This window comes from Dermacentor variabilis, chromosome 2 (genome assembly GCF_050947875.1).
Source record: "Dermacentor variabilis isolate Ectoservices chromosome 2, ASM5094787v1, whole genome shotgun sequence".
Taxonomy (NCBI): domain Eukaryota; kingdom Metazoa; phylum Arthropoda; class Arachnida; order Ixodida; family Ixodidae; genus Dermacentor; species Dermacentor variabilis.
In genome coordinates, this window is record NC_134569.1 from 195,287,825 (window position 1) to 195,432,003 (window position 144,179).

At 45.8% G+C, this 144,179-nt stretch overlaps 1 protein-coding gene across 3 annotated transcripts; it reads right to left on the minus strand.

Moving 5' to 3' along the window:
- Positions 1-25,103: 25,103 nt before the first annotated feature.
- Positions 25,104-107,435, minus strand: LOC142571130 (uncharacterized). 3 transcript variants are annotated; one of them, XM_075679416.1, is made up of 6 exons: positions 107,181-107,435; positions 91,828-91,988; positions 84,774-84,859; positions 74,297-74,374; positions 74,185-74,217; positions 72,342-72,569 (listed from the first exon to the last, which is right to left on the minus strand). In XM_075679416.1, exons 1-6 carry the CDS (start codon positions 107,274-107,276, stop codon positions 72,415-72,417), a joined length of 609 nt encoding a protein of 202 aa, XP_075535531.1. In that variant the 5' UTR covers positions 107,277-107,435; the 3' UTR covers positions 72,342-72,414. The 3 variants fall into 3 exon arrangements, 2 of the variants coding, with proteins under 2 accessions (XP_075535532.1, XP_075535531.1); XM_075679417.1 differs by lacking the exons at positions 72,342-72,569; positions 74,185-74,217 and adding an exon at positions 25,104-25,269 and having other exon boundaries at positions 74,264-74,374; XR_012825774.1 differs by lacking the exon at positions 74,185-74,217 and having other exon boundaries at positions 74,264-74,374.
- Between the last annotated feature and the right edge of the window lie 36,744 nt (positions 107,436-144,179).

Here is a 144,179-nt window from a genome sequence, read left to right on the forward strand (position 1 = left end):
AAATGATCCTGCTGTACTAGGTTCCCTAGAATTCCCGTTTAATTCATTCAATGAACTAACAAATGTACAAGAACTCTGGACACGTTTTAGAAATATTGTTAATTATTCCGAAAACACCTTCATTCCTAATAAAAAGAAACGCGTTAACCGAGAATACCTGTGGATAACACGTGAAATCATCCAACTAAAAAGAAAAATAAAACGTCGGCGGAAAAAGGGAATCACGTGCACGTTAGACGATCTTATCGTTACATTCAAACAAAAAATATCGGAAGCAAAAGCCCGTTTCTTCAACAATACATTACCTTCGTTTATGGCGCATGACCCTCACAAATTCTGGCGATATTTGTCAGATGAACGAGAAAAAATAACGCAAATCAAAACCTCAGATCATGTTATTCAGGACCCTGAACACATTGCTAAAGAGATGAATAACTTCTTTCAGACAGTTTTTACGAAACATGCTACAAATGCAGCTTTATAACCTTACGATGTCAAAATACCAATGGAAGAATTAACTGTAAGTGAAGAGGGTATACTGTCTCTATTGCATAAACTCGATCTTAAAAAATCTACCGGCCCCGATCAAATTTCAAACTCATTCTTAAGTCGATACGCAAGTTGGACATCAAAGTATCTATTTAAAATATTCACTCTTTCTCTTCAAACATCAGTGCTACCAGACGATTGGCGCAAGGGTGCAATAATTCCAATACATAAATCGGGCTCGAAATTACATTTAAATAACTACCGCCCAGTGTCATTAACAAGCTCATGCTGCAAAATAATGGAACACGTAATATTTAAGGCCATAATAACTCACCTAGAAACAAACGAACTCCTATATAAACAACAACATGGTTTCAGAACAAGCCTGTCAACCATAACCCAACTAGCAGAGTTAACTCATGACATAGCTAACGTACTTAATAATGATGGCCAATTAGATGCAGTTTTTTTAGACTTCTCTAAAGCGTTTGACGTAGTTACGCACCAGGATTTAATTACAAAATTATCGGCTTTCGGTATTAGTAATAAAATAATATCCTGGGTCAACAGTTTTCTAACCAATTGTAAACAGAGCGTTTCAATCGATAATAATCTTTCACAACCACTCGATGTCTACTCCGGAGTACCTCAAGGATCAGTTCTGGCACCACTTTTGTTCTTGATGTACATAAACGACATCCAGTTTTGCGTTAAAAACTCAATTCAGATGCGCCTGTTTGCTGATGACTGTGTCGTGTACACAGTCGTACACAACCAAGAAGACCAAATAGAACTTCATAATTCACTTCAAACAATTTACTCTTGGTGCAACACTTGGGGCATGAAACTAAACACATCAAAAACACATTACATGTCTTTCACAAATAAGAAACTCCCGCTTAACTTTTCATATTCGATCGGAAGGTCAACAATCAACAAGAGCAACCAGGTAAAATACCTAGGCATTAAGCTCACGCCTAACCTTAACTGGGAACCTCATATTTCGACCATGTGTCAAAAACCCATAGGCAAACTTACCTTTTTAAAAAGGAGACTGCGTGCAGCACCACCACACCTCAAACTAAACGCGTACAAAACACTAATAAGACCATGCCTAGAATACGCTGATCTAATCTGGAGCCCTCATCAAAAATGCCTTATAAATAATATAGAACGCATACAAAAATTAGCAATTAGGTTTGTATATTCGGACTACAAAAGGCAGTCCAGTGTCTCGGGTCTGCTAGCAAGGGCTAACCTAAAACCCCTCTCGCAGAGAAGAGCAATTTCGCGACTAAAATTCATCTATCAATTATACCATGGTCATTTCCAAATTGCACGTTCTCATTACCTCCAAGATCCTCCAAAACGTTCAACCAGACTTAATCACTCCAAAACAATCTATCTTCCCCGAAGTCGCGTTAATGTTCACAAGCATTCCCTTTTTCCGTCAGCCATTTCCCAGTGGAACAAGTTAACTAACGATATTGTGTGTTGCAATAACATCGACTCTTTTATTAACTGCATTCAGTGTATTGACTTGTCATCGTGATTTTTTTTTCATTGCGTCTCTGTACCACTCCTGCACGGGCCGTGAAGGGCCTGCAGTATATTCAAATAAAAATAAAAAATGCTTGTTAAAAATAACGCCTAGCACGAGATTAAAACACGAATCGACGTTTCGACAAGTGGACAATTCTTTTTCGAGGCGACATGTGTTTTCCAGGGCACAATATACAGGCTGTTTCACGTAACCTTAACCAACGATTTAAAACAAGTGGTTAATCGCAAATAAATGAACCAAGCGAGATATTCATTCGCTTCATGTGACGCCCCTTAAAATATGTTCTATATTCCTTCTAATTGGTTAATTACCTGAGATAGCTGATGCGAAAATTTTAATATTTCCTCTGGGGCGAAGTGCGTTTCGTTACGTTGTAGAGGGAATTGTGAAACTAGCAATCCCACATTTTGTGCCGAAGTGCTATGGGCCACAAAAGTAAGCGGACCACGGCTTAAGTGGCCGGAGCGGCGGCGATGCAACGCCCTGGCGCTGCTATCTCGCTCTTCGCGCAGACCGCCAGAGCGCACCTAGAGATGCCAGACCGTAGAACAGCTATATAAAATCGTACGTAACACTATGCCAAGCTCACAAGTGAAAGTATCACGTAGTGTTTCCGGTGATTCGTCGGGATCGACCGCTGTTACCACGTAGCGGGAGATCTCCGCGCCTGAAAGCAGGTATTCTTGAACGGTCAAGATGCATCCGTTCGGAAGGGTGATTGCTACCAATGTGCAGAGGGCACAAACTTTCTCTAAGAAATGCACGCACACCGACACCGTGTTGTAGGCCTTGTGATCATCATCATCATCAGCCTGGTTACGCCCACTGCAGGGCAAAGGCCTCTACCATACTTCTCCAACTACCCCGATCATGTACTAACTGTGGCCATGTTCTCCCAGCAAATTTCCTAATCTCATCCGCCCACTTAACTTTCTGCCGCCCCTTGCTACGCTTCCCTTCCCTTGGAATCCAGTCCGTAACCCTTAATGACCGTCGCTTATCTTCCCCCCTCATTACATGTCCTGCCCATACCTATTTGTTTTTCTCGATTTCAACTAAGATGCCATTCACTCGCGTCTGTTCCCTCACCCAATCAGCTGATTTCTTTAAAATTAAATTAATGGGTTTTTACGTGCCAAAACAACTTTCTCATTACGAGGCACGCCGTAGTTGAGCACTCCGGAAATTTCGACCACATGGGGATCTTTAACGTGCACATAAATCTAAGTACACGGATGTTTTCGCATTTCGCCCCCATCGAAATGCGGCCGCTGTGGACGGGATTCGATGCCGCGATCTCGTGCTCAGGGGCTTACATCATAGCCACTGGGGAACCACCGCGGGTTTCTCTTTTCTTATCCTTTAACATTTCACCCATCATTCTTCTTTCCATTGCTCGTTGCGTCGTCCTTAATTTAAGTAGAACCCTTTTCGTAAGCCTCCAGGTTTCGGCCCCGTACGTGACTACTGGTAAGACACGGCTGTTATAGACTTTTCTCTTAAGGGATAATGGCAACCTGCTGTTCAAGATCTGAGAGTGCCTGCCAAGGGCACGCCATACCATTCTTAATCTTCTGATTATTTCAGTCTCATGATCCGGATCAGTGGTCACTACCTGTCCTAAGTAGATGTATTCCCTTACCACATACAGTGCCTCGCTGCTTATAGTAAACTGTTATTCTCTTCCGAGACTGTTAAACATTATTTAGCTTTCTGCACCTTATTTTTCAAACCCACCTTTCTGTTTTGCCTCTCCAGGTGAGTGAGGATGCATTGCAATTGGAACCCTGAGTCACTACGCAAGGCAATATCATCAGCGAAACGGAAGTTACTAAGGTATTCTCCATGACCTCTTATACCCAATTCTTCCCAATCCAGGTCTCTGAATACCTCTTGTAAGCACGCTGTGAATAGCAGTGGAGAGATCGTATCTCCCTGCCTGACGCCTTTCTTTATTTGGATTTGTTGCTTTCTTTATGGAGAACTATGGTGGCTGTGGAGCAGCTATAGATATCTTTCAGTATTTTTACGTACGGCTTCTCTACACACTGATTCCGTAATGCCTCCATGACTGCTGAGTTCTCGCCTGAATAAAACGCTGCCCCGTGATCAATGAAAGCTATATATAAGGGTTCGTTATATTCAGCACATTTTTCTATCACCTGATTGATATTGTGAATCTGGTCTATTGTTGAGTAGCCTTTAGGGAATCCTGCCTGATACTTTGGTTTACAGAAGTTTAGGGTGTTAATGATTCTATTTGCGATTACCTTAGTAAATACTTTGTAAGTAACGGACAGTAAGCTGATCGGTCCTTAATTTTTCACGTCTTTGCCGTCCTCTTTGTTATGGATTAGGATTATGTTAGCGTTCTTCCAAGATTCCTGTACCCTCGAGGTCATGAGGTGTTGCGTATACAGGGTGGCCAATTATTCTAGAACAATCTTCCCACCATCCTTCAACAAATCTGCTGTTACCTGATCCTCCCCAGCTGCCTTCCCCCTTTGCATATGCATAGCTCCCAAGGTTTTCTAGACTTCTTCCGGCGTTACTTGTGGGATTTCAAATACCTTCAGACTATTCTCTCTCCCATTATCGTCGTGGGTGCCACTGGTATTGTATAAATCTCTATAGAACTCCTCAGCCACTTGAACTATCTCATCTATATTAGTAATGATATTGTTTGCTTTGTCTCTTAACGCATACATCTGATTCTTCCCTATTCTTAGTCTCTTCGTCACTGCTTTTAGGCTTCTTCCGCTTCTGAGAGCATGTTCAATTCTATTCATATTATACTTCCTTATGTCAGCTGTGTCAGGCTTGTTGATTAACTTGGAAAGTTCTGCCAGTTTTATTTAGCTTTAGGGTTAGAGGCTTTCATACATTGGCGTTTTTTGATAAGATCTTCTGTCTTCTAAGATAGCTTACTGGTATCCTTTCTAACGCAGTTAGCCCCGACTTCTATTGTACACTCCTTAATTATTCCCCAAATATTGTCGTTCATTGCTTCAACACTAAGGTCCTCTTCCTGAGCTAAAGCGGAATACATGTTCTGTAGCTTGATCCGGAATTCCTCTATTCTCGCTCTTACCGCTAACACATTGATCGGCTTCTTATGTACCAACTTCTTCCGTTACCTCCACAAAACTAGGCTAATTCGATTTCTTACCATCGTATGGTCACTGCAGGGCACCGTGTGAGCACGTCCACAGGTTGTATGATTCCAGGGTAAACGCATAGTATAAAGTCTATTTAATTTCTAGTCTCGCCATTCGGGCTCCTCCACGACCTGTTTCGGATATCCCGCGTGCGGAAGAAGGTTTTCATTATCCGCATATTATACTCTTCTGCAAACTCTACTGATAACTCTCCCCTGCTATTCCTAGAACCTGTGCCATATTCCCCCACTGACTTGTCTCCAGACTGCTTCTTGCCTACGCTGGTATTTAAGTCGACCATCAGTATAGTGTATTTTGTTTTAACTTTACCCATCGCCGATTCCATGTCTCACAGAGGCTTTTGACTTCCTGGTTATCATGACTGGATGTAGGGGCGTAGACCTGTACGACTTTCAATTTGTACCGCTTATTAGATTTCACAAGACCTGCCACCATCTCGTTAATGCTATATAATTCCTGTACATTACCAGCTCATCATCATCATCATCAGCCTGGTTACGCCCACTGCAGGGCAAAGGCCTCTCCCATACTTCTCCAACAACCCCGGTCATGTACTAATTGTGGCCATGTCGTCCCTGCAAACTTCTTAATCTCATCCGCCCACCTAACTTTCTGCCGCCCCCTGCTACGCTTCCCTTCCCTTGGGATCCAGTCCGTAACCCTTAATGACCATCGGTTATCTTCCCTCCTCATTACATGTCCTGCCCATGCCCATTTCTTTTTCTTGATTTCAACTAAGATGTCATTAACTCGCGTTTGTTCCCTCACCCAATCTGCTCTTTTCTTATCCCTTAACGTTACACCTATCATTCTTCTTTCCATAGCTCGTTGTGTCGTCCTTAATTTGAGTAGAACCCTTTTAGTAAGCCTCCAATTTCTGCCCCGTAGGTGAGTACTGGTAAGACACAGCTATTATATACTTTTCTCTTGAGGGATAATGGCAACCTGCTGTTCATGATTTGGGAATGCCTGCCAAACGCACCCCAGCCCATTCTTATTCTTCGGATTATTTCCGTCTCATGATCCGGATCCGCCGTCACTACCTGCCCTAAGTAGATGTATTCCCTTACGACTTCCAGTGCCTCGCTGCCTATTGTAAATTGCTGTTCTCTCCCGAGACTGTTAAGCATTACTTTAGTTTTCTGCAGATTAATTTTTAGACCCACTCTTCTGCTTTGCCTCTCCAGGTCAGTGAGCATGCATTGCAATTGGTCCCCTGAGTTACTAAGCAAGGCAATATCATCAGCGAATCGCAAGTTACTAAGGTATTCTCCATTAACTTTTATCCCCAATTCTTCCCAATCCAGGTCTCTGAATACCTCCTGTAAACACGCTGTGAATAGCATTGGAGATATCGTATCTCCCTGCCTGACGCCTTTCTTTATTGGGATTTTGTTGCTTGCTTTATGGAGGACTACGGTGGCTGTGGAGCCGCTATAGATATCTTCCAGTATTTTTACATATGGCTCATCTACACCCTGATTCCGTAATGCCTCCATGACTGCTGAGGTTTCGACTGAATCAAACGCTTTCTCGTAATCAATGAAAGCTATATATAAGGGTTGGTTATATTCTGCACATTTCTCTATCACTTGATTGATAGTGTGAATATGGTCTATTGTTGAGTAGCCTTTACGGAATCCTGCCTGGTCCTTTGGTTGACAGAAGTCTAAGGTGTTCCTGATTCTATTTGCAATTACCTTAGTAAATACTTTGTAGGCAACGGACAGTAAGCTGATCGGTCTATAATTTTTCAAGTTTTTGGCGTCCCCTTTCTTATGGATTAGGGTTATGTTAGCGTTCTTCCAAGATTCCGGTACGCTCGAGGTCATGAGGCATTGCGTATACAGGGTGGCCAGTTTCTCTAGAACAATCTGTCCACCATCCTTCAACAAATCTGCTGTTACCTGATACTCCCCAGCTGCCTTCCCCCTTTGCATATCTCCTAAGGCTTTTTTTACTTCTTCCGGCGTTACCTTCGGGATTTCGAATTCCTCTAAACTATTTTCTCTTCCATTATCGTCGTGAATGCGACTGGTACTGTATAAATCTCTATAGAACTCCTCAGCCACTTGAACTATCTCATCCATATTAGTAATGATATTGCCGGCTTTGTCTCTTAACGCATACATCTGATTCTTGCCAATTCCCAGTTTCTTCTTCACTGTTTTTAGGCTTCCTCCGTTCCTGAGAGCATGTTCAATTCTATCCATATTATACTTCCTTATGTCAGCTGTCTTACGCTTGTTGATTAACTTCGAAAGTTCTGCAAGTTCTATTCTAGCTGTAGGGTTAGATGCTTTCATACATTGGCGTTTCTTGATCAGATCTTTCGTCTCCTGCGATAGTTTGCTGGTATCCTGCCTAACGGAGTTACCACCGACTTCCATTGCACACTCCTTAATGATGCCCACAAGATTGTCGTTTATTGCTTCAACACTAAGGTCCTCTTCCTGAGTTAAAGCTGAATACCTGTTCTGTAGCTTGATCTGGAATTCCTCTATTTTCCCTCTTACCGCTAACTCATTGATCGGCTTCTTATGTACCAGTTTCATCCGTTCCCTCCTCAGGTCTAGGCTAATTCGAGTTCTTACCATCCTGTGGTCACTGCAGCGCACCTTGCCGAGCACGTCCACATCTTGTATGATGCCAGGGTTAGCGCAGAGTATGAAGTCTATTTCATTTCTAGTCTCGCCGTTCGGGCTCCTCCACGTCCACTTTCGACTATCCCGCTTGCGGAAGAAGGTATTCATTATCCTCATATTATTCTGTTCCGCAAACTCTACTAATAACTCTCCCCTGCTATTCCTAGTGCCTATGCCATATTCACCCACTGCCTTGTCTCCAGCCTGCTTCTTGCCTACCTTGGCATTAAAGTCGCCCATTAGTATAGTGTATTTAGTTTTCACTCTGTCCATCGCCGATTCCACGTCTTCATAGAAGCTTTCGACTTCCTGGTCATCATGACTGGATGTAGGGCCGTAGACCTGTACAATCTTCATTTTGTACCTCTTATTAAGTTTCACAACAAGACCTGCCACCCTCTCGTTAATGCTATAGAATTCCTGTATGTTACCAGCTATATTCCGATTAACCAGGAATCCGACTCCTAGTTCTCTTCTCTCCGCTAAGCCCCGGTAGCACAGGACGTGCCCGCTATTTAGCACTGTATATGCTTCTTTTGGCCTCCTAACGTCACTGAGCCCTATTATATCCCATTTACTGCCCTCTAATTCCTCCAATAGCACTGCTAGACTCGCCTCACTAGATAACGTTCTAGCGTTAAACGTTGCCAGGTTCATATTCCAATGGCGGCCTGTCCGGAGCCAGTGATTCTTAGCACCCTCTGCTGCGTCGCAGGTCTGACCGCCGCCGTGGTCAGTTGCTTCGCAGCTGCTGGGGACTGAGGGCCGGGGTTTGATTGTTGTGTTCATAGGAGGTTGTGGCCAAGTACTGCACCGGGGTGGCCAATCCTGCTCTGGTGAGGGAGTGCGTTACCGGTTCTGGTCACCGGGATCAGGCCACACTCCAGGCCTGTTTGTGCAATTTTATCAACACGCGGATTTTTTTTTTAAATCCGGTGGAAAATTGCCGGCACCGGGATTCGAACCACGGACCTCTTGCACGCGAGGCAGGTGTTCTACCTCTACGCCACCGCTGCACTTCATTACCAGCTATATCCTTATTAATCAGGAATCCGACTCATAGTCCTCGTCTCTCCGCTAAGCTCCGGTAGCACAGGAAGTGCCACCTTTTTAGCACGGTATATGCTACTTTTGTCCATCTAGCTTCACTGAGCCCTATAATATGCCATTTACTGCCCTCTAATTGCTCCAATAGCCCAGCTAGCGCTGCCCGATGATATGTGTAGCCTAAGAAGCTCGTCGCGATGACATGAGCGTCTTCTGAAGGGTCGTCGTAGGGATCTCTTCTATGTTTTAGCCTCCCTTTGGACGGATGGCAACTTTATGCGACGCAGGGGGTCTGTTAGATGGGCTTAGCGGGAGAGCGTCTGCATTGAGCTGACACGGACGCTATTGAACCCGAGCAACTGATGAGGCAAGCGCGGAAGACGCGCTTGCCTCAGCGCTTGCCTCATCGCAGCGTTGAACGGAGATGCCGTTGTTCGCGGGTCGTCTATCTCGCCTTCCATCGCCTCTTCGTTGGTGGCGGTTACCGAATCAACTGCAGTAATAGTCGGCATAATCTCCACAGCTAACTACTGCCGCAGTTGCTCTTTATTACATGGCGTTATTGCGCCATTACGGGGTCGCTGTTCACGCGATGAGGCGGCTAAGCCTAAAGCATTCTTACTCCCTTAGACGACGCTCTCTTGCGCCCATAAGCATCCCGGTGGCCGTCGATGGCTTGTTTTGGCTCCACAGGTGGACTGGCTACGAGGTACGGCCAAAGGTGGCGGAATTTCACAGTACCAAAGGCAAAAAATACTTCAAACACCAGAGCTGCAGGAACACACGTCCGACGAAATCAAGCGCTAGGAGCGCCGTCCCTCGCGGGTGGCGCCCTTCTCGTCGTTACGAGGCCACTAATTCAAACAATGTCTGCTCTTTGCTGGTGCACATTGTGTCCGACTGCAACAATGCTGCGTAGAATTCCACAATTTGCGGCTGAACCTTACTCCTATTCACACTTCTGCTCTTCACCCTTAGTTGACGGAACGACTGTGCCGTGGACGCCAACCTACACGGATTTGCTGACTGCCGACCGTTCGTGTCAGCTACCTGCCGCCACGTGTTCACCAGGATCACTGCCGGATTATCAGTTCACCGCCTGCTCATCAACTCATCGCATGTGTTAAACAGTCTACAGCTCAAGCACCATCGCTGCCAGTGGCGGCACCCCCTTCCGGAATCGCTCTAAACAGACCGAAGATCAGCTGCCGAGTGGGATGCGCGACTGAACCTTGCTCCTATTCACATTTCTGTTCTTCACCCTTAAGTGAGTGTGACGCAAATACATAGCTTTTGTAAAAAAACGTGTTGGCCGCAAATCCCAACTGTAGTTTTCTGAGCTATCCATTTTGTTGTGATGGGTGTTGATATTTGCACATTCCGCGTCCGAATAGGTTGTTTTGTGCAATTTGGGAGGGATACTGTGCCATTTTCACCAGTATTGTTTCGTCGAGACTGCGCTGCCACTAGGATATGCGTAGGTGCTCGGCTGACATTGGCTCTGTCGTGTACATGGCTCCTGCTAGTCTGCGCTGGAGACCTTGACACAAATCCCGGCCCAGATAAATATGATCAAGTTCTTCCCACAGTCAAAGAAATCAGATTAGCCAGTGAAAATTTTCAAAGGATGTACAGCTGAGCGTTACAGAAATTAAACGGCGCTTATCTAAGCTAGAAGAAAGTTCGGCCGCTGTCACTGACATCTCTAAGGAAGTCAACACCTTGGGCTTGATGCTGAAAGAATCGCAAGACAGGATTCAAAGCATAGAAACAACTCAAACGCGACAGCCTAGCAAACTTGTTGATCACCACAATAATAGAATGCGTAGAAAAAACTTGATCTTCAAAGCATTGCTGAGCAGACAACGGAAACGTGGAAAGATGCCGAAGATGTTGTGATATGTCTAACCGAGAACTTCAGAATCTCAATTGGCGAAATCAAGCGAGCCCATAGAATAGGAGAACGAAGCAACGACGACAGCCGCCCGATAACAGTGAAATTCTTAAATTTTAAAGATAAGACCTGCATTCTCGAAAATACGCACACAATGAAAGATCGTTCATCTGCTTCCGTTTGGACAGAGGACGACTTTTCACCTAGGATGTAATTTATTAGGAAGCAGCTTAGAGATTTCGCTCAAAAGATGCGACATCCTGTTGAACAATATAAACTCTTTTCTGATAAACTCCTTCTTAACGGTACCCTGTATTCATTCAACTGCACCACTAGAGAAGTGACTGCTCTTCCCAAGCGCCACTCTAGAGATGGGGCTGCTTTTTCGAAAAAAAAAAACGGTATAAAAGTAATGACTACTCCCACTGAAGGCGACGCGACCAATCAGGAAAACTGACTACAAAAAAGCGATAAATTCAGCGTTGTCACATTTGGTGACAAATTTCCGTAGCCTCCTTCCAAAGCAAGGTCATTTCGGTTCATATGTCGAAGCATGCTCAGCTCACCTAGATCAGAGACTTGGCTATCTCCCGAGGTTATTAATTCTGAAGTATCCTTGTCCAGCTAGTTTTCATTAATTAGGAAAGACCGCATTACTTCACGCGATGGTGGGGTAATAATCGCCGTAATCAAAAGCTTGGAAGCGTATGTTGTTGATGCGAGATCATGCCTGTAAATTTTGTGGATTGCATTCCGTCTGTCACCGTCTGTAACTTGTCCCGTTGGGATGTGTTATCGCCCACCTGATTCACCCGAGGAATTCCCTGAACACATGAATGAATCTTTAACACACATTCAGAACAAATTACCACGCGCACCAGTATTCCTGGCCGGTGACTTCAATTATACGAATATTGATTGGAAGGCATGCAGTCCCCTCAACGGCACAAGAAAGCGTGAGTGCTAGAATTTTCTGGATGTACTAACCCTTTTTAATCTGCACCAAATAGTTTTCGCACCTACGCGCGGTCATTCGGTCTTAGATCTTGCACTGAGAACGCAACCGGAGGAGATATCTGTACAAGTATTAGATGGTATCAGTGACCACATTATACTGCAGTGCAATTTTACAGTAGTCAGGAATAAACCACAAGAATAGAAAAAAGTTACGGTTGATTATACCAAAGCAAATGTTGACGCTCTCCTTAATGAACTATCATTATTCTCTGCAGATATTTTCCACTCTTTCAAAACGCGGGATGCAAGTGAGAACTCGCTCCTTATTCATGATAATACAACCCTACTGAAAGATAAGCACGTGCCTAAAGTCACCATTAACACATCGACAGAAAACACATGGTTCACAAGGCATCTGAAACGATGCGTAAACAAAAAGAAACGGTTGTACGCAAAAGCTAAACTGACAGCATCTGAACACGATTGGAACAACTACCGCACACATGCGCAACTGTGGAAAAGTGAAATTGAATCAGCGAAGGACAAATTTTATAACATTGAGCTTTCACACATGTTAAAAAGAATAGTCAGAAATTTTGGCGGGTTGTTAATCCAAGTCACAGTTCAAACTCCTCAGTATTCATAAATAAAGAAGGTAATCTTCTTACTTCCCTTGAGGTAGCAGTAGAATTTAACCAATTTTTCTGCTCAGTTTTCGCTTATGAGAACCTCTTACCTACTGACCTACAATTCCCAACGCTGCACTCAACTATTCCGGAAATAACTGTCACGCCAGAAGGCGTATATTTTGCCATAAACCGTTTCCCTACTAACTGGAATATGTAATGGAATATGTAATGGAATATGTCCTAATTTTCTCAAAATAGCAAAGCCTGTAATATGCCCGATCTTGTCCGCCATTTCTCAGCAATCAAAAGATACGGGCTGTAGCCCAAATGACTGGAAGATTGCGCGTGTCATACCCGTTTTCAAATCTGGTGATGCTTCTACCCCGTCAAATTAGATAGCAATTTTTCTAACCAACATCAACTGCTAATTACTAGAACACATAATCTCATCGGCCATCATGAGATATCTGGCGAAGCATAACTTCTTTTTTGCGAATCAGCACGGCTTCCTCCACGGTCGATCTTGCGATACACAACTGTTCGAATTAATTACTGACCTTCATTGCGCTGTTCATGCTCACTCTAAAACAGACGCCGTATTTGTAGATTTCGCCACAGCATTCGATAAAATTCGACACAAACGTCTAAAAGAAAACTTCGCAATCTGAACATTAATTTCGAAAGTTCTTTCTTGGATTAAAAACTTTTTGGCCAATCGCTACCAATCAGTCTTATTAATTGTCATTCATTAACCCTCTCCCACGTTAAATCTGGAGTACCAGAAGGGCCTGTACTCGGATCTATCTTAATCTTAGTTTATTAATGACACAAGCAATAAGCTGAGTTCTACGGTCAGATGGTTTGCAGATGATAGCGTGATGTACAGGCAGATTAATGAACCTTCTGATTCACTTCAGCTACAATCGGACTTAGACAAGATTAACAATTGGTGCACGCAATGGCAAATGGAAATTAATACCTCGAAAACAGAAGTCGTGTCATTTACCAGAACTACTGACCCCGAACCTTGTCATTACACTCTGAACTGCGTGACCGTAGAATCGGTACCTGTCATAAAATATTTAGGGATTCATTTAGCATCCGACCTTTCATTTAACATTCACACGGATACGGTTATTAACAAGGCTTCTAAAACACTCGGATTTCTTAGATGCAATCTGCGTTTAGCTAATGCTGACACTAAGATTGTAGCATACACCAAATTAGTGCGCTCACAGTTGGATTACGCCTCTTTGATTTGGAACCCGTACCCAGCATAATTAATAACATAATTAGACTCTCTTCAAAATAAAGCCGCTCGATTCATATCGAAGAACTACTGTGGTACGGCAAGTGTGACTGAAATAAAGCAAGCTCTCAAGTTACGTCTTCTTGAAATACGTAGAACGCTTTCCATTGTTCCCTTTTTCCACAGATTATATCACAGCCTCTCTTCCTTTGCTATGTCCCGTCTCACGCCAGCGCATCGCATATTCCCACGCATTGACCACCAACTCAAAGTCGAACCTATCTTTGCTCGCAATCATCCCTTCTTGCATTCGCCTGTCGTCCTAGCCATCCGTCAATGGAATCTTCTGCCTGTCACCATTGCATCTGTCATTGATTACAAAGCGTTTGTAGCCAAACTGAAACGTCACCTTTAGCTGTAAGCTTCATCCTTTCCCTCTCCCCATGTGTATATATAATGCTACTCTGTAACACGCTACTCTGCCACCTCACATGTCATCGGGGCAAGCTCCCAGCCAGCGAAAGTACGAAGTAGCGCGTTGAGCGCGCTAGAGCGCGCGGCAGAGCAACGCCATCTAGGTAAACGTCTTGGTGACGTTGAGCGTAGTGGGGAAAGAGAAACTAGGCGAAGCGTCGCGATGGGGAACGGCAGGCGGCGGCGCGTTGGGTTGACATCCTCTGGCAGTTGCTATAGGTTTTGTTTGCGTTACGGATGTACCGGTTTCGCATCGTCATAACATCGTTCTCGCGCGCCGTAGGCAGCGTGTGGGAACAAAAGCGTGCGACAATGAGCGGACGATGGCAGCTCAATCTCGCGTGCTGAATGGAGGAAAGAGGGGGGGGGGGGGCGTCTTCCGTCATGCGCATGGCACCGGGAGGGGAAGGAGGAGGCTTGAACTTCGGCCGCACGCAGTCGCGCGTGCTTTAACTTGAATGCGATCTGCTTAAGGGGCACGGTCTAGGTTGGCGGATGGCTCCTAGCATTGCCTACGCTGTGTCCTAGCCGCTCAGCTAGCGTTGAAACGATCGACAGCGCGCAGCTCACTTCGCTCACTCTTGTTGCTTCCGCGATTCCTCACGCCGGCGTTTTGGCAGCGAGCGTCCGCAATCATCTAGTGTGATGTGTTTCTGTTTATCTGTGCGTGCTGACACAATGCTTTAATTTAGTTATACAGCTAATAAAGCAAAGGGGCATTCTTCTCCGGCTGCTGCTGAGTAGGGCGCGGGTAAGCGAATGCGGATATGCGAGTGCAATGTTTGTTCATTATTATTGCTAGGCGTCTTTATATTTTAAGTTTTTCTTTCAACGCGCTGTTAACGATCAGCGACTTCTGTAAACATCATAGTAGTGCGTGGCTTTGTACTGATTGTTGTCCCCCCTCCCCTATGTAGTTCGTGCTCGGGCCTTTAGGTTATTGGAATAAAAAAATGGCAGCGTCAACGTGTCTCGACACATTCGAGCAGCCGCACCATGCCACTCGACAGAATAGCTTTAAAATTGCAAGGGATTTAGACTTTACTACCACACCACCCAGAAGTAATCCGTTTGTGTCCTCAGTGTGATAGCACGTGCTTCTATCGGCGGGAATTTAGCTTCTGCGTTCATTACCCACCTCGCATATGCATCCCGTGTGTTCACGGGGCTTAATTCGTTCGTTACAAATCAGGCAATCGTTGTTAGCGTCGTCGTCATCTTGCCGCTGTCGACACACATGCATTCACTCGCGCCAATTCTACATCACCGAACTCGCATCACAGACACGAACCCTGTTTTTGAGCAAACATACTGGTCAAGCTGGTAATGCATTGCGAAACCGAAAACAATGCATCATTGGAAACGTTGGAAACAATGCCTGTAAAACGTTTCGCGTAGTGTCGATTCGTACATCACGTCGGATCACCGCCATTTTCTTTTTGTGACGGAACTTTTTCAGATGTCGCTAGTTCGATCTGCAATTAGATTAAATTCATGACGTGAATAGTGTTGCGCACTGTGGACAACACGCTAGCGTCGGCGAGTAGGCTGAAATCAACACGAAGTGTTGCATAACAGCCGATGCGCTCGAATCTTCAATCGGATATCGACTATCGTCAACTGTGCTCGTCGCTGTTGTTCGTTTTGTGCGCCTTGGTGTTCTGTGCTCTACTGGGCCCAGGTTCGCCCACTAAATTAGGTGAATCTTTAATAGTGTTCTTGGTGGCGCTATACTTTACCGTCCCGAGAGGGTGATAATACATATGCGCGAAGGCTCGCGTGTGTGTGAAACATTACCGTCATGCAGCAGCGTCATGATTATAGAAAGTTGAAGTGTGCTGCGTAAAGTATAAAACTCGGCATCCTAATTGAGGCCATCATATTTTCGTGAAATTAGGTAGATTGCATTGACCTTATCAGCTACCTCGCACAATAATTGCACTCTGCACGAAAGGGTATCCGCGCTTGCTTCCTGCCAGGAAAACGAGTTAAGCGATCAAAAGAATTTTAATAGTATTTCAGGCAATTCTCAACTTCTATCCAGGAAGAGCCCTCACTTGCATAGACGAGGCTGTATTCAAGGTGCACAAGGTGCTATTGATATAACCGTTCCACAAGACACTCGGTCAAAAACTTTGGTTGACATGCAAATAAAGAATTGGGGCTCACTTGCAAGTGGAACAAGAAATAAGAAAGCTAAGAAAGAACATTCAAGCGCATGTGGTGAAGGTAAGAAAACAAGCTTCTTCGCCTTGAAGACACCTCTTTCTTCAACCGCTCCTTGAAGCTCAGCAGCATCAATTTGTTTCAAGGCTGTTGACTTAGAGTATCAGCAAGCAGCATTGAAGGGCACTCTTCAAAAGTATTTAAAAATCTTTTTTAATTTCTATATGGACTTTGAGCGCATCCTGAGCGAACGCCACCCCATTAGTTCACCAAGTGCGTTCCAATTCACCGACTACCATCTCGATGCTATCAAGCAAAGCGGAGATTACAAGACTACTCGACTGCGTTTATGAACAACGTGCACTAAGTTCATTTTTTCACCTTTCGCTGAACCTGTCATAATGGCTGAAATGAAAAGAGAAATAAACACCCGCTGCCACACCAATTACCGCATACATAATGTCGCTGTACTATCAGGCTATCAGCTTATGTCACGCATACGCTATATGATATATCTGAGAAGGAGAGGAAGTTGATATAACTGGAAGGCTTTCATGTTAGAAAAAGAGCCACAGGCCTGCACCGTACGAACAGCCCAGTCACACTGTACGGTAAAGGAGTGGTTCCCCAGGAGCTGCTTTCTTGGTACAACGAGCCACAGGTTCTTCGCAACGGAATTTCTTCGCGTCATTTTCACTAGAATGATCTGAAATGTCCACCTGGCGTCGACGGCAAGTTCCAGCTTGTCCTGCTGCCTGCACAGCGGTCTCCTGGACACGATGTTGCCTGGCTCCAGCCGCGCGCATAGCTCTACGATTGGCTTCTTCGCCAACGTTTCGTGCCTTGCGACGAGGCACCCTAACGTGTACCCAAGAGTAAACAGAGGTGTCAGGCTACGTGGCGCACATATCTCATTTCTTGTCCCGTGGTACGGTACGCTGGTGTTGATGACTATGATAACTATGGTTTATTGGCATACCCTTTGAAACAGATTGGTGATAAATTGCCAGCTAGCCTGCTTGTGTTATACAGGTCCAGTAATGGGCAGCATGCAATTGCTATATGTAAATGCTAAATGTCGGGAGACGTGATAGAATATAGTTGAACTGGAACCAACTTTCCAAGTTAATCAACCAGCGTAAGATAGCTGGCATAAGGGAGTATAATATGGCTAGAATTGAGCATACCCTCAGGAACAGAGGAAGCCGAAAGGCAGTCTAGAAGACATTGGCAATAGGCAAGAATCAGACGTATGCGCTAAGAGACAAAGCTTACGATATCATTAGCAATATAAAAAAGAGTGTTCAAGTGGCAGAGGAGTTCTATAGAGATCTATACAGCACCAGTGGCACCCACGACGATAATGGAAGAGGGAACGGTCCAGAGGAATTTGACATCCCATAAGAAACGCCGGAAGAAGTAAAGAAAGCCTTGGGAACTATGCGAAGGGGGAAGTCAGCGGGGAGGATCAGGTAACGGCAGATTTGTTTAAGGACAGTGAGCAGATTGTTGTAGAAAAACTGGCCACCCTGTAACGTAATGCATCATGACCTCGACTGTACCGGCATCTTGAAAGCACGCCAACATAACCGTAATCCATAAGAAAGGGGACGCCAAAGAGTTGAAAATAATAGACCGCTCAGCTTATTGCCGGTTTCCTACAAAATATTTACCAAGGTGATCGCAAATAGAATCTGGAACACCTTAGACTTCTGTCAACCAAAGGACCAGGCAGGAGTTTGTAAAGGCTATTCAACAATAGACCATATTCACACTGTCAATCAGTTAATAGAGAAATGTGCGGAATATGACCAACCCTTATTTATAGCTTTCATTGATGAGGAAAAAGCGTTTGATTCAGTCGAAACCTCAGCAATCGCGCAGTCATTACGGAATCAGGGTGTAGTAGAGCCGTACGTAAAAATACTGAAATATACCTATAGCCCCAGGCCAGATGAATGAATTTATCCAAAGTGTACGGCTTTTCGCTGATATCCGGGAAAGTTGAAGATAGTAGGGCAAAGCACGCACCCGTTTGCCACATAGAAACTGAAGGCGGTGGCAGGTTCCGAGCCACATCGAAGAAACCGCCGCCGGGCCGCGTAATCAGTAGGGCCCCGAAAGGCGCCTGCACAATAAGACGAGGTAAGCTCATGTCGACAGTGATGTCGCGCCCCGGCAGCAGTCCGTCGAAGCACAGCTTTAATAGTGCCGCCGGCCCACTTGAATCAGATCAAATAGGCGGTTGCCAGGCCAGCTGAATGAATGTATCCAAAGTGGGCGGCTTTTTTTGATATCAGGGAGAGGCGATGATTGTGCGGCGAAGCACGCGTCCGTTTGCCACGCAAAAACTGAAAGCAGTGGCAGGTTCCCAGCCACATTGAAGAAACCGCCGCCGGGCCACGGAATCAGTAGGGCGACGAAAAGCACCGGTGCAAAAAGACGAGGTAAACTCATGTCGATAGCGATGTCGTGCCCCGGCAGCATTCCGTCGAAGCACAGCTTTAGTAGTGCCTCCGCCCTCCTGGTATCAGTTGACATAGCCAGTTGCAAGGCCAGATGAAGGAATGTATCCAAAGTGGGCGGCTTTTTGTTGATATCCGGGAAGGGCGATGATTGAGCGGCGAAGCACGCATCCGTTTGCCACGTAGAAAGTGATAGCGGTGGCAGGTTCCCAGCCACATTGAAGAAACCCCCACCGGGCCGCGGAAACAGTAGGGTGACGAAAAGCACCGGTGCAAAAAGACGAGGTAAGCTCATGTCGACAGTGATGTTGCCCCTAGCAGCAGTCTGTTGAAGCACAGGTTGAGTAGTGTCTCCACCCGACTAATCAGTTCACATTGGCGGTTTCCAGGCCAGATGAATGAATGCATCCAAAGTGGGCAGCTTTTGTTTGATATCCGGGAAAGGCAATGATTATGCGGCGAAGCACGGGTCCGTTTGCCACGTAGAAACTGAAGGCGGCGGCAGGATCCCAGCCACATTGAAGAAAGAGTCGCCGGCCCTCGGAATCAGTAGGGCTCTGTAAAGCACCTTTGCCATATGATGAGGGAAGCTCATGTCGACAGTGATGTCCCGCCTGGCAGCAGTCCGTCGAAGCACAGCTTATGTAGTGCCTCCGCCCCTCTTGAATTAATTTACAAAGACGGTTGCCAGGCCTCATGAATGAATGTATCCAAAGTAGGCGGCTGGTCGTTGATATCCGCGTTAGGGGATGATTATGCGGCGAAGCATGCGTCCGTTTGCCACGTATAAACTGAAGGCAGTGGCAGGTTCCCAGCCAAGTTGAAGAAACACCCGCTGGACCTCGGAATCAGCAGGGCTCGGAAAAGCACATGTGCAAAAAGACGAGGTAAGCTCACGTCGACATCGATGTCGCGCCCCGGCAGCATTCCGTCGAAGCACAGCTTTAGTAGTGACTCTGCCCCCCCACGTATCAGTTCACAAAGGCGGTTGCCAGGCCAGATGAATGAAATTATCCAAAGTGGGCGGCTTTTCGCTGACGTCCGGGAAAGGTGAAGATCGTAGGACGAAGCACGCCTCCGTTTGCCACCCAGAAACTGAAAGCGGTGGCAGGTTCCCAGCCACATTGAAGAAACCGCCGCCGGCCCACGCAGTCAGTAGGGCCCCGAAAGGCACCTGTGCAATAAGACGACGTAAGCTCATGTCGACAGTGATGTCGCGCCCTTGCAGCAGCCCTTCGATGCACAGCTTAAATAGTGCCTCCGCCCCACTTGTATCAGTTCACTTAAGCTTTCCCAGGCCAGGTGAATGAATGTATCCAAAGTTGGCAGCTTTTCGTTCATATCCGGGAAAGGCGACGATTGTGCGGTGAAGCACGCGTCTGTTTGCTACGTAGAAACTGAAGGCGGTGGCAGGTTTCCAGCCACATTGAAGAAACCGCAGCCGGGCCACGTAATCAGTAATGCGGCAAAAAGCACCTGTGCAGAAAGACGAGGTAAGCTCATGTCAACAGTGATGTCGCGGCCTAGCAGCATTCCGTCGAAGTACAGGTTCAGTAGTGCCTCCGCCCGCCTTCTATAGTTGACATAGGCAGTTGCCAGGCCAGATGAATGAAGGTATCCAAAGTGGGCGGCTGTTTTTTTATATCCGGGAAAGGCGATGATTCTGCGGCGAAGGATGCGTACGTTTGCCACATAGGAAGTGAAGGCGGTGGCAGGTTCCCAGCCACATCGAAGAAACCGCCGCCGGGCCACAGAATGAGTGGGGCCCCAAAAAGCTCATGTGCAAAAGGCGAGGTAAACTGATGTCGACAGTGATGTCGTGCCCTGGCAGCAGTCCATGGAAGCACAGCTTAAGTCGTGCTTCCGGCCCACTTATATCAGTTGACATAAGCGGTTGCCAGGCCAGATGAGTGAATGTATCCAAAGTGGGCGACTTTTCGTTGATATCCGGGAAAGGCGATGAGATTGCGGCTAAGCACGCGTCTGTTTGCCACGTAAAAACTGAAGGCGGTGGCAGGTTCCCAGACACATTGAAGAAACACCCGCCGGGCCTCGGAATCTGTAGGGCTACATAAAGCACCTGTGCAAAAAGACGAGGTAAGCTCATGTCGACAGTGGTGTCATGACCTGGCAGATGTGTGTCGAAGCACACCTTAAGTAGTGCCTCCGCCCGCCTTGTATCAGTTGACATAGGCAGTTGCCAGGCCAGATGAATGAAGGTATCCAAAGTGGGCGGCTGTTTTTTGATATCCGGCAAAGGCGATGATTGTGCGGCGAAGCAAGCTTCCCTTTACGACGTTGAAACTGAAGGCGGTAGCAGGTTCCCAGCCACATTGAAGAAACTGCCACCTAGCCAAGGAATCAGTAGGGCCCCGAATAGCACTTGTGCAAAAAGACGAGGTAAGCTCATGTCAAAGGTGACGTCGCGCCCTGGCAGCACTCCGTCGAAGCACAGCTTGGACACTACACCTATCCTCACGGCGCACCAAGCGCCTAAGGTTTGGCGCGGCTCCATCGAACGCTCCAAAAAGGGCCACATCCCCGTTACAGGGCCTGGAAAGAGCTCTGTAATCTAAGGCATCACTTCCGTTTCCATATACAAAGCACCCATTTACTTTCAATATGGATACACAAATCATTCAATGGAATGTCAGAGGTCTTCTTAGGAACCTTAAATGATGTGCGAGAGCTTATCCACGAACACAATCCAAGAGTGCTGTGTTTACAGGAAACATACTTAAAATCAAAACACACAAACTTTCTTCGACAGTATGTTACTTTTCTCAAAGATCGCGATGATGCTGTTGCATCATCTGGCGGTGTTGCCGTTGTAATTCCAAAAAAAAGCATAGCGTGTCAACGTTTACAGCTGTGAACGGCCCTCGAAGCAGTGGCGGTTCCAGTTGTTCTCCTAAAATAACTTATCACTGCTTTCTCGCCTTACATACCTCCCATTACAAATTAAATAAACATGAATTTCAGTCCTTTATAGATGAATTGCCAGAAGCTTATATTGTTCTTGGCGATTTCAATGCACACAACTGCCTATGGAGCGACTGTCGTATAGATGCGCGAGCTCGTCTTGTTCAACACTTCCTTTTCTCTTCTGGTACGTGCTTGCTGAATAAGAAGGACCCCACGTATTACTGTATTGCAAACAGAACACTTTCTTCGATTGACCTCAGCATAGTTTCCCCGTCTACACTGCCTCAACTTGAATGGGAAGCTATGAGCAATCCTTTCGGGAGCGACCCCTTTCCCATACTGCCGAGAACATCTAAAAAATGAATATACCCCACAAGCTCCTAGGTGGAAGGTAGATACAGCCGACTGGGAGAAATTTCGAACCCATTCTTTCTGCTATTGAATTTTTCAGTGGTGCCTTTTTAAGATTCGTCTAATCTTTTTCATTAAGTTACACGATTCTTCTCCAATCCTTCATAGTACGTATGATCCACTCTTAGAAGCGAACAAACAAACAAGCAAACAAGAAAATTTGACATGAAGACACTAGAACACCTAAATCAATAAGTAACGCAAATAACCTCGCCCTTTATTGATTCTGAGGCTCCAATATATGGCGTCGCGGCTTCCGTTATAGATGTATGGCAGAAAATCAATGCAGTTCTGTGAGTCCAAGGCTTAGCGTCATAAAATTTTATTCCGCCTCTATTTACAGCACGTACAAGAAGAAATCAGGGGAGGACAGCACAGATCGTAAGTGTCACATACATTACCGCTCAACGAGCGGGCCAACAACCTCGTACTACTTCCGGTTAAGGATATCAGGTGCCTTTTATAAAATCGACAAGAAATTCGTGTCATATTTAACTCGCACATCATTTAATATATTCCTTTGCATCAGGTTCCCGAAAACGGAAGGTGCTCTTGTCTCGGTCGTAGGGCTTGTAATCTTAAAAAAGGGGAAAATTTCGGCAAATACGTAGATTTCATGCAAGTCGCCGCTGAATGCTTGCGAATGGGTGGAGTTGTTGTGGCGCTTGCGAATGTGGGGCAGCAAAGGTGTTCTGTCGGATAATTTAGAATAAACGAAACAAAACACAGTGGCAGTGACAAAGAAAATACTTTTAGTTATATGTATAACATTTTAGCTGAGCCGCACCAGGCGGTTTTGCATCCTTACGGTTTCTGACGTTCACGCAGGTCTCTTCGACTCGTGCAAAAATAGAAAAGTGCAGAGTGGTGAACGGCGGGCGTGTGTTGCCTGATTCACTGACCATTTATTTGGATTTCTCGTAGCCTTGAGTCTCAGGCTGTAGGCTCAGAAAAAACTAATCACAATGCTTCAATAGTTTATCTTGTAATTGTTAGTACATACAGCCTTTATGGTACGGGTTCACTATGTATTTTACTCCAAAAACTGAAAACTCGAGAACTTTGCCATCAAGCTGATTTAACACTTTAGCCCCGATGCGACATGGCAAGTGACGTTAGCCACACCAGTAGTAAGTACCCAATCATGCTTTGAATTTCAGGCCGTTGAAGAAACACACACCACTGGAAAAAATTGCTTGACGTGTGCTACGTGGCGTCAAATATCGGTAATTTTGGTTGACTGAACTTTAACAAACCCAATATGAACACCGGGTGATCGGGGATGCCGTACTCGAGGGTACGGAATAATATTGATACAGGGTTTTTCAACGGTAATTAAAACGTAAAGATACACATGCCTGTAGCATGTCGGTAAAGCAGAAAACAACCGAAACAGCAGTTTCCAACACGGGACGTCATGCAAACAGCAAAGCATTATTGCCATTGAGAGAACGTGGTGTTTTTCGCGAATTCTATATTGGTATTGTATATCGGTGTACATTCGGCTTAATTACGGTTTCAACAATCCTCAGATAAGATGCAAGCGCAGCATAACGTGCCGCGTTCATAATGAACGAAATTACTTCGGAGATCTTCGTTTAATGGAAGCTTGCGGAAAGGACAGAGCTAATCCAGGTTGTTCAAACTGCTGGACCTTACTTGGAGTCGTCCAGTGAAGTAGGTCCTTGAACTTGACAAGTTACAGATGATCGTGTGCATTTACTCCCGCCGCTAACCATGCCCCCGAAAAAGGTACTCGCTTTGTAGACGTCCCCTATGCAAAAAGAAAAAAAAAATAGATGCCCGTGGCTGTGAACATAATGCGACCAGGCAGCTACGCGCTAACGTGCAAATGAATTCGTAAAGTGAGGCCAACACAGATTAAGGACGTGAATCCTGCGTCTGCCTATCCTGTACGATGCGACCATCACCGCCATTTAGCAAGCTTGCATTATTCTTTGAAAATTAGCTTTTGAGATTACGATACCTGCGACGAAAAAAGGACGTTTAGGCTTTTAACAAAAGACCCAGTGAAGCCGCAGGACAATGTAATTGGACAAGAAATTACCCGGGGTTCTAGATTCTGCAACGGTTTTCTGGAAGCCCTAATGAGCCTCTAGATATAGACATCAATCAATCAATTAAATCTTTCTTCGCAACGACAGTTGAGGGTCCCTTAGGCGAAAAGCGGCAATAACACCACTTGAAAATGCCTAAAGGCCCAGGTACATGACAGCGGTATTAAAATTCATACGTTCAAAAACAAATTTCCAATAATCGAGTAAAAAATGCAGTTTAAAAAAATTCTAAAGAGGTTGCGCAAATGCAACAATGGAACAACAGAACCAAATAAGGTCAATATATAAGTACACTCCAGAAAGGTTGTATATTATAGATGAAATATTCAATGTTCACGTGAACGCATATCATAAAATGACGAAAACAATAAACGTGATACAAAGAGTAATGAAACATACTTTATCATCTTCGGACAGTACAAAAGACATTAGACAAGAGTTAGAAAAAAGTCACGCATTTCTTTTTTTAGTAAACGCAGATAAGTTGGCGTGTTTCTCTTCATATTTATCAAGTAGGGACGGCAGTGTGAATCTAAGAGACTGCAAAAAATAGGTCGTGCGGGAACGAGGAACAAGCCACTTGTCCGTGCGGCGGGTGCGTGAGTCAGTGTAATGCTTGCTCATATTAGATAAATCTTTAGTAAACACTTTGAATTGTTACTTTGGGAAGAAAAAAGCATACGTTAACCGAAAATCTAACATGCGTTTCACGCTGATTATCTTATAGCGGGTAAAAAATGCACCTGTAAAACTATAGCGCAGAACGTTTGCAATATACCGATGTGCTATTTTCTGCAATAGGTGAACTGTATTTATGTTACTTAGACTTGTGGTGCCCCAGACTAACAGGCAGTAATTTATACGGGAAGAAAACAGAGCATGATAAATATAAAGTTTACCTTTTTCTGGAAGAAAGCGCCTACATCGTGACAGAACACCAGGAGCACACGATAATGATTTAGTCAGTGATTCAATATTACACGTCCACGTCATATGAGCAGAAATAGTCACACCCAGAATATTGTTTCTCCACTATTTCAACGGGTATTCTCTCAAGCGTTAATGATTGGTTCACGTTGACTTCCGTGCCTCGGGATCTGAAAAAGACAGCTTTTTTTCGCATTTATTCGTAGGCCATAAGCAGTGGACCATTGCAGCACACCTGAAAGTATACTTTTTGTTCTGGCAACAATTTCACTTGGATTTTGTCCAGAAAGAAAAATACTAGTGTCATGCGCATAGAGCATGAATGAGGCGTCATTGTTTATCTTAACAATATCATTTATGTAGATATTGAAGAGCATTGGTCCTAAAATGCTTCCTCGAGGCACGCCAGAAGAAATGGTTTCAGAAGACGAAAAACGGTTAGCAATTTAGACTCATTGTTTTCTCTCAGACAGATATGAACTAAGCAACGAATTAGCTATACCATGTAGCCCATAAGCACCTAACTTCCGGAGTAAAATGTAATGGTTTAGGGTATCGAAGGACTTTTTATAGTCAATGAAAACACCCAGCGTAAGCTTTTTTTTCTTCGATGTTATTATTTATCAATTCTTTTTGAGCTAACAGTGTAGTCTGTAGATTTACCACGTTGAAAACCGTGCTGTTACTCCGAAAGTATAATGTGTGTGTTAAAGAAGCTATTTACGCGGCGGAATATTATCTTCTCTAATCCATTGGAGAATACAGGAATTATAGAAATTGGTCGGTAAATATTAGCATCATGAATATCTCCACTTTTGAATATCACAGCAACTTTTGAAATTTTCATGAGATTTGGGAAACAGCCAGACTGAAAGACTACATTAAACACATACGCAAGACAAGGAGCAAGCAGGTAAATTACGTGCTTAATCGTTTCTACCTGAAATCTGTCGACATCGATAGCTTTACGGTTTTTTAGGGAAATAAATGTGCATACTATTTCTGCTTCCTGTAGGTGGGAGAAAAATTGTATAAGTATTATGGTAAGTAATGTGAGTATGAGCAATGCTTCCCAGTGGTTGCACCACATTAGCAAAGTGTTCACTGAAGTGCTCGGCTAAGTGCACACCGAAAAGTTTGTTCCCGCTAATGGTTATTTCCGTTAAAATATTCTGACCCGCTTTGCCGTAAAGTGCCTGAATGATGGCTTTCCAAACTTGCTTTTGGAGCCGTCGACAGATGTAAAAAAAATGTGGTTATAGTAGGAGGCCTTTGCCTTTTTCAGTGCGGCAGTTAGTTTGTTTCTATATGTTTTAAAGGCCTGAAATTCCTTAATATCGCGTGCGCGCAAAAACTTCTTCAGAAGGTCACTTTCTTTCTTGATCATTTTGATATGCTCGCACTCTACCCAAGGTTTTCTTCTTTTTCTGTTAGCTTTGCCGATTACGTGAGGAAAGGTGTGTTGTCATGACTAGTGAATATAGATAAGAATTCACGACAGCTCTCATTTGGGTCTAGCTTATCATAAACAGAAGACCAATCTTCCCTCACCATACCCATTAGGAATGAGGCCATAATTTTGCTCTACGTACATCTATGTCTAACGATATCATGGCACGTTATTTCATTTTCAGTAGCTTTGGGAGACGCGATAAAGACAGGACAGTGGTCACTCAGGACGGTGCATACCGTGCCAGCTGCGCTTACATCAGTGTCTATGCTGACGATAAACAAGTCTTGTACGGACTGGCGAGTTCTCGCTACGCGTGTTGACGTAGTAATGACGTTGTAGTAACCACAAGCGTAAAGTTTTTTAAGGACTTCCCGGGAGGTGAAATTATCATTCAGAAGGTTTATGTTAAAGATGAGAATGTTATGTTAAAGATTATGTTAACCTATTAGAGTGTTATACTGTTGAAATGGTGAGTGTTCTAACATTTCTTCAATAAATCCCAGAAATACACTCATATCACTAGACGGTGGGCAGTAAAACACCAAGTACATGTTGATATTGCGCTTCAAGCAAAGAACTTCATATTGAGCAGGAATGCACGTAAATTCCGGGAATATGTCGCAGAGCATGGTTTTTTTACGTGCATTGCCCCACCGCCACCACGGCGGCCACTTCAATTGATAAAATAGTGATTGTAGTCAATCATATTTAGCACGTCGCTTCCTTCATGATACCACGTTTCAGTCAACATTATCACGTTGAACAGGAAGTTGAATTCGTTGGAGAATGTGCTTAACTCATCTAGCTTAGTGGCGGTGGAACATACATTGACGTGAATGGCAGTGAACATGCCCTGACTGCGCCGGAAGTGTAAGTTCACATGGCAGACAAAATTCTTGATACAGCATCGCGTGTACTAGAAAGGGTAAGTCAAATTATAAGCACAAGCCCCCTAAGCAATCTTGACGAGGTCAGAATCTGTTTCAATTCGCACCACTTGACTGGGCTGTGTCTTACGCGCGAAAATCTTTCCATTCTTAAATTATGGGGTTTTACGTGCCAAAACCATTTTCTGATTATGAGGCACGCCGTAGTGGGAGACTCCGGAAATTTGCACCACCTGGGGTTCTTTAACGTGCACTTAAATCCAAGTACGCGGGTGCTGTCGCATGTCGCCCCCATCGAAATGCAGCCGCCGAGGGGGGGATTCGGTCCCACGACCTCGTGCTTAGCAGCCCAACACCATAGCCACTAAGCAACCACGGCGGGTAACCTTTCTATTCTTTGTCCACGCAAACAGCCACTGTTCTCCGGTTTCTTTTTTTTTTGAAATTGCCTGTGCACGCAGCCGCTTCAGTGTCGGACAGAAATGCTCATTCACGAAGATTTCTGCTTCACTGGAGGTCCTTACGTCACGATGCCGAATGCGATTCTTGCGGGCTTTCTCGGCGACATGGTACCGTTTCTGCTTGCTTTTTAACTGAACAATAACGTTCGTTTTGCCCTGCTCACGAGTCCGTAGTCGGTGGCACAATTCTACATCGCTATCAAAAATGGTTTCGCCAATGACATCATCAATCGGGCGTACAAGATCAATGATGTTTGCATTTTTCATCTCAACGAGCCCTTTTATTTCCACATTTGACCTGCGCAAATACTGCTCCCCTTGAACAACTCACTTCTGCAGCTCTACAATGATCGACTCATTTTCACTGCATTTAGCCTTCAGCCTCTCATTTTCCTTCCTTAATCTTTCTCTTGTTCCATTGCTTCACATTGATTTTCGATGAATTCAAGTCCCTCTTTCATTTGTTTCATCTCGGCACGTAGTTTGCATAAGTGAGAGCCGTACATCCCGCTCCTTCTGTGATATCACAAAGAGTAGAATGGTGCAAAATGTGCAAAAGGAAATTCAATAAGCAAAATGACACAGCAAGTTGGCAGCGGTGACAAAGAAAATAAAATAAAACGCGTCAATAGGAGAGAAAAAAAGAACAGCAACATGCAGTACAAAAACCACTTTGATTAGTCCTGCGCCTACTGGCTGTCACCGCTGCCAAATGTTCCGCTGAGTGTCGAGCGCTTCCTTTTGTATTCTCGCTGGTGCACTGTGGGTAGCTTCCGGGTGATGCCGATGCGTTGCCTTTCGTGAACCTCAGGTGAAGGGCACCTTGCTCGTAGCGGTTCGTCGCGGCAAGTCTCCGGGTTTAATGGCGCAGTGGGTAGCTGCAGCGCAGCTTCCAATGCTGCGTCACTTTCAAGCTTCCAGTGAAAGACACCGTCGTGAGTCCTGCGCCTACTGCCTGTCGCCGCTGACAAAAAAACACAACAAGAGGGAACACTCGGCAAAATCTGGCAGAAGGAAACGCGGCACGGCTAGTAATAATCCCATCCGTTAGTTGACGCGAGCATCGAAAAAAAAAAAGAATGTAAAGTTAACTAACAGACATGTTGTTTTTATTGTTTCCCACTAAAACGAACGTGTTTTGCGTGTGAATGAACTTATACTTTACAAGATATTTATCTTGCGTTACCTATCAAGAAGCTAACGGCACGCCAGGCGCGACAGATGGTGCGACATACGCCGGACAGGCCAGGGAAGCCAGCTAGGCCGGTTGCGCATGTGAAGTTCCCTTGTTTGGCGACCAGTGTCTTGTTGATGTACCGTGTTTCTGGGCCCGCGGTGTATTCTTGGTGTCCTTCTTGCACACTATAGGACTACGGCAAGATGAGAAATATTGTTTGCGAGTCTGCGACGCATTTCTTATCATCATATCGACATCATATCTTATCATCGTCGTCATCCCCATTGTTATGTCGTCATCGTCGCCACCAAGCGTAGTCGCCACAGCCGTTAGTGCTAACTGTGAAACAAAGTTCAGGTATTCAGTTTAGACTATAGACCGCCATGCGTTCACTCCAGGGGAGTATTCAAAGGAGAGAACACTAGCATTTTTATTCGGGAGTCGATTTCTCAGAGTACAGAATAGCAATCCTCACTGGTCGGGTGAAATTTAACAAATACAACTTAAAGCGACTTTATGGCAGTGCCCCCATCTTTCTAAATTCGTTCATCCTGAAGTATACAATGTGCTCGCAGTTAGCAATCTCCTGCATATACTGCATGTGTTGCGTTGCTCACGAATGCATTTGCAAGTAGTGCATCACATATTTGCCAAATTTATCTGGAGTTTGCGCTGTGGATCGATGCGATGTGATAATCTCTTCCGTCGCCTTGAACGAAGTTGTCCAGGATTGCTCCATATGTGCGTACGGAAAACTGTTTTAGCCTATCTTGCAAGACGTTGACTGTCGGTTCTTACATTAAATGTTACAGCCTCGATTAGTTAATTATCTTCCTACTGTAGTAGGTTCATCAACTACCGATGATGTTCGATAGTCTGCTTCGGTATTTCAATAAAATAGCTGGCACAATCATTTTCCCAATGAGCACGATCCCTCTAGAGTACATTTTCACTGCGAGTCGAATTTTCGCTGCACTACTGGATGCAGTTTTTCCGAAACCTTTCTATACAACATTATTTTTGAGTACACCATATCAGGATGTGCTAAGGTGGGTCTGCAGATTGGGTGTAGCACCTAGAGGGGAGAAATATTTTCTCTATGCTGCACTCTGAAACATAAACTTGAATAAATACGAGGGGCTACTTTTATCGGCGTCAACGCACTGCCGCCTATATCTGTATGCTGCGACGGTAGTCCACTGTTCTGTAGGCATTAGAGATCCTGTGCTTTTTTCCAACAACCTAAAAAAACAATTAAAAAAGATATTTACGTCACATTAGGTTTGTACCGTTTAAGAATCCTTGCGGTTTCTCCATATGACGAAAGCGTGCGACCAGTTTTACCTGATGAGCTAGTCGTAACCAAGCGAAGGAGTACAGCGAACGCTGCGGCGAGAGCGAAGAGATTTGGAGGAGAAAAGCGGAGGAGGAGGTTATTGCGAAAGCGTGAGAAGAAAAGCGTAATGCCGCTGATAGGGTCTTTGCGTCGACGATGGCTCCACGATGACGCCGCCGGTCATCTGCATGTCAACAAAGCGCTGCTGACCAGAGGCTGTCTGCGGCGCTTGCTATCAATCGTGCACACGCGTTCATATCGCGATGTGCCCATTAGTGAGATAGTAGCGCTACACGTCGCTGCGTTTGCAGCGTGCCGCGCGAGATAGATTGTCAAGCGCGAGCAAATATTTCGGGACAGAAAAACACCTACGCAGCGGCTCTAAATTTTGGCATTAGGGTGTGTTGCAATCGTCGGTCAATTTTCCTAATGACATTGTCTGCACTTGATCACACTTTTCCTTTAGTGACGTATTAGGTGCATAATTTTCCTTAAGTAGTACTTTGCAGTGAGTCATGGTCGCGTTTCATCGCACCACCATAATTGATGGCGCTGCTCTTTGGTCTGGAACAACATTCCAGCTTCGCCCTCGCGACCATGTGAATTGAGGCTCCCTTGTCACAACTTGTCAAACCTCGGCATCACCGTGCGCGGCTTAGCCGTGTCCGGGGAAAGGGGGATCCTGGAGGTTGAGCCGATGCTGGGTGTTCGGACCTTTAAGGCCCCCCGGCGGAGGCAACACACCTCTTTAGCCTCTACTTCACGTAGATGGCATCCCCGGACTGACCCACCCGGGGGAAATCGGTAGTTGCCTTTTCCTGTCTCTCTCTCCCTACTATCTTCGTCTTTCCCTTACTTTCCACCTTTGCTGTCTTCTGGCTTCCCCTTTATTTCCAATGTTTCCAGGCAGCAAGGGTTAACCTTGTGTGAATAGCCAACCTAGGTTATTTCATATTTGGTCATAGTGGTAATTTACAGCTGGTATTTGTAGGCCGTGTTTCAGAGGTCCTGCAGCGTGCCCTTGTAGGACTCCATGGTGGGTGGCTGGCGTTACTGCCGGAATGTCCCATATCGTTATGGATAGCTCCTTTCGTCAACTCCCTGATCGCCCTCAGAAAAAGGGCGCACCCATGAAGTTTTTCAGTTTGTCGGACGGCAAGTCCACAAGGTTCCACGTTTCCATCCCCCCCCCCCGGCGGATGTAGCTGGCGCTGCTACGGCAACCCCGCAGAAGGGGCCATCTACCTCCGGGTAGGTGCCCCCAAAGGCCTCGGCCAACATGCCGAGGACTTTATGCCAAACAAAGCGCTCGGAAGAGCGCGTGTTCAGCGCCTCGCAAGAGGCGATGGACACAACCACCAGCAAAATGGCGCTACCAGCGCCTAAGGAGCGGCATGGCACTATCGATCGCTACAAAAGAGAGAAAACTCCTGTCACGGCACCTGAAAAAGGCCAGTGAGCAAATCCTAGTCTCATAAACACACAGCAACCAACAAATATAGCATAATGGATACACAAATACTACAATGGAATGTTAGAGGACTTCTCCATAACCTCGACGGCATTAGGGAACTAATACACAAGCACAACCCCAAGCTGTTGTGTGTTCAAGAAATACACCTCAAACCTACCAATACAAATTTTCTTCGAAACTACACCATCTTCCGCAAAGATCGTGAAAAGGCCTCCGGCGGTGTAGCAATAATAGCCGACACGGCGGTAGCTTGCCGGCCCGTCGCCCTTAACGCGCCCCTTTATGCAGTGTCCGTTCAGGCCATCCTTTTTAATAAAATAGCAACTGTGTGTTCTACTTATATACCGCCGAACCAGCGCCTCGAAAAAACAGACTTTGACAACCTCATTGACCAACTTCCCGAGCCTTATATACTGGTGGGAGATTTGAACGCTCACCACACAATGTCGGGAGACTCGCGATGCGTCGCGAGAGGTCGGCTCATTGAAAATTTCCTTTTAACCTCCGGTGCGTGTCTCTTTAACAAGAAAGAACCAACGTATTATAATCCACATAATAACTCGTACTCATCAATAGACCTGGCGACCGGCTCCGCTTCCATCTTCGCTGATTTAGAATGGTATGTAATTAAAAACCCATTCGGAAGTGATCACTTCCCAGTAACGCTGAACTTCGCAAACAAACATGACCTGCATCCACACTTCCCTCGCTGGAAACTGGGCTCAGCTGACTGGGAACGTTTTAGGATATCCACCCTAATATCACGGGATTTTATAGATAATTTTACTATAGATCGTGCTTTTACATACTTCACCGCTTTTATCATTGACGCTACTGAAAAGTCCCTTCCTCAAACAAGAGGCACTTCATCCAAAAGACGGGTCCCCTGGTGGAATGGCGATTGTAGAGAGGCGCGGAAGGGACAAAAGAAAGCTTGGAGCAAACTACGTGAAAATCCTACGGCAGAAAATCTAATAAAATTTAAACAGGTTAAATCACAGGGAAGAAGGACGCGATGACTGGCAAAGAGGGCAAGCTGGCAGAGGTTTCTCTCTGGTATAAATTCGTATACTCAAGAATATAAAGTATGGTATGGGCTGAAAAGGCTTAAGGGGCAAGAAATTCATCCGTTGCCCCTAGTAAACGGTGAAGCAAACCGCTTGGAAGACAAAGGAGACGCCCTTGGCGAACACTTCCAGCACGTTTCCAGTTCTAACCATTACTCCATGGCATTTCTAAAACACAAACAAGTAGCAGAACGCAAGGCTATCGACCGCAAATGCAGACAGAACGAACCCTTCAGGGCGCCTTTTAACATCGCTGAGTTGAGACCCTCCCTGACAGCATGGCAGAGCTGCGCACCTTGACCGGATAGGATCATGTACGACATGATTAAACACCTCCCCAGTGATACTCAAGTTACTCTGCATACACTTTTAACGCTATATGGGATGCGAGATACCTCCCTACCGCATGGAAAGAAGCCCTGGTCGTTCCGATTTTTAAACAGGGCAAAGACCCTACGTTAGTAACAAGTTACCGCCCAATTGCACTTACAGTTGTACATGCAAACTTTTTGAAAAATGTTAAACCGTCGACTTTTACACTTCCTTGAATTACATAAATTTCTTGATCAATATTACTGTGGTTTTAGAGTAGGACGATCTACAACCGACCATCTAGTGCGCATGGAAGCAAACATTCGCGATGCCTTCGTGCATAAACAGTCCTTCTTATCCGCGTTTCTCGACACGGAAAAGGCGCACGATACAACTTGGCACTACGGTATACTGCCTGACCTATCCACGCTGGGCAACCGCGGCACTATGTTAAACATTATAGAAAGCTACCTGCACAACCGTACCTTCCGGGTGAAAATAGCTAATGCGCTGTCGCGTGTATTCATACAGGAAACTGGGGTACCCCAGGGAGGCGTACTGAGCTGCACACTCTTTGTAGTTAAAATGAACACGCTTCGTAAAACATTACCCCCATCTATTTTTTATTCCGTCTACGTAGGCGGCATACATGTAGGTTTCAGATCCTGCAACCAAACAGTCTGTAAGAGGCACGTACAACAGCGCTTGAACCAAGTCTCCAAGTGGGCAGACGAAAACGGGTTCAAAGTTAACCCCAACAAAATTCTTGCGTTCTTTCCACCAGGAAAAATGGGCTTGCTGCAGATCCCGCTTTTGAATTATATGGGCAACGAATACCCGTAAACAAGGAACACAAATTCCTAGCTGTTATACTTGACTCGAGGCTTAGATTCATCCCACACATAAAATATCTCAAGCAAAATGTCTTAAAACAATGAACTTACTTAAAATCCTATCCCATACAACATGGGGTAGCGACACAAAGTGTTTATTGAATCTTTGCAGGAGCCTAGTTCGATCACGACTGGACTATGGTGCCGTGGTTTATCACTCTGCAGCCCCGAGCGCGCTAAAAATGTCAGACCCCGTCCACCACCTGGGTATCCAACTGGCCACTGGCGCCTTTAGAACAAGCCCTGTCGAAAGCCTATACGTCGAGTCATATGAATGGTCCCTCCATTTTCAGAGAACATACGTCAGCTTAACTTATTTTCATAAAATACGCTCTAATAAGCAACATCCGTGTTTCACGACAGTAAACGACTTGACGTGTGAAACACTTTTCCGTAACAGACCCTCTATGAGACTTCCTTTGTCATTACGTATAAGAGAACTTAGTGAAGAAATGGATGTCCCGATACTCGAATAACGCCTAATCTCTCCAGCTAAACTATTACGACCCTGGGATTGGCCGGTGATAGAATATGATATATCCTTTGTAGAGGTCTCGAAGCACGCTCCTGAGCTTGAAATTGCTATGCATTTCCGTGAGCTTCAATCGAAGTACTCCTGCTACGAATTTTGCACAGACGCGTCCAAATCCCATGCTGGCGTATCCTATGCTGCTGTTGGTACCTCTCTTTCTGGACCTGACGTGTTGAACCCCCTAACGAGTATCTTCACTGCAGAAGACTATGCAGTACTGTCTGCAGTAAAACACATAGAGACACTGAAACTTGACAGAGCAATCATATTCACAGACACGTTAAGTCTTGTAAAAGCGCTCAGTTCTTTACAAAAGCATGCAAATCCTGTCTTCAATGAACTCTACACACACCTAAGTAACATCTACTTATCACATAGACATGTAGTAATATGCTGGGTTCCTGGCCACGAAGGAATCGAGGGAAATGTGCATGCTGACGAGATGGCCAAACCAATAGCATCGCAGGCTATTCTTTCTGCTACAGTCCCTGCCACAGACATGAAGCCTTTCCTCAGAAACAAACTGCGAAGCCACTGGCAACGCTTGTAGGACGCAGAAACTAATAATAATCTTCACGTAGTTCAGCCTAAGTTAGGTTTCTGGCAGCCGACAACGAAAACACGAAGAACTGACGTCCTATTCACTACACTAAGAATAGGACACACATTCGCCACTGATAACTTTCTCCTGACCGGTAACGAGCCTCCAACCTGTGGTAGATGCGGCGACAGGTTTTCCGTCCTCCACGTCTGCCTGGAGTGCCGGGAAGCCGAAAGAGACAGGAGGAAACACTTTCTTTTTGAATACAGCCATCACGTCCTTCTGCATCCGGCCATGTTTCTTAGTGTAGAACCGCTTTATAAGACCAAAGCAGTCCTCGCTTACTTTTTTTATTTAAATTATGGGGTTTTACATGCCAAAACCACTTCCTGGTTATGAGGCACGACGTAGTGGAGGACTCCAGAAATTTCGACCACCAGGGGTTCTTTAACGTGCATCTAAATTTAAGTGCACGGGTGTTTTCGCATTTTGCTCCCATCGAAATGCGGCCGCCGTGGCCGGGATTCGATCCCGCGACCTCGTGCTCAGCAGTCTAACACCATAGCCACTGAACAACCACGGCGGGTCACCTCGCTTACTTGAAAGATGTTGTGCTACACGTGACAAGCCCATTAATTACGTAGTGCATCCTCTTTCAAGAGGATGCCTCTACGAAAGATTTCTTTGCATACCACATGCCTCTAGGTCCTTGGCTTTCAAGGGCTCTGGTGAGTCAGAAGTGCTCTAGGAAATTTCGCCATCTGACATATTTTGTATAGTGCACCATTCTGTTCCCAAAGCATTTTAGTGTTCATATTACACGTCAATAATCATTGCCATAATTTATTACGAGTATATGTTATACAATTTACTCAAACTTTTTTAGGCCCCTTTACAGCCACATCACATTAAATTCACAGAAACCACTAGACCTGGACGAACTCTGTAACACTAGCATGGCGCTCTTTGGTCATTCATGGCCCTTGCGCCATTAAACGTCAAACATGAAATCAATCAATCAAACCTCGGCAGCGCCTTAGTGGACCCTCGCACCGTTCACTTTTCCAGCGCACAAAAGAAATACTAGCGATGCTGAAAATTCTTAGAGGGCGTCTAGGCTGCGTTTGTGTATTGCGGTGTGCCGTTAGACCGCCACAAAGGCAACACTCCTCGTTACAGGACTTGGTGCATGTTCATTTTTATCTCCATTACGGAATCTTGGGCTCCCACTTCCTTCCTATAACACCTGTCCCACTGGCGCCATCATTTCTTTCCGTATACATTCCGGGTGCCAAAGAAATTGCGGGTCAAACCATTCATATGGTGGCGGATTAGCCAGCGAACCTTTTCACCGCAGCTGTGGCTAAACTCCGCGTCCAGAAACATTCTCTTGAATTTCGAATTGACCCCGGTAAAACTCCAAAGAGGTGGCAACTCACGCTTCTGCCGCTTGGACGCAGAGTCGAACGACCTAGCTTGACGCTTATGCGCGGCCTCGAGTGCGCGATCTTCATCGTTAGCTTTCGCTAGACGCCGGCGATTAGACTCTCGCATCTGCTCTCGCTTACGTTTTTCGAAGGCAAAGTCACTGGCCTCGTTCTCCGCTTTCGCATAGGCACGCTGTCTTTGCTTACAGTCGTATCTCTGCGGTCGACGCCTCTACTCGGCTTTCCCATTCTTGTTGGAGTTGAAACTGCTGCAGTGGTCTACCTCTGCAATGCGCTATCCGGTTCTTACACATCGCGGCGGCTACCGCGGCGCACATTCCCGTGTTCATCTGTTCATTTTATGAATAATCGCAAATTACAAACAAACGGTAAAACATGTCCCACATAGATATACTTCACACGCCCCGAAAGCAATTCGGGGTGGAACAAGGTTAATGAAAGAACTAAATAAGGCCATGGTAAATTTTTATTGAATGAGCACCGTTTCCCACAAAATTTTCAAAGCTCAAATAAAATGTTTTGGTATCATCGCGTCCGAGCGTGATGTGTTTCTTGGGCCTTCTAACAGTTTTCTTGACGCTGTGTATTATTATACGGCTAAACAAAGATGCTTCAACAAAAGCAGCCAGTTTTACTTATTAAGTATCCCTCCCGCTGTATTAAATAAAATAAAGTGCGCACAATTGCTCAAGGAACAAAACTGACTCGACGTGGTGTACAACAAAGCTACGTGCGACAACTGCGGTAACATCACGGGATGTGAAAGCTTGGCAATATATGCTACGGATACACTGTGTTATTTAGCAACCTCCTACTCACTTCCATATGGCGCACGGACGCTGGGCCGTTTACGTTTGCGCCAACAATTTGGAGTACTAATACCAGCCCCGCCCCTCCCCCCGAAATTTTTTCGTGCTGGCATGCGCCGCCGACCAAAATAACCCCCGGCGACGGAAATTACTGTGCATTTTGTCTAGAATGACCTTTTCACGTTCGGAAACACATGTCGGCGCGAACATTGCGAAATCGGGCTGCATATCGCGCCAAATCCCATGCATCGGGAGTCACATAACGCAAGGAGCCCCATTTTAGCTCCAAGTTTCAAGGGCGTTTTGATGGCGAGCGGGCTGGTCGCAGCATCTCGCATATGCAGTGGAATCTATGGAGCGCATTGATTTCCATTCGGAAACTTCATATAAAGTTCTGATAAACCTTTGACGCGAAAGGTTCATTTACATTTCTACAGTCCTAGTTCAGATTTTCAATTCTGGAAGTTTGTGGCTTTATTGTTGTTATAAACATTTGACGACAAAGATGCATTGACTTTTCTAAAGTCGCACATCGGACCTTACAATGAGACCAGCCAAATAAACACACCCCCTGAGAAGTTGACAAAGCACGCAGCGAGGTCTGATGTCACGATGCTCTGTGGGGGTTCATGTTTGCCCTCATGTCACCCAAAAGAATATGAACATTTTTTTTTCACCTACACCAAGGTATCCATGTCAAGCCACTAAAGTAAGGAACGTTAACGACGTTCTTATTCATTTTTGTACTTTGGCTTTTATTAGCGAGGACAGATTGAGCTTCTTCTATTTTTCTTTCATTTTTTGTTATCGCTACCTGTGGACTGCCGGAGCCAGAAAGAGCGCTTGCGTTTTTCTCGTGTTGCCCCGACCACAGCGCGCCGCACTGCGACACGCGTTCGTTTTTCTCTGGCCGAGTGGATTTACACCTTGCAGTTAAGGACGCTTTCTGGCTAGCAGACGAGAAAGAGAAACAGTGCATGGTAACTTGCCGCAATCACTGCGGGAACTCGATGAATTGCAACATATTCGCTTGAGCGCAACCTCTCCGGAAAATTGTCTCGCTACTGAGCAGTATGCGTATGGTTCTCTGTGAAAGAAGCCTCTCATGTTTTCTTCGATAATCCTTTGGTAGCCACATTACGTACCCAAAATAGACATTAAATTGTGGCCAACATGCTTTCTTTCACGTTTTTGTTTTTTCCATTTCTGTGGCCCCTCACAACGAAGAATTGTTGCGGCGCAGCAAATTGGGCCTGGTGAAACTTCGATTTTCCTACTTCTTTTTTTGCGGAAATAATGTGCCACGGGACGTTTCAGTTGCCGGATACTCTTACTGTACAATTGCGATAACAATTATATGGACAACCCAGGCGCATGCCTGCTATCGGCCTCATGTTCCGTATAAAGTCCAAGGGCGATAACACCGTGACCACGCCCCTCAGGCTGTATGTGCGAGTGAAAGCGTAGGAGGGGCGGGATGGAACATGGGAGCGCCGACGATGGTGGCTCACCCAGAAAAGCGGGGCTGTGAATCTGTGGTGGCACAACAAGTTTATTTGCCTTGTTTGAGGCATTATACACAGTGACTTTTATCTCAGATACGTAGATTTATTGGATACTTATCATCATCATCATCAGCCTGGTTACTCCCACTGCAGGGCAAAGGCCTCTCCCATACTTCTCCAACTGCCCCGCTCATGTTATAATAGTGGCCATGTTGTCTCTGCAAACTACTCAATCTCATCCGCCCACCTAACTTTCTGCCGCCCCCTGCTACGCTTCCCTTCCCTTGGAATCCAGTCCGTAACCCTTAATGACCATTAGTTATCTTCCCTCCTCATTACATGACCGGCCCATGCCCCATTTCTTTTTCTTGATTTCAACTAAGATGTCATTTAGCCGCGTTTGTTCCGTCCACCAATCTGCTCTTTTCTTATCCCTTAAAGTTACACCCATCATTCTTCTTTCCATAGCTCGTTGCGTCGTCCTCAATTTCAACAGAACCTATTTTGTAAGCCTCCAGGTTTCTGCCCCATACGTGAGTACTGGTAAGACACAGCTGTTATACACTTTTCTTTTGAGGGATAGTGTCAACCTGCTGTTCATGATTCGAGAATGCCTTCCAAACGCCCTCCAGCCCATTCTTATTCTTCTGGTTATTTTAGTCTCATGATCCGGATCCGTGGTCACTACCTGCCCTAAGTAGATGTATTCCCTTACCGCTTCCAATGCCTCGCTACCTATGGTAGACTGCAGTTCTCTTCCGAGACTGTTAAACATTACTTTAGTTTTCTGCAGATTAATTTTTAGACCCACCCTTCTGCTTTGCCTCTACAAGTCAGTGAGCATACATTGCAGTTGGTCCCCTGAGTTACTAAGCAAGGCAATATCATCAGCGAATCTCAAGTTACTAAGGTGTTCTCCATTAACTTTTATCCCCAATTCTTCCCAATCCAGGTCTCTGAATACCTCCTGTAAACACGCTGTGAATCGCATTGGAGAGATTGTATCTCCTTGTCTGACGCCTTTCTTTATTGGGATTTTCTTGCTTTCTTTATGGAGGACTACGGTTGCTGTGGAGCCGCTATAGATATCTTCCAGTATTCTTACATATGGCTCATCTACACCCTGATTCCGTAATGCCTCCATGACTACTGAGGTTTCGACTGAATAAAATGCTTCGTCCTAATCAATGAAGGCTATATATAAGGGTTGGTTATATTCTGCCCATTTCTCTATCACCTGATTGATAGTGTGAATATGGTCTATTGTTGAGTAGCCGTTACGGAATCCTGCCTGGTCCTTTGGTTGACAGAAGTCTAAGGTGTTCCTGATTCTATTTGCGATTACCTTAGTAAATACTTTGTAGTCAACGGACAGTAAGCTGATCAGTCTATAATTTTTCAAGTCTTTTGCGTCCCCTTTCTTATGGATTAGGATTATGTTAGCGTTCTTGCAAGATCCCGGTACGTTCAAGGTCATGAGGCATTGTGCATATAGGGTGGCCAGTCTTTCTAGGACAATGTTCCCGCCATCCTTCAACAAATCTGCTGTTACCTGATCCTCCCCAGCTGCCTTCCCCCTTGGCATAGCTCCCAAGGCGTTCTTTACTTCTTCCGGGGTTAATTGTGGGGTTTCAAGTTCCCCTAGACTATTCTCTCTCACATTATCGTCGTGGGTGCTACTGGTAGTGTATAAATCTCTATAGAACTTCTCAGCCACTTGAACTATCTCATCCATATTAGTAATGATATTGCCGGCTTTGTCTCTTAACGCATACATCTGATTCTTGCCAATTCCTAGTTTTTTCTTCAAAGCATTTAGGCTTCCTCCGTTCCTGAGAGCATGTTCAATTCTATCCATATTATACTTCCTTATGTCAGCTGTCTTACGCTTGTTGATTAACTTCGAAAGTTCTGCCAGTTCTATTCTAGCTGTAGGGTTAGAGGCTTTCATACATTAGCGTTGCTTGATGAGATCTTTCGTCCCATGCGATAGCTTACCGGTCTCCAGTCTAACGAAGTTACCACCGACTTCTATTGCGCACTCCTTAATGATGCCCATAAGATTGTCGTTCATTGCTTCAACATTAATGTCCTCTTCCTGAGTTAAAGCCGAATACCTGTTCTGTAGCTTGATCCGGAATTCCTCTAGTTTCCGTCTTACCGCTAACTCATTTATTGGCTTCTTATGTACCAGTTTGTTCCGCTCCCTCCTCAATTCTAGGCTAATTCGAGTTCTTACCATCCTGTGGTCACTGCAGCGCACCTTGCCGAGCACGTCTACACCTTGTATGATGCCAGGGTTCGCGCAGAGCTTGAAGTCGATTTCATTTCTAGTCTCACCATTCCGGCTTCTCCACGTCCACTTTCGGCTAACCCGCTTGCGGAAGAAGGTATTCATTATCCGCATAATATTCTCTTTTGCAAACTCTACTAATAACTCTCCCCTGCTATTCCTAGCGTCTATGCCATATTCCCCCACTGACTTGTCTCCAGACTGCTTCTTGCCTACCCTGGCATTGAAGTCGCCCATCAGTATAGTGTATTTTGGTGCGACTTTACCCATCGCCGATTCCACGTCTTCATAAAAGCTTTCGACTTCCCGGTCATCATCAATGGATGTAGGGGCGTAGACCTGTACTACCTTCAATTTGTACCTCTTATTAAGTTTCACAACAAGACCTGCCACCCTCTCGTTAATGCTATAGAATTCCTGTATGTTACCAGCTATATCTTTATTAATCAGGAATCCGACTCCTAGTTCTCGTCTCTCCGCTATGCCCCGGTAGCACAGTACGTGCCCGATTTTTGGCAATGTATATGCTTCTTTTGTCCTCCTAACCTCACTGAGCCCTATTATGATCCTCTAATTCCTCAATAACACTGCTAGACTCGCCTAACTAGATAACGTTCGAACGTTAAATGTTTCCAGGTTCAGATTCCAATGGCGGCCTGTCCGGGGCCAGGTATTTTTAGCACCCTCTGCGGCGTCACAGATCTGCCCGCCGCCGTCGTCAGTTGCTTCGGGGCTGCTGGGGACTGAGGGCCGCGGTTTGATACTTGTATTTGCATACGAGGTTCTGGCCAAGTACTGCACCAGGGTGGCCAATCCTGCTCTGGTGAGAGAGTGCGTTACCGGTTCTGGTCACCGGGATCAGGCCGTACTCCCGGCCTGTTTGTGCAATTTTCTCAACACGCGGTTTTTTTTCCGGTGGAGAATCGCGCGGCACCGGGATTCGAACCATGGTCCTTTTGCACGCGAGGCGGATACTCTACCGCTCGCGCAAGAGTTGTACGCCTCATTTAATATACAGTGGGGCCTTAGTTGATCACTCAAGGTGGACCATTCTGAGCTCGGTTATACCGCACCGATGGTACTTAACTAGAGAACCTGGTATTTTTGACCTGGTAATGTGTGGCCATACATAATAGAGATTTTTCTTCCTTTTTTGAGGAGGGTCCCTGTACAGTGATAAACTATAAGAAAAGACATATTAAAAAGTGGGGTAGAAAAAAAAGAAGGAAAACAAAAAAACGATGAGAACAGGCGATTTCTACTCGTGACCCTTGGACGTTGCCTGGAAAGATAGCTCACTCGGTTGGGCCGTCAGGCTCCAGGTTACTTTGAAGCGCTATAGCTCCTGTCCAGAGTCTTATACTTACGTGGAAAGGGACTGATGTTATCCGCGATGGTCAATTTTTGATAGGTATACTGGCAATGGTTGGAAGGTGTACTTTCTTGGAAAAATGGCCGCCCGTGGATAAGAGCGAACACGAGCGGCTTTAGAAACTAGGAAAAGCTTGATCGCGTGCTAGGGGAGCGCGGCACTCTTAGCGTGGGAAGCTAGCCCGAGTAACTTTCTCAAGGACTGCGGCTCACGAGATCGAAATACCGTCGTGTAATTATAATAACCCTAATAATAATAATAATAATAATAATAATAATAATAATAATAATAATAATAATAATAATAATAATAATAATAAAAATAGAACGACGCAGAGGGCTGTACTACGAGTGCTATGACTGATAATTCATATATGTATATTCATCTCATCTATTGGATCGAATGCCAGCGCTGTTGATTTGTATCTGCATGTAGTAGTTAAGAGAACGAATTTAAGGGAGGAGAAAAAGAAAGGAAATGAATGTTTCTGACGCATAATTGCAGCGCCGTGGTTTTAAAGCGCATCCGCGGTAGAGAAACGGGAAGAGATATAAGTCTGCGTGGTAATGATACGCACACGAGAAACTGCCTTAAAATATTTAGAGACTTGAGAGGAAGTTTCGTGAACAACCGATAACAGGGCAATAAGCAGTTGAATACGACGAGAGAAATTATTAAGACGTGGAAAATTTCCTTGAACTAAGTATGGTTTGCGAGACAAATGATTGGAATTATTGAACTTTTTAAAAGATAAGGGAACTATGCCCTCACAGAGAGGACAGTGTCCGCACGAAACCACACCAGGCACCTTACTGAGGCATGGAGCGCTTTGTGGCCGGAACAAAGCCCCCTTCTCTGCAGGCCAAGCGCAGAAAACGTGCGTTCCCATCGCTCAAGGCTTCGCGGACATACCATAGCTCTAGAGTCGAGGAAAAGCTTAAACAGGTGCGAGCGCGGCACTCTTAGCGTGGGGAGCTAGCCCGGACTGCTGCTCAAGGACTGCTGGTCACGAGGGCGAAATACCTTAGTGTTATTATAATAACCATAAGAAGTCTACTTTCGAAAAAGAGAACGGCCCACAGGGCTGTACTACGAGTGCTATGACTGATAATTATATATATATATATATATACATATATACATATATATATATATATATATATATATATATATATATATATATATATATATATATATATATATATATATATATATTCATCTCATCTATGGGATGCAATGCGAGCGCTCTTGCTTTGTTGCTGATACGTATATTTAAATATCCTGTTGCAAGTTTTTTTGTATACGTGCAGTGAATTTTGTTTCCAATGACACTTTTTTAACCTCTATCAAGCAGTATCTTTGCATTCCTATATTCCATAGTATCTTCGCATTTCTAATGCACGAGGGTGGGTTAAATTAAATGGAACCAACCACCCCGTGCATGAAAGGTTCGGTTCATTATCTGCGAGCCATGAGCGCAGAACACAGAAAAGAGACGCGTAGGTGTGAGGATAAATGTTCTTTTTGATGATCTCTTACACTGGGTTGAGCATAACTGCGTGACATAAGGGGCATTCCAAATGTTGAACAGCGTGGTGTCATGATATTTTTGACAGCTGAAGGTGTTTTCCAAAAAGAAATAAGTCGCTGTATTGCTGCCGTGTACGTTGAAGATTGTATTTCATTGGTCACTGTCAGGCGTTGGAGCAAACGGTTCGACGATGGATGTGAAAGTTGCAAGGACGATCCAAGACCAAGCCAAAGCCACCGTGCAATCACCCCCAAAACAATTGCAACGGCTTATGAGCTGATTAGACAAGAGCGGAGGATAAGCATCGATGAATTGGCAGGGTGCATGATCGTTAATGGGGATACGGGTCACACCAACTTTCATGAACATCTCGATTATCGGCGTTTTTGTGCGCAATGGGTGCTTAAGATTTTGAACAAACACCAGAAGACGGAGAGGTTCGGCGCTGCCTTGACTCATCTAATGCGGTGTCACAATGATGGTGACGACTTTTTGTCTGCAATTTTGACCAGAGACGAATCATGGTGCCACTACTATGAGGCTGAAACACGATGGCAAAGCTTACAGTGGAAACATTTATTTCACCACACCAAATAAAGGAAAGGCCGTCATTTTTGCCGGAAAGGTGTTGTTGCTTTCTTTTTTCGATCGTCAGGGGCCATTATTGAACGAACTTGCTAAACTTGGAGAGACTATCGATTGTTTCTGATATTGTGAAACGCCCAAATGGCTGCGTGTCGCAATCAAGAACAAACGACGTGGAAAATTTAGGAATGGGGTCACCTTGCTGCCCGAGAATGCCCATTCCCACATGCCCATTCCCACAGTGGGAAACACTGCAACATGCGTCATACAGCCCAGGCCTGTCACCTTGCAACTGCTCAAGGGAACAAGATTCCTGTCGGACGATGACGTGAAAGAGTCAGTCACGCACTTTTTGAAGAAGCAACCCAAGGAGTTTTATGCGACGGGAATCACACGACTCGATAGTCAGTTGGAAAAATGTCAAAATGCTCATGGACACTACGTTTAAATAAAGTACCCCGTTTGTCATATATTTGCAATGGCTCACATTCATTTGAATTACCCTCGTTTTTATGGCATTGCATATGTACAAAAATGTAAACAAGGTTCATTAAAATATTTGTCCTCAGCTTCTCTATTTCATGGCATTAACATTTTTCATATCATCGTCATGCACTGCTTTGCTGGTTTCAAACTGATATTGGGGGCCAGCTCCACCGCTGGAAAAGCTGGCGCCACCGCCGGCGTGACGCGGCATAAGGGATCACTTGGACACAGCGGCCGCGTCGGCTGCTTCGGAAGTGCCGAAGCGAGCTGAATACGAAAGTTTAAAGTCCAAGCGGCGCTGCGGTTCTCATTAAGTGGTGAGGCTTTACTGCCCTGGGTGTCTGCTTGACAGCATGTGAAAGTACTATAATAGGTAGCGGCTGCCTTTGTAGGTGTGCAGCATGGTAGGCTACTGCTCGGGGCCACAATGCCGGACGTAAGCAATCCGTTGCGTACGGCCGGTGTCAGCCTTATTCACACGTAGCCGTAGAACAAGTAGCTGCGTGAAGCTTGGCTCGCGAAACTTAGAACCGGCAGACAGCCATCGGCTGCATCTCGGGTACGCAGCAAGCACAGACGCAATGAAGATTTCTGCTACGGCGCCAGACCTGCGATGTTCAGTGGGTAGCAGGAAACGCGTACTGAGAGGTTCGCCCGCGCCCGTTGCCGGCTAATGTCATGATGGTTTGGTCTATGAATTTGTTGATTCATAGACAAGTTCACTGGAACGGAAAGGCAGGGGTAAGACGCACATTAAAAAAAAGGCATGGCATAAGGTCATGTTTGTGTTATGAATTAATGCACTGGATTACGAAAAAGAAGCGACAAATCGCACGCTGAGAAGATCGATAAGCATACAGTGCGAGGCAACTTGTGAAATACTATTAAAACGTCCAAGAATTTAGAAGAAAACGAAGTATTGAATCTTCGCGACGGCTCGTCACATTCGCAGTAGGCGTCGAGGTCGCTGTAGCAAAATTAGTTTTCAACACTTCTGATAGCGTCCACGCAGCAATGGTTGCTTGTGTACTTACTGTCAAATTCTCATATTCTGTGGCCTAAAGCTCACGCAAAAGTGCGAAAACGCGTAGGCAACGAAAGCGAAACATTGTGCGCAGACATGCATGCAGACGCGCAGTCAGTCGCTGCGAACCCGCGCGATCGCTGCATTGAGGCCTCATTATGTTATACTCCATTTAGTTTTACAGACAGCCCACTATAAGAACATGTTTCACACAGTTTGCTCACAGCGTTTGCCTACCTTTCACTCAAGAAGCCGGTTCGGGAGACTCCATCGCGGCGACCACGCGCAGTGGCGTCCACACACGTATTCGGTAAAGTGATAGCGTTTGTAAACAATTCTGTGTTTTCAGTTTGCCAAGATTATTGTATTGACAGTCAAAAACTTACCTCTTTTTCAGAATACTTGCATAAATATCCAGGAAGGCTGCCGCGCGGTGTCTTCATTGAGCGCCGAAAGCGAAACCTATGAGGAGTGCACCGCGGTGATCCCTCATACTATGCAAGGGAGGCGCTTCCGATAGATTGCGACTCCGTAAGTCCTCGCTAACAATAGTTCTACAGTTCATGTGATATTTTCTTTACTTAATAAATTAAAAGAAAGCATGGGATCATCTTTATCAGTTATTTTGGGCACAATTTCTGAGACATACGAGTGTATTCATTTATGAAAAAAATGCATATTTTACTTGTCGTGACAGTGTGTAACATTCAAAAATTCGTTTGGTCCATGTTTTGCAATCGCAATGCAGTTATTACTGATGTATTTGATCCCTCGAAAAATTTTATAAGGAGGAGACCGAGATACAACATGAGCCCCAGCCGAGGGAACTGTCTGGCTACGCCAGTGCCTACTGGCCCAGACCAAGGGACGGAACATGACATCGTATTTCATTGAAGGCCAGCACAGACCAATTGGATCCCGATAATAGAAAATTTGGAGGACGCTTAAGCTACGTGTTTCAGAGGCGAACGCGACAGCATTCAAAGATCGCTAAGCGCTTCTCACACTTCCCGGCCACTGCAGCTGCTGTAGTTGTAAGTTTTACCAGGAACGCTGGTGGCGAATGCTGTGCACGGAGGCGAGCCTTCTGGTAGGAACAGGGCCTCTTGCGTGGGTCCGTCTTATCTTATTGTTTCGTACTTTTAATATTTAAGTCTGAGAACACAACATAAAATTTATCACATGCTGTCAGTATTCTATCTGGTGACATTTCTTTGTGGGGTGTCATTGTGGAAATTCCGAGGAAGTACTTTCTAAAGAATGTAAGACAAGGCATGAACCACTTTAGTGATCAGGGTCTCCAGGTTTGGCTACTTGGCGCCAATTAGGGTACTTTTCCTGGGCGATGGTAGCCATGTATGACAAAGTATGATGACAGACATGTATGATGGTCGACATGTATGAGGACAAAGGTAACCTGGCGTATCTTAAGTTTCTATATATAAAGAGAATTGATTGACTTTTCTAAGATCAGGATTTCGACCCGCTTCGTGTGTTTGAGGAGCTGGAAAGGCTTTTCAAGAGGGTTTTGACAAGGATCTTTAAACCATCTGCGCTGCGTCAGCATAAGGGTAGCCACAGTGACTTTGATTTTATGAACTTTGAATCGCACTTTTGAAGTTTCGAAAATGCTGATCTCGGACTAACTTTTGTTGAGCGTCTAAAGAGAGCTTACCTCGATGCTAACGCGAAGCAAGGTTTACAGTGCCGCTCTTTTGCCTTCATCGGGCTCTGTGTCTGTGATCTACAGAAACGCTTTCCAGATGCTACCTCGATGCCCAGAAAGCTCTGAGCCATAAGACCGCAATCGATCATGGGGTCATGCACCATGGGACCCGTACAGGAGTTGCCCACCGGTGTTTTTCCGTGCTAGAAACACCAGCTCCATAGACAGCTGAGGTACCTGCAGCAACTTGAAGGAATCGCTCAACTACTTGACTTTTGGACCCATGAACACGGTAACAAGGAGCCGACTGGCTCGAATACTATGGCCCACCTTGCCGCAGGGGCAATGAAATTGCTCCTCTTAGTCACATCTATCGCTGAAGCTGAACGCATATTCTCAAGCGTAAGGCTAGCCATGAACGACATTAGAAATCGATTGTCGTACGAACTGCGTGTGTCAATTTTTAGGATCTAGTTTGGACAGCGACTCAGGAGTATTACCTGCTCGCACTTCGTCATCACGCAAAAAGTTATTGCGAAAGTGAACACTACCATGTATGCTCGCATCCTAGCAAATGTGACTTTGAATATATGCATACTGTGCTCATTTCTATCGTCGCCACAAGGGTGTTGCTTCCAATACGTTTAAGAAAAATCACGCAAGACCCGCGAAGGAAAGTATTGCTGAAGTCAACAATTTATGCTTGATTCCCCCGAAATGTTATACTGAGTGTACTCATGCCGTACTCACTTTTACCGTCGCCAAACCACTGCTACCTCTAGTCATATTTAGAGAAGCCACATTAGATGCGCGACTAGTTATTTTTGCGAAACTGCATGACTATTTGTCATCCCGCAAGAAATTTTCGATTCGCAAAAGACCACACTACAGAACACGGCGGCGGGAAGAGCCATCCTCCATTGGACCGGAATGGCAACGGAGCTCCATGCCCACAATGGGCAACGATCACTCCCGCCTGAGGCCAGAGGCAAGATCAAGGCGATCCGCGATACCGAAGCACATGAGTCATGAACTCCATGAAAGACGACGCAAAGCTCGCGCCGACAAACAGCCCCGACATTTCAAGGGTGACCCGTACGTAACGTACGTGGACCTGGCGGCGTACCCTGTAGGGGGCCTCTTCGCGGTAGCCTCCGTGAACGGGAGAGACGACTCCTTGACCTTCGCGGCCTCCGTAAGGGCAGAGACCCCAGCTGCGGCTGAAACCATAGCCGCGGCGCGGCGCTGGTAATAAAGCAAGAAGACAGGGTACGCAGGGAAGTCCATGTAGTCACCGACTCGCAACAGGCTTGCCCTAACTTTACCAAAGCACGAACGCCGCTGCTGGCGGCTCAGGTTCTAGGCCCGAGGGTGCAAGAATACCATCAAATCCCGTGGACGCCGGGTCACGCGGGTCTGGAGGGGAACGAAAGGGCGAACGCCCTAGCTCGAGCGCTAATCAACCGAGCGGGGCAAGACCAATCGTCTCATCAATCCCTACCCTTTACCTTAATGGCCCTGCCGTCCAATTACTGCGACCGACTCGAGGTGGAGCTACTACACCGCAGGATTTATCATCCGCCTCACAGAAAGCTGAGCACTGAAGATGCAGTACCTCTCCAACTTATTCAGACCAACACATTTCCAAACCTACACAGATACAGTAAAATGCTCCCACATACATATCGCGGCATCTGCCCCTGGTGCGGCGACACACACCCTACACTCTTACAGATTTCGTGGGGGTGCGGGGGCAAACCTCAACACTTAAAGACGTCTAGCACGTCATTTTAGCGGTGGGAGGTACAGCTGACCAGCGATACCCTGGCGGGACAAGAAGCTCTCGTCCAGCAAGTACGTCGAGCAGGCATGGCCAGTGGAGTCCTGGAATGAGGACACCACCCACTCTACCTCAAGAGCAACCACGTCGATGACCGAATAAATGGTTTCTCTCTCTCTCTCTTTCTCTATCTCTCTCTCTCTCTCTCGATTAAGTCAACAATATAAGCTTGAATTCGAGCAGTTCTGATTTTCAAGTGTTCAAGCTTTACTCATTTACATTTTCGTATAAAGACTAACATTTAGGCGTCTAAATAAAGACGTCACAGCTATTTTCACACATGCGTGGATACTTCTGGCTACTTTTACGGCTCTTCGCTCAAGATGGCTATTCTTGTGTGGTTTATCCGATTTTTGGGCTACATTGTTTTTTCTACCTGGCGATCCTGTAAGGGATAACAGAACTCTAGTGTCGTATAAAATATATATGGTACTTTACTGTCACAGGATGCCCGGCGCTAGCGCCGACATGAGATTTTCTGCGACACTGGCGCTTAACACTATTACGTTAATAACTATGGTGTGACGAACTTGACGAGCATCACAACGGCGGTGTTACACTGAATGCCTGGCAACTTCAAGACGACGATTGCACGACAGTAACTGCATGACGTGGGTTGAATGACAAATAGTTGAAGTGCCAATAGTGAGAGCACACAAGAAGAAATACAGACAGGACAAGGCGCCTTGTCTGGAGCGCCTTGTCCTGTCTGTATTTCTTCTTCTGTGCTGTCACTATTGGCGCCTCACCTATTGAAAGCTATGCACCAACTAGCCCCCAACGTGTTTTACTTCAATGACAAAGTTGAAATCACTACGTAGCAACAACCAACGAGTGCATGGCTAGCAGGAGTGTCCCGGGTATCCTACATAACATGGGCCGTGCTTCAAAAATATGCAAATGCCGGTTAGCTATACAGGACCAAGGTAATGTTGTTTGCCATCGCTTGGAGTTATTGAACATATTTTTTTACATTACGCCTGATCGCATTATTAATTTGGTAATTATTTACCTTATCAGATATTATAGTTAGACTATAAGGGTCAAGGAGAATATTGTAGAGCAACGTGAAATCTCCCACACAGCTGTTTTTTGCTCAGTATGTGCTACAAAAAAGTGTTTTTTTTTTCAAGCATGAGAGAAGCCCACGAATACCAGCAAAGTGTTTCGAGCACCCAGTCGCGCGGCAATTTTTGCGCTGCAGTACCTCTCATTAAAAGGCGCGCCACATTTGCGGTACACTTCACGTATTTAAATTGTTCATCTTGCGACGTACTTCTTATCTTCCTGATTCTGCTGCTAATGAAAACTTCTAGCTTATTCTATTTTGTGACATAAGAAAATTCTATGCTTAACAAGGTGGAAATTTCCTTCATTAATTGATTTTCTTATACGGAACTCCTGGTGTATAGAAATTCTCACATTTTTACTCAGAGCAATGCTGCGAGAAGGTCTAGCCTACGCAGTATAGTAATCTTGGAGCTACTTTGGTCTCTCCCTATATCAATTCAATTTCTTTTGCTCCATCCTCATAGGATACTACTATGTATGCCACCATTGCATATAGCACCGTACTGGCATCTGAAAATCTAGAAGCGTTTATGCTTGTAGGCTTCCTCAAACTTCCTATATAAGCTCTGGGCACTTTGGTTTTCAATTGCAGCTAGTCCCTCCACCCAGTTCTTCCATTTAGTGTTTTCTGTTTTCTCCATTGTCGTCATTCTTGCTACGTCATACGAATCTCGTCATACTCTCGTCCTTCTCATTCCGGCTTTGTCATTTGACACATGCCATGCGGTCCTCGTTATGCCATGTCATGCGGTCCTACGTCTACACAGTGGCCTAAGTTGTCTAATATAGATAAATAAATGGTTAGGAAGAGCAAGTACGATAACTGGAAAAGATTCTGGTTTGCTACCCTACACTGGAGGAAAGTTAAGAAGAAATGAAAGACGGAAAGAGCAGTGGAGAGAAGCAGAACAAAACAAAAAGGTAGGGGAGGTTGTGCAAGTCCATGAGATTTGGACTCTCCCATAGGCCACTTGAACGTAAAAATTTCAAGAGCGCCTTCGGTGTTTTGTGGTGTGCACACTCTACAGGTCGGCGTTGCAGAACGGCCAGGTCCGATAACGGTCGGTCGTCAGGACGCGCCAGCGACGTCGCGAGTGAGTGCCTCTGTGCGCTGTATCGGCGACATTTACAAAGGTCCTCATCGCAGCTGTGGTACTTTAGCGATTGTGGATGGCGTCGAATCTATGAAGTCATTTGCTTTCCGCATCTGATGGGAGGATAGTGCTGTGCGTCTAACATAGCTTGGGCCACAAGGTGTCGTTGTGATGCCGTGATGGTGACGATAGTCTTGGTGCCATCGTAGACGTTGCATCACCGTTATTCCAAATTTGTCACGCCGCTCTCATCGTGCCGTCGTCGGCGTGCCCTCTCTGTCATACAGCCGTGATGAATTCGTTGTTATGACGTAATGGTGACGTGGATATGGCCACTCCATCATCGTCACTCCAGCTTCATCATGCGACTCTCGTCGTGACGCTATTGTTGTGAACGCGTCCTCGTCATACGCTTACCGTCACGCACTCCTGGTCATACCATTGTCGTGACGCAGTCTTTCTGTTGTCGTGATTCAATCTTCATCACCCAATTTCCGTCAGGCCATCATCGTCACTCCAGTGTCATCACGAAGTCAAATTCACACCGCTATTTTCATGCTTTCGTAGCCTAGGCGTAGTTCAGCCATTCTTATCAATCAATTCAGAAAATATAACCAACTCTCGTTATGCCGTCGTCATTACACTGACTACGTCGCTCCCATGAAGTTAGTCTGCCTTTTTAGTTCTGCAGTAACCACGCTGTCTTTAACTGCAAATAGATACAATCGTCATATAATCTTCGTGATTGAGTAGTGGTGAGAGAGACACTGTCATGTACCTGCTGCTCTTCCGTAATCATTCTGTCCTGATTGTGCCAGAGTGGTTATTTTTGTCAACCATTGCAGTCATACCGCTGTCATTATATTCTCATTATGCTGTCGTTATGATTTCAAAATTGTCATTTCTTGTGATCCCGTGGTTGTCATCATACTGCCATTGCCGTTTCACCGACGTCATTCCGTCGTCGACAGCGCGTTGTCATTTAAACATCTACACGCCATCATTCTCATAGACGACTTTAGCGAGCAAGTGCCACAGTAATATGAACCGTTCCACAGAAAGTGTACATAGTATATAGCTCAACCGAATAGTCTTAGAGGGAACATTACAGATATTAAATACCTGTTTCGTCAGCAATTCGGCACGCCGTTCAATCATTTGAACGCTAATCCCATTGCCGTCTACGGTCATCGTGAGATAATGTCTGCCGAATTCCTTGTTGCTTGGTGCCAGAGGTATACACGTTACTTCTACACTTTTTTCACTGTGAGACGTTCATGGGTTGCTCGCACAAGTGAATGTACAAAATATTGCTACCATGCGTTTGGACTGGACCGCGCGCGCAAGATGGAGACGAAGAGGAAGTGGCAGACTGTCTCCTGGAGCTGTGACCTTTGTGCCAGACTGTGCGGTAACCACTAACTTTCCCCATGTAAATATTTGTAAGCAGATTTGTACATCAGCCTTCCTCTTCTTCGTAACAATATCAACCACGAAGACAGAGCTGAAGAATAGCCCTCCAATCTTCCTGGCTTCGAAGGGTCACAGAACTGGCGCTCATTTTCTTGTATTATTTAACACCTTCGCTACGCATCTGTGACTGTTCTTGCCGCAGTTTAATTGACTTTCCAGCCTTTGCATCAGGGCCCTTGCTACAAGGGTTTGGCGTGCAAAACACAAATCGTGCCAGTGACCATTTCCAATTATTGTACAATATTATTCGACAATGAGGTTTTTCATGACTGCGCCTTTTATGACAACGTGATCCACTCTTGCAGCCTTAGATAGAACCCAGCTGAGAAGCTCAGGATACCTGGCGTCAGTGGTGTAGCAACGGGGGGAAGGGGGGCGGGGGGCGTGGGCCCCGGGTGCAAGCGGCCAGTGTGGGGGGGGATGTCATATACGTCTGAAGACACCCCTCTTTCCGCCAGCTGCAACCGGGGGGAGGGCGACTGAGACCTATAGGCCGCGGGCGCCAGACGACCTAGCTGCGCCATTGCCTGGCGTAAACTCAACAAGCTCTTCATCATCCCGTTGACAAGTTCCTATTTTCTTGCCTTGCAGTCCTAGTAACCTGCTTCGGGTTCCAGAAAAATGGGCCACGCCAAATGTATATTTACAGACACTGACAACTGTAATAGCGATACTATTTGCTTATTATGAACTGCTGCTTCCTCATCTTCCTGCCGCCTATATGATGAGCGTAAATGGGACATAGCTCAAATATATATCCGCACATATATCCGCCGAGATAACCACAGATGCAGAAAGTAAAGTGATTGGCTGTGTTGTGTCCTATGGCTGTATGCTTCCTGGGTTCGCGAGGTTTTCACAGATTCCATCCTTCAAAGAGTCTCATTCAGCCTCGCTGTGAAGCGGCAGGACTTCGCAGTCACCGAAGAGACTATGGAACTCGCCTCGTTATAGACCCGGGAGTCATGCCATCCAATCTGATGAAATAGGCCTGTATTGATAAAATTACGTTCGAATACAGTGGGTAACTCTTCAACATCTGGCCAGCCCCTCACGTCAGCTCTGGAAGGCTCATACTTGACTCAGGAGGCCACGCCGAGGTCGTCCCACAAACACTACACAGCCCTACCAAGCTCGTCAAATGATTCCTCCTGCCCAGATGCTAGCGAAGAAGTCAGTCACACTCACGCTCGGAAACAATCGGATGAATCCATGTCGTCCAACAAGTTTCCCCACAGCCGAGCTCTTCGAAAAGTTCATCCTGCCCAAGCACTGCTAAATTTTTAAATCACAGCCATGCGTCACTCCATGCCAACTATGCCAAACTTGGTGCCCGACCACGTGCTGTGCCTTCCATAAAAATTCAGGCCTATCTGTGTAAAAAAAATTGGAGGACGCTTAAGCTTCGCCTTCAAGAGTGGAAGGCGACAGCGTTCCCGTCGACCCGCCAAGGGGTATTGGGCTACGGCGCAGCGACTACGCGCCCCGCATCGGACGCGGTGAGCGTCGAGCAACGCAGCGTTCTGCGCGACAACAAAATGTGCGCCTGAGCAAGCGACGCACGCCTGAGCCTTAGAAACAGCTCGTTTCTAAGGCAACACCGCGTTCACTAGAGGCGCTTTTGTACCGCTTTGAAGCATCGAACTCGTGGCTCAGTGGTAACGTCTCCGTCTCACACTCCGGAGACCCTGGTTCGATTCCCACCCAGCCCATCTTGGAAGTTGCTTTTTATTTATGAAGTGCCTGCCGTGATTTATCGCTCACGGCCAACGCCGCGGACGCCGACGCCGACACCGACGCCGACGACACCGGCTTTTCTGCGACACGAGCTCCTTAACGCTATCGCGCTACCGCGGTGTTTTAGTGGCTATGACGTTGCGCTGCTAAACACAAAGTCGCAGGATCAAATGCCGGCCGCCGCAGCCGCATTTCGCCACGGACGAATTAGGAAAGCGCGCGTGCCCCGTTCATTGGTGGAGCAATAAAGATCCACTGGTGGTAAAAATTACTCAAGCAGGCTTTGGATACCGGCTAGCTGTTATTCTATTGCAAACTTCAATTCAGGTGAAAATTAATCCGGAGTCACCACTATGGCGTGCCGCATTAGGCAAACGGTTATTTTCTCACATGAAAGCAAAGAATAAAATTCATGTTTTATTGCCTGTTAACTAAGGAAGCTTTATTAAAAATTATTTTTCTTTGAAGCGAAAAATATTTAGAAGCTGTGTCGTACCGCTCCCTGTGTTTGCACCATGTTTCTTGTTTGTCGCGACGCGTACTATACCAACCAATACAAATAGGACGGGCGCGGGAATTTCCACGTCAGTGTAGGTACGTTTGAAAAACTTACTGAGCTTCTCATTTGTATTCTTTTGCGCTGGGCTATAAAAAGGCTATCAAAAACGCGAACACCACTGTAGTGCATTTAATCGGCTGCCCCATACGGTGGCGGCCTTCTTGCATTCATCACGCAGCATCGGGAAGTTGCAGTGATACGTTCGATGCACCACTGTATACGCTAAAATTGGAAATTGCGAAAACGCAAGAATTCGGGAACGTGTTCATCGCTTAAGTTAATGCCTTGCAGCCATTAAGAAACACAATCTTGTTTTAGCCACCCTTTTTTTTAGACACGTTACCGTGCATTGTGGTGCGTCCCTCAGCACGCCGGAACGGTTAAGCTCGAACTGCGATATTTATTGAGATAAAGAGAAAGAAAAGAAATACATTTTCTTGTTCTCTCTCCAGATGTTTTCGAGAGCAAATGAGAGAAAAAGGAAAGTAAAGTTACGGGGGCACCTAAGCAATTCTAATGAAGTGTAAATGGCCCAAATGAAATTCGGACGTGGCCAGCTGAAGTTTGCGGGTGGGTCGACTTGAACTTTGGACGTTGGCGAAATTAGATTTGGGGGTGGATCAACTTGAAATTTTTAGGTGGGCCATATTTAAAACTTCGGGGTCGGACACCTTTCCCTGTGGACGTGGGAAAATAAATGTTGGAGGTTGGCCAAGGAATGTTTGCGGATAGCACAACCGGAAGTTTCGGGGTGGCCTAAGTGGAATATGCACGTGGGCAAACTTGAAATTTAGGGCTGAACCAACCTAAATTTTTGGATGTGCCAAATTGAAGGTTGGTGGTGTGTCCACTTGCAATTTAGATAGAATAATCTATCTATCTATCTATCTATCTGTCTGTCTGTCTGTCTGTCTGTCTGTCTGTCTGTCTGTCTGTCTGTCTGTCTGTCTGTCTGTCTGTCTGTCTGTCTGTCTGTATTGCGGTGTTTATGCACCGTTGCCTGTCTGTGTTTCCGTCTTTATGTCTGCCTGTCTGAAGAAGCAATAGGTTCTATTTGATCTATCAGCCGTCATTCAACGAACCTCTTTGACGCCTATATGTGCCACTGGAGGTGCGGCACTGGGGATGCAGTATTGGATATATATATATATATATATATATATATATATATATATATATATATATATATATATATATATATATATATATATATACAGCATGTGTCAAGTCGACCTCAAAGGAATTCCATGAACAGGTATATATATATATATATATATATATATATATATAAACTGTTCATGGAATTCCTTTGTGGTTGACTTGACACATTGAGTATTTATCGCTCGTTCTGCGCCGCCCTTCCAAGCACGTCTTTGACACCAATTTGTGTTAGTTGGGTTCTACCTGTAGGGATGTGCAACGTCTCATTGCATATTTCGTCCGGCAACATTGATAGTTATGTGTGTGACACTCGGTATGTCCCACTCTAGAATGGCAAAACTAATCCTTTATATTTCTCCCACGCTTGGGGAAATCTAAGCCGTGCCACGCACGGAATTTACGGCGGCACTGTTGGATGGCGCAGCTTGTGTAGAGAGAAGCGCTAGAGCGTAGCCTGGCTCCATGCATATATCGGCGTTGGCAGTATGGTGTGTCCCTAACATTGGTTGCGTGCTAATGCAATAAGGCCCAGATTCAGCAGGATATGGGTTCTGCGCAGGAAGAGTTGCAACATGCTGACTTGACTGCATGAAATTTATTTGCTCGTTTACTTTTGTGATATCAGGTCCTAAATGTCACGAGAATGCTCTTCCAGCGAGCGTCTTTCTTCGGTTAAAATTTTTTTGAATTATAGCTCAGCGCAAGACACGCCTTTCCGCATAAGAAGTTTCTTGAATGTTATTGATGTCACCTATGCCGTTGACGCGCGTCGCGTAATTACATTCTGTCTACGACGCGAATATTGGTGCGCATTCTGGAACTAAGGAAAGCGTCAGCAATTACGTGGGAAGGTTCATTGAACCATGAATGAATACAGGACGCGTTCGATCGGCAGATCATATTTTGACGATCGCCGAATGTATTCGCTTCTACCGCTGTGCTTTGAGTGTCACTTGCTTTTGTGAACTCAGGTTCGCCAAATAAATAGTTATATTCGTGATTCCGCGCTTTGGTACTGTGCTCGTCACCGTCGCTGCGGCGGAATAATATAGATAACACGAATGACATGCTTTCGTTGCCGCCGTATTTTTAACTTTAAATATATCTGCATACGAATGACACGGCATGCGCACATGACCTGACATGATTGACATGGTATAAATATCAGGAATTGCATGAATTTAGATGACATAGCAAAAATACATACACGTCTTGTCATGAATGAATGTCTTACAACACGAATCCTGATATGAAGGTAAAGAGACGACCACGACGGTACCACATCAGATCATTTCTGTCGTTCATGATATTCAACTCATTACGTGCATGTCTTACCATCTGTGCGATGAATATTCTGATACCTTGTTAGATGTTGTAGCTGACATGAGTGACAATGATGTGTTGAAACTTTAAAAGCGCACAAAGACGAGAAACGAACAGAATGGGCTGGACGAAGCGCTTACTCACAACTGAAAAATATTACTGAAAGGAAACGAAAATATGCGCACAAAATATGCGAATGATGTGTCATGGATGTCAAAAATTAGGTCACCTTAATGGGTTGAATGGCATGACATGCAATGATTTACCTGATTATATTCTGGATCTGTATGTTAAGACATCCAACTGTGACAACAATACCATGTCACGCGTATATGACATGTCAGTAGCCTAAACAATGTCATGATTCCCATGAATGTCATCACATGCCCGACAAGAATCATGCAGCATAACATTGCCATGACAAGAAATTATGCCGGCATATTTGACCAAGTTGTCTACTAACTTGGACCGATGCCTATGTGCTTTTCGTGTTGCCGTAATGGTCGTTGCAGCGTCATTGAAAGTTAGTATTCTTAATCTCGCCCCTAATTATACGCACATACATACATACATACATACATACATACATACATACATACATACATACATACATACATACATACATACATACATACATACATACATACATACATACATACATACATACATACATACATACATACATACATACATACATACTGTCTGCGCTCAAACCAGTGGCACGCGTAAGGAGATGTCGGCATCTCGGCAGCCGAACAGAGGGCCGTAATTAAATCAGTTCAAACAATGATGGAAAAGCAAGTTTTCCACGAGTTTTCATTTCTGAGTGCCAAGACGACGCCGCCTCGTTCTTCCGAAAGTTTCAACAAGGCTTCCAAGGCCCTTGTTGTCGTTACCAGACGACTGAATAAAACCAGGCCGGCTCTTTCCTGGCGCACAAAATGTCTGATATGAATAACGCTGCGTCGAATTCCACAATGGCAGCGTCAACACGTCTTTGCGAAGGCGAGCAGCCGCACGGTGTAATTTTAGAGCCGTAGCTCTAAAAGTACATGAGTTTTAGACTGTTCTACAAGATAACCTCCAGTCACCCGTTTGTGGCCTCCAAGTGATAACACGTGCTGCGAGCATTTAGTTTCTGCGTTCCTTACCCATCTCGCGCCTGCATGCAGCTCGTTCACAGAAATTCGATTGTTCGTTGATATCGGGCAATCGTCATTACATTAGTTGTCGGCTTGCTACGGTCGTCAAACACGCGCGCTATCGCGTCAATTCTAGTTCACTGTACTGGCACCACAGGCACGAATACAGATTTTTAGCAATGAGAATGGTCAACCAGTGGTGTAACAACTATTTCATGAGTGCAGAGAGGTGAAACCGCAACTGATCTGACTGTCTCTCTCTACTTATATATATATATATATATATATATATATATATATATATATATATATATATATATATATATATATATATATATATATATATATATAAGTAGTAAGAGAGAGTCCGACCCATGGATGTTTTCCATGGTAGAGTATCGCTTCCTGAAGCCAGCTGGTTCCCTTGGTTGACAAAAGTCTACTATTGCCCTTATTCTATTCGAGATAAGTTCAGTGAATATTTTATATAATACTAGGAGCAAGCTAATGGCCTACAGTTTTTCACCTCTTTAACGTCTCTCTTTTTGTGGATTAGTATCGTGTTTACATTCTTACAGTTTTCTGGGACCCTTTCAGTAGATTGGCACTTCGTAGCTGCCAGTTCTGCAAGCACTATGTATCCTCCGTCTTTGGTTAAATCTGCTGTTATTCCATCTTCTCCTGCCGATTTTCGCCATTGGATGTCTTGCAAGGCCCTTCCGACCTCATCGCCATTATACGAGGAGTCTCTGGAACGTGCTCATTACTCCTTCGCATGGATGTATCGTGGTTCCTCTGGATACTGTGCAGGTCAGTATAGAATTCTTCCGCTGCTTTCACTATACCTTCGAGGTTGCTTATGATATTACCCGACTTATCTTCCAATGCATACAACTTAGTTTGTCCTATGCCAAGTTGCCTTCTCTCTGATTTCATGCTGCGTCAATTTTTACGGCTTCTTCAGTCTTTCTCGCATTGTAGTTTCGAATATCACTTATTTTCGCCTTGTTGATGAGTTTTCACAGTTCCCCGTAATCTATCTTATCTCGTGAGTAGCACGCTTTCATTCTTTGTCGTTTCTTTTTTAGGTCCTTTGTTAATTGGGAGAGCTTGCCTACTGGCGTGCATTGGTGCCTTGCCTCCCAATTCTTTGCGGTCTTTGGAACCAGTCTAGTTACGGTTTTATTCCTTACCTCTATGTCATTTTCATCTCTCTGTTCTAAGGCTGCATATTTGTTCCTAAGTACCAGCCTGAATTTGTCTGCTTTTACCCTTACTGCTTTTGGTTGACCTGTTTCTTCTTGATCAATTTTACTCTTTCTCTCTTCAAATTGAAGTGAATCCTAGCCCTCAATATTCTATGATCACTGCACTTTACCCTACCTATCAATTCTATGTCCTGCACTGTGCTGGGATCGGTAGAATGTATGACATCAATTTCATTTCTTGTTTCACCATTAGGGCTTTTCCAGGTCCACTTTCGTTTGCTATGCTTCCTCAAAAAGGTATTCATTATTCTAAGCATATTTCTTTCTGCGAATTCTATCAACAGCTCTGCTCTAGCATACCTAGAATCAACGTAGTAGTTCCCTATTGCTTGTTCTGCAGCCTGCGGTGTGCTCAGTTTTCCATTGAAGTCGCCCATTAAGACAGTATACTGAGTTTGCACTTTCCTTCATAGAACGGATCTACATCATCATCATCGTGACCGGATGTTGGAGCGTAGGCTTGAACTACGTTTAATCAATAACACGTATTAAGTTTAATTACCACTACTGCTACCCTTTCATTATTGCTGTAGAATTTGTCAATGTTGCCCGCTATGTCTTTTTATGGAATAGAAATCCTACCCCGTATTGCTTCTTATTTAGGAGAACTACACAGAAGAGGACATGGCCGTTCGTCAGCATTATATAAGCCTCACCAGTTCTAATCTCGTTAAGGCCAATAGTATCCTAAACAATGCCTGACAGTTCCTTCAAGAGTCCTGCTGAGAATTAAGAACACAGGCACAATCATCATTGCTTTCGACGGACTCAAGGTTCCGAACTTCGTACACTATGAGCCAGTCCTTGTGAAATGTTTTCTTTATCGCAAACAAGTCGATATTTGCTACGGGTGCAAACATCGTGCCGACGTTTGCACGACTCCCGAAAAGTCCACCTGCACAGGATGTGGGGCGGCCAACCCGGACGATCTACACCAGTGAACGCCAAAATGTGGATTGTGTGGGGGCCCACACCCTACGGCCGAAAAAACGTGCAAGGAGAGATTCCAGATACCGTACGTCGTCAGAAGGAGACGATGGGAGAGTACGACGGTGGAAGTTTCGACAAATGGGGCTTCGTCAACACCACAGCAGCGACAGCAGAATCACTTCGAGCAACCTCCACCGCAAGAGCCCAGGGGGCGCTCCCGATCCAGGAGACGCTCTAGCTCCCGAGGGAGCCCCCGGAGTCGCTCTCGATCCAGGGAAGCTCTTGTTCCAGAGCCAGGACCAGATCACGCTCCAGTGGTCGCTCCGGATCCCGGCGCCGAGGTAGTCAAGTCCGGTTCAAGTCCTGCTCGAGGTCCTGCTCAAGGGATCGTCGACCCGAGTGCTACCCGACGTGGGCCAACCGAGTTCGACGAACGCCGGCAAAGGTAACGCGGGGCTCACCGCCAGAGCGTGATAGAGCTAACAACAGACTAACACACCTTGAGCGCGAAATCGACATGATGAGGACACAATAGCTCGACTGATGACAAAAATTGCCGAGATTAAGAAGGGCAGTCAACTCATCATGGCTAACAACCAGCCAACCACTCCCCAGCCAATGGAAGTCCCCATGGTTGAGAAGAGCGATATGGATAAGCTAGCAGCCGCTCCCCAGCCAATGGGAGTCCCCATGCTTGAGAAGATCGATACAGAGAGGCCCGCTAAAAAGAGGCCAAAAAAGAGCACCAGGCAAGGCCAAATCGCAGATTCGCGAGTTGCTCTCCGCTCTCAGTGACAGCATTAAGCCGATTAATGAAAAGTTCTTGCTCTTCCAAAGCAACATGGCTTCCATGGAGGAGCCCACTAATCAGCGGATTAGCTAAAGTGAATCTTAGAAAACGTTGTAGCACCTGTGCTGGTACTTAAAGCTCCTGCACCCCCAGCAACAGCATCGACTAGTAACAGCTCGGGTGCGGTCGGCCCTCCGAAGGTTAGCACAGCAACTCAAGAGCAATATGATGGCCACTCAAACTAGCTTATTCAAGATGTCGCAATGGAATTGCAGGGGTTTCCTTCCCAAGAGGGCTCCCCTGCAACAATATATTCGCTCACACGCAGAGAAGCCAAATGTTATAATTTTACAAGAAAAATTATCATCTAACGTCACGCTGTCTGGCTATAGGCCCGTAGGAAAGCACGAAGAAGGACGAGGGATTGCCGTTCTGGTTAGCAACAGGCTGACCCACATTACTCACGGCCTTAAGATGACCGCAAGTAAAGTCGCATACATGATGACAGAGATCAACCCTAGCCCAACGAACCACGAAAGTATATTAATCCTAAATGTCTACAGTAGTCCCAAAGCTCCAAGACAACGCTTCAAAGCCCTAATCACCAAGGCCTCCCCTTTGATCATAGCTGGTGACTTCAACGCACCGTAGCACACCTGGGGCTACCCGTATAACCCTGACAAGGGGGAGGACCTCCGCCGTGAGGCTATAAACCTAAACTTGTCGCTAGTCACGGATCCAGCGTTCCCCACCATATGCAGAACATCGTCGAGCCGTGACACGACACCGGATCTCACCTTTGTCAGGAGCATTGCAGTGGTCAAGTGGACGAACCTCGGGGTAGACTTTGGTAGCGACCATTATATCTTGGCCACGCACCTCCAAGTCGATCAGAAGAGACGGCGCATGTTCCAGTACACAGACTGGGACAAATTAAGCAAAGTTTGGGAAAAGCGAACGGAGAGTGAGGACAAGCCTAGCCTCGAACAATTGGTTGTACAGGTTAGACACGACATCAAAGCTAGCACCAAAGAGGTTTGTACCGACCTCCCAGTGGAGAGGTGGACAGCCGTCTGGCTCCCTTGTTGGAAGCCAAACAGTCCCTCCTCGCCAGGTGGAAAAGACAACGGCTGAACCGCAGGCTCAGAAAAAAGATATCGCAAATCAACAGAACAATAGAGGAACACTTGAGAGCCCTCTCTAAACAGCAAAAGGATGAGGTGTGTAACTCGATGGACGGGCAGATGCGCAACGGGGGCACCCGGAACCTACTAAAGCATCTCCTCGACGAGACGAACACTGAAACCAACCAACGCAACACACTGGCGCGCACTCTACACACAAACAAGCGAGAATATTCGAGCAAGGAAATTTTATCCAAGAAGCACCTATCAGTCGCATCGGGCCCTACACTACCTTCCCTTGACTACGAAGGCTCCAAGAACCCTGAGCTCGACGCAGCTTTCGGGATTGAGGAGATCAGTCATGCGCTCGACGCCCTCAATGGCAGGTGGGGTCCGGACAAGGTCACACACAAAGCTTTACGGAACCTGGACGAGAAGTCTATCGAATACCTAACGGGCACCATTAGCAGTGGTAAAGTCCCGTAAATGTGGAAATCGGCCACCACCATTCTCATCCCCGAGCCAGGAAAGCTGCCCAGCCTCGATAACCTCCGCCCAAATTCGCTCACATCGTGCGTGGGGCAAGTTGCTGAGCCCGCAATCTTAACCAGGCTTTCTCGCTACCTGGAGGACCACATTTACCCACACAATATGATCGGTTTCAGGGTTGGACTCTCGACGCAGGACGCGATGAAGCTCATCAAGCATCACATTATTGACTGTAATACGCGGGACACGAGAGCCGTACTAAGTCTAGATCTGGAAAAGGCCTTTGATACCATTCTTCACTCGTTCGTTTTTAACACAATCTTGAGCCTTAACCTAGGGAAGCACTGCCATTCCTACACGAAATCTTTCCTGTCAGGCAGAGAAGCCACCTTTAGGTTCGGGGACCTGACTTCACACATCATCAAGCTGGGATCTAAGGTGAGGGCAGAAGGGGCAGTCATATCCCCAACCCTCTTTAACCTCATCATGATTGGTCTATCGAGGACACTCTCTGCTATCGATGGTATCAGTCATACCATATACGCAAACGACGTTACCATCTGGTGTACGGGAGGTAGCGACGGGCAGGTAGAGGCGGCCCTACAAGAGGCGATTGAGGCTGACGAAAGATACCTTCAGTCCACGGGCCTTCGGTGCTCACCCCAAAATTCGGAACGGCTACTTTATCGACCCAAACGCAGAGGCCCGTAACCAAAGGGATGGAAGCCAGTCGCCGAATGCGACATAAAAGTGCGCACACATGGCGGAGGCTATATTCCGAGGGTGGATGCTATCCTGATTCTCGGCATGATGGTAGAGCCGAGTGGTTCAAACAACCAGACAGTGCTGCGACTCACTAAGAAGACGGACAATGCCACCAGACTAATCAGAAGAGTGGCCAACCGGCAGAAAGGCCTCGGAGAAGATAACCTCGTGAAATTGGTACATGCGTTCGTAATACGTCATTTCACTTACGTCGCAGCCATGCACAACTGGCAAAGACCTGAGCGGTATAACCTCAACGCATTAATCAGGAAGGAAATCAAGAGAGCTCTCGGCCTTCCCATGTACACTTACATGAAACGCTCACATCAACTTGGCATGCATAGCACGCTAGAGGAAATAGCGGAAGCACAGCGGCATGGCACAGTGGGCATGGCAGACCGAGCCTCGGCATGTTGTCTAAGCCTTTCTTCTTTATCGCGCAGGCTTTTCTGCTGAGCTTAGCCTGAGCGTCAATGCCGCTTCCTCATTTGTCTGGCCATTTCAGATACCGCCGGATGAATCTTGCTCGTGGACAGGGGGAACACCGACGCAGTACATCGTTTTCGAGGACATCATCTGCGGCCCATCCTCAGCGCCACCTTGGGACCAAGTGACGTCATCATGCCTGACTATAATAGAACAGCTGTAGCTCTGCGAGTTCAGTGGGTAAGGTAGACCAAGCTTCGGTGATGTCTAAGCCTTTCTTCTGTATCGCGCAGGTTAGTTCATATTTTACAACGCTTAGAAGTGATTGCCACACTATATTAGTCATGCCAGGCCAACAACAGTGCATTATCATAGCGTACAATGTGTATTGTGTGTGCCAGCTTCTTCTTTGCAGGGACGTAGAATTGAACCCTGGCCCACAGACAGCAGAACTTCCGAACGAACTGTTGGAAGGGCAACACAAACTTACCGCTAAGGTGGCGGCACTTAGTACTCAGCAAAGCGCGATCGAAAAGTTAATGTAAGATATGGCGTTACGTTTCGACGAAATCAATAAACAAGGTGCTCGCATTGCATCTCTTGAACAATCGGTGAATCTTCTGCATAAAAAAATAATCGACCTAGAGGACCGGAGCAGGCGGTCAAATTTGATTGTTTTCGAGGTACAAGAAGGCAGTGACGAAACTGTTAATGATTTGAAGCAAAACGTCTTGAGGGACATCTTTTCACAGAAAGTTAATGTTACCTGCAACTTGGTAGGGAGAATTCATCGGTTGGGCAAACCTAGCGAAAATACGCCAGTTATAATATATTTTCTAGATTATAACAAGAAACAGCAAGTATCCAAAAACGCATACAAGCTTAAAGGATCGAGAACGTCAGTTCAAAGCGATTTTTTTTCTGGACACGCGCAGGAAGCGCAAACTCTTGTGGGAGAATGCGAGTGGATGGATGGACAGCTACGAGTGAATGGACAATTGTTTATGTGGGACGAAAACACTAACTCCAGAATTGAAATAAGTACTCGTCAGAGCTCACCCGCCCCTCAAAGAATTAGTTCGACTACTAAGAATCTACGGGTTTTTAACATAAAGGCGCCCAGCGTAGTGAACAAAAGTGCCCAGCTTGAGGCTACCTTTTAAGTTACAATCCACATGTCGTTGGGATTACTGAGACTTGGCTGCGTGGTGACATTGATAGCACAAGCGTTTTCCGCCTTCTTATCAAGTATTTCGACGTGACAGGCCTTCCAGAGCAGGCGGTGCAGCTGTACTAATCAAACATAGCATACCTGATTTTCTATTTCGGCAGATTGGAAATCACGAAAGTATCAGCCTAAACATTCGCTGTTGGGGGCAATCCTTTTTATTATTCGCTGTTTATCGCGCACCTGAGTCACCTACCCAGTTCCTAAATGGCCTTTACGAGCATATGTCGACTTTTTCGCAGGATAAAATACTTCTCGCTGGGCACTTCAATCTGCCTGGTGTTAGCTGGGACTATGCTGCTTACAGTTACGATCGGAATGTCGATTACATGATTGATATTACGCTAACTAATAACTTGCACCAAATTGTGACACAGCCGAAGCGCTTACAAGGAGATAGTGAAACTATGCTTGATCTTATTCTTATTAGTCGCTCTATTGAAAATTTTGTCACCTCTATAGAAAGAGGTATTTCGGATCATGAACTTGTATACTTTTCATGTCCCATGGAACGTTGCGATATTGCCCTTGACAACACAGTGGTTGTAAAGGACTTTTCCCGTACCAGAGATAAAAGTGTTTTGGACTACTTAGATCACAGGCTGAGCGAATTTGATGGGGATGACGTCGTGGTGCTCTGGAATATGTTCAAAGAAATGTGCCATTTCTGTCTCGATAATTTTATTCCAAACATAGTCAAAAAGAAGTCCAAACGTAATCCGTGAATTACACGAAAAGTACTGCAACTTAAACGAAAACTAAAAAGGCTAAAGCGACGGCATGCCCTTTACACTGAAATCCAGAACATTGAAGAGGCCTTGAATCGGGCTGTATACACGGCTAAGCAATGGTATTTTCAATATACCCTGCCTAGCTTTATGCGCCGTGCACCAGAAAACTTCTGGAACCATATAGATAGCACAAAGAAATCCATTGACTGCATTGTGCACAGCCGTGTAACGGTTACTGAGAAGCGATGTATAGCGGAACATTTTAATCAATTTTTTCACAGCGTATTTTTCAATGTCTCGAACCATGTACCCTTCAGCCGTACCCCTTGTTATGTTGATCCTGCTGTTATATCGACGACCGTTGTGGTTTCTATGCTGCTAAATTTAAAAACGAAATCATCACCAGGACCGGATAACATCCCAAATGCCTTTTTCACTGCAATGCAGAAATGGTTGCACGTTTTCTGGTGCGCATTTTTAGCGTACCTTTATCTTCCGACACCCTACCCAAAGACTGGTGATCGGCGCGGGTTGTACCGCTGCTTAAGAAAGGCGAAGCAACATTATAACGATCTATCGACCCATTTCCCTTACTTCATCTTGCTGCAAACTATTCGAATATATTATAGCTAACTAGATAAAAGAATTCTTAACTGACAACAGCATTCTCGAACCGGTACAGCATGGCTTTAGGAAGGGGTTTTCCACCGTCACTACGTTAGCTTCAGTCATGCACAGCTTTGCTAGCATTCTTGAAAAACCTGGTCACATTGATATTGTATTCCTGGATTACAGAAAAGCATTTAGTCTTGTTTGTCACCATAAACTAATTGACAAGCTCGAAATCACAAAACTGCCACCATACTTATTTAGCTGGATCTCTGCATACTTTACTAAGTGCACACAATTCGTCAGCATAAGCGACTGCCCTTCAGAAGAAATGCCAGTTACTTCCGGCGTTCCTCAAGGAAGCGTGCTCGGCCCCTTGTTATTTTTAATATATAATAATGATATTGTAGAAGTAATCGCTCACCCCGTTAAATTAAGATTGTTTGCTGATGACTGTGTTTCATTTAGTTTAATTAAATGCCACGAAGATCAAGTCCTCTTAAATTCTACCCTTCAGAGCATTCATTCCTGGTGCCAGCAGTCAAACATGGGGCTCAAGATTAATAAAACAGTTTCTATGAGAATTACTAAAGAAGCACCCCTTACCATTTACTTATGATCTTGCACCTCAACCCTTATCCGAAGTCGAGGAATATAGGTACCTGGGGGTTATCATAACGCTTGATGTTTCCTGGAATAAACATATCTCTGCTACATGTGCTTCAACTTTGGGAAAACTTGGTCTGCTCGGGCATAAATTAAAAATGGCACCTCGGGAAACCAAGCTGTTGCCTTACAACTCTATTATAAGGCCTACACTAGAATACGTGGTAATTGTTTGGGACCCGTACACGAAACGCAGCGTTGATGCATTAGAAAAATTCAGCGAAAAGCTGTGTGCTTTATATTTTCTAAATACCCTCCAACTGACTCTCCTTCAACCTAATGAAAATGAATAATATACAAACACTAAAATTACGAAGGGAAATTCAAAGGATTAAGTTCCTCTATTTGCTTCTGAATAATTGGCCATCTCTTAATCCGCAGTAATACGTACAACCACTAACAGGGCGACTAACAAGGCACCGGCACGCCAAGTCATTTACTGCGTATTTTGCCAGGACCAACACTTTTAAATATTGCTTCTTTCATCGCACAATAACCGAATGGAATAACTTGCCCATATCGCTTCTTATTAACACTGACAACATTGAATGCGTTGACAGCTGGAAAGTGTTGTTTGCTTCTTTTTATCTTGTTTTGTTGCTATGTTTCTGAAATTGTTTATTTTTATTTTCCTCTGTTGATTTTAATGTAATTAATTGTTGTTATTTCTGTTTTCCTACTCATGTATTGTTGCATTTCCTTGTTGTTGTTGTTTTTTCTGTACTTCTGCCCCTCCTGCAAGGGCCACTACAAGGCCTGCAGTATTTTCTAAATAAAAAAAAAACATGATAGGGCCCTGTTCGTCGGGCTATCTACCACATAGGCTGGAAGACACATCTTACGGGAGCTGGGCATTCCCCCAACAGTAATCAAAACAAAGTTCTGCAGCATCCCTCGAGAGCAGCGGGACCGCATCACTGGCGCCCCAATCCCACGAAACGTTCATCCAGAGCACAACGTGAGAAGACGTCGGGTGCGCGCGAAGGCTCTCCTGGAAAAGGCTCGTGAACGGGCTTCGGAGAACAGTTTCGCAGACGCCGTGCGCTACGCCGACGGACAGGCTTTCGCTGTAGTTACCGTAGATCATGAAAGGCAAATAACGAACGCAATCTCGATTCGGACGACGCCCTCTGAGATCGCAGAGCCGGCTGTCATAGCGATGGCCTTATTGGACGACGGTACATCAATGTACAGTGACTCGATATCAGCTGTTAGGGCATTTGCCAAAGAAACCATATAAGAGCCGACCCTAGGGATACTAGAAAGCAATGAAATCAAGCCACACACATTGATCTGGTTTCCAGCCGACATGGGACAGATCGAGGGTGCCCCGCCTAACCTCAATGAGTCGGCACACAGAGCTGCGCAAGGGATCATCGACGGCGTAGCTACCGGGCAGCGTGACGCTGGGGGTACTTATAATCGGGACTCTCCTTCCTCGTACACCGAAATTACTAAGCACATTTACTTGGCTCGGAGGATCTACCCCCTCCCACATTGCAAACTCAATCGACTTCAGGCTTTGACACGAAGGCTTCTGCAGACGGGTGCATACCCAAACCCCCTACTTCTTCATAGGATGTACCCCGAAATTCAGACAACAAATGCAAGTGCACTATGCAATGACTTAGCGAACTTACCTCACATGGCCTGGTGATGTCCCGCGTTACGCGGCGATGAAAGCAGCACCTCTTCACGCTGGGATGGGGTCCTACACAGCCCCCCCCCCCTCGAAGAACAGTTATGGGCTGTCCAACGGCCCCGCGACGCGGCGGAGAGGCTCGGCCTCTCTGTCCCGACGTGGGAGCGGCCTGCTGTGCGCTTGCGCGCGCCCTAAAGGACCCTAATAATGCTTTTCATCCATCCATGCATCCATCCTGGTGAGCTAGCCTCACTCGACAGAGTTCTGGCATTAAAGGTTGACAGGGTCAGTTTCAATTGGTGGCCTGCCCGGACCCAGGGATTCTTAGCGCCCCCTGCTGCATTACAGGTCTGACCGCCGCCTTCGTCAGGTGCTACGCAGCTGCTGGAAACTGATGGCCGTGGTTTCGTTGTTGGAGTGATTTGGAAGGGGTGGCCGCATACTGCACCAGGGAGGCCAATTCATGTTCCGGTGAGTGAGTGTCTTTGTTGAAGCTTAAAGGGCCTTCCTAATTTGGTTGTATATGGATTATTATAGCCCCACTCGCTCTTGGCATCTTTTGCCGGTGTCAGGCGTCACCCCAAACTTGCAGATGTAGTGTACTGAAGCAGGTGGAATTCACGCTTACCACCGTCAGATTAAAAAAAAAAAGAGGATTCGAAGTTTCGACTGAGGCAACCGAGCATTCTAAATAGCTCAGTCAGATAATCCCGTAAATGGCGAGGCTATCTTCTTGTCGACAAGTACACACCAAAGGGCCCTACATGCATAAAAACTTCTTTGAATTGTCCGCTGCAGATGTGGTTTGCAGATCGCGATGGTTAACTGGCTATAGAACGATTTTTAAGCGGTTCCCTCCTCGTAGATCCGCAATCACACATGCACAGGCAGTTGTGAATTTGGCTACGATGTTTTTGGAAGGGGATAATGCCACTTGCATAACAGTTGGCTGCGTTGTTGGTTTGCCGCTTCTGCCAAAGCTGAGGACGACGAACTGAACTGGGTGTCGACGACAATGAAGACGCACTCTCAGTGAAGGTGCCAGACGGAAACTGTGTGCTTCCATCAGGTTAGCCCGAAAACGCCAAACGTGTCACAATTACTATGGCGAATTAGAAACTCGCTGCATTGGAACAAATAGAAACTAGGTCTCTGAAGACAACTGTGTGGCACTCTTGACACGTTTAAAATTTACGACTCTATTGCGCGTAGTTATACACGGAGAAAACAAATGGACGAACATAAGGAACAAAACACGGCCGCACATGCCGCAAACTACCAACTTGTTTAATACTGCTAAAGCACAGGCTTATTTACAAGGTGATGTGGCGGGAGGAGGGCAGCTATAACAAGATATGACATGGTGACGTAATGTCATGATGCGGTGTGTCGGAAAGACATCGTTCAACAGCAACCGTTAGCCATGGCAAACTTCTTAAGTTCACCTAAATGGATAATTAGTTTAATTAATTAAACGCACGGAACATTTCCGCACGAATGGCCGCTCGGGGTACATTGCATGTATCCGCGGGCTTCGTTGGGCAAAGATACTTATATTTAGCATTTATTTAGCAACAGAAAGGTGCATCTAGACATTTTCATGTTGCTCTGCAATTTTCTCATCCACACTTTTCATGGAATAATATTATTCGAGAAATTGAATAAATAAATAGGACTAAATATGCGCTTAGGTAGAATGAAAAAAAAATATTCTGAGTATCTCCAAGCGACGGAAAGAATGTTACATGAAAAACGTTACACTGCAGTCAAAAAGGCTTGTTTAGCTTAACAATATTTGTCACGTACTGCAAAGTCCTGCTGACGCCCACCGGCCCCTTGGTCTTCACTGGTGACTGCAACGTGCATCACCAGCTACGGCAAAGCACCAAGGTTAGCTTCTTGTTTAGCTTGACAATATTCTGTCACGTACTGCAAAGTCCTGCTGACGCCCACCGGCTCCTTGGTCTTCACTGGTGACTGCAACGTGCATCACCAGCTTATGGTGACGGCAGCCTAATGTATCGGCGGAGCACTTGCTTGGACTGCGTGCACACACACAGTTCCTACTATCCCGCTTTCCTCTATCTGTTCCCCCTTTCCGTTCCCTCAATGTAGGATAGCAAACCGGACGCGCGTCTGGTTGACCTCTATGCCCTTCAGTTCTTCGCTATCTCTCCCTCTCTCTCTCTCTCACTTTAGCACTGTTACGATTAGGACGTGTTTCACATGTTTTCAGCATCCCTAGATTGTAAAGCGTAAAAAACGGTCTTGCGAGAAATTTTGCAAACAAGAACAACGCACGTGTAGAACATTTTCAGCCTTTATTATTGCTATTGCTCTTTACAATCAAGTAATCAGATGAACGGTATAATTAGAGCATCTGTTTATAGAATATCTACCTCTGGCGCTTCCTGCATTGCTTATGCGTATAAATTTGCATGCCACTATAACAAATCCTATCAAATACTGGCTTGCACATCTTTGCTTTCCGCGTTATGTGATTTGTATTGGATGAGATAATGTCTTCCTTCTTCACCCAAAACTCACAGCCTGAAGAAAAAAGAATCGCATAAAGCGGGAATTAAAAAAATGTGTACAACTTTATTTTCTTTCAAGTTACGGATCTTAGGAAGTATAAGAGGGAAAAAGAGACTCGTGTTGAAAACCCCAAAACAAATAAATTTAGCTAGATATGTAGCCTTTTTACTCGCTATCTCAAAATAATATAATTCATTGGCAAGTGTCCCATTAGCTTCGTGTATATGTCTGTCGAGCATACTTCTCTCCAATATTGCAGCCGAAAACGAAGTACCCCAATAACCTTTGTCTTTCGAGATGGCTTAGTTCCGCAGTATCAGGTTCCCGAGTGCTACAGCATTGGTAATTCGCTAGTGTGATAAAATGTATCAGCGAAATAATACACTAGCCGATCATAATGTACGTGAAGGTAGAAAGATAAAGGAGAATACATGGATTTTGTCTGGAATACAAACAATGCTACAGATTTGGAATGCTGAAATACCGGTTGAGGGACTAGGTGCTGGATCTCCACACTGCTTTTTTCCGGATTCCTATGTGTATTTGCACAGCCGCCTTTCGGTTTCCGAGACAGGCAATATTACGTTGAGCGCAGATCGCAGCATGACGCTTCAACTCGAGGGCAAGTGGTTCGTATTCTGTGTGACCTGATTAATCTTGAAGTGTGAAGAAGTTCATTGTCTAAAATATGCAGATAACTGCCATGACAGGTGCGGAACACAAAACGAGTAAAAGGCGCCAAAATATCAGCGTCAACGACATGACAATAAATTTTGCCCCTAGGGTTCTATCGGCTAATTAAGCCAGATTGTCCAGGGATTTCGGCAGTTTGCATTAATCAGAAAGGCCGTAGCGGCCCTCCGGGCCAATCACAGTGGACAAGATGTCGAGTTCGATAACATAGCGGGATATGCCGACGTCCAGAACACCACCCCTGTACATTTCATGTCTGACGGCAGTGTATACCTGTGGAGTGAAGCGGTGTGTCGCCGATAAAAACCTTGGAAGATGTAGGCCCATCGGAGAAACTCATGCTTCAAATACCGCTCAATTTTTGAACAAATTCGACATACTTCAATTCTTGGTGTGTCTGTATGACTATGTGGTACCTTCTCAGGTTTGCTTACACTGCATGCACAGACAGTTTTATACCGTTTATTCTTGTTTCCATTTATACTCATCTATCCTGCCCCTTTTCGCTTGCCACATTCTCCAGTGCCGGGCAGCCATCGGGAGGTATCCTCTGGTTAACTTGCTGTATTTCTAACCCTCATTTTAAAGGCAGCCAAAAAGTGAGCCTTGGCCTTTTTAAAGGGTAAGAGCACAATCGATCTTGGCACCCGCACTAAATGCTTGCTAAAGATGCTCAGAAAGCGCTTCCCTCTCAAACCTATTCTCTCGCAGCGCGCTTGGCCAATTTTTCAACTACACGGTTCTGCTTTAGCAAATTCCCAAATCAATCAAATTCTAGAACACTCTTGTCAGCATTCAACTTCCTTCAAGATAGTTTTTATTAGCGTAAAATGTATCACCGCAGCGTTGAGAAATAAAACAAACGTTATGAAGACACATCAGAGTTTTTGCAGGTTTTATCAACGTCTTCCAGTACCCAGAAAAATGTACTCACTGCGTATAATTCCAGCTTCAAAAGTTGCTTCACCTTTGTTTTTTATCATTTGAGCGATGTAACAGAAAAATGTACTCACTGCGTATAATCCCAGCTTCAAAAGTTGCTTCACCTTCGTTTTTTATCATTTGAGCGATGTAACAGTTGTCTTTGTGGTAGTGAAGGATTCTGTAGTATACGGACACTGTGCCTTGAAGAAACATAATGTGAATATAAGTACATCCTGCGAGTATGCCTGGAGACGCGGGGTACATATTAGATATAGGTTTTATTAAACTTACGGGGTTAAAATCAACTGAATGAATCTTTGTTGGAACTCGTTTCAGGCTCAGTGGCACCTGAATAATGTTTATTCAACCTGCGTTATCTTGTTACATCGCACTGCGATTTGAAAATGTCAGACGTAACACAATTATTTTTGGCTGGTGAGAAATTAGAAGAGAGGGCAATCACAAGTGCAGAAGTTTTGCATGCAAAATCAACTGTGTAGTTTTACTTGCAAAGCCATCATCGAACTGTGAGGCACGCCGTAGTGTCTGACCCCGGAATAAATGTGACCACCCGGGTGCCTTTAATGTGATATTCTTTACGTATACGGTGCCAGCGTACCATGCACTACCAAAGGCCCGTGCGATTGTTGTGTTCATGACGACATGATAGCTGAGTCCAAATATGTTTCCTCTAGTTTGCTGCAGATTCCCATAGATATTCACAGAAAAGGACTAGGTGTGTTGAGGCAAAACAAACTTTGCCAAACTTGCACCCATAATTTTTTTTTTGCCTGTATGCTTATCGCCAGTTTTTTAACCACCACAACACCTATTAGTTTGTGTACCACCACCAGTTCCACCTCATTTTCCACTACTAATTCTGTTCAGTATCATAGACGATGTGTTTGAGTTCGAGGCAAACAGGAAGGAAATAAGGTAGGGCAATCAGACGCCCTTCTGCTTAGCTACAAGACAAAGCAACCGGTATGGACGAGCAGGCCCCTAGTGTAGACTGCGATACACGCTAGCAGGTTATAGTGACAGGCCGAGATCTTAAAAACCCGGTTCTAGATATATGAATGGAAAGAGAGATAGAGAGAGCTCTTTATTAGAAAAACAGAGAATTTTGCCGGTGCATATATAACCGCTGGCATGCTACTCTGTATAGGGATGGGGAATGGGATTAACAGATTCCAGAAGAGAGTGGGAGGAAAAAAGGATGAAAATAAATATGAAATGTCCGAGTGGACCTAATACTAATATTTACAGGTGACATGGCGGGTAAATTGAGGCTTTTGTATAGGAAGGATGCAATTTTGAAAGCTTTCCTATTTGACCTATTTCTGTCAGGTATTTGAACAATAAATCCAAAACCCGTCGCTGTTTTGAAGGGCCGGGCATTGGACCTAAGATGCTCGGTAACGTTAAGGGTTCGTGGCAAATCATGTCCATTTGGTGTTCAAAAAATTGTCTCTCGTCGCGGTACGCGGGGCATTCTAGTAATATGTGCTCAATCGTTTCTAAGTTGCGACAGTTATCACAGTATGGGTTAGTGGTAAGTTCTATGCGGTACAGATAATTGCTCCTGTATGCCACGTTCAGTCGAAGACGATGGTACAATGTCTCTAAGTGTCGAGGAAGTGGTCGTGGAATTTTCGGTCTCATTCCTGGGTCAATGTAACGTAGGAAGCTATCTTGGTGAAGCGGCAGATTCAAGATGCGGTCTTTTTCTTGATAGGCATATTTTTTGCCATGTTTGAAGCGTCGGCTTTTGTAAAATATGTTCTTTTGAACTTGCGGTATTGGAGTCCATTTCTGGCAGCTTCGTCCGCTCTTTCATTTCCCGAAATGCCGGCATGGCCAGGTATCCACTGGAACTTTATGCAATGCCCAGCAATCTTAGCCCTGTGGTGAAGATAAGCAATGTCAAATGCTGCTGGTTGATTATTGCAACGCTTGTGCCTCTTCCACATACTTTGTAGGGCTGCTTTTGAGTCTGAAAATCACCCGTGTCTTTGGCGGCTGTTGTCGAAGTACATGCACAAGGGCCTCCTTAATGCCATATAGCTCCGGTGAAGTAGATGATGTCGCTCGCTCAAGACGAAACGAGAATCTTTGCCCTGTAGAGGGAACAAAAAGTCAGCATGATGAACGATGTGAAATTGTAGAGTCATCTGTGAAAATGTGCGTTGCGGCTGCGTATTCTTTGTGCATATATTCTAAAGCTATCTGACAAGTCGCTGCTTGATGCATTTTCTTTTTCGCACTGATTCCAGGTATATATGGCACGATTCCCGTGGGGACAGTGTCCATGGTGAAATGTTTCGCGGCATAATTTGTGACGCCTGAGCAGGAATCGAAATAGATATGCTTCCGAAGGCCTGCCCAAAGCTAGATGTAGCACGGGTTCTGGAAATATCCTTTATAAAGTGAGTCTTCGTATGAATGACGTGGCGGAGGTGTATCCGAAGTGTCTCCTGCGAACATAGTACTTCCAGAGGCAGGCATCCAGCTTCTGCTACAGTCCCTGAGCGGGAAGACCCCTTCGGAAGGCCAAGACATACGCGAAGGCAGTTGTTTCGTGCTGCCTCGAGTTTTCTCTTGCTCGTGGGAGATATTTGGTGCAGGATCGGAAGATATTATCGTAGTGTTCCGTCGACGTAGGCCTTATGGAGGAGCACCATTGATCGCCAGTTGCTGCCCCACTGTGATCCGGCTAAATATCGGAATACGTGCGACGCCGAGGAAATCTTCTCACTCAGTTTTTTCACTTGGGGCGACCATGTGAGGTTCTTATCGATCGTCACTCCAAGAAACCTTTGCGTCTTGACGTATGGAAGGGCACGACCACCCAACACTAGTGGGTATTTTTCCATACACCTCCGCGTGAAAGCCATGGCAACGCTTTTGTCGGGGGATAATTTCAGACCCCTTAGATGTAGGTAGGCCGATATAGTTGCTAGCGCTGTTGTTGCTAGACGTTGTTGCGTGGTACTGCGGGAACGCGCCACACTCCAAATGCAGATGCCGTCCGGATACAGTGTGATTTTGACGCCAGGGGGCAGGTTTCTTTTCAGATAGATGAGGACTAAATTAAATAATACCGGGCTTAACACAGCTCCTTGTGGCACTCCCTTCTCGACGGCATAAAGCGCCGTAGGGCCATCCGGGGTACACATGAAAAGTTGGCGTCCTTGAAGATAGTCTTCAATCCATGCGTAGAGCCGTCCTCCAAGACCAAGGGTTTCCAAAGCGTCAAGTATTGATTTATGATAGACCGAATCATATGCTGCCTTAATGTCTAAAAATAATGCAGTAGGTATGCTTCCAGAGACCAATTCTTCTTCAGTTGATGAGACCAAGGCAATGACATTATCAATTGCGGATCTATTTTGCCGGAAGCCATTCATTTCCTCCGGGTAAACTTTTGCAGTTTCCAGGAACCAATTGAGCCGTTTGTAGATCATTTTTTCGAATAACTTCCCTAGGCAGCTAAGCAGAGATATGGGTCTGAAGGAGGCGTAATTTGTTGGCTGCTTCGCTGGTTTCAATATAGGAATGACTTTCGCAAGCTTAATTTCGTAGGAACCTCCCCAGTTATCCACGAGGCGTTGTAGTACTCCAGAAGGCGTAGGCGAGATGTGTGGCATAGATTTGTGAGCGCTTCATAACTCACGCCGTCATGGCCAGGTGATGATCGCTTGTTTACGTGCCGATTGCTGCCGTGAGCTCTTCGATGGTGAATGGTAATTCTAAGTCAGGAAGGGTAGCTCGAGGTGGACTAGGCTGACGACTTGCAATTTGCCGCAAAGGTTGTGCCCCGTTGGAAAGCAGCCTGCAGTACTGCTCTGCCACCTCTTTCAGGGATGCGCACTCACGTAATGAGAGGGCGATAAAAGGGTAAAGCTGTTGCGGCTCTTTTCGAATGCCTTTGACGACTCGCCAGATTTCGCTCGGTGGTTGTCATATGTCCAGTGTCCCACAAAAATCCCTCAACCTTTTTCGGTCCAGTTTGGTGAGGTAACGTCGTATATGTCTTTGTGCCCGTCGACAAGTTCTGAGGTCTTCGATATTCTTAGTACGTAAAGCCTTTCTTTCGGCACGCCTTCGAATGGCACATAACCTTTCAAATTCCTCGTCGTTTGTTGGTACATTACAATGCTTAGTGGCAGAGCGGGTACTTTGTTTGAGGCAATGAGCTATTGTCGGTATTATTTCTGTATTCATAGTTGAGGCTGTGATTCCTTTGTCTACGGATGCTGTGTAAGCTTCCCAGTCTACCGACTTCAGTTTCACTTTTCTGGGCGACGTCCGAAAATGAAGGGCAGAGATTTCGATCGGGTAGTGACCACTACCTCGGGTCTCGAAGTCTGTACACCATACGAACATAGGGGCCACTTGACTTGATACGAATGTGACGTCAATGCAGCTAACAGTCGTCGGATTTTTCAGGTATGTTTTGCTGCCATCGTCCAAGGGCTCTATATTATATTTTGCAAAAAGCTTCGCCAGCTTGGCACCCCGAGCACATGTATGTGAACTGCCCCAGATCTCGTTATGTGCGTTGAAATCACCAAAAATAATATGTGGAGACTGAGTGTTTGTCAACAAGCTTTCCAATCTTGTTACGTCAAAAGGTGATCCTGGTTCCAAGTACACGCCGATCAGGGTAAACACTTTGGATGCAATCACTGTGGTAGCGCAAATATATTCGTTCTTGTCATGTGGTGCTACGTCAATCACAGAGGCAGGTATGTCGTTGCGAAATCCAACGAGCAGTCGGCTAATTCCATTTTGTCGCCTTGAATGGTGAAAATAGTACCCCGTTATTTTAATGTGCTCGTCGACGCGAGACTCGGAAATGACTAAAAAAGGGATTCGGTGCACTCGCGTAAGATGCTTAAAGTCTGCTAACTTCGAGCGCAAGCCGCGAGCGTTCCACTGGAATATAGTACATGTGCGGAAGTGTTTGTTCGTGGACACCGCTTGTGAGACGATTATTGGCGAAGCCATCGTTGCTACTGCGAAGAATCAAGGCTTTGCGCTGTGAAAGAAGACAACACTAGCGGTTCCAAAGCCAGGACGGCCTCTATTTCAGGGAAGCTCTTAAACGATGGGCTGGCACGGAGAATAGCCTTGATTGCGGCGAATATCATGGGAATCAGCATACTTGATATCTCATTTGCAGTGCTACCATCTAACAACTTTTCTTGGTTCTTGAGGACACTTGTTGCTGTCGTAGGCTTGAGGTCATATCACTTGAGGGCTTTGATGGATTCGTTGCAGTTGAAGGCCTTTGCTGGTTTTCTTTCACGACTGAGGCGTAGGACTTTTTCTAAGCCGTGTCGCTGCGCTGCACCGTGTCGTGTTGCTTTTGGTTTGAAGGTGTATACATCACATCTGGATTCGGTGGTGGTTCTCGTCGTTTCCGCACTTTTCCTTGGATTTGCTCCATCGTCCGTGCAAGAGTGGCTGATTTCTTTTTAGGACAGCCTCCGTATGACGCAGCATGCTCAGCTCCACCGTTTGCACACCGAGGCTGGGAACGTGACGTACACTCCTTATGCGTATGTGGGCCAGCGCACATCTTGCAGCGGATGGGGCCTTTACAATATTTCGCTATATGCCCATGCCTCTGGCATCTGAAACATTGACTAGCAGACCCCATGTATTCAGTCACGGGATAACTGCAGAATCCAAGCGACACTCGGTTTGGTAAAGGGGCGTCCTTAGAGAATTCCAGGATGACCGAGCGTCTTCGGGTTTCCGTTACTACGCCATCTTCGTTAGGGACGTAGAAAACTTGCCTTTTAGTAGATATGACTCCTTGTTCGCTCAAATACTCCTTGAGGTCTTCATCTGAATACTCAACAGGAACGTCCTGTATCCTCCCGTACGTGGCAGAGCAGGAGTATGGAACTCGAGCTTCTACAGGAATACCCGAGGGATCTGTCACTGTGAGGAGATGATTGGCTGCAGGAAGTGTAGACACTGTCACCATGAGGCTGCCATCCTTGTTGAGATGGTGGCTGAGTATCTTTTCTTGGGCTATTGTCACGACCGCAAAAGCCAGAAGATTTGGGTTTACTTTCCATAAGCTGATGTCAGGCTGAGTTGGCTTGAATATAATAGGAACACCTGCGGCTCTTTTCTTTTTGCAAGAGACAACAGTGAAGGCTGTCTGGTCCATCTCTTCGTTGTCTCCTGCAGATTCCCTTGTGTCGATGTCATCTTCACGCAGCCTTTTCCTTGCTTGCTCATCTTCTCTGTGGTCTGCAGAAGCAACGTGCTGATCTGATTGCTGATTGTTTGCGACGGATGCCATCAGAGCATCACGAAGGGCAGCCGACGGCGGAAGCTCGCCGCGCTGCTTTGGTCCGGTGCGCTTCGGGAGCCGCTTGCTGTGCTTCTCTCGCAGGACGGTGACCCTCAGACCGGCGTTCGGTGAAAGAGAGACACAAAGAGTAAAAATGAGCTCTACACTTGCTAAAGAAGACTTAAAATTACAGACGGGCATTCGAAAGCGAGCCTATCGCTCGTCGTCTTCGTCTTCCATGTCATATGAATGGCATTAGCGTTATGTCGACCGTCTATAATGCTGCTCTAGGATATTTCACTCTTAGCCCTTATCTTTGGGATGCAAAATTGAATAACGAAATATAACATTTCTTCGACACTGGCGTAAGCTAAAGTGTAAAATCATGCTTTGCATTCGAAAATTCCTAGACCTTCTAGCACGCTGCATTTTATAGAAGTTTTTTGGTGCTATATTCTATATTATGTATGTCATAAGAATGCATATTTTCGGCGCTTTAGGTTACTTTCAACAATAACGAAGACTACAGGAGTGTTCGAACAGGTAAAAATGAAGTAAACAATTATTGTTATGATCACCTGCTTTAAAACGACCTGGCAAATGTTGCGAAGCTCTTCATATGTAGCTGCCTTCAGCGCCTAAATGGACTGTTCAGATCTACTTTTCATGTTACCTAACCAGAAAAATTGATAAAGATGTTTGGCTAAAAATATATCCTTTATATTTCTTGTGTTTGCATCATCGAATACCATTATTTACAACTTACAATTTGATGGTGAGGTACGCCATAGCGGGGGAGTCTGCATTAATTTTGATCATCAGGGGTTCTTCAGTGTCTCCCCAATCTACGGGACACCGGGTATTTTTTCCCATTTCACCGCCACCGAACTTGGGCCGCGGAGGCCCGGTATTGATCGCGCGACCTCCTGCTTAGCTGCGCTACACCATAAGCCCTAGCAACCGCTGCTAGCTGTTTCATTTCAGCTGTAGCAATAAGAATTTTATTTACCTGTAATTAAAGTACACTTTGAAATGTCTCGGAAGCAGCACATAAATCGCAAAAGCTGTCACCCATTCATCTGTCTTCGCGATCACATCGCCTTTAACGTTCCCTCGTTTCCTGAGTTTAAGCCTTGGTGGTATATTATTTCAACAAATATTGTTTATAAAGCTAACGGTAGCGTGTAAAATACACTTATGTATGTTTCCCCGGAACTCTTGCCCACAGTATCTATTTAAAAGACGTGAGCAACCTATAGACTTTGCACTCAAGCACGAGTCACCTATAATAAGTCCTTAATTAACCAAGTATAAACAAGGCGCCTTGCTCAGTTATTCGACGAAACAGGAAAAATCTACTACCCACCTTGTATACCACCTAAACATACCATCAAATGAGGCTTGAAAAACGCTTTTTAAACAAATTTAAATAATAATGAAACACAAATTTCGTCATACTTGACATTCCGCCATTGTGAACAAATCTAGGCTCGGTGTAAATGGGTTCCAGGACAATGCCAAACATGACAGGTAAAGAGTCGATTGCCATGACTTGGTATATAATTCAGATATTGTAAGGTGTTATGGGTTCATTTCAATAGCCGCCATGGTGGTCGATGTTGTCTGCCACCTCCGGTGTCCGTGGCAGTTAGTGCCAGGAATGAGAAAAATATCACCCAATTTGCGCCGGAATCTAACCCGAGTACTATGCGCGGGAGACATCGTCTCTACCACTGCGCCATAAGCACTCGCTAGCGGCTGCATAAACATGCCCTATCCACCCTTCCCAGCGTGCGAGGCGTCACGCAATCTGAGATGCTCGCCAGGTAGCCTCAAGACGTGCAAACTCTGCATTAGAGTTGTCTATTATTCAAACAAGTTGCACACAATGTAGCAGTTAGACAGATAGAAGTACAAGGTAAGTTTTCAGAACTTATAGTTCAGCGATGTTTACAATACTCGATCTTGCGAAATTTGGGCGCAGCTCTATACGTGTTTTCATTTCGCGATATATTCACTGACGCGGGTGACCTGTCTCATGCTTCACGTTCAAAACGAAGTGGGGTGCGAATGCCTCACTAATCGAGAGTTATAGCTGAAGGGGCTTACAGGCCAGCAGGCCCAGTGGGCGAGCGGACACCGCAGCACACCGAGGCACGAATGAGGGTTTTAGCTGAGTTCCCTCGCTCGAGATAGCCTAGTTGGAGCGGAGCGGTTTGCCGCACGGCTTGTTGAACATAGTTGGAGTTACTGTGAAAAAATCAGCACGCTCGCTTCAGCTACTCCATCGCCGTCATCCACTACTATATGTCGGCAAATGGCCTCGTTGTTCAAATCTCTCGCAGGACACAGAGGTCTTCTTTAGTGGTGAAACACCTCCGACGATTTTTCTTCTGCAGACGAGCCAGTGCCGAGTTGGAAGTCACTCTACACTCGGTAGACAAGACCAGCGCGCGAGTGGCCTGTTACGTAGACACGCAGGCCGCCAGTAATGAATAGGCGCACAGGCGTCTCCGCGAGGCCGCTGGACTCACTGGCCTCGCTGGACCGCAAGCGCAACGAGCCATAACGCTCTACTTGGGAGATGGCTGGTGACAGCTCGTGGTCGACATGTGGGCATGATTCGCCGCATCCGCTGTTGACAAACCTGCGCAAATGAAGCGCTTTGTTCTCATATAAAGCGCGTTTATAGTCCGAAGTTTTCGGCTCGTAGGCAAGCGTCGCTTGCGCTGCGCCAGCTGAAATGCCATCCTCTCTATGCTTCGACAGCCGCACCATCGGCTGCCCTTTTCAAAGCTGTAGCTGAACGACCTCTTATCCGCGCACCGCATTAAACGGCTTCCTGCGACCTCGGTGAAGCGGCGTGCGCGCGCTTTTTCTTCGTTAAATACAATGTGCGTCGGCATATAGTCGGCGCGAACAACGCGCGGATGGAGCAACAACCATCTTGATGTTGGGCATGTTGGAAAGCTTTGACCGCGTCCGGTTACCTCGGCTGCGCCAGTGCGTCGAACTGTATATGCTGTTGTTCTCGCCAACGTGACGTAGCGTGTGTGCTTGTGCGCACGCTCACGCTACGTCGGACAATGTATACGCATATATACCTAGAATCGTTGGAATTGCTCGCCGCAGGTCAGCGGTGAACAGACGACGCGCGCTACGCTGCTGCCATCTTGTCGTCATCGTAACAGGAAAGTGGCACTACGCTTTTCTTTTCACGCATTCGCCATACCGTCCTACTTCATTTTCCGCTTCATGGTTTCACTGTAACCTCCCGCTCGCGCTCTCTTCGCTGTTCAATCCCCGCTGCGCTCCACGTTCGCTCTTTCGTTGTTCGCTCTACTCGTTCTTTCGGTTACAACGTGGTTATGACGCGACAGCAACGGATGGTTAAGATATGGGCTATAAAACAAGATTAAGGAGAGGTATACAAAAATGCTGGGATGCAAAAGATATATGGCATACCCGATTAAATCGAGCAGGCTAGGTGACTATTTGTCACCGCCCTATTTAAAGGGGGTGCCAATAAATCATCAGCAGCAGCAGCGCCGTGTCGTGCCGCATCTCACGCGACGTCAGATGGGCGCCGCGTCGATGCTTGCGAATCGTGCATTCCACTTGGGTAGTATTCCACCTGGTGGGATGACATGCAGGAGTTGTCTCGGATCGTTCCACGCGTCAAAGGATGAGACCTGCGCGCCTCGTAGTCTCGATGCCTGTGCCTCTGCGGTACAGGCAATGGCTTCTCCTCACAAAGTACGAACTGCTGCTGAAGAAGCGACTCGTACACTACGCGCGCGACTGCAACCAGGCTACGTCCAGCTAAGCAGGCCGCTTTGGAGACAGAGCACAAGCCGCAGCTGGCCGTAAACGCTGGGCGGACAGTCCAGTTTGTTCTCGTAAAAGCGACGCAAAGAGACCTTGCCGCGAACAGCCTGTTGTGCGTGCTGCAGGAAATGGAGCTCTTATAGGGCCGCTCCTCCAGTTTACTCTGTGACTGTGCTGGGTGTACCGCGCAGGCCTATCACTAGATTTACAAAGCCTGTATTTAGCCGCGTGACGGTGTTCCGGTGAATCAACTAAAAATTAAGATGGACACATTCCAGAGCTCATTTGCACCGTGACCACCAGCGTGTTAGAATTTCCTATAGTTTTACTCGGTTATTGACTTTCTCCGAAATCTAACATAACCATCGATGTATATTGTATTCATATATTTTGTATTGAAAGCAGTCAGCCGAGGCACGTCAGTCATCGACTGAGGAAAATCTCAAAAACCTTACCTTCGGTGCCTTCGACGTCCAATAGGCCGTAATGAATAATGTTCTTTTTCGTTGAATTAATTGTAGCTTTAAACAGCTTAGGCTCCCTGTAAAAAGTTATTTAGGAACGTTACTTCAAGAATATGTCATGCATTTACTACATTTGAAAAACCCGAATTTCAACAGCAATTGTTTAATGTAGCAGCTGGATATTATTGCTTTCTTTATTTCTACCACAATTTAACATAAATGGATGACAACAGCAGCGTCGTCGATAAAGGACACGCCTGCGCGGAGTTCCTTATCGGCTACCAGCAAGAAACGTTGCTTGGCCTTAGCGGGTTTCGCTGCTCACGTGGTTTATTTTCAGTAACTTAAAAGCTCATGTACACAGCAATAAACACAACAGTATTCTGCAGCTGCTGTGTTGCGTCACTTCAACAACAAACTACAACTTTGAGTTCATTTTTGGCGCTTGCCTTACATATTTCTAGAAAATGGCTCTTTATACTGCATAGATGTGAGCAGCCTTGCTTAAACACCCCTATGGGGCTTTGCGGAGCTAAGGCAGCGCCATCTAACGATAGCCGCTGGGTTTGAGATAGGTTCGCGCTGTGCTTGCACGGCAAAATGAGCCGGGTGCCTGCTCATCGCTTCCTTGTCCTAGTTCCCACCTTGTGCGTTCGCTTTCGGCCACCAGGGCCGCGCTGCATGTATATGTGGCGTTAATACGTGTCAAATGCCGCGTGAACGAGGTGCCCACGCCTGGCCAAATTTCAAAGATGACATAGAAGCCTTCGAAAATAACCCTAAGACAGCACAGACAATTAATAAGAGGCCTTCCGAAGCGCCAGCGAACGCTGGTTATGGTCCAAAGACCGAGTCAGAGCTTAGAGTTGTCTAAACACAACACAATCTATTCTTCAAATAAGGCAGTTACCTTAACACAAGCCAACATCGGCAAGGCCCATCAGAATGCAAATCAGGAGGGAATTACAACTGGAACATACTTACTAAGCACTAAGGCTTTAGGCACTACGCGTTAGTAAGCGCGCATACAATACGGAATCGATGGGAACGCCAAGTGTCCGCTCGTATTCAACTGTTTTGGTCTTGAACCAGACGTCCTCGGCGTAGCTCGAGGCAAATCTCGGAGAATGAACTTCCGGAAATGCAGACGTTCGAGAAACTCGTCCGCTAACTTGTCGAGGAATCCTCTTCTGCAGATAGCCGGTCCACGCGTCACATCTATTCACCAGCGCATTGTGACCGCCTTGGATTCCAGCACGGTGCTTTTGTCGCCTCCGCCGGTGTTTCGCGCGCGCGCGAGAGAGAGAACCCTTTAATGAAAGGCAGTGATTTCAGCCGGAACACAGACATCGCTGACGTGTTTTTCTGTGTGGGGAAGGGAATTGGGGAGAGAAAGACAGAAGGAGAGAGGCGCAAAAAAAGGATAAGTTAAAAAAAGTGGACACTGAGTTTTCTGACTCCTGGGCAACGGCGTGCTATGGCAAAGTCCTTTAGTCTAGGCAGCGTCCTACAATGAGGTGAGAGAATTCGCTGCCTGAAAGATACATGAGGGTGACAGAGTAGAAGTATTGTTTCTCGAGTCGACCAATGCTTTTGAAGCATGTGAATAACAAGTTCATCGCACACCTTCGTTGTGTGATGCAGGCTAAAGGGCCTAAGGCACAGTAAAATGACAAAGGTCTCTATTTAAGCGAATGCATCTTCATAGAACGCATGCTCGTCGGCATACGCTCGACACTCAAACAAGATATGCTCCACGGGGCGTATCGCGAAGGAAGGAATGAAGGAAAATGTGGAGAAGGAAAGGCACGGAGGTTAACCAGTTTAGCTCAACCGGTTTGTTACCCTACAGATGGGAGCGAGATAGAGGGGAGGGAAGATGGAGAAGAGAGAGAGAGAGCACATAACACAACACACACAGCGTTACTTAGAGTCCATCGCTCTTGCGTGGTACGTGACATAACTGTCCCACCCGCTTGTCCAATCCTGTCTCTTTCAAAAACCGAAGTAGACCCTTCGTCGCCTTCAGCTGCGATGTCTTCTGTCGGCAACATATGAAGCTCGTTTCAAGTGAGAATGGTCCATTGTGAAGGTGCGCTAGAACGGACGCCAGGGACTGTTGCTGAACAATATGTTCAGGACAGTCGCACAGAATGTGTTCTAGCATCTCCTCGCAAAGACAGGCATTGCAGAGAGCGTTGTCGGCCATTCCAATACGAAATCAGTAAGATCTCGTGAATCCCACCCCTAGCCATAAGCGGTAAAGCCTAGTGGCCTCTCATAGGCGGAGTCCAGTTGGCACACAGAAATGCAGCAAAGAGGGCAGGTGGTATTTAAGATTGCTGCGGTTGGTCAGGCTGTTTAGTGGGCACCATAGAGAGAGCGTGATTTCCTGTGCAGTCTCTCGAAATCTACTAGCAGCATCTGACTGCAGAAGTGGTATGTCCTATTCATATGTGTATTGAAGAGCTACCCGAGCGGCATTATTGGCGTCTTCATTTCCTATAACGCCGCAGTGACTTGGCAGCTGCTGAAACCTCACGTGGTGTCCTTTCTCCTGTGATGTATGGAGCAGGCATCTAATATCGAGTACGAGCTGTTCATATGGCCTGCGACGCAGAGCTGATAGCACAGATTGTAGGGCTGCCTTTGAGTCCCAGAATATTGACCATTCTCTAGGCGGTTGCCGATTGACGAAACAGAGTACAGCGCGAAGAGCAGCTAGTTCCGCAGAAGTCGATGTCGGTGGGTGGTCAGTCCTAAACCTGATGGTAATAGCTCTTGTTGGGACGACCACAACACCGGACGCACGTTGGATATTTATGGAATCATCAGTATAAATATGTACACTGTCCGCATACCTCTCGTGCAGACGAAGCAGAGACAGTTGTTTCAGCACAGGCGACGACAGCTTAGACTTGTTCCCCATTCCTTGTACACTGAAATGTACTGTGGGGCTGATATGACACCAGGGGCGTATCCATGGTTTAGATGCAGCGGTGAAGCCCGAGGAGAGTTTATCGTTGTACTTGACGATAGTGTTAGAGAATGATGCTTGGCACTTGCTTGAAGGTACTCTCGCAAGGTGGTGACAGGGGGCACGGGCAAAATGTCCGATGTGCGTTCTCAGGGCTTCCATCGTAATGTCAGTTTGCATTGGATGGTCCCGAGTAATCGCAATAGTTGACTATATTGAAGTGCATCTGGGCAAACCTAGGCAAACTCTGATTGCTTAAGCTTGTGCTGCCTGCAAAACACGAACATTTGCATTGCAGGTCTTCTTCGATACACGTAGACTAAATCTTGAAAAAACCGAGACAGAGAGGGCTCTGTAGATTTTCAGCATTGCGTCTACTGGCATCCGCAACGTATTTCCTGTCAAGTATTTAGACAACTGGGAAGTTGCGGTCAGGCGCCGTTTCATGTAGACCACGTGCGGGCTACAACAAAGGTCTGGGTCAATAATTACGCTAAGAAATCTGCGGGTCCTGACATAGGAAATGGTCTGCCCATTAATTCAAATGACAAGGTGTCATCGGTTTGCGAATAAATGCCACTAGTGCGCATTTTTCTGGAGATATGCTGACACCTTTTCTACACAAGTTGCTCCCAGTCAAAGTATCCGCTCTTTGAAGCCGCGCATGTACCCGAGTAACACATTTAACAGGGATAGGCGGGCTAGTTGGTGGTCGATATTGGAGTGCATAATGTAACCGCGCAAACAACAAGGGACAAAGAAGGAAACACACAGGACAGGCGCGCCTGTCCTGTGTGTTTGCTTCTGTGTACATAGTTGTTTGCGCGGTTACATGATGCATTCCATGTACCTGAGGACGTGTCACTGCCGAATCCAGGCACAGACGTCTTCTGCGCATATTCAAATCTTGATGGTAGTTGACAAGTATTCAGCAAGTCCAACAAGAGCGAGGTTGGATAGCGTCGGGCTGAGCGCACCTGAGAGCCTGCGAATTTTCTAGACATTTCTCGCGATTTCGGCCGCTGCCACTGAAGTGGGCGGTGACTCGTCCGTAGGCGCAGGCTCGGGCTGTCTCCCTCCATCCCTCCCTCACTCTCTCTCTCCTCCCCGTGTTCCTAGGTCTACGAAGATGTTTTGGAACCCCCCTCTCTCTCTCCCCCTATCCTTCGCGTATCTTGTAGAAGTTTCTAGTCACCGTCAATCATGTCGGCTTGTCTGTGGCATATGCGTTCTCTCTCTCTGTGTCAAAGCGGTCGCGGGGCCGAGGTGGTCATGTGCTGGCTTGGGTGATACGCGGCGCGTGCTTTGGTTATGCGCACTTTTACGGTAGTATTATATTACCGCGGTATCCAGTTCAGCGAAGTGCCGCCGAGATTTACACATGTAACCAGGCGGCCGGGCAAGCAAACGCGAGTGATAGCGGGTGACCGCGCCTTTTTGTATACGCACCACGCAAAGCGGCCGCGATGTCTGTTTGCCTGTCTTTGCGCTGCGTGTCAGCAACGACGCATGACGCATTTTCTATCTCTATGGAACGGCGAATTTCTCACCTCAGAACGGCAGCAAGGCGCTGTACTGGCCGCTGTAGCAACGCTATATTAACGCCACATTGACATGGAGCGCGCCCCTTGCGACGGGAAGCGAACGCACAAGGTGGGAACTGGAACAAGAAAGCGATGAGCAGGCACCTGGCTCATTTTGGTGTTTCCTTCCAATTTAATGACTGCACTATATCTACGTTATTCAACATGAGGCAATTCGGCCAAATCAAGCTGTTGTGGTTCATTTTTACCCGCATGCGCAGTGGACTTCTATATCGAAGCCAGCTGCTCCGCAGAGCCCATGGCGGCACGTTCTGACAAAGCTGCTCATCTCTGTACATTTCAAAATCATTTAGGGAAACAGGCAGCAACGCCAAAAAATACATTTGACTAAGGTGAAGCGCAATAGTCAGGCTCAAATAAGGATGAGACAGACGGGACAAGCGCCATACTTTTGTAGCGCCTTTCCCGCCTTTCGCTTCTCTTTTGGTTCCCGGCTGTTTCATTGCACGGTAGACAAACAAGAATCTCTCACTCGCCCAAAATTCGTCTCTTCTAAGAAGGAAACATGATCGCCTGAATAATAAGGCTGAAGCCACTAAATAAATATTTAAGTTAACTAATTACCTTATGGCCCATATTGTATTTAGACATTCTAGCGGTGGAGTGACAAAGGCGGATCCAAGTAGAATTAATTCTCAGGATGAGACTAGTTTCAAGATAATTGCCTAACCTTGCAGGGAAATGCATTGGCGTTCGAGTTACCTTCTTAACAATACGTCGTTTTATGCACTGAAACACAAAAGTAATTGGAACGCCAATTCACGCTGTCGTTTTATCATTGCGACCACGTCAAGTAACGTCGTTCCAAAGTGGTCACGCCGTCGTCGACATACCGCCTTGGTTTATCATCGAAGTGAATCTTCAATCGTGGTTCTATTGCAATCATAATTTCATCATTCAATCATGATTATGAGGCGCTTATTATGACGTCATAATCGAACAGTCGCTATCATTCTCCCTCTATTATAGTGCCGTCGTGGCCTTGCCATCGTCACTCCGGCGTCGTCATCAGATTATCGTCACGATGTCGTCGTCACGGAATTGTCGTCATACTGGTTTCGTGATACAGCTCAGGCCGTTGTCATCATACACTCACCATGTCATTTTTGACATGCGGTTGTCATGCCATCGTCGTCACTGCATCGTAGTTCTATAGTCGTTGTCATGCATTCATTGTCATCGTCGTCAGGATGGCGTCGTGGTCGTTTCATCGCCGTCACTGTAACTGCTACATCTGACTCACGTCATGCGGTTGTCGTCATACCGTTGTTATCATGCCGTAGTCTTCACGTCGTCGTTTCGCTATCATCATCGCTTGGGTGTCATGATCCCATTGTCATCATGCCTTCGTAGTCACACCACCTTCGTCGATCCATGAATGTCATTCATTCTTCGTTATTCTATTGTCATCCTGCTGTTACTAAATCGTGGTTGTGTGAAAGTTCTTATGCTATCGTCGCCATTCGTCGTCGTCACACAGATGCTATCCAGCATCCGTTGTCATACCGTCGTCGTGTTGATGTTTTGGTCGTGTCTCTATCGTCATTCATACTCCTTCTAGTTGTCGTCATACTGTCGTCATCACACCACGCTCCTCATCTTATTGTCCTCATGTGGTTGTCGCGGAGTTATCGTCATGATACCATCGTCACAAATTGATAAGCGACATCTCATTCTCGCCATGCCCTCATCGTTGCGCGTGTTTGTTCTTCGATTGGTATCATTCCTTCTTCATTCCGTCGTCAGTGCATCAGCGTCATACCGTCGTCGTCCTGACTTGATCCCTATGGGCGACTTGCGGAAGCGAATACGATAAAAAAGTAGGACGCGAATCGAATATATGGCATACAGCTGACGCAAAGCCTGTCTCACATTTACCACTACGTGTTGAATAGACATGACTTCAGGAATATGGTCTGCATCTACATTGATCGATTGCTATTCGCATTACCACTGACAGTTATTATATGAGTTCTACATTAATTTTCTTTTTAAATAGAGAAATTCACCCACTTCGCACTAAAAAAGCAAACACATGACAGCGGCACGGAAAGCGAGGTTTACGATGGCCAATGCATATCATTCGGATTATATTTATTCGCTGGTTTAGCGATAGATTGCCGTAAACAGAAACCTAGCCTGTTACCAGCTCTGCCGCAGACCCTCTGCTTCGCTTACAGCAGCGAAAAACACTTGGAGGTCCCCACAGAACACAGGTGAAAGCAGCAGCAGTCACACCTAATGCCTTTAGATATATTGTCTAGGGCCTAGCTTTGTTTTGCGTTGTCGTCGGAATGACGCATGATTCATGGCGCTTTTCTGCAAGTCAGAGATGGTGCTTGACAACACGACTGTTTCCTATCGCAAATGAACACACAGTGCGATGTGTTGGAGCTTAAGGAAGTGTTGTGAAGCTATTATTCTGACGATCGCATTTTGCATTAAAATAAATCTCCAGTCTTACCATTCGTGTTCTTTGTTTCCACGGGCATCCAAAGACACGATGTCTGATGTGTCATCAAAAATGATGTAGGACAGTTCCACGCAACGCCGGCTAGTTATAAATGTAGTGTCCGTGTTGCCGCTCCTCCAAAAGAGCAAGTACTCCCCAGCTGAAGCAAGAAGCTGTAAAAAAGATTCGAGTTGCCTTCATAAATAAAACACCACTCCTTATTTGTTGCGGACTTCCACGCTACTGTGTAGATATTATATAACTTTTGGTGCGGGTAAGCGAAAATTTGAAGTCAGAACAATGCATATTTCTCTGTATGATTTATTAGATAATCTATATTCTACGTAAACGGAGAACTAATATCGATAAACGTAGTCTTATCCTGAAGAATATAATATCATTTAAGCTGTAGGACTCGCTAGAGCAATAAAAAGAACACAATTTATCATTCCTAATTCTCGGACTTCCTGTCTGTTCTAGACTCTTTTCGATGTTTTGAGTTCGTTTTTGGAGTGCGAATGCGGTTATTATATACTTGTAACGTCTGTACGTTATAGCTTCTATTAGAAGACAAGTCGCTTGTGTCGTCTTATTTGGTATGTACCAGTTCTTTGTTGTACTGATGGATAATTAGGACCGAGTTCCCCGTCGTATACGTTAGTTGTCTATCTGCTCCCTTATTTCTTTGCTGCTTTATTTCTTTCAAAATATATTGTTATTTGGTGCGTGGAACCGTGCTTCTTTTACCGTATATAGGCTATATACGGCAGTCTCTCAAAATGCATGTATATTTTTATTTTATAAAAATCTTTTTATATGCAGGCGCGGTAAAAAAAATTCAAAATTTCTGGGACTGCTACCACTAAGCGCATTCCGCTGGGCATTTTGCGTTAGAAAACGAGCTACCAATTTATCAAACATTGAAGGAAGCTACTGCAAGGAGTCGACTATTATTTTGTGATCTAGAAAAAGCGTATATATATACTCTCAACACGAATGCGCACTAGTGAAGATCGCAACTTCAGTAGCTTCGTCCCGTAAGAGGTAGACTTTGATGACTCCAAGCAAACTTGAGATGCAAGTTCTCTTAAGCTTACGATTGCACTGTCATCAGAAATCATTCTCGACGCGAAAGGGCATCACGCGCACAGTTGTTTCACCATAGGTTTTTCAATTGATGGTAAGTCTCACGGCATTATCATCATCGGCTGCGTAAATCACATCGTTTATCCGCTGCTCGCCTTGAAGCTTGTAACTGGGACTCTGTGCTATTTTGAATGTCAGTGAGTCTCGTTCTGCATCGTTTCAGTTGATTCGACACGGTGTGTCTTGTTGGTATCTTTCAGATTTTTCTTGCTGCAGTTGAATAATTCATCGACACCAATGTGCCTCCAAATTTGCGGCAACCAATGTGCAAAGCATACCCGGCTGCTTCGAGTTTTAAGCTAGGAATGTAGCTTGCACTCCGCCCCACTTCAAAACGGTTTGATGGCTAACTCACGTACGGAGACGTCTGGCATTAATCTATAGGGTACATATCAGCGAACACTTTACGCTGTAAATTCATGTACACCAGCAGGAAGTAGCAAATGAAATGGAGCACAATATTTACAAAACAGCGTATGATGACCATGAAAATTTGGTATTTAAGTTCAAATTGCACAATGCAGATCCAGCGCAGTTGGAACTGGAAAAAAGAAACTGAAAGTAAGGACGTGGAATTCGCTTTCCTAGCATAAAATCACAATTTGGCTAAGCTCGGCGTGCAATGCTTCCTATATTTCAGAACTAGCCAAGCATAACTCGCGCTGTTCCGTGTCGCTTGAGTGGACACGGGAACAGCGCTTGTGGCACCACACCTAATCGCCTTGTTTTCACTATGCAGGTCTTGCTTTTTATCATCTTCGAATGGTCGTCCTGCTTATCCCGTGAACCCGCACCGTCCCATTTACTTGCGCCAGCCTCAGGCATGACCGAAGCCTATTTCAGCGATACGCCAGCCGCGATACCGACCTATTCGCTCTACGTTCCCTTCGGCCTCCCAGCCACATCAACACAGCCATCGCCAGCAGAGGCTGATTTAAGCTGTCGACCAATCGACCTACACTTCAGTCGACACGGGAACAGCGCTTGTGGCACCACGCCTAATCGCCTTGTTTTCACTATGCAGGTGCGTATAATTGCCTCTCTTCACGCTAAAAAATCTGATAACCGCTACCTGGTACTGTTCCCGTATCCACAAGTGTTATTTGACGCAGTGTACGACTGTTTTTCTGTTATCCTACTGTTATTACGTTCGGGGGATGTCGAGACTAACCCTGGACCTAACACACGTTCTGAATCTCTCCTTGATATTGAATCGCTTCCTTCTGATCCTTCAGAACAAATGAACGTTTTATTCAAACTGCTTAAGAATCTGCACACTCGATCGCTTCAAACTTCCAAAACACAAATCGAACTAGCTGCTGACGTAAAGTCAATCAAAAGTGGCCAGAAAAACATTGAAACAAAAATTACTGGTCTCCAAAATCGCTTAGATTTACTTGAAGAAAAATTTAAAAACGTCAACCAAGTGACCAAAGAAATCTCAGAAGTGAATGCCTAGGTAAACAGTACGACCTGTCGCTTGGAAGCGCTTGACTTACGCCTCGTTGACATTGAAGACAGATCGCGCCGTGATAACCTAATATTTCGCGGTATCCCTGACACAAAAGAATCATGGCAAGAAACCGAGACCAAGGTAATATCAACGATTAAATCATTCTTCGATATATTTCCAGATTACACCCTCCATCGCGCACATCGCCTTGGCCCTTTCGATCCTAACAAGTGTCGCCCCAAAGTTGCAAAGTATTCACATTCGAAAACCCGGGAGAAAGTGTTCGCGCTGCGCGATCAATTCAAACAAAATAACCTTACTATTAGCGAACACTTCTCGGTTCCCACCCGCGTTGCTCGCAAAAAGTTAATAGAGTTCGGTACCAGTCACCCCGGTTCCCCCAACTTTAAACTGCGCTACAATAAATTGTTATTGAACAATAAATGTTATATTTACGACGCGTCTACCGACAGCGTCCATGAAAGAGCGCAGAGTGCATCTGGCACAATGCAGAATCATTCGGTTCCACTACGTGCGTTACAATAGGGAAGCGTAAGGGGTAGTGGCCTAACATCACAAAAAGCTTTACCTTACTTGCCTATTCTTTTTACTAATATAAGAAGCCTTGTGAATAAATTTCATTCATTATCTTCCGCAATCGACACGTGCGATGCAAAAATTATTGCCTTGACAGAAGCCTGGCTTCCTGCACATGTGCGCGATTATGATACTTTCTGTGGCGCCGGCAATTTCGCTGTCTACCGCTGTGACCGATCTGCACGTCGAGGAGGAGGCGTCCTTCTCGCAATTTCTGAAGATATTCCATCATTTCATATAGATATTAACACTGAACTTGAAACCACGTGGGCTTGCCTAACCCCCGGTCCCGCAAAGATAATCCTCGGCGTTTGCTACCGCTCACCCTCGTCATCTCCCACTTTCACTGAACAGTTACACGATGCTATTAATCTAATTTTGCCCGTTTTCCTACAGCACCGTTATTCTTACTCGGCGATTTTAATTTTCCAAATTTAATATGGAATACGCATCCACCCACCATAAAGCCTTTTTCCGTTCAGGCTAAAGATTTCTGTACGCTGTGTTGCCTATTTTCATTTTCCCAACTTGTGACTCAGCCTACCAGATCATCAATCAGAACCGCTACACGCTTGATTTAATCCTAACTAATGGACCTGAACTTGCTTCCTCTATAACATACCTACCTGGTATTAGCAACCATACCTTACTGACATTCGCTTTAAAAGTCTGCTATCCCAAAAAGATAAAAGTTAAGAAAGTAATACGCGATTACAAGAAAGCCAACTTTGAAGCCATTAATAATGAACTATCGTCATTTATTCAAACATTTTTTGTTGATTTTGAGAGCCGTACGGTCCAGTCAAATTGGGATATATTTGTAGACCAAGTACGCATATTAACCGAAAAGTTCATTCCTAATCGCATCATAACTTTTAATCCTCAATCCCCTTGGTACAACTCTTATATAAAGCGCCTATCTAACAGAAAAAACGTCTCTATCGCTTAGATAAATCATCTGCAAGTAAAACAACTTGGAAAACCTATAACGCTGCCAATCATCTGTACTTAACTGCACTAAAAAATGCTAAAGACAATTACTTATCCCATACATTACCTGAAATGCTTACGACAGATATCCGAAAGTTTTGGCGCGTCATTAACCCGTCTTCTGATAGCTCGATCACCTTGAAAGATGAGTCTGGTGAAGTTATTTCAAGTGAAGCTTGCGCAAACATTCTCTGTGAATCATTTGCAAATAATTTTTCCACTTCATCGAACATTGATCTACCACACACAGAACACTACAACTATCTCATTATGCAACCCATAGCTCTTGACTTTGCAGGCATTGCTAGGCTGATTCATGATTTGCCTTTAAACTCAGCTCCCGGTTATGATACCATTAATAGTAAATTTTTGAGAAACACTACCACATACTGTTCTGTAATACTTGCTAATATTTTCCAGCAATCAATAAACACTTGTACTCTGCCAGCTCAATGGAAAATAGGGAAGGTGGTTCCGTTGCATAAGTCTGGTAACAAAAGCTTACCCCTGAATTACCGCCCGATTTCGCTTACCAGCACCTGTTGCAAACTTCTTGAACATGTTGTATTTATTAATCTCGTTAACTTTCTTGACTCGAACACATTTTTCACCTCTGCTCAACATGGTTTTCGCAAAACATTCTCATGTGAAACCCAACTAATATCTTTCACTCATAGATTACACTGTATTTTAGACCGCGCCTCCTGTGCCGACTGTGTATTTTTAGACTTTAGCAAAGCATTTGACAAGGTTTGCCACAAAGTGCTCCTATTCAAGCTGAGTCTTTTAAACCTTGACAGTAACCTGCTGAAATGGATTGAGTGTTTTATTACTAACCGTCATCAATTTGTTACTGCGAATAATTACGCTTCATCATTGACTGAGGTTCGTTCTGGTGTGCCTCAGGGATCAGTACTAGGGCCCCTACTTTTCCTGATTTACATTAATGACCTACCTTCTTCATTTACATCTCGCATTCACTTGTTTGCTGACGATTGCGTGATATATCGTGAAATAATTACTAACGACGACACTAATGCTCTTCAGTTTGACTTGGACTACGTGAGTGATTGGTGTAACACTTGGCTTATGGAACTTAATATTAATAAATGTAAAGTTATGCGCGTGCAGAGGAACACCCCAAGTACTCTTCCTACTTACTATCTAAATAAAGTTCCTCTAGAACCCGTTAACTCATACAAATACTTAGGAGTTCATATAACAGCAAAACTAACCTGGAACATTCACACTGAGTACATAATAAGTAAAGCTAATAGCATGCTCGTTTACTTACGCCACAAGTTTTCCAAAGCACCATCATCCTTAAAATTACTACTTTACCAGTCATTAGTGCGTCCTAAATTAGAATACGCTGCAGCTGTGTGGGACCCATACCATGAAAACCTTATTTCTTCACTCGAGCTTGTCCAAAATAACTCAGTCCGATTCATATTTTCAAATTATAACCGTACCGCTAGCGTAACATCAATGGAGGACAATCTACCTCTTCCATCACTTGCATGTCGCAGAACAATAGCACGTTTGACACTGTTTCACAAATTTTATTACCATTCCTCCCTTCACAGTAACTTCATTTCTCAGCCTCATTACCTATCGAGCCGCATCGATCATCGCCATAAGGTCGGACTTCAAACAGGCAACACTACCACTTTCAGTCAGTCTTTCTTTCCCAGATCATCACGACAGTGGAACCACCTTTCCTGTGAAATTGTATCTATTGTCGACAACAAACTGTTTCGTAAGGCTTTAGCTAACATTGTATAATTAGGAATTATTAACATGATATTTCATTTACTTGCCGTACTTACAAGCGACTAAGGACGACACTGGTTAACATTGTACTCACAGGAATTATCAATATGCTACTTTGCTTACATTGTCTGTCGTACTTACAAATATTGGGCTAGATATTACATAGTATTGTATAATTAGTGATTACTAACACTGCATTGTTTAATTTCCGTACTTTATTGTTATACTTCCCGTTTTCCCACTACCCTCTGTAATGCCTTCGGGCCTTGAGGGTACCATAAATAAATAAATAAATAAATAAATAAATAAATTGTGAGACGCGTGTTCGCGCTTGTTAGCGCAGCCGTGATAACTAATACTTGACATTTATGCAGTGGCGGCGTTGCTGCCACATGGAACCACCTGAATGGAATGTTTCATGTAGTATAGTTTGTTCCAAATGCCATGATAAGGGAAATCACTGCATTATTATTTGCGTGAAGGAGCCCGGATTATTCAACGTTTCATGCTTTTTAGGGGTTGACCTGCCATTCCTTGCCTGCGTTTTGAATCTCGCCATAAGATATGGTGCAACCCATGTTGCAAATTAATGAATGAGAAAGTTGCCAAAATTCATCAATTGAACGTATTTATTGCTGTACAGGCCACATTACCAGTGATTTTTGAAATGTTCTATAAGGACGAAACATTTGGTTTCAGTAAAATGAGTAAGCTGTTACCTTAAGTGTACTTAATCACAGCGATAAAGTAGAGACAACATTTGCTGCATAATGGTCAGAGAGCCCACTCGCTGTAGCACTGACCTCTACACGAAACATCATGCGGCCACCTACTTGCAGCCTTTAAAATTTAGATTTCATTATAGGCGACCATAATAAGCGAATTTCTTATCGTCAATTTCGCTAACCGGTCGCTAACGTTTTTATCGTCACTAAAAATATTTAGAAATATGTCCCCAACAAACAGAAAGGTACCTAAATGCAGCTCTAGAACCCACAGAATGCCAGTGCCCTGAGAGACGGTGACGCACAAAACAAAAAGGTAACATAGCGCGTTCTTGCATGCTCGTTCTTCATGCTGGAACTTCAGCGAGTAACCTGCCACCATGCAGCGCTCCAGGACCGTACACATGCTGCCATGCGTCCACACCGACAGACAGCAACCGTAAAGTAGGACCACAATACGTGCGCTTTTCTCCTTCAAACGGGCAACACCCTCGATGCACCTAAAACAATTGCTTAAATGATATTGCGCGACATAAAAAAAACGACACGGACGTGAAAGAAGACGACACACCAAGCGCAAGCTTTCAACTAAGTTTATTGTGCCACTGCGTCATTTTATACATGGCAGGCAACGTAGATCGCGCATGCGCTTACACGGAAATGAAGTGCGAAGTCATGTAACATGGTTACGTGTCATGTGACACCGCGTCCAAGTAACGTAATTTTTTTTCTGTGAGAGCCAGAGACGGGAAGCCAACACACGCATCACCCAATTTCGCGATCATCTGCGCTTCAGATATCTCACGGATGAGCTGCGTACCAAAGGGCGAACGTAAGAGTTGTTTTTTCTGCTCCCGACAAGCTCGGCAAGCTTTGCAGGCTGACTGATCAAAATGCCGTCCCTTCCGATAAGTGCAGAAAGCATCACCGAAAAAAGTTTGTCGAGTGTGTACACCGGGTGGTGTACAACCTCCCGCTTTCATGTGGGAAGAAATATATCGGACATACTGGGCGTTGCCTCAATGATCGGCTCCGCGAACACAGCAACAATGTAAAAAACGGCTCAAGTAGTTTCTTGGCGATCCACTGTCGCGATCATGGGTGCAAGCCTCTTGAGGATCAATGCACGATTGTTTCCCGTGGCAGAACGCAGCTCATCCGTGATATACTTGAGGGCCTGTCACGTTCCCTTCCTTGACGACGTACGCGACTCGCCGACTAACAGCCGCCTGTGCAACTTCGGCTGCTTCGTCTCATCTGCGCCTTTGTTTTACTCATTGGCTGGGGCAGAGCTTGCTTCCACGTTCGTCGTGCATTGAATTTCTTCGGTGACAGCGTAGCCTACTTACTTTTTTCGCGCCTTTGGTGAGTCGTAGAAAATGCCTCTCTTACCCTTGCACTTTGTTGCGGAAATTCGATCCGATATTTGTTGCCCATTTGCTGCTGCTGTTTTCATAGAATAAAGTTCTTTTCCACGAGCAGTTGCGAAACCACGCTTGAATCAGCGGCACTTACTATTGAAAATGCCTCCGACTGCATAAGGACATAGTGAGAAGCCAGGAATTCCGCGCCAGTCATCAAAAGGCAGTAGAAAAGGCTGTAGGCAACGTGGTAACGGATGAAATGAGATGCATGACCGGCGCGCGCGAACCAGCCTTACCGGCGCTATTATTGAAACGACGGCGCAGATAAGACGTAGCATAACATGTGGCAGAGGTGGCGACACGTTGAACATTTAGTCAACGAGCAGCCTACTTCGCTAAGAAAGGTAGCATGACATAACGGCAGATGCAGTGCTACGCACATGCGCGAGTCACTCGAGTGCTAGCCTGAACTGCAGACGCTGTGTCAGCAGATGGCGCGTCGATGCAGTCTGCCACGCTCCCCGTGTTCCGTGTAGTTGCGCTCCCGGCTGTATGACCATCTTCCCGATATTATCAGATAATTTTTACATCCTGGCAATAAGACCAAAGGGCAGTTTCGGTCATATCACTCCGCAGTATAAAGATTGCCTTAAATGAAGCATCTTCGTGTTGAGGTTTTATTGAACATGACCAGCTCATCATGCATATACATCTTGCGCGCAGCACACGTTTTATGGCATAGGGCAAACTGTGTAATAAAAGAAGGGCATTAAAGCCCTATTAGAAAAACTGAGAAAATTGTTCGCGTAATATAAGCTTTTAAAATAGACAGCAATGCATTACCTTCATCAGTTTTATAGGTAACGAAGTCTACAAAAGTAAACATCTGTATACCGCCGAGATGAGACTTGGGTTTCGGAGACAGGAAGTGTGAAGAAAAAACATACTTTCTCTCTGTGTAGTTTGCATTCTCGCGCCAGACGGCGCCCCTTTTGTACAAAGTATGTTTAGTGACACTTAGCAGATCTCAACCCAATATAGGACAAAGGTGCTGTGTGACAGTACCAAACAATGGCCACTCCCGAATGTCATACCTAACCAACCGTCTGATCGTGTTTAGTCGGTTCTGTCTGGCTGCTTAAGTGATGCACAATCACCTATCAGTACGGCTTGTTCACGGTAGGTTAGGATTAAAAATATTGCATTTTACTTCAATTTCATGTTCAGTCGTGTACAATGGAGGACATAAAGTGCTGAAAAATGTTGACTTTTCAATTCGAAGCAGTAATTTAATTAAAACACTGCGCACGTTGACACCGAAACAATGCGGTTGCTGATTATATTCTGGTTCTCGCTGTGCAGTTCTGCCTCCTGCGCGCTGCATACTGCCTAGAGCACATCGTGGTCACTGCCGCTACGCACGAGCATGTCGATATCAACTGCAATCGAACTGCTGATCAGCTTTTGGTGCCACCCGTCACACCACCGCATCACACAATGACAACAAGCGCAGAAAGCGGCACACAGCTTTTGCAAGTAGCGACACCATGCGGAACGAGTATAAAGGAGCACTTTCTGGCATGCGGGACCACTGGGCGTGGTGGTACCGAAAGAATGCGGTTCGCTGACAATTATTTGCTTTTTTGCTGTGAAATTAAGACAAGGTTACGGCAATTGCTACCGTCCATGCGCTCTATTTCTGCTAGTGCTTCCGTGTCCATGGCTGTGTTACTTGCTTGATGTATTTTGCCTCCGGAAAATACTGCTTTTAGGAGAGTACATTGAAACTAATCCAGGTACCGACACTGCTCAAATATTAAGCCATCTTAAGGAAACCACAGCTCATATTAACGATACAAAAGATAACCGTCTCGTATTAATTAAAGAAAAGAAACGGTAGACACTATATCAAAACTTGCAGACAAAGTCACTTCATGCCAATGCCGATTTTCACATAATAACTAAGTCTTTCTGGTGCTAGAAAAGAAAATGGAGGAATTGTAAAACAACATTATAAGACCTGATAAGATTACTTTGGGGCTACCAGAACCAGAGGGCGGGAAAGGTCAATCACCGGAAACAGTTGTAAATATAGATATCTTTGAAGAACTTCTCGAGCTGAACCACGTAGATATTGAAAGAATACACAGATTAGGTCGACCATTCACAAATAAGAAATCACCGGTCATCCTGACATTGTTCGGTACTAGAGACGAAACATTAATTTTAAAAACTGCCACGAGTTGAGGAACAATTATTAGACCAATAAGTGAAGACTATTCGCGAAAACTTCGAGAAGATATAGTACGAAAGTACTCTAACCGGAAAAAAGGGGGACTCAGTGCAGGAAGAAAATATTGAGGAGAGGGACAAAGTTTTTATAGCTTTTTACAAATTGTGCATCAATAGAATAGCTTATATTTGGAGCGTTGAAAAAAATGAAAGAATTTCTCTTAAAAAAGGCTCAGCAAAACTACCACAACCAACCACTCGTCGTCATGCGCAAGCGCAGAAATAACGAAAGACGATGTTGAAAACAATGTTTCAGAACCTTTCTGTTTAAAAATCTTCGGATCTGCCTTCCACGCGAATTCTGCTTCAGCCAAGGCGAAACACCTGGGTATCGTGAATTCCAATGCTCATAGCCTTGTGATTAAAACAGATTTTCAAAAATTCACTTGCTACAACACAATCCGAACATCATGGTCATACCGAAAACTTGGCTGCCTGGCGACATAAAAAATTAACTTGTCTTTCCACCCCATTGCAATGTTTTTCGTAAGCGTACAGTGCGCAGAGGCGGAGTTGCAGCCGTTCTAGTTAAAGATCAGATAGGAGCTACGCTTATCGGTGATACTCCCCAGATGGAGTGCGTATGCATAATGTTATCGAGCTAGGGTCATCGCTTTGTGCTGATCGCATGCTACACATGCCCTAACGCTACAGCAACTTACCTTATTAAACTTCAAGAGCGCATGTCTCTCTACCAAAATAACAAATTGTTTTGATCGGAGATCTTAACTTGCCTGGTGTCGGTTGGGAGCTCCTCCAAACACAAAATAAGGCTGGCGCAAACGCTAACGTTACATTTTACATACGGGTAACACATGATCAAATCCAAGTTACAGAACCCAGGCGTGTTCCAGGGTCATCGTGTTCTATATTAGATGTTATGCGTTTAAACCTAACATTTTCTGAGCATATTGTGTTAATCGAAGGTGGTTTATCTGCTCATTGCCCTTTTGTGCTTTCCTTGCCCATTGTTAAGACTATTGCTCCTAAAATCGCCTAAAATATATTTCTTAAATATTACTCCACAGCTGATGACGCCAGCGTCGTTGGCTACATGAAAACCTGTCTTACGGGCTGTGCAGAAAGCGGTGGCAATGTGTGTATACTATAGACAGCCTTCGCTACGATGTGCAGGCATTGCATATATACATTTGTACCTGATAAAACAAAGAAAGGGAATAAAAGTAGGTCTTGGATGACGCCTGGTATGGTACGACTAAAGCTCAAAATCAAACGAATAAATTTGACATGCATGCCGCGGTTATCACACTGAACTGAAAAACTGGCTCGGATGCTATTTGTTTAAAAGATTTATTGCCATAATCACCAACTAAAAAGTGACCTTCTTTCTGAGCTATCATTCATATCACCTCGCACAGGTGATTACCATATGGTACGCGTTCCATACGGCCAGACGAATGCGTATTTCTACTAATTTACACCGAAGACGGCCTACATTAGGATAACCTGCCCACCTCTGTTGCCAATATTTCAGACCCATATTTGTTTAAAGCTGCCGTGCAAGACTATGCATTTGAATAATTTGCCTGGTTAGCTGTTGTGTTTTTTGAGTTACGCGTAAACTTGTGCTTCTTTGCTGTTTTCGTTGTTTTCTTTTTGTTGCAGTGTCTAAAACCCTTTTTTTTCACTTCTTTGTGTAACATCCCGCTGGCGCCTTGACGGTATGGAAATAAATAAATATCTACAAAAAAGCTGTCATTTACCATGCGTCACTAAGTAAAATTTATATTTTTCCGCAACAATGCGCAACTTATAAAGAACGCGCCGGGTAAGTGTTGGGGAGAACTAGACGATAGCAAGAAGGCTGTCATAGAAACTGCAGTGGACGAGACCGTTGTTAACTACTTTTACGCGATCGCAAAACATATTAACAATCATTCTCATAGCACATTCTCCCATGCAAGTCCAGGCTCGTCTTTAGGCTGCACTGTTTGAAGAACATGAGGCGAACTTTATCTCTTAATATGTCATTGTGTCTATGCTATTCAATTTAAACGCCAAAACAACTGCTGTTGCCGACAACCTCCCGAATGTGTTTCTTAAATGATACGCCGAAATGATGGCTCAGTTCTTAGTTCCATTGTTCAGAGAATTTCTGTTATGTGCGAAAGTGTCTAAAGACGGGAAGATGGCTCGAGTTGTTCCGGTCTTTAAGAAAAGCGATCGATAATTGGTCGAGAATTTCCGCCCAATACCACTGACATCACCTTGCTGCAAATTTTCGAGCGCATAATCGAAACTCGCATTAGAGAATTCTTTGAAGAAAACTGAATACTAACAAGCGCTGAACATCTCTTCAAACAAGGTTGTTCTACTGCCACGGGGATAGTAATTGTAATCGGTTAAACCCAACGTATGGGATTTTACGTGCCAAACTACGATTTGTTGATGAGGCAGATCATAGTGGGGGATTCTAGAAATTTGGGCCACCTGGGGTTCTTAATCTTCACTTAAATCTAAGTGCTAGGATGTTCTCGCATTTTGCCCCCATCGAAATACGGTCGCCGTGGCCCGTATTCAATCCCGCGACCTCGTGCTTAGCAGCTCAATGCCCTAGCCACTAAGCATCCGCGGCATCTTACAATTCCATTACCCGCCGTGGTTGCTCAGTGGCTATGGTGTTAGGCTGCTGAGCACGAGGTCGCGGGATCGAATCCCGGCCACGGCGGCCGCATTTCGATGGGGGCGAAATGCGAAAACACCCGTGTACTTAGATTTAGGTGCACGTTAAAGAACCCCCGGTGGTCGAAATTTCCGGAGTCCCCCACTACGGCGTGCCTCATAATCAGAAAGTGGTTTTGGCACGTAAAACCCTATAATTTTTTACAATTCCATTGGCACAGGTTTCGATGCGAAAGGCCAAATTCATGTGTATTTTGACGTCAGTAAAGCTTTCCCTAGGGCCCATTCACGAAAAACTAAATCTAAACTTATGAAACCTTAAGTTTCCTGACATCATATTTAGTTGAATTGCAGACTGTCTAGATATTCATCAACTCAGGATATCTAATAGTCACTTCATGTCCTCCCCCCGGCAATGTCCTGGGTTCGTTGCCGATTCTTTAAATAATAATGACGTTGCTACAGTCGTCAAACCTTGAGCACCACTAAGAGTGTTTGCGGATGGCTGTGTTGTATTTGGTACTAGTAAGTCCGCGGATGATCAGAGAGACCTTAACTCTAGCTTGATTTATAGATTTTTATGGTGCAAAAAATGAGGCGTGGCTGCAAACACACACAAGGCTGTCTCTCTTAGCATAACGCATGAAAAGAATGTTCTGGAGTATGCAGATCTATTTGGATCCGCTCTACTAAGGGAAGTGGTTACTTACAAGTGCCCCTTGGGGTAGCATTCACAAACATTTTTTCTTGAAACCTTCACACTGACAACACATGTTCCTCTGCGTTCCGCAAACTAACTTATCTGTGACACAAAGATACAAGTGCCCCCTCAAAAGTCAAGGTACTCATTTACCTAACCTATATCTGGCAAGAACTTGAATATGTTTGCGCTGCATGGGGTCAATATGCATAAGTCGATAATAACAAGCTCAAGAGAATACACAGAAAATATTTTCGTTTTGTTTTTCCTGTACTCGAAAGGTGGGGCTGGCAGTCAAAGCTACAAAACGACATTACATCGTTAGCACAAAGAACACTCAAATACCGGCTAGATCTCTTACAACATCTTATTAACCGCAAGTTCGCTGTACGCCTTTCACTCTATGTGAGCTCTCTTTTCACAAGGAATACATGACACCATCTTCCTGATACACTAATGCCTATCTATACACGACAGACAGTTATAAGTTAACCTTCTTTCCATGGATTATTTCTGAACGGCATTCTCGCGCACCGTACAACATGTGTCCTTCTTCTTGGATATGTCAGGTTTCTCGAAAACAAGCTTTGTATTTCCGTTGCGTTAGTGAGTGCGTCTATATAAATGCGTTATCTTTGCTGTTGAATGATCACGGCAAGTTCTCGACACTACAAGACCCTTGCTTTTGGTGTGCAACGCTTTCATGCCTATCGTCACTGATCTGCTTTTATCTAGTTTACATTGCTCTGCTTCCACCCTCTTCTGCTTTCTATAATAAACCGGTGAGAAAAGAATAATTGTAGCGTTGCGTTTTCATTTTCTGGCAAAGCATTTTGTGAGAGACATAGCGTAGAAGTTTGCACATTTATTTATAATATTGACAATATTAATGTGTATGAATGTATCTACAGATACCTTGTATTTATGAAAGTCTAGTCTTGTAATTAAATGTCTGCCCACCCTGCAATGACCACAGTCGGGTCTGCAGTATTTACTATATAAATGATTAAATAAATTTCGAATACATACCTTTAGATTACAGGGCTGAATTGCATAAGAGCATATAAAAATAGTTATTCTTATGTTTCAAACGTACGTACACCACTAAGGGCCATACACAGATCCAACCCTCCTCAGAGGCGAGACGAGTTACTCCGTGACAAACATCAAGTTCTTCCTTATTATCTGCGCAGGTAGCAAATCTACACTACGTATACATCACTAATGATAGCTTTCGCTCGTCACTACTCCGATGAAGAATCGCGCTTTAAGCTTCACCATCGTGAGGTTATCTGACATAACAGTACACGTTTCCAATAATTGCCCTTGAAGTTCATTCTGCTGCAGTCTGATACCTGCGATGTAAGTAGCATACGAAGTTCTGTGGATCGCATAACGAGTTGCTTTCCTTACTGAGGCGATCAATATTTCACTTTGCTTCCCATATGTCTAGACTTACTAGAAATCACTCACGTTTTGTGACATATTCTATAGCATAACACTCTAACCTGCATTCTATTTTTGGCGCTACAATGTGGAAACGATGGTCACTAACTATTAGGGAACTATTACAGAACCCAGATAAACGTACAGCGGAGGAAAGCATGTTAACACGATGACTTCTGCATGAGCATATAACAACTGGCAGGCAATAAAATATTGAAGTATTGTAGCTGACTTACCTGTGTTGCGTAACTTTCAACGTTGTCACTGCGACAAACTTGATGATATAGGCTTATAAAGAGCAATACAATTCCTAAAGAGACTTGAATACACATAGTGCAGATCCTCGATGTTGGCTAGGACTCGACAAAGGATATCGAAAATTACACAACACTTATATTACGGTTGAGCGCCACCACCATATCTATTTCAATATATTCATGTTGGAATGGAATACTCATATATACACACTCTTCTTCGTCGATTTCATTTGTTCTGACACGCAGTGCTGACAGATACAAATGTGATAAGTTGTGGTATATAAATTTAATAAAGCGCATACGCACGAAAATGTTGACGTGTTTCATAGGTACACATGTAAAGATCGACGAAAAAGGCCAGACATCTTAGGCTTTCTAGAATCACAGCCGTAAATTAAAATGTTAAGCTGCCCGAATTAAATCATACACTCACAAATGACTCTCTGTATACGTCTGACTTGTATTAAAGATTGCCTGCATGTAACGCTTTCAGGTTGTTTACATGAAATTTTATAAAATGCCAGACTTCCTATGCGTGAACAAAAGTTCTGCGCACTTTAGCCCGAATGTTGAGTCCATTTTAACTGAAATGGCTAACGCTGGCTGTTATCGATGACTCTGAAACGTCTGCATAAGATATTTACTGCATGTACACATGTAACTTTTCCCAGCGGGCTATGTTCGCAAAATAAAAAGAAGGAAACATGTTTACTTTTCCGAGAACATCGCGGGCGTCTCGTGTGCTGGTTGAGCTCATATTTGAACTAGAAACGTGCAAACTGGACAGCACATTTTCTCTGGCATTCCTTAGATTCGCTTAAAAGCGATTTAAGAACGTTTTGGTGTGAAAACTTGTTCAATTTTCCTTTCAGGGGCGGAGTCATACTGTTTGTGCAGACATTACAGGGTACACATGGTATTTGCAGTGGGGAGCGCAAAGCGACAAGCAGCTGGCGTGCCGTCCGACATATTGCGAATTGTGTCGAGCGGGAAATGACACTTCGAGTAACATACCGGTTCTTCGCGTTCGTTGAACGTTTTGTCTGGCACGTAGTGAAGTCGTTGTTGCCATTTAGCACATATCTGCATTTACGAGAATTTGGCGGAAAGGCAGTAACTCGTGACTACATCTTACCGTAATTGATGAAAAATGTCGAGAGCTGTCGTGTTCGTGTCCTAGCAGCGATGCCCCCGCGTGTACAGCGCTGATTATCGTAGTTATTCTAGGCGTATGCTTCGCTGTTGTAAGCGAATACTTGGAGTTTTATTTGTTTAAGAAGTCATCTACCTACATGGCAGATGCTGTGCTGACATTATATTTGTGGATGACGCTTCCAAGTTGAAATAGAGCTCAACTGACAGTAGTAACCAGTCTGCCTTTTTGTCAGCGTCATCTCCCAAGCGATAATAGGTGCGCCTGCGCAATACCACATCAACACAAGCGGTACTACTACCAATGTCCTTACAAAATTGCTGTTGCTGCTGCCACTAAGCTTAGTATAACGCTACAGCTAAAGCAGTCAACCTGAGGTATTTGCTGAAAGACTGCTGCATTGAGCTATCTGTTAGAGAAATTAGTTTGGGTCTCTTGTTAATTATTACATTTTTTACACGGTCTACTGTATATACAATTATAAAGTCGAACTTTACATTTTCAGTGTAAAGAGCCTGCGTGTGTTTCTATTAACGCCAGGTCCACTGCACCTTACCATTCACGTTATTACTGTGCGAAGAAAAACCCTAGGACCAGGTACTGAGCACACAATAGATGCGCAGAATTTGCTTGACCAACGTACACGTATGATCATATTAAAAGCGGAAAAAACAAGCCAAGAAGTTATTTCTATAGGCCAGAAAACATATTTTCGTTGTGTCGCCATTTAACGTAGCTTGCTAGATATACACGAAAAGTCCTGACCTGCGGGTGCTATTCACGTTTGGCTGATGCGTTCCTTTTAGTTTTCCAGTCTAAAGCGCTTCTACTATCTCGCCGTTCGTTGGTCCTTTCCCTATTCTTCCGGTACGTCCTCTGGAAGAGGTTGGAATAAATCCACACTGTCGGCATGGTCCAAAGAATATTTGCTACTCGGCCGTCCGTCGACTGCAGCGACGACTGTTTCCGGGTGGCTCTGGTGGTGGCGCTGCGAGCACTCGTCATGCTATGACGCGGCGCTCAGCCGAGCTGCTGCGTATTGGCGATGCTCGGATATGCTCGGCGTATTTTAGCAATTCCTTATTTTTATTTTCTGCCACCGCGTAATTGTGCCGCATTAGAGCAATATTTCTTAGGGCTGTGATGATAGGTTTTAGCTGCGTTGCTTGGTACTCGCTCGAGGACAGCTTTTTTGTTGAGCCGCGTGACAAGCATGCCTTGGGAGTGGAGATAAGACTCTTTTATCTGGCTCGCCGACAGTCTGAAAGAGAAATGAAAATGAAACAGTGACAACAACTTTGCTCAGAGCAAATGAATATTTTTGTTTAGCACAAGGAATGACAAAATATAGCTAAGCAGTTTCCTTACAGCACAAAGCGATTGCGCAGTCTTGAACACTCATTTTATTTGTTCATGCACTACTGCCAGCTGCCGTTTCACAGTCAATGTCGGAGTAGATGAAAGTGAAACAATAACCAACATAAGATACTGGTCAGAGTTTTGGCTTAGTACAGGGAAAAAGGAAAAATTAAACCCAAGATGGTTCAAAATCTCAACAAGATAAAAACAAAGAACTTCGAGTTAAGGGTAGGAAAAACAATGAGAAATATAAACAGAAAGCAGATCAAATTGCGAACTATAGTAAACACAAGGGAATAAATATTATTTCTGAAGCGTGCCCCGCTGATAAGATCCAAGGAAGTGACCCTACAAGTAAAGTTGATATGGCGAGTGGTCAAAGTGGGCTCTCTAATTATGAATGCGTTTTGGCATTATAAATCACATTGTGGAAGCATGTTCCACTCCGCGATAATTACGTGCAAGCATTCTAGCAAACCGTCAGAACATATGATAAAGACAAGAAAGAAGAACCTTTGGAAAACGGTCCTACTAAATTGCAGCACCCAACAACCAAACGTGAAGGGAACACGTTTGCGTTAACTTGTTACGTTAAAACGAAAAGTTAACATTCTTACGCATAGCGTACAGCGTGAGGAGTGTTCGTCACGCTATGCCGGCTGCTAGGATTATTAATACTCTAAATAAGCGTTCAATCGTGGAAGCGCAGACCTTGTTTTTGCTATGTAGATTATGATGAGACATAGTAAAATGCCCGCCGAACCGTTCTTGCGTGCTGTGTTTTCTGGTTAGATTGAATAAGTGACCTCAAATAAGGCACACGATGTCACATAGATGTCATGGGTTGCTGATCTTAATTATATGCCTGAAGGACCCAAAGTATTGTGTGCAAATAATAAATGCGAGAGTTTCCTGGGCCCTCGCGGTTGCGCATTGGTTGCCCTATACTTTTCATGTACTGAAGGTGCTTTGATTGCTTATGAGAGCTTTCTAGACTCTTCAAGACGCATGTCGGAGCAACCGCAAGAAATCTCAACTACTTTGTGTGTTCATGCAGTTAATGATCTGAACAGAGGGCCGACCAAAGTTTTCAACCCAGGGACTTGTATTTGGCAGTTTACCAAACGGTTTCCTTCACAGCCTTCCTCTCACTCTTTCCACGCAAAGGGAAAGAATGGCTTTGTCCAGAATGCGCAAATGCATAGTGCAGAATGAGGCGAGTCGGAAATGCTGAAGGAGGGCTGTTTGTGGTTAGATCTGAAGAGGACTCTGACGATGCGGTATTTCGAGCAAGTTGTTTTCGAATTTAGTGTTACCCTATATTTACTGAAGTGGTCTTTTAATTGCTTAGCTGTCATCGCCTTTACAGATAATTTTTACAGCTTTAGCCACCTGTATTGCCGGGTATAGGTTCCTGGCTTACAGTGTCGCCTAAAGTAACAGCGGAGTTATTTTTTTACAGTGTAAGCTCACTCGACTATGCAAGAAGGTCGTTTATAATCACAGTAATGCAGAGCGTGAGTAAAATTCCCAAAGTTTGATTATTATGCTGTAAATGATAAGCCCAAATAAAAGATTAAGATCGCATTAGCGGCCTGTATCCTGTAGATGCGTTCCCATTGGGCCTGTCATTGCATGGAATTCTCGTGTGAGCATGCTTAGTATCGTTTCTAGCATCATTTTTGTATCAGTAGCAAGTTTAGTACCAGATTAAGCAAATTTAGCATCATATCACAATGCACATCAGGCTTTACCTGTCCGCTTAAGCATGCGTTCTTGTATGTGGGTAGGCCAGTCAACATATATGCATATATGGCTTAGATATGCTATATACAGCGTAGATCTCCGCCTTACTAGTCTTACCAAATCAAAACACCATTGACATTCACAGCCATCACACAAAAGTATTGAGAACAAACCTATATGCAAAATAGAAAAAATCCTCCCACACACATATCTGATAACAAGCATATTCCCTTGCTACAATATACAGGAAAACAACTTTCATTGCATCTCAACCATGCATCCCCCAACCCCCTTCTTTTTTCCAGAGACCAGAGAGACCGAGCGGGTGCAGATGAGCGGGTGAACGCTATCCCAGGACGGCCGTGGTGTCCAATAATGCCCAAAGAGCAAGAAAGCCTGAAAGCCCAGTGCATCAAGACCAGTCTACTGTAATAGAGGAAATTCTAGAGAACATTTAATTGATTTGGCGAGGCATGAATAAATAACACTTATATTGCATGCAGCATCCAATACTATCGTAAAGGCAAAGAACACGGCTGGTATTTTGGCCCATAACTATTACAGCTGTGGTGAAGAGAAAGACGAAGGAGGCGCTCTTGTGCCGGCTGTGCGCGCGATCAGCGTTCGCCTACTGTCAGTGCGACTAGACTGTGCCTAGTGCCTTATAATAAATAATCTTATTACACAGCTAGCGAAACAATAACAAACATTAGCCATTGAGGCAAGCACAAGAACAATTTAACCAAAAAAAGAGAAGAAACTTATTCAACACTGCTCGCTGAATATTTGTCTTAACGAATTCCTACATTTTACGATTGGCTTTTCCAACGCTCACTATTTCTGTATGCGCCACAAATTGATTGAATTAAAATGGAATACAACATTTTCTTGTTCTTTATCACAGCTAGTGGAGACCCTTGGTGAAACGAACGTTTCTCTTATACGAAGGTTGCGTGTTTTTGTACTCTTCTGCTACCATTCACATCGAAAAAAAATGCTTAGTCTGTACAATATTTACCACCAGTTTCTTAATTCTAAGTATTGAATGCTGTCTCATAAGTTCTGCAATGTAGTAATAATTATTCTTGTTTGTACCATAAGAAATGTTTCGTGTTCTCTTTGATATTGTTGAGCAAAACGAGAACAAGGTGAAAGCAAGAGCCAATGTTTAGACAAGCGGACTTGTCTTCTTAAAGGCGACATACGCTTTGTTCGCCCGAGTATGCATAGGTGGGTTTCTTCTGAAGAGCACAGGACGTAAGGGGAAAGGGCGTAAGGCGGGTGGGTGTGGCCTTGCCGCACGCACCCACGTTACCCTTGGTTGGAAACGTTGTCTTGAAGCGGTAGTAGCCCTCCACAACCGCTCTTATACAACTGGCCTGCGATGCACTCCTCTATTCGTTGCAACTGGAAAACCACATTATCAGCCTGCGGATATAAGCCTCGGCATTGACAAGAGCATAAAGCTCACAGAAGCAGCAAGAACTGAATATAGTGCATCATGGTCTCGTGAATGAATGAAGAGAAATTTCGGCAAGAGGCAAAATACAACGCTACAAACACTCGACGTAGACGACTTAGTATTTAGCCCCGTGCAATCAGTCCAAGGCGTCATCGATGAGTGGTAGTGGGTAGACGTCTTTTCGAATTATCTTTTTTAAGTGGCGATAATCGACGCGAAATACGCCAGGTACCATCTTTATTTTTCACAAGGACGACAGGCAAAGCCCAAAGACTGGCTGATGGCTCGATGACGCCATTGCGGAGCATTTTGCCCGCTTCTGATTGGATGACGCGACGTTCAGCAAGCGATACATGATAGGGACGCCGACGAATAGGATTTGTGTCTCCCGCATTGATACGGTGCTGAAAAATAGATGTGTGGCCTAAAGGCCTGTCGCAGAAATCAAATACGTCACTGTACGATTCAACGAGGAGGCGTACGTCAGTGGCCTGTGCCGAGGAGAAGTCAGATGCAATCGATTTCGCGAAGTCATCCGTTAAGGAACCAGAGCTGTGAGTAGCAGTTGGTGCCAATAAACGACTCTCGGCATTCAGGCTCTCCATATCAGATTCGGAACCACTAGAAACACGGGCCAAGAAATTCCGGCCGGAATCACTTGAGGGCACAGGCTGAAATTCAGAAGCGCTAGAACGACGTCGTTATCAGTAACCGTGACCAGCGTATGTAGAACAGAAACTTGTCGGTTCAAAAGCACGTCGATGACGGGGCGAAGCACATTTTCACCGTCAGGAACCTGTGGCTGGACGGTCAAAATGGCGTAAGTAACTGCAAATTGTGAAGCGAGCACAAGTGTGGTGGGGTGGTGCTCGGAGCATCCGCGAGTGGAGGCAGTTCTAATGGAAGAACGCCGGTCGCGCAGTCGATGAGAACAAAATGAATTGATAAAAAGTCCAATACAAGGATAACGTCGTGAGGGCAGTTGTCGATCACAGCAAAGAGAACAGAAGTAGGGCGGCTGGCTATACGTAAACGCGCCTTACACATTCCAAGAACAAGCAGCACGCCACCGTCAGCCAGATGAAACACTCGGGCAGCGGCTGGGATGAGGTCCTTTTTTAAACGTCAGCGTAGGCTAGCACTCGTGACAGATACGTGGGCTCCAGTGTCGACGAGTGCTTGGACAGGTACGCCGTCTATTTTAACGTCAGGTGCATATCTCCTTGTAGGCACAGACAGAGGATTTGCTGCAGTAGTCGGCAATGCAGCACCACCTCTGAGGGCTGCATTCCTTGGTTTTCGATAGGAAGCGGCCAGAGCCACAGGCGACGAAAGACGACGTGGCCGCGGCGAAGGGGAAGATGGGCGACGTATTTCCGGTGAACGAGACGGGTCCGCGCGGCGATGCTGAGCGGCTGTACTAAGTGTTCCGAGCACAGTTATCGGCGCTGCTAGACTCGGCGGTGGGCGAAACATTGCGGGCATTTCCATCAAAACGGCTCATGTTGGTCGGCGTGCGAGGTGTTTAGGGCCATGAGTTGCGACAGTATCGGGTGACATGACCAATGTGGCGACAGTTGAAACATATCGACTGCTCGTCGGCAGTTCTTCACGCAGTCTGGTTGCGATAACGCGGAGAGAGGCGTCGGGGTGGAGTGAAAACTGTAGAAGGACGTTCGCTAGCTCTCGGATTCGCGAGAGCACACCCAGACTGTAAACCGATGTTTTCAAGTTCCTGGCGAACGATGGCGTGTAAGAGGGGAACTGAAAATGTGGTAGCATCAGCGCTATACGAAGAGAAAGCTGCGGGCGCTATTGCATCTAGTTCCCTTCTAACGATTCGCACCACGTGCTATGATCGCGACGCATGCTGCTGTGTGCTTTGATCTTCAGACGTGATGTGGTGGCAGCATTGGGAAATCTGGCGAATGGTTGCAAGACGTGTAGGCTTTCGGCCTGCTCAAATCGTCGGCACTCTTTAATGATTGCATCAACTGCAGAACAGCTCTTGCACAGGAGCAGATTAAAGGCATCGGCAGCAATGCCCTTAAGCACGTGCCCAACTTCCTCAGCTTCTGTCATGTCGTGGCAGGCTTTACAACATAGTGCAGCACGTCCTGGATGTATGAGACATAGGACTCCCTGGCGGATTGGGCACGGGAAGCCCCTTCTTGCTTTGCGGCAATTTTACGGCCGGCTGGTTTGCCAAACAATTCTGTCAATTTCTCTTTGCATTGGTCCCAGCTGGTTAGCTGCTCTTCGTGGTTATCGTACCACTCCTTTGTCTTGCCTCCTAGAAAAATCAGTAGGTTTGTTAGCATAAGCGTAGGGTGCCATCTGTTGAGTACATTTACGCGTTCGTACATGGGCACCCGCTCTTCAACGTCGGCGCCATCGTTCCCGCAGGAAGTACCAGGATCGTTGGTTCGCACAAGTACAACCGAAGGGAACAGCAACGTAGCATATGGCAGTGACGTAGGAGGTAGCAGCGACGTTGATCGTGAGTGCTCACGGTCATGCATGGTGCGGGTGGTGATGCGACGTCCACTGCGGAGCTCTCCGTGTCCAGCCGTGATACCCCACCTCAAACCAATAGGTTACGGAGATGTTGGGAGTATAGATTGTATTTAGAACACACACACACACACACACGTGCATATATATATATATATATATATATATATATATATATATATATATATATATATATATATATATATATATTACGTCTAGCTGGAGCCCAATACTATATTACAGGGAAGCTAACGGAAGGCCAAAATGGTGGCGCTATATCAAGCGTGACCCACGTCGAATGGGTGACCAGAGAAGCGCCAGAGAACTCGGAGTAAAGTGCACGTCGCGATGGTGGCAATCATAGAGGCGTCTCTGATGCTCCTGTGAGGCCACGAGACGGGTGCGGGCGAGCTGGCGCGCGTGGTCGACGTGTGCGATCGCGTCGCGGGCGTATTCAGCGGTCGAACGTGTGGCCGAGGGCAACAAAGTGTCCAAGGGCAACGCGGGTTCTAGGCCATATAGGAGATAAAATGGTGAACAGCCTGCGGTGTCGTGACACGATGAATTATACGCGAACGTGACATATGGTAACTGAAGATCCCGATCGTGGTGGTAGGTTGCAACGTACTTTGAAAGCATGTCGGTGATGGTCCGGTTGAGGCGCTCCGTGAGGCCGCTGGTTTGTGGGTGGTAGGACGTGCTGAACTTGTGCTTTGTCGAGCAGGAGCGGAGGATGTCCTCTATGACTGCAGCCAGAAAGCTGCGGCCCCGGTCAGTGAGTATGGCGCGGAGCAGCGTGCACTATAATGATGTCAATGAGCAGAAAGTCAGCAACGTCAGTAGCACAACTTGTCGGAAGGGCTCTGGTGATTGCGTACCGCGTAGCATAATCAGTAGCGATGGCGACCCATTTATTTCCGGAGCCTGAGAGAGCAAACGGTCCAAGAAGGTCTAGAACAACACGGAAAAAGGGTACCGGTGGGATGTCGATCGGCTGGATACATCCAGCTGAAGGTGTGGAGGGCTTCTTCCGGCGCTGACAGGGCTTACAAGCGGCAACATAGCGCGGCATGGAGCGGGCGAGACCCGGCCAAAAGAATCGACGGCGTACGCGTTCGTAAGTGCGCGAGACGCCCAAGTGTCCAGCTAAGGAAGCGCCGTGAAGTTGTTGGATGACAGCCGAACGCAGGTGTGATGGAATTACGAGCAGAAGGTCAAGGCCATGTGGATCGAGACTGCGGCGGTATAATGTCCCCTCCTTAAGGAGAAACATCCCGAGAGAGGCGTCGCCAGGCGTTGACTCCATATCGTCGACGAGGGCTCGTAATGAAGGATTGCTGCGTTGCTCGTTGCCGATTTCAAGCAACTGAGACACAGAGAAAACGCAAGTGATGGCGTTCGCATCAGTCATCCTGGTGCAAGCGTCGCGTCTTATATACCACGGAGAAGGTATATTCTTGCAGGCGTAACGCCTAGCGAGCGAGTCGTCCCGTGGGGTACTTGAGCGAGGATAGCAAGCAGAGCGTGTGGTGCTAAGTGATGACACAGAAGGGGCGTCCGTACAAGTATGGACGAAACTTCGCAACAGCCCACACAAGAGCGAGGCACTCGCGCTCTGCGATTGAATAATTGCGCTCAGCGGGTGATAGAAGTCGGGTGGCATAGGCTATAACGCGATCATGTCCACGCTGGCGTTGTGCTAACACTGCTCCTATGCCGTGACCACTGGCATCAGTTCGAACTTCCGTTCAGGTAGACGGGTCGAAGTAGGCCAGAATTGGAGGCGTGGTAAGGAGAGTAGTGAGCTGCGAAAAAGATGCGGCATGGTCAGGTCCCCAAGAAAATGGGGCGTCTTTCTTCTAGAGGTCGGTAAGAGGACGTGCGCAAAATCCTTCACAAAGCGTCTGAAATAAGAGCACAGCCCTGCGAAACTACGAACGTGTTTGGTGGACTTCGGAACAGGAAAGTTCTTAACGGCGCGAATTTTGTCCGCATCAGGTCGCACGCCTCTGGCGTCGACGAGGTGTCCAAGGACGGTGATTTGACGGCGAGCGAAGTGACAATTTGGCGAATTCAACTGGAGACCGGCGCTGCGGAAAACGTCAAGAATCGCTGAAAGGCGGTCTAGATGCATGTCAAATGTGGGCGAATAAACGATGACGTCGTCCAGATAGCACAAACTGATGGGCCACTTAAATCCCTGAAGCAAAGAGTCCATCATTCGTTCGAAGGTGGCGGGCGCGTTACAGAGACCGAAAGGCATCACCTTAAACTGATAAAGGACGTCAGGGGTAATAAATGCACTCTTCTCTCGGTCCATGTCCTCGACGGATAACTTCCTGTTGGATAACAGCTCGTTCAGACGCAGAAACACGATATAAACGCCGGTGAATAGGGTTCGCATCGCCAGTGTTTATGCGATGGGTCACGATGGACGTTTGACCTAAGGGTCGATTGTCAAAGTCAAAAATGTCGCGATAGCCGTCATAAACGCGGCAAATGGCTTCAGCTTGAACAGGTGTAAGGTCAGAGGAAACTATCTTCTTAAGGTCGACGTCAGTGCCGTGCGATGACGTCCCGGTATGGGCTGAGCTGTGACGATCTTTCACTCTGAATGGCTCGATCTCATCATCCTGTAAAGCGCTGACTACAGCCAATGAAATCCCCTGAGGGAGAACGTGCGCGGTTAGTGCGAACTTGGCAAGGGGAAGGCAGATGCGGTTGCCAGTAATTGTCAACACAGTGTGCGGCACGGTAACACCATGTGTAAGTATAACTGCCGGAATTGGTGCGACCACGTAATTGCCGTCAGGTGCAGCTGGTGAGGACAACAAGTCGACGCGCGTCACAGATTAAGGTGGTAGGCGAATAAAATCCATGCAGCTCAAACGGCTTGGAGGCGGTTCCATAGGGTCGGCAAGTAGAGGCAAGTCAAGGCGAAGTGAGCCGGCCGAACAGCAATGAGGGCCGAATGATTGGCAAGGAAATGCAGGCCGAGAATGAGTTCGTGAGGGCAATGCTCGAAGACGGTGAAGAGAACGACGGTGTGTCTCTCAGCAATGGTGAGTCGGGCAGAGCACATGCCATCAATAGCGACAGTCCCTCCGTCCGCGACTTGTACATATCGGATCAGGACGGGCGTCAGAACTTTTTTGAGCCGACGGCGAAGAGCAGCACTCATAATGGACACATGCGCCCCGGGGTCAATCAACGCGCACACTGGAGCATTGTCGACGAGAACGTCCAAAAGATTCTTGTTCGTGGGTCAGGTGAAGCGAGGATTTTGAGCCAATGTCGTCCTTGCAGCTTGACCTCCAGAAGCTGCATTGTCTAGTTTTTCGGTCGGGGGTGCGGCGAGTGGGTGGGATAAGGAGCACGGCGTGACGGGGGCGAACGAGATTGACGACGGGAGGGAGAAGGCGACCGGGAGTAGCGGGGTCGTGTCAAAGGTGTCGCAGGGTCAGATGATGGAGCGGGCATAGAAGGGGCGAAGGAAAAGGACGCGCTAGAGGCACGAGGGTGGTAATCAGGACAATAGCGCATCGGAGAAGTCCAGCGGCTGCGGCAGTGGCGAGCGACATGTCCAATGCGTCGGCAGTTAAAACAGATCGGCTTGTCGTCCATGGTTCGCCATTAGGAGGGGTTGCGCTGTCCGTAAGAGGAATAAGAAGAACGCGGTGGGAACGTGCGTGGAGAAAGAGGTTCCGAGTGTATGGAACGAATGGATTGCAGGCTGATGTTGTACGACTCTTGACGGACGACGGCCTGGATCAAGGAGATTGTCACCGGAGAATGATCAGGTGACGTGAATGAAGGGGCCACCGGTTGTGCCGCTTCGACCTCACGACGAATGATGCGGGTCAAGTTGTCACATCGTGACAGCTGGTGGAAGAGGTCGTCACAGGATGACGTAGCAGCTGTATTGGGAAGTCGCGTGATGTGCTGGGACACCCGGCGGCTTTTAGCATGCTCGAGACGGTGGCAATTTTTGAGGATCGCATCGATGCTGGTGACGTTCGTAAACACCAGTAAATTGAAGGCGTCATTAGCAGCGCCTTTGAGGACGTGATTAACCTTATCGTCCTCAGAAAGGGTCGGGTCAGCCTTGGCACAAAGGGCCAAGACGTCGAGAATGTACGACACGTAGGACTCGGTCGACGTCTGTACACGTGTGGCAAGGGCTTTCTTGGCATTGACTTGGCGACCGAATGTATTGCCAAAGAGGTCGCGGAGCTTCTCTTTGAAGAGATCCCAGCTCGAGATCTCCTCTTCGTGAGTCTGGAACCATGCAAGTGGAGCTTCGTCGAGGTAGATAACAACGTTCGCAAACATAATAGTCGGATCCTACCTGTGACTGGTCTGACACGTTCGTATAAGCGAAGCCAGTAGTCAACATCAGGACTGCCGACTCCGTCGTAAACATCAGGATCACGTGTGGGGGAGACGGCGACGTAGGTCGGGGCTGCAGGCGGAGATGGTTGCGTAGATAAAGTGCCGCCGGCCGGAGCCGAAGTTGCACTGTCGCCGCTGCGACCGCTGCGAAGCTCCATGACGGGTACGGGGAACGTCCACCTCCACCAAATTATAGTTACGTGTAGCTGGAGCCAAATGGTATATGCAATATATTTACAGGGAAGCTAACAGAAGGCCAAGATGGCGGCGCTATATCAAGCGGGGTCCACGTCGTCTTCTTCCTCCTCAGTGAAGCCTCACTGTGGCGGCTGTTCCGTAGCAATATATATATATATATATATATATTTATATATATATATATATATATATATATATATATATATATATATATATATATATATATATATATATATATATATATATAAGAGTGAGACAGCGAGAGCGAGGGCAGCTTAATGATACGAAATGCCGAGAGCTCGGCCTGAGGTATATTCCTCTAGCCAGCTACTCGGCATTGGGGGAAGGAGAACAGGAAAAGAAAGGGGGAAGAAAGAGGTGCATGAGAGAGTAGCTAAGATGGCTAGCCTCCAACAACACGCAGCAGCCAGCGTCCCGCGATCTTCTTCCTCTCTTCTGTCATCCTTCCGTAACAATAGCATCTCGTCTACACAAAACACCATAGCGAAACCCCTGTGCGATGGTGTGCTCTCTAGTACATTTAATGACAGTAGAGGAAGGAAAAAAACAAATTCCAATATCCTATAGCATGCTGGCAAAGCTTACATAAAGGTAATTCTCTATCCCTTAAAAGTGCTGCACTCAGAGAATAATTGATATACTGTATTGCCTATGCAACGGCTAGTTATTGCCCGGTAGGCTCTGTGAAAGCTGTGCATCTAATTTAACGATATATCTACCCATCTTCAATTACAAAGAAATACTTCTCCTAAATTATAGGAGCATCTAGCCTGTAAGCGCACAAGACCTACTTATCATTACAGGTTTTATTGTGAAGTCCCGCTTCATATTTGTGCACATTGCCACATACTCAGTTACTCAAGTGGGTTTGTGGGCTTATTTCGAACCGTATTCTCTAAGCACAGCCGCAGATGCGCTGCCCTGTCGACCCCAAACAACGCGGCACAAACACGCATAAACAGGCCAAGTAGATGGGGAAATGGTGAGATAGAAACTGATGCAGATATATACAGACACATAAATACATAATATATATATATATATAAATACAAACATATGTAACCCCCGATAAGTTCTTGAAGTACCCTAGGAATTTAAACCTATTAAATTTGAGTCACTTCTACGCACCATCCACGAACTGTTTCCGGACAGTGCCAACAGAGGTGTTGGAGGCGGGAGTCATGATAGCAGTAAATATGTCAAGCTTTGGGCGCCGTATTAACGTGCCGACGGGGAAGGCAGACTTTTCTCAAGTGAAAGCTAGCCGCATCAGTCGATAAAGCACATACTTACGCCTACAGCCAGGCAGAGCTCTCAGAGAATCCTGAATGCGGGCACAATCGTAAAATAACATCAGTAGAAATTGAGGAACCCCATTAACCTACGAAGCTTGTGCACTGTTGTGTTATTTGGAACATCGTCGACGAAGGAAATATTCGACTGCAATTGGCTGTCATTAGAATCAACGAGCTGGTCGAAGAAACAGGAGTTTTCTAAGCCTGATTTGGCTGCTGGGGGCGCTTATAGCAACTCCTCGATTGTGAAGGTGAGAAAATAACTGCGAGTGTACAGGATGTTGTTCTGTAAAGACGTTATGAAGAGGGGTGCTTCGGTGTATACACAAACTACATACAGGCCTCGCTCGACAGAATCGCAAAACAGAGGAAATACTTGCTAGCAATTGGTAGTTCGAAGGGCAGTTTTGGGATGGCAGACTTCAGAATGTCGTACTCAGCGACAGATAGCTGGTGACAGGCGCGAAAAAGGTATGTCTTAATAAAAAGGTGGTTGGTTGCAGGTTGCTGCGCTACATTGATATTCTAAATGTTTTATGGTAGGTAGCGATCAAAAACTCTGATACTATTCAGTGACGCCATGATCACCACACGGATGCCAGTCCCCAGTCTTCTTAGGGCCACATATCACCATTTTAAGGGGTGGTACCCGATTATTGGAGGAAGGATGAATGATTCCGAGTACCAGCGTGTCTTCAAATTCCATGCGTGAGATCTTCAGCTTTAAGGTAAATAAGCGAGAGGAACCGATAGAGACTGGTAGACCGGAGGTGGTGGTCATGTTGTTGTGAACTGTTTGAACTGGGGCTTCACGTACGGCGAGATGACGTGCGATGGCCTTCCGCTTCGCATACGATACGTTAGAGATGGTCATACGGGGAGTGGAGAGGAGGTTGAGCTGGTAAGGAACAGGCAAGAATACGCCGCGTACACGCATTGTGAGCTGCAGACCATATGGTGGTTTTACGACTCTGGCGGCTGCTTCTACAACGTTGTCGGCCGACGTTAGAAGAACAACAAAATATGCAATAGATGCTGCCGCCAGGACCATCTCTACATTAGCTGAGATCCTTTGTACGAACAATTAGTGTAGTAGGGCGTTGTCAATAAATATCATGTTCTCTCCAAGCAGCTGTCTCAATGGGTGAAAAAGTAAATTAGAATGATCATCTGAGCATTTCAGCTGACAGAAGAAGGTGTTGGATATGGGAACGCTCGGTAGCTGCTGGGCGGTAAAACAGGGTTGGTTTCAGTACGTCTGACGCGGTCGAATACAGTTGGGCGTCCAACGAGAATGCCACTTGGTCACAGCACTGCGGCAAAATGACGGCGACGGCCCACCTGGAGTATTCATCACGCTCGGGAAGCCTGTAATACCTGTAGAATGTTTGACGCTGTAGTATAGCATCAGTCGGAACCGCATCAGTCGGTGCCACACAAACGTACGGTCAAGATTACATGCGGTTTCCCCAAACTGGGCCGACGTGTGACAACACAGATTCGTAGCTCTGGGCAGGCCTGAGACAAGAGCAGGATGGACGAGTCAGGCATAGGTACGACGTGCTTTTACTCTGCCAAAAGCTAGCACGTTCAGGGGCGTGTTGATTGGTGCCGGCGCTCGTAAGGACGCGAATGTCTCTACTCCATTGATTCGACGCCAATGTGGATTCCAAGTGCTCTCCCTACGCAGTCTTTAGAAATGGTCTACATACTACCTTGTTTTTCTTAAAGCAGTCGCTTAATTCGTGATGAATGCCTTTTTTTTACAAAAAACATGGAATATTGCTTGTTAGCCCCGGCAGAATGGCATGAAGGGTAAATGAAAGGGTGCATCCACCATGTGTCTTGTGGTGAATGCAACAACGACTACCACATCATTAGGAGTAAGTAAATATATACTCACATTTTGATTTATTTTTCTTTCACTAGTGCAGTTATTGAGTGAATGGTTGGGATCTGCAAAGTGCATCTGCGTGAACATATTCAAGTAGTTGCTGTTTGTAGCAGCTGTAAGTACATATGTAGAAGTGTCATTGACGTGCAAATCATCGTGGCTGATAAAAAGCTCCGATATACATCTTCCCTCTGCGTACAGTGTCAAGCATGAATTCGACTTGGTGTTTATCTGTAGCACGGTGTTTTAGAGCATGGCTGTAGTACTTTAGATCTGTTTATTCGTAAATATGACTTTGTTCATTGTTTAGTGTAATTGTTAGCACTCTTTGTTACGAGTGTTGGAGTCATAAGCCTTGCAAGTCTTAGGCCACACATCGATGCTAGAAATTTATGCACCACCCCCTTCCTTCCGAAATTCCGATTGCTTGCGAAACGCCTGCTGCTGTCGCTAGAACCTAAATTCTGGTCATTCTCTGTTCATAATGAATTCCTTACCGTTATTTGCTTCCGCTCTTATTTCCATGCCGCAATTAAAATTTTGCATTATCGCTAATTTGACATGTCTTCTTTATAAATCCAAGCTTACCGTCTAGTTGAGAGCGCAATAGGATGTTTTCACAACCATTCGTGATGTTGCCTCACCAACTATATTGCGTTCTCTTGATCCCACAATTTCAACTAAAATTGATGTGAATGCAGGTGTGGCTGCCCTAGTCGCAATATATCCTAAATTCCGCTACGCAGGCTGTGTTTCAACGACTTTTCAATGCCATTGAGATTGTGCAAATAGCACTTTCTTGCACTAAATTGAATACGGAATAAGTAGTGCCAGCTGCTAAATGAATACGAATCTCATAGTCCCAGAATCGGATGGAGTAAATGTTTAAATTTCACAATTCAAACATTTCTAAATGTTTGAAGTGGCGAAATTAAAGCTTTCAGATATCGGCAATATAGGTCTTCCGGAATAGAACAAGTACATTTATTTAGCATTCGTGTACGTTCTCTCGTGTGGATGTGCCTGTATCGGCTTTCCGTAGTGTAATTGCACTGATGTAAGGGCTTTTTAAGTCATCAGGCCACATATATTCATTGAACGTTGTGTTAATACCTTCAAGATAAAGGCACCCAGTAATAACCAAGATAGCCAACATTCTCGGGAAAACACTGATGCAGATCCAATGCACTTCTTGGAATAGAGGTGAAGCGAAACAATGACGCAGTTGTCATGTTTCTCTGATGGAATAGGCAGTGCGAAGGTGACAAATTCATTGCAGCGGAATGTTTACAAAAGTCATTGAACTCGCTCAAAAGTCAGCTAACCAAGACTCAGACAAACCCGCAAAGCAGAGTTGGTGTGAGCCCGGCTGAGTAGAATTTTGTAAACCGGAGTCCGACCAACTTCGGCTCACTAAAAATTTGTTGAGTCTGAGAGACAGCAAGCTTCGATAAGTAAAATGTTGCCGAACCTGAACCCCGAGGATCATAAAGAAGAAAATATTTGCGCACCATTCGTTCACACAAGGGCTAAAGGAACGTTTGTCCAGAGATGAATGGTAAGGAGAAATGTACACAGAGAAAAGTAGACGCACATGTTAATACATTTCAGGGTTTTATGTACCTTTGTGTAACATATTCATTGGACCAATGATGAAACAGGCCAACCATCAGTTTAAAGCAACTATTGGATTAGGTAGATACCTCTAAGCTAACATAATATTTACAAGCTTTACGAAGTGATAATCTTTGTTTGGCTACGCCGAAGAGAAGTGTGGTCAGTGTGTAGCCGATCAGTATTTAGAGTTCAGATGGGGCACAAACTAAAAAAAGAGCACAGGCGCAACAACACCGACAAAGCAAGAGATGACGCCAACACTACAATTGAAGAAGCTTTATTGTAACAGATGACAATATCAAGCAGATGTGTATATGAAAAAAAGAAAATGTGCATTGTGCCTCTGAACAACCTAATAATTCGGTATTTTAGCCTTCAGTCTCGTCTAAGAAGCTTTGTCTTTCTACGTTTCATTAGACACTGCTACGGAAAAAAAATGTTTTTTTCAGATCACACTTCAGGTTCGGATAGCATATTGTTTGTTTACATGCACAATTCATACTTTTCTCCGATTCATGTGCATATATATTGCTTAGAACGACAGCGCCGTATTCTAATAACATTCTAAGTTCGGTGCTGTGGTGTTGCCCCTGCCCCTGTCGGTGTGTGTGAAACGCGTCTGATTATCAAAAAATTCATAACATCCAAAGTTGCTACTGTCCTAATATACGCCGGTTTACTAAAACTTTTAAACGCCACACAAATGTGGGTGAGGGCGCGCGGTGCAAGTAATGTACTTTGTTTCCACCTTGTCTTGAAATTATGGTTCTAAATAATACTAAATGCACTGAAAAACCTTTACACGCACTGTCATTATTATATGGAGGGTGGTACTGACCACCCTGCATATAAGAATATAAGGTGTATAAGGTACAAGAATATAAGGTGATAACGGGTCATCAATAGTGAGCACTATTTTTGAATACCTGCTTCAATCGGCGCACGCTATTAGAAGACTGTTACGACTAAGTGGTTGCATAATGTGCGAGTATAGAAATAAAAAGCCGTTATGCAGCTTTTATCCTGCCATCGCCACCGCTTATGTACATCAGTGTTCTGACGAGGTTTATTCATGTTTCTGTTTATTTGAAATGGATAGACGATGTGTAAGTGCTGGTAACTGGCCGCTACCTCGACAGAGATTGTTTCATTTCCAAAGTTTGTCATACGAATTGCGCTCTGTGGCCGAAAAGTTGTTTTAGGGAGGACGCCGCAGATATAAAAATTCTGGTTACCGTTCAATTTCTGTCTTAGTGTCAACTTTATATTGAAGCTAGATAAGCTATGTAAGCACGGAGGCCGGGAAAGATGATCTCCTCGATGAGATGAATCAACGAGCTTAGTTACGTGGATTACTGTAACCATAACACCGCAGTTGGTAATGACTGTCGTCACCGTCTGAATGAGTAGCAACAGCAGCTTTGAATGTCACGGAAAATCTGGATTTCTTGCGCGCCAGGCTTGAAAGCACGTTTGGTTCTTAGCCAAACAAAGTACAATGCTTTTCGTGTTGTAGAAATTGTGCGTGACGCATATCTTCCGTGTTTTTCACTTCTTCCGGCCTTAGCCAGCGCAAGTATACGCGTCACGTGAAGATATGCAGGAAGGGTTCAGCGCAAACCGTCCTTACTCATTATCTAGAAGCAGCAACGTCTTCATGGTAGTAAGAAACGTGGGAAGCTGTGCGAAATGTCATGTTCTGGCTTCTTTCCTTGCTACAGAATAGGCCTTTGAAGCTATGATTGATCTTCTGCGATGCGTATTTGCAGTGTTATATATGAAAAGCAGGACACTTCACGTTCATTAGTGATGGCCGCGACAGCCAGCGGGAGACACGCTGGGCCGAAATGATTGAATGACGTACAAGTCACAAGCGCGATTTCCAGGAATAAGATCTTGTTCGAAACTGCTAAAGTTCAGGCTCACAGTTCATGCCATAACTGCTTGGAACGCTTGTTTATGTATGCCCTAAATCAACGCTAATTTGTCACCTAAGGTAGGGGGAAAATTTTCGATTGATATTACTAGAAATACGATGTCGCCCTTTTTTGTGGGTATTCTCCTCCTGTCGGACTATGCATGCACGTGTCGATATCTTTGTAAAGAGCAGATGTGATGGAAAACAGATTTCAGTTGAAGGTCTCAAAATCTCTAAATCTTAGAACAGGACTTCTTGTGGCTCATCACCACATGGCACACATTCTTATAAAGCCGGAAGTCAACGCTCATTCGTCAACTAAGATGCGGAACAAAATTTTCGATTTAATTTGCTGGGAGAAGTATGACGCCATGGTTTGTTGTGAAGTTTCCTCCTCTTCGAAGATACATGGACGTGCAGAGATCTTTGCAAAGAGCTGATGTGAGGAATAACAGATTTGAGTTGAAGGGGAGTGCGGTAGCGCGATTAAAAGACGGGACAAAAGAAGACACATAGGGACACACACATAGCGATGTGTGTGTCCCTATGTGTCGTCTTTTATCCCGTCTTTTAATCGCGCTACCGTACATCCCTTCAAGATTCATTCCCAAGAAGCCCGCATTGCAACCCTTTTGAGTTGAAGCCCTCAATATCTGCAAAACTTGTAATGGGACATCCTTTTGCTTTCCTGAGTCAACGCTTCAAGAAAGAAACTGCAGTCTTGAACTCGCAGGTCATGGTTGTTTGATGAACAACACGGACAGCATAAAACTCCTCGTTGGATCTGAATAATACGAGCAGGTCACTAAGGAGTGTATCGGAAGACAATTTATTTATTTATTTATTTATTTATTTATTTTTTATTCCATTAGTATTGCTAGCCTGAATTTAAGCCACTCAGAAGGAGTGGATTCTAGTTTTGGTACAAATGGACTTGAACAACAAAGAGCACATATGCATATAAACCGAATAGATGAAATGCGATTGGTGTGTCAAGTACGGCACTGAGTACATACTATAATTTGAGTTGGCAAATATTCAATACCTCAACAGGCGTGGGAATGGTTTAGACAAAGCGTTGCTCGACACTTCGCAATGTGAAAAATAACACGCTACTTCTTTAAAAGCGTTTGATATGTCAACACGATATACAGTATCAAGGAATCACAACTGAAAAAAAGATTATATAAACATAAGCAAGGGACAATTGGGACACTCTCATGAAACATTGTTCGACCACTTGCGATAAGACACCGACATTTCATGTTTTCAAGTTTCACCACGGAAGAAGCACACGCCGATGCGAGCGCGTCAACTGTTTGCCGCAGGCGCCAGGTTTAGTCTCATCATTTTGCCAGTATTGATCGCAGAGAAGGAGCACTGAAGAACCGTGTCTAACGATGATTAGCAGAATTTTGAACGTATAACTAGGTTCAAGCCATGTTGAACCCCAGCCAGTTTTTTCTCGGACATTTTTGCAACACTTGCAGCCACTTCAACTCGCGCTGCAGGCCTATCACTAAAACCTGAGGAAGGCCATTTCGGTTATCACGAATTGAAGGTCCTCGGCCACGTTGGGAGTAATGAAGACGTTCTGTCAGAGCCAGAAAATAGTATGGCTGTTTTCGCATTTCCACCACCAGCCGACAAACGTGGCATGCGCCGTTTCTTGGATCTCTGCTGAAACTACAGACATTTTAGGTTGAATTTTTGCAATGTCGCAGAACTCCTGACTCGTTTAATAAAGGAGGATATGTCGTTCTTTTGCGGTCCGAAGCAGATAGCTGCCTCCTCCAAGCTTCAGTCGCGCCTACAGACACCGATCGTACTAGCACGCTGATGACTATGCTGACACTGAACTGCACAGAGATGCCACCAAGTTCGGCCTTGATGCAGTCTTCCTGCAGTGGCAAGATCGTCTTTAACGTGCTATCGCTTACGTTACCCGCACCTGGAACACCTGCAGAAATGATCTATTCTCCCACTGAAAAAGTATGCTTAGCTGTCGTCTCATAGATTGTTAAGCTCCGGCTATAATTTCTGGCTTTCCATTCAGAGGTCTTACCGGCTTTCGTACCCTCTATTGGCTAGGAAACCTCAAAGACTCTTCAGGAAGTCTGGCTTGGAAGAGCCTTCTTCAAAAACTTGGCGTAATAATCAATTACCGATCTGGCAGCCGGCACAATGATTTTGACTGTCTTGCGTGCGCTCCACTTTCAACGGTATGAAGTGGTACCGATAACGACAGTCCTTTCCTCTGCGCTCCCAATGCGTCCGACTTCGCTCTACAACAACATGATGATCTATATATAGATAGGGCAAGTTATCCGCTACCTTGAAGGCCGCAGTTCGCATGCTCACTATCTTCATTCTGTCTCAGCAGCCATGTATTGTACAAAAACAAATCTGCCCATCAGCGTCTGGACATCTCCTTGTCGATCCGTCTGCTGTGCGTGCCGATATTTTTTGCACCTGCCACAATGAACCCTCTGCGGCCCATGTGGAATTTACGCGTACGCTGGCCCGAATTCATGCTAATAATAATATTTGGGGTTTTACGTGCCAAAACCACTTTCTGATTATGAGGCACGCCGTAGTGGAGGACTCCGGAAATTTTGACCACCTGGGGTTCTTTAACGTGCACCTAAATCTAAGCACACGGGTGTTTTCGCATTTCGCTCCCATCGAAATGCGGCCGCCGTGGCCGGGATTCGATCCCGCGACCTCGTGCTCAGCAGCCCAACACCATAGCTACTGAGCAACCACGGCGGGTGGCCCGAATTCACCAGCGCTGTAACTGTCCTAAGCTCGTCCACGATTTCAAGTATAATGTAAAACGTGCCAAAACAGCACCGCCACAAGACTCCGAACCAGGGACCAGACGATTCCTTGAAGTATGTTACACTGCCAACACGACCATTCAATTGATCGTTATCTAAAATATGTCTCTGACGCTTTCTGTTCAGCAGTACTCATAGCCAAGGATAGAAGTTTTGAGAAAATAGTCATCGGTTAATTTTTGTCTGAATATTCCCGAACTCGCTTCCATGCTGTCCTTAAGTGTGGTACTATGATCTATGCAAGTAGGCACAACTTCCGCTCCCAAGGGGTCTTCCCTGGTAAAACCACAAATTGTTATTTCAAAGCCATAACCTGGAAAACAGTTACGTAGTCTGATGCACCGCATTTACAGAAGATGACGTGCTATTATTGAAGTCACGGTCTAAAATGACGTTATGTTCCTCTAAGGTAGGCACCTTCATGTCTAGTTCGTTAACAGAGGCCTAAACATTCTTTCCCGGCGAGCTGTACCCAGCACATGTCACAAATGACGAATTCGGCTGTTTATACGTGAGGGTGATTATTTCAGCTTTACATAAAGACATTTGCCCTAAGAGTTCTTAACATGCATGACCACTCTTTCAGTCCTTCTTCTATCAGGAAAAAGTGCAAACTGACTGAATCCATCAATTTATTATGCGTGTAGCTGTGCAAATGTCAACGTTCACCTCAATTAAAACAACATCTAAAAATGCTATGGAGTACTGTACTTACTCTGTTAAAAGGTCGCAGTATTTTTGGAGGCTTCTAGTATTCACATGTAATAGGTCGGCTGATAAACTTTTTTGTGTGTCCCCTAAAACACTCATCATCATCATCACCCTGGTTACGCCCACTGCAGGGCAAAGGCCTCTCCCATACTTCTCCAACAACCCCTATCACGTCAATAAAGATGGTGGGGAGGCCTTGGCGAGAATCACAGCATCGCTGTCGCAATAACTGCCTCAAAACTTCATGACGACGCTGCCCCGACGGTCACTGCATGACGTGAGTTGAATGACAAAGTTCGAATGAAGATGACGCATCGACCACAAGTGCATCACTAGCAGGAGTGTGCCATGTGTCCCACTTAACTTAAGCCATACTTCAGAAATATACAAGCGCCGCGAAGCTGCACAGAACCAAGGTAATGTTGTTGACCATCATTTCAAGATACTGAGAATATTTTTATTTCATTCCGCCTGCGTAAATTATTATTTTAATAATTATTTACCTTCTCAAATATAACTATATTATATGGGTCAAGGAGAAATTCGTAGAGCAACATGAAGTATCTGATACAGCTTTTTCTTGCTCAGTACATTCTATATTGTTACGGAGATGTTGGAAGTATAGACTGAATATATTTGCAGTATACATACAAGCAAAGTCACTGTGGTCAAGTTGGCTAACCCGCCACAACACGCAGCAGCCAGCGTCTCGCGATTCTCTTTTTCCTCTCTCTCTCCTCTTTCATCCTTCCTTAACGGGACCCCCGGGTGCTGAAGCGCCGTCTTGGCACATGGTAGGCGAAGAACTGCGAGCGAAATGTGGCTTCAGCCACGAAACGTGTACGACGTCAACAGCTTGCGGATTTGAGGATGGATCAAACTGTAATGGCGCGTACCGTAATTGAAGTCGTTAACTTGACGTAGGACTTCATAAGGCCGTGTGTAGCGAGAGAGGAGCTTCTGGGAGAGGCCGACCCGCTGGCATGGTGACCGAAGCGGCACCCAAGCACCTGGGGCGAAGTGAACATCGCTATGGCACCAGTCGTAACGCGATTTTTGCAGATGCTGCGAAGCTAATAAGAGGGATCGGGCGACTTGACGCTCCATGTCAGTGCGATCGATGATTTCACGAGCGTACTCAGTGGTAAAGCGGCGCACAGAAGGTAGGATGGTGTCAAAAGGTAAAGTAGGGCCGAGACCGTACTAATAATAAAAGGGTGAATATCCTGCGGTGTCATGTCGGGACGATTTATACGCGAATGTCACGTGGGCCCGTATGGCGTCGCAGTCGCGGTGATCGTTGGAAACATACATCGACAGCATATCTGTGAGTGTTCGACTGAGACCTTCCGTAAGACGGTTCGTTTCTGGGTGGTAGCCGGTGAACAGCTTGTGTTCAGCTCCACAAGGCCGGAGGAGGTCATCCACAACTCGAGACAAGAACGAGCGGCCGCGGTTTGTAACTGTCGAGGTGCACCGTGCTGGAGAATGACGTCGTGAAGGAGAAAATCAGCGACGTCAGTTATGCAAATAGTCGGCAACCCCTTTGTTATCGCGCAGCGCGTCGCGTAATCAGTAGCAGCAGCGATTCACTTATTCGCTGTAGTCGTCGTCGTCGGAAAGAGGCCAGCTGGTCAAGGCCTAGGCGAAAGAATGGTTCAGAGGGAATTTCAATTGGAAGGAGTCGGGCGACAGGCTGCAGGGGAAGTTTCTTTCGGCGCTGACACAATTCTCAAGTTGCGACATACCGACGCACAGAGCAATGGAGACCCGGCCGAAAGAAACGGCGTCGTACGCGGTCCTATGTACGCAAAACTCCAAGGAGTCCCACCATCGGTGTATCGTGAAATTGTTCCGCAACGACGGATCGCAGCTGACGAGGAAGGACAAGGAGCAACTCGCGGACGTCAGGATTTATATTGCGGCGGCAGAGGATGCCGTCATGCAACACGAATATGCGGCATGTGTAGTCAGTGCTGCCAGATTGCACTCCGGTGATGATGGACTGTAAGGATGCGTCGCGTTGTTGTTCAGCGCGCATGTCGGTCATGAGAGTCAAAGCCATCACGCAGGTCACCGGATCATGCTCAACGGGATCGGAAGGATCCAAACGGTGATGCGAGAGACAGTCAGCGTCCTTGTGCGCGCCTCCAGTCTTATAGTTGACAACAAATTAAAATTCCTGGAGCCTGAATGCCCGGCGACCAAGCCCGTGGTGCGGGGTTCCGGAGGGAAGACAGCCAGCAGAGATCGTGGTGGTCTGTAACGACAAATTACGTGTGGCAGTACATATATGGTCGGAGCTTGGCGACAGTGCAAACAAAAGCCAAGCACTCCCGCTCGGTGGTGGAGTAATTTCTCTAAGCAGGTTACAGCAGGCGGCTGGCGTAAGCTATCACGCACTCGGTACCATTCTGCGTTTGGGCGAGATCAGCGCCGATGGCGGGGCTGCTTGCGTCAATGTGGACTTCGGTTCGTGCAGATGGATGAAAGTGGGCAAGTATGGGAGGGGTGGTCAGAAACCCGATGAGAGCGGCGAACGCGTGAGCTTGCTCAGAGCCTCATGAGAATGGCGTGTTCTTCTTCAGAAGATCTGTCAAAGGCCGAGCAACGTCGGCGAAGTTTTTCATGAATCGGCGAAAGTAACAACACAGGCCGACGAAGCAGCGCGCGTCATAGGCAGAACGTGGCAGAGGGAAACTGCGTACGGCAGGAACTTTTTCCGGATCTGGCGGTCAACGAGGTGTCCCAAAACGGTAATCTCAGGGGGCCTGAATTGACACTTCGTGGAGTTCTGCTGGAGGCCGGCTTTTCGGAAGACCGCAAGAATGGCAGCAAGTCAGGTAAGGTGGATGCCGAACGTTGGAGAAAAAAGCAATAACGTCGTCAAGGTAACTGAGAAAGGTGGTCCATTTGTGGCCTCGCAGAAGAGAGTCCATCACACGTTCAAATGTCGCAGGAGCATTGCATAGGCCAAAGGACATGACTATGAACTGATATAAATTATCTGCCGTGATGTAGGCCGTCTTCTCGCGGTCCATTTCATCAACTGAATGGCAGTAGCCGAATCGAAGATCAATGAACGAGTAGTATTTAGCTCCGTGCAAGCAGTCCAAGGCGTCATCGATTCGTGGTAGTGGGTAGACGTCTTCTCAGGTGATCTTATTTAAATGCCGATAATCGACGCAAGAACGCCACGTACCATCTTTTTTTTCGCAAGGAGGACAAGCGAAGCCCAAGGGCTGGCTGATGGTTCGATGACTCCTTTGCCGAGCATTTTGTCCACTTCTGATTAGATGACTCGACGTTCATGATGCGATACACGATAGGGAGAACGACGAACATGATTCGCGTGTCCAGTGTTGATACGGCGGTGAACTACAGACGTTTGTCCTAAAGGCTTGTCGCCGAAATAAACGGTATGAAGGTACGATTCGAGGAGGACACTTATGTCCGTGGCGTGTGCAGAGGTGAGGTCAGGTGCAATCATTATCGCCAAGGCATACTTTAAGGAACGAGAGCTGTGAGCTGCAATTGGTGCTAAGAAACCACTTTTGCCATTCAGACTTTCATTGTCAAATTCGGAAGTATTAGAAACGCTGGCCAAGAACATGCCAGCTGGAAGCATTTGAAGGCCGAGGCTGAAATTCAGAAGCGGAAGAACGACGTTGCTATTAGTAATCGTGACCAGCGTATGCGGAAGAACAAAGTTCCAGTTCACAAGCACGTCGATGATGGCGAGAAGGACATATTCACCGTCGGGAATCTGTTTCGGTTCGGTCAAAGCGGCGTAAGTGACTGCCTCAGGTGACAGACGCACAGCTTGAAGCGAAATCAAGTGTAGCGGAGTAGTGCTCGGAGCATCGGCGACTCGAGACGGTTCGAACTGAAGAACGCCAGTTGCGCTGTCGATGAGAGCGGAATGGTGAGATAAAAAGTCCAATCCAAGGATAATGTCGGGAGGGAAGTTGTCGATCACAGCAAAGATAACAGATATGGGGTGACCAGCTATACTTATACGCGCAGTACACATCTCAAGTACAACCAGCACGCCGACGTCGGCAAAACGAAGCACTCGGGCTGCTGCTGGGATGTGCACCTTCTTTCAAAGCCACGGTAGGCCAGCACTCATCACAGAAACGTCGACTCCACTGTCGACGAGTGCTTGGAAAGGTACGCCGTCTATTTTGACGTCTATTACACTTTTCCTTGTGGGCACAGACAGAGGATTTGCTGCACTAGTGGGCAATGCAGCACCACCTACAAGGGCTGCATTTCTTAGTTTTCTAAAAGGGTGCGGCCAAAAGCCACAGGGGACGAAAGGCGACGTGGTTGCGGCGAATGGGAAGATGGACGTCGTGTTTACAGTGAGCGAAACTGGCGTCCGCGCGGCGATCGTGAGCGTCTGTACCCCGCGCTCCTAGCAGAGTTGCCGGCGCTTCTAGACTCGGCGCTGGGCGAAACATTGCGGGCATTTCTATTAAAAGGGCGCAGCTTTGTGGGCATGCGAGGGGTTGAGGGCCAGTGTTCAGGTGCGCATGTTCTGTATCCTGTTTTGTTTACAGCTCACTGCGTTAAGGACGTAAATTTATGCATGGTCTTGTTTCTGGTCTTTAGGATAGGCTAACGACAGCCTGGCGTCTAACAGAGAGTGCAGCGTCGGAAATTTAAACTGATTGAAGAGAGGTGCAATTCGAGTATCTACTGAATCGTTACAGATGGTACAAAAACCTTTTTTCTGAACCAGAAATATTCGATTTATGTAGGCAGCAGCCGTTGTGTGTTAAAATCAGGCAGCAGTACTGTATGTGCCTCAGGAAGAGACGATTCTATAAAAAAAATTGCATATACATGGCCACGGTTCCGAAATAAACAGAATTCCAGCCACTTGCGCAAGTTTTCCTGTTGTGAAGAAGACGCGTCTCGATGTACAGCCGCCCCAGCAACTCGCGGCTCGGTCCTGGTCGCGCGGCTGGTTGCTGGCGCCTTCTGGATGGTGCTTTATGCTACACACCGTTACCGATTGCTGCGCCCTTTGCATAAGAAGGTTATAATAAACCTCTTCTCAATGGGTAGAAGCGCTGGGCTTCAAACCCGGCCGCTTGAAACTCTGCAGCTGCGGTCAAGAACGCTACTGCCCGCCATGACCGGCAGCTCCTCCGAAATAGTGCCGGCGCCACAGTGCGTCACCTGCACCGGCGTTCCACGAGAACGGGACCCCAAGATATTAAGTGGAGCAGACGACGAAGACGTGGAAGACTGGTTTACGCCATATGAACGGGTGAACGCGCACAACAAGTCTGCTGACCCAGCCAAGTAAAACCACGTTATCTTTTATCTGGCTGGCGTTGCCCAACTCTGGTTTCACAACCACGAATGAGACGTGCATACATGGCCAATCTTTAAGACAACCTTTAAGGAAGTGATCGATCGCCCCGGTGTTGGCAAGCTGCGCGCTGAATAACGCTTGCGCGCCCGAGCCCAGTAGACGGCTGAAACGTTCATAAGCTAGATTGAAGATATGGTGGAACTTTGTGAACAAGTCAACGCATCCATGCCCGAAGCTGACAGAATTCACCACATATTGAAAGGAATTGATGACGGCGCATTCCAGATGCTCCTAGAGCAAGGAATCCGCGCGCCGTTTCCGAAGTCGTAAGCCTATTGCACACCTACGATGAGTGAGGGAAGCAACGCACTTCGACTCGGCGTCCTCTGCAAAGCGACGACCCGTTGGCGAGCCTTGACACCATGCCCTATCAATCCTTATTCTTTCAGCAAGTCAAGGACTTCGTACGTAAGGAAGTTGCCCGCCAAATTTATTTAGTCCCCTTCACTCAAAACCACACCTCCTGTCGTCCAAACACGCTCCGCACCGTCATTTGCGAAGAGGTCGCTCAAGTTGTCCCTTGAGCACACCATCAGCCGCCTGCGGAAACGAATCTCAACTCTGCGCTGGCATTAGAGCCTATCGCCACACCTATTACCTATGTCCATCCAGTCCTGCCCGTTGCCACGCCTCTTATGTATGTACGGGCAATATGCACGCCTCCACCGGCGCCTTTCTCAACCCACTCTCAACCGGTGCCACCCAAAGCCCATTCTGCATTTTGGACCTCAGCGAGAGCTAATTCTTGGAGGACGCCTGACAATCGTCCCATCTGTTATTCCTGCTGCAGTCCCGGGCCCGCAGCCCAATATTGCCGCCTTCACCCTCAAGCGTTAGGCGATGACTTTCGGGCTTTCCAGTACGGCAGCCAGCCCTTCCGCCAATAGACCGCTCCTTCTTTCCAACCGTATGCACGTGCTGACCTCCCAGAATATGCGTCGCGTGGCTCGCCATCCCCACGCCGACGCTCACTCTCCCCAATGCGTCGGCAACCTGCACTATACGACGAGAAAAATGGAACGACGCAGTTCAAGAGACAAGAACTGCACACCGTTCGAACTGTCTAAGTCTTCGCGCCTGTCCTGCTAACATGGTCGAAATTTCTGTAGAAGGTGTTCCTACATTCGCTCTTGTGGATACCGGTGCAGCCGTTTCTGCTATAGGCGCCAAACTGTGCCAATCACTGCGCAAAGTTACCACACCGCTTTCTGGACTGTCACTTCGTACGGCAAGCGCGCATCTCGTCACTCTTCACGCAACCTGTACTGTACATTTGCTCATTCAAGGCTTTGTTTATATCGTCGAGTTTATTGTCGCATGACGTCATCGTCGCAGGGTACATCGTATTCCGTCATAACGCTGTTATCGATGTGCACGCGCCGAAGCTGAATTTTCACCTCTGTGTGAGGCACCCTTGCACGAAGATCGTGATCGCCCTGCTAAACTTGCCGTGCGCGAGGACACAGATGTCCACCTGACTCATTCGCTCTTGTACCCGTACGCTGTGATGTAATCACTAATCCAACGCTACTCTTCACGCCATCCGCCGTCATCATGCGCCGTAAATCTCTGCCACTACCATTCGCAACGATTTACATCACCGGCAGCTGCAGCAATATATACATATACAATGCCCTCTGTGCGCCTATTACGTTGCTCGTTGGATAATGCCTTGGCTTCGTGGTACACCTCGACTCTTTGTCTTTAGTTGACGTCCTCGAAGACTCTTCTGATGTCCACTCCAGCCAACCATTTGCGATTTCCGCAGGTGAGGAGACGTTCAGGGATAAGTTCTCCAGTGAAATCGCAGATACCGTCACACCTGCCGAATGCGACGACCTTCTGGATCTCTTATACCACTTTAGAACTTCATTCCACGTTTCACAGCCTCAACTCGGGCGCACATCGGAAGTGCAGCACAACATTGACACCTGTTCGCATCAGCCGTTACATCAAGGACCATACCGCGTCTCTGCCGAAGAGCGTCGTGTCATTGCCGTCGAAGTCGAACATATGCTGCGCTGCGACGATATTCAACCTTCGCACACTCCCTGGACATCTCCTGTGGTTCTCATTTGCAAGGATGACGGGTCCATTCGCGATTGCGTCGACTACCGTCGGTTAAATAAGGTAACAGGGAAATACGTATATTCTTTCCCGCGCATCGACAACGCCCTCAACAGTCGTCAGGGGCCAGAATTCTCATCTGTCCGCTTGCGTTGAGGGCACTGGCAGGTCCAGATGGCTGTGGCCGATTGTGAGAAACCCGCAGTTATTACGCCTGACGGTTTATATGAATTAACCATGATGCCTTTGTGGCTTTATAACGCCACTTTGACGTTTGAACTACTCATGGAGAACACGCTGCGTGGCGTCAAGTGGTCCATCTGTCTGTGGCAATTTTATCGCCTGATTTTCCGACCCACCTGTTCCGCCTAAGATATCTTTCGACCTGTCTGACGAACGCTGACCTCCAACTCCACCTGAAAAAGAGCCGCTTCGCTGCTCGCGCGATTGTCATCTTAGGCCATGTTGTGTCTAAGAACAGCGTTACTGGAGACCAATCGACTTTGAACACTTCATTCGACTAATGCTTTCTCCAAGAAATGGTTTCCGTGCTTGCTGCCAGCCAAGAAAACAATTAGGAAAAGCTACTACAAAATAGTTCAATAATGCTTGGCGCGATTATGAACGGAAATTCATGAGGAATCCTTGCCTGCATAGACGTGGCTGCGTTGAAGGCACTGAAGCTGCAATTTCTCGATTATGTTATATCAACCTTCAACAAGACAAACCACGAAGAACTTTTGATGGCCTGCAAATCGCGAGTTTTTGGTGTCCTGCAAATGGAACTAGAAACAGGAAAGTTAAAAAATTCATGTGTACGTGGTGCATGTATGCAAACAATACTACTTCGCCTGAAAGATGCCTCCTTTCTTCAAATGCTCGATTGAACCTCAGCACGATAACTTTCTCTCAAGGTATTCAAATAATCGAGCGCATTCGTTCTTTGCAGTGTTGAAGCTACGAGTGTATACGAGCCTTAGCAAGCAGTATTGACGCACATTTTCCAGAAGTATAAGAACACTTTTTTTTTAATTCGAAATGAACAACGAGTGCATCGTGAGTGAAAATAACCGCCTTTCTTCTCCAACTTCATTCACAGTCACCGACCCCCATGTCGATGCTCTCAGGTAAAGCGGAGATTCCAAGACGTTGACTGCCGAGTTCCACAATGTGTACTACGACCATTCTTGTCAACGTAGTCTGCACCTGTAATAATGTCGGAAAAAAGGTGATATCCGCACCCGCTGGCTTATTAACTATCGCAAAACATAACACTGCTACAGTAGCGCTACAGCTTGTGCCACACAACAATGTTCTTATATATATTATAAAGATAGCAGGTTGAGATTTTCGTAGACATTCATGTCTATCAAAGATGGTCCATCTTATGGCCTCAGGGCCCTAACTTGGACTATTTCGTCCTCAAGGTTTCACAAGGGACAGTAACGTCGAGAAAACGATACTATTTGAACAGTTGGCACCACTCAGTAGCATGGCCTAAACAGTTCAGCCGCAGGTTATGAATGAAACAGCAAACCTAAGCCTTCCATCGAGCTTCCGAAATTGCAAATCAGCAAATTTGATTTAAACCTTCAAGGTTGGCACATATTTTCATTAGTAGGAGTGTTCTATGTAAAATAATAAAAACCTGTCCAATGTAAACAAGTTTAGGTGTGTGAACAGCTGCCTCGTTGACAAGGTAGAAGATAGCATACTTGGCATTTCACTGACTGATGGCAATCAGCAAATTACTGTTGATTTACTCAAAGAACGCTTTGGAAGAAATTTAGTTACCGTCAACGTTAAGATGGGTCGACTGCTGCAGTTGGAAGAAGTTTCTTCAGCCAACTACCTAAATTCTTTGCGCCTACATCATTATAACGTGATCAAGAACGTTCTAAGCCTTGGGGTCAATCTCTCTTGGAGTGAGTCACGAAGCATTGAGCATACTGCTAATTATTGAAGTTTGTATGCCCCCCCCCCCCACACACACTGTGCTTCGATTTGCCCCTAAAAAATCCAGCAGCATAGGCACACGTAATGATTTCGCGGAGCTTGCGGGTATTTCGTACAAGGAGAAGCAGATATGACGCTTTTGAAGCAGCTTAGAAAGGTTGAACCCTTGAGGCAGAATTCAGGACAGAGCGCGTGGAATGTATTCAATGCCGTTTCTCATTAGCTGCTACGATAACTATAACTTGCGGGCATCGAAAAAGCTTGCCTTCTTTATAACTGACACAAACATCGCTTTACCAAGTGCGACAAGCAGATGTCCTCACAAGGGAAAGAAAGGCAAACCTTAAACCAACTTGTAGGTGCTTTAGGCGCAGTAAGAGGCAATGTCTGTAACTGAAGCCGAACCGAAAACTGTACTGAACCACAATTTTTGATGGAACTGACCCCGCAGACGAACCAATATTTCGAAACCTGCGTGAAGCGGAACCGAACCTACACCAAAACAAAATTATGGCGGTTACAGTTTCGGCACGAACGGGTTTAAGAATATCCGGTGACAACGGGTGCTCAATAGTGAGCACTATTTTTTGAATACCTCCTTCGATCGGCGCACGCTGCTAGGAGAATGCTACGAATAACTGGTTGCATTGTGTGCGAGTGTAGAAATAAAAAGCCATTATGCAGCTTTTATCCTGCCATCCCCACCGCTTATGTACCATCAATGTTGTTATGTGGTAAATAAACTTCAGCTTCAATGCGAATGGATAGAAGTGCTGCCACCTCGACAGACTCTTTCATTTCCAAAGTTGGTCATACGAGTTATGTTCTGTGGCCGAAAAGTTGTTTCGGGGAGAACTCCGCAGATTTAAAAGTTCTGGTTACCGGCCCATTTCTGCCTTAGTGTCAGCTTTGAAGCTAGATGACCTAAGCACGCAGACCAAAAACGACGATTTCCTCGAGGAGATAAATCAGCGATCTTAGCTGCATGGCGTCCTGTAACCATAACACTACAGTTGCTAATGGCTGACGTCAACGTCCCAATGAAAAGCAAGAACGTCGTTCAACGCCATGCAAATTCTGGATTTCTTGCGCGCCATGCTTCAAGGCACATTGGTCCATCGCCAAATAGAGCACAACGCTGTTCGAGTTGTAGAAATTGTGTCCTGGGAACATCGCTCGTGTTTTTTACTTCTCCTTAGGCCTTAGCCAGCGCAAGTCTACGTGTCACGTGAAGATGTGCAAGAAAGGTAAATATACAGTTCAGCGCAAGCCGTCCTTGCTCATTATCTAGAAACAGCAATGTCTTCATGGTAATAAGAAATGTGGGAAGCTGTGCGAAATGTCAAATTCTGGCTTCTTTATTTGCTACAGAGTAGACGTTTGAAGCCATGGTTGATCTCATACGATGCGGATTCACGTTGTGGCATATGAAAAGCCGGACTTCTAAAGTTCATTAGTGATGGTCGCGACAGCCCGTCGGAGACTGACACTGGGTAGAAATGAGTGAATGACGTACACATATACGTGGGCGATTTCCATGAATAAGATTTTCTTGGAAATTGCTAAAGTTCAGGCTCACAGTTCATTACGTAACTGCTTGTTACGCAATCCTATGTATACCCTAAGTCAACGCTCATTTGTCACCTTAGATACGGGTCAAAATTTTCTTTTGAATTTTCTAGGAGAAGTACGACGTCGTTCTTTTTTGTGCATTTTCCTCTTGTGCGACCATACACCGACGCGTAGAGATCTTTTTAAAGAGCAGATGTGATGGAAAACAGCTTTCATTTGAACCTCTCAAAATATCTCAAATTTAGAACGGGACATTCTTTTGCTTTCCTGAGTGAACGCTTCATGAAATAAACTATAGCCTTCCACTCGCAGGTGACGCCTGTTTGATTAATATCGACAACAGCATACAAGTCCTCGTTACAACTGAATAATATGAGCAGACTGCTACAGAAAGTATTGGAAGTTATTTTATTTTATTTATTTATTGAGTATTGCTAACCGGAATTCTAGCATAACTGCGAGTCGGCCTAGTTGGAACAGGTTCATCTTAAAGCATTTTGTGCGCGAACAAACAGAGACGAAGAATAGGAGCAACACAAGGACGAGCGCGGAATTCTAGGCCTTAAACAGGAGTGGGTTACAGTTTCTGCAAAAATGCGCTTTAACCAAAAAAGAGCACACATACAAATACACTGAACGGATGAAATGCGATTGCTGTGTGAATTACGGCAATGAATACCATATAATCGTTTCAGATGGCAAATATTCCATATTTGAACATGGCGCGCAACTCGCAATGCGCGTCTCATGGCGCGCTGGGACGCGTGTAAATGGCATGCTCGAGCTACAAGCTAGCAAACGCTGGCGTGGCTCAGTGGTTGACTCCGGCTTTGCGGACCCAGGTTCCATCCCGGCGGACACAGGGAGCACTTTTACTCATTCTGAACGATAGCTGCGACGAACATTCGAGGTTGTGGCGGCGGACACCATCGCAAATCATAGCGGCTATTAGAATGAGCCCACAATGGCTTGCGCTGCAAAACGTGGCAATATTCTTTCTGTCTGGACAGCGCCTATTCAGTCGTCGAACTCCTGCAGACAGAGGGTCCCTTTCTTTATTTTTAATACGCGACGTCCGGTCAAAATAACCTATGCGAACGTGTTAGGTGGAAATATTTACTCTCATGTCCAGTCAAACAGTTGTACAGGCTTTTGTGGTCTATACTGATGGAATTTGCCGCTAAACAAATTTATCTGAATTGGACACAAGGAAAGTACGCTCACCAACAAAGTAGAAAGAGAGTTCTTAGCACAGCGTGTTGAAACCGCAAATTCTACGGAGCTACTGTCCAGAGGGACCTTTGTAGCATCCACAGCTAGGAGTCGCTGTCACAACTCTGTGATACCATGAAGCCTGTCGGGGGTGATAGCCTCGGTCATCGCACCCAATTATCGATCTCTAAGAGCGTTCTAGATGACTGTCCTTCATTGGAATGCCCCAGTCAGTGTCACCACAGATGAACCACGTGGGTTGCTACATGGTAGGAAAGAAGCAGTGTTTTGAAGCCGCTATCTATCTATCTATCTATCTATCTATCTATCTATCTATCTATCTATCTATCTATCTATCTATCTATCTATCTATCTATCTATCTATCTATCTATCTATCTATCTATCTATCTATCTATCTATCTATCTATCTATCTATCTTCCAAAACAGCAGATAGGAATGCCTTCTTCTCATTCTGCAGCGGCAAATGCACGTGCCATTATGTCTTCGTCTTTTTCAGCACTATACCTGACCGCTTGGAGGGTGTACGAACCTGCGCGCGTTGTTTAATGTTGGCTGCTGCCTTGTAGCATTAACCCCCCTCCAAGAAAGCGTCGTCCCGATGCGTAAAGCGACGAAATTGTTGACATGCTGTTGACCATACTAAGGTGGCACATGGTACAGAATAGATGTGTTTGGGAGAATATTCACTGCCTGTCCTAATATGGCTTCATTCTGACCGTATGAACAGTTTCTGTGCGACGTCGGCATCGTGATGAGCTCTCTTGTACTTCTGGTTTAACTTCATAATTTAAGTCACTGATGCGGTGAAGTACTCGGTAAGGGTCCAAAGAACGCCACAAAAGCTTTTCGGACAGGCCGCGCCTCCGCAAGGCAGTCGACACCCATGCTCTGTGCCCTGGCGCAAACTAGACTTCTCTTCGCCGCAAGTTGTATTGGTCCGCGTCGATGCGTTGCCTTAGTTCAATGCGATGTCGCGCGAGCTGGCGTGCTCCTTCGGCCCTCTGTGTACAGTCGCTGATGTCAAGGTTCTGTTCAGCACTGTCGCTGACCGGCAGCATTGCTTCCAAGGGTGTGGTAACAGTTCGGGCAAAAAGAAGCTGCAATGGTTTTACTTGAGTGGTCTCTTGTAATGCTGCATTGTAAGCGAATGTTGCGTAGGGTAATATCTTGTCCCAAGTACGGGGCTGTAGGTCTACATAAGTTGCCAACATATCGGTCACCGTCCTGTTCAATCGCTCGGTTGTCTCATTTGTTTGAGGCCGACAGGCAGTTGTTTTCCTGGCGCTGGTACGAGTCGGTTTCATAATGGATTGCTTCAAATTGGCTGTGAAAGCAGCTGGTTGGTCCGTGATAATAACTGCAGGGGCACCGTGTCGTAATACTGCATAGGTGACAAATAATTCAGTCACTTCAATGGCAGTTGCACTGATTGGAGAGAATGTCTCGGCATATCGGGTTAGGTAATCCGTCGCTACTACAATCCATCGTATCCCTGATGACGATGTTGGAAATAGACCGAGCAAGTCCATACCGACTTGTTTGAACGAGGTTTCTGGTGGTTGTGATGGTTGAAGGAGGCCTGCGGGTTTTAATGGATGCATTTTGGGTCTTTGTCAATCCCCACATATTCGTATATAAT

Bases quoted from the DNA above. Each gene is read 5' to 3' on its own strand.
- LOC142571130 (XM_075679416.1), bottom strand. From the start codon at position 107,276: ATGTGTATTCAAGTCTCTTTAGGAATTGTATTGCTCTTTATAAGCCTA. The intron at 91,989-107,180 runs GTAAGTCAGCTA...TCTTTTTTACAG, and splicing joins TTGAAAGTTACGCAACACAG to CTTCTTGCTTCAGCTGGGGA. The intron at 84,860-91,827 runs GTAAGACTGGAG...AACTTTTTACAG, and splicing joins GGAAACAAAGAACACGAATG to GGAGCCTAAGCTGTTTAAAG.